The sequence below is a fragment of the Neolamprologus brichardi genome, chromosome 23 (genome assembly GCF_056152115.1).
Source record: "Neolamprologus brichardi isolate AB-2024 chromosome 23, ASM5615211v1, whole genome shotgun sequence".
Lineage (NCBI taxonomy): Eukaryota > Metazoa > Chordata > Actinopteri > Cichliformes > Cichlidae > Neolamprologus > Neolamprologus brichardi.
The window spans coordinates 5,141,486-5,261,594 of record NC_142125.1 but is presented as its reverse complement, the minus strand read 5'-3'; the positions used below and the strand labels follow the sequence as shown (position 1 = coordinate 5,261,594).

General features: G+C 39.8%; 4 protein-coding genes and 1 long non-coding RNA gene across 6 annotated transcripts; 4 read left to right on the top strand and 1 right to left on the bottom strand.

Moving 5' to 3' along the window:
* Nucleotides 1–25,455: 25,455 nt before the first annotated feature.
* Nucleotides 25,456–30,361, top strand: fstl3 (follistatin-like 3 (secreted glycoprotein)). The gene is made up of 5 exons (XM_006800400.3): nucleotides 25,456–25,705; nucleotides 26,080–26,265; nucleotides 27,874–28,089; nucleotides 28,184–28,411; nucleotides 28,524–30,361. The coding sequence occupies exons 1-5, from the start codon at nucleotides 25,636–25,638 to the stop codon at nucleotides 28,574–28,576; spliced, it is 753 nt and encodes a 250-aa protein (XP_006800463.1). The 5' UTR covers nucleotides 25,456–25,635; the 3' UTR covers nucleotides 28,577–30,361.
* LOC102780623 (uncharacterized) lies at nucleotides 25,470–39,156 on the bottom strand. The gene is made up of 3 exons (XR_437248.3): nucleotides 38,629–39,156; nucleotides 36,495–36,608; nucleotides 25,470–26,248 (listed from the first exon to the last, which is right to left on the bottom strand). It is a non-coding gene; the product is annotated as an uncharacterized LOC102780623 (long non-coding RNA).
* LOC102780338 (E3 ubiquitin-protein ligase RNF126-like) lies at nucleotides 38,682–45,559 on the top strand. Its single transcript, XM_006800399.3, has 9 exons — nucleotides 38,682–38,798; nucleotides 41,792–41,850; nucleotides 42,552–42,612; nucleotides 43,105–43,340; nucleotides 43,457–43,525; nucleotides 43,615–43,684; nucleotides 43,807–43,900; nucleotides 44,238–44,353; nucleotides 44,467–45,559. Exons 1-9 carry the CDS (start codon nucleotides 38,721–38,723, stop codon nucleotides 44,647–44,649), a joined length of 966 nt encoding a protein of 321 aa, XP_006800462.1. The 5' UTR covers nucleotides 38,682–38,720; the 3' UTR covers nucleotides 44,650–45,559.
* A 1,583-nt stretch (nucleotides 45,560–47,142) lies between these two features.
* Nucleotides 47,143–61,014, top strand: bsg (basigin). 2 transcript variants are annotated; one of them, XM_087835707.1, is made up of 9 exons: nucleotides 47,143–47,365; nucleotides 54,049–54,399; nucleotides 55,983–56,151; nucleotides 56,896–56,984; nucleotides 57,671–57,810; nucleotides 58,086–58,359; nucleotides 59,964–59,988; nucleotides 60,120–60,192; nucleotides 60,318–61,014. In XM_087835707.1, the coding sequence occupies exons 1-8, from the start codon at nucleotides 47,302–47,304 to the stop codon at nucleotides 60,178–60,180; spliced, it is 1,173 nt and encodes a 390-aa protein (XP_087691833.1). In that variant the 5' UTR covers nucleotides 47,143–47,301; the 3' UTR covers nucleotides 60,181–60,192; nucleotides 60,318–61,014. The 2 variants fall into 2 exon arrangements, with proteins under 2 accessions (XP_087691833.1, XP_006800466.1); XM_006800403.3 differs by lacking the exon at nucleotides 54,049–54,399.
* A 4,469-nt stretch (nucleotides 61,015–65,483) lies between these two features.
* Nucleotides 65,484–110,574, top strand: hcn2b (hyperpolarization activated cyclic nucleotide-gated potassium channel 2b). The gene is made up of 8 exons (XM_087836297.1): nucleotides 65,484–66,473; nucleotides 68,248–68,671; nucleotides 73,887–74,048; nucleotides 86,535–86,753; nucleotides 99,469–99,615; nucleotides 100,109–100,349; nucleotides 103,505–103,669; nucleotides 108,927–110,574. The coding sequence occupies exons 1-8, from the start codon at nucleotides 65,626–65,628 to the stop codon at nucleotides 109,889–109,891; spliced, it is 3,171 nt and encodes a 1,056-aa protein (XP_087692423.1). The 5' UTR covers nucleotides 65,484–65,625; the 3' UTR covers nucleotides 109,892–110,574.
* Nucleotides 110,575–120,109: the final 9,535 nt, after the last annotated feature.

The following is a 120,109-nucleotide window of genomic DNA, read 5'->3' as shown; positions in this document are numbered from 1 at the left end:
TCCTTGCTTGTTAGTAAACTGCTTATTTTCTCAAAGGAAAAAAAAGAAAAGATACACTTTCTTAACAACTTTGCTTTTGTTGATCCGAATCTATTGAGCCTTGAGGGACCAAATAATTTTCAAAAAGTGTTATTTTAGGCTTGTTTTCCAATCTGTGAATAAATGAATGAAGCAAATTTGGTTATAGCGTGCCTTATTTCTAGGGAATGGTTGTTAATCAAGGCGTGGGAAAGGATTGCAGATAAGGTTCCCTCTCATGAATCTCATTTCATGTTTTTTTTCCCCTGTTGCTTAGGCTCATATTGATTTCTTGTCTCTTCTTATCACTTCCTCCAAATAATTGGGAGAGTAAAGCCAAATCCTTTCTGTGATCTACAAAGGGAACTTTTCAAATGGCTGCCTTCCTCTTCACACCTTATAATCTGTCCTTCTGGTATACAACGTAGACTGGAAAAGGATCAGTAAAATACAAAATAAAAATCTGTCCCACTGCTTGGTGGTTGGGTGGAAGACACAAAAGTTGATCACAACTCAACACATAGCCCACACAGCATGTTAGAAACATACTGACGGTACAGAATAAAAAAGTTGAGAGATCGCAAAAGTTGATGTCCATTCAAAACCCTAAATGTCTACCTCATGGTGCAACAAAAGGAATGAGCAGAGTAGAGCTGCTTCCGCACATGATTTCCAAACAGTGGAGAGGATCACTTCTGAATATTTTCAAGAGGTAGTTTCATGGATATGCATGATGACCGGTGGAAATATTCTGTGCAGACCATGTTGGAAGCAGGACAGATGAAAAACAAAGGGGCTACTAACTGCAATATTCTCACACTGGCCTGATCGGACATTAATTAGATTATGGAACAGGAAACTGGCAGGTTAAAGGCCATTTCGTGTCCAATGCTTCTAAATTGCACCGTTGTGTTTACAAGTGCTGCTCTATTAAGTACGTTCAGGCCAGAAGTGCATCTGTGATTCATCCACAACAGCACAGTAGAAGAATTCTCAAAAAAATAATCTAATAACTGTTGAGATGTTTGAATCATGCTCACCAGATGACCTTTCGTGGACCGACGCCGCAAAAACAAAATAGCGCCGTAATATTTTAATATTATAGTTTTGTTTTTTTTCTGTTGCAATCTTAATCAAAAACACATGACTAACCATTGCAAGTACTGCTGGAGGAAAAGCATGGCTCTGTATACATTTTTGAGGTTGGGGTGAACTTTAAGGAAACCTCCGGTGAACTTATAAGACTGGGAAGTGATGAAAAAAGAACGATCCAGATTAATGCAAAGTCCGTCTCGTCCTGTACAAGCTGGTCAGAGCAGAAGTCACAAATTATCTTGTCAAAGTTTGGGATTCCGCCAACCCACCAATCAAACCGTGTATCACAGTCAAAGTAAAGCGAACTGCAGCGTGTTGCTGGCTGAGGTGGAGGAAACTGCAGGGAGAAGAGCAAACAGGCTCCCAGCTGCTTCAGTAGGCATGCATTTTAAGAGGCATGAAGTAATAACAAGTCAGGGGCTATATGAATGCAGACAGTCATATTCTCATGATTAAAATGTTCTACAAGTACTGCAGTAGATATAATGCTATCACTTTAAATAAACACAGAAGAAAATAACCAGTCAAAGCAATAATAAACTGAGAACCAGTGTGACTGTAGTCTGTGTTTTCCTCCCTTAAGCAAGATTGTTTCATGTCATTTGTCCTCGTGGAAAAATACAATTTTCATAATGTACTGTCCTTAGTCATGTAACTGTCAGTGCATTGATTTAATACACATCACTTTGTGCTTTATAGTGACAGACAGCAGGGAGAAAAGCACAGCCTATAAAAAGTGACATTCATTCAGTAAAAAGTGGGAGGTGAATGTGAAGCTTTGGGGAGTCTGACATTAATCTGCTCTGAAACAGGGAGACAGCTTTGGTCTCTGACTGCCTCTCCTCTGTGCTTTTTTCACTCTTTTGCATCATCCTAAAGCTTACCACCACGGTCCCCCTTATATTTGAGCCATTCACTGAGCCAGACATCTCGGGGTTTCCTTCCGTGGGTGTAGACACTTCATCTTCGATGCAGTGTGGCTAATCCAATGAAACATCCTTTGAGGTTGTTCAAATGGAGAATCCATCTCCAAATTTATGCCAAGTCACCAGCCACTAAGGGTAAAAAAACAAACAATTATGCATTTGTAGCGTCTTCACATACTAAATGATTGTTTCACATTTTGCAGAATGAACAAAATTCATAATCAGCTAGCCAAAGTGGGACAGTTCATGCAAAGCAGTCTAAAAACTAATCGAGAAGTTCAGTGTTAGCTCTTTGACTTTGAAATGCACTATTGTGTCATTTATTCACTCTGCCTTTTACTTTGCCAATCACATAGTAGCAACTCAGCGCATTTAGGCATGTGGACATGGTCAAGACGACCTCCTGAAGCTCAAACCAAGCAGAATGGTGAAAAGAAGTGATCGGCAGTTCTCGGGGCAAAAAAGCCTTGTGATCAGAAAAGAATGGACAGACTGCTTCAAACCACTCATTACAACCAAGGTTTGCAAAAGAGCATCTCTGAAAGACCAGCACACAGAAAGCAGAAGAAGAATATACTGGGTGCCACCACATATAGGAAAAATATGTCTGTGAAGGTTCTCAGTCATCCAGATCATTGTAGTCAAAGGAGCTTGTATCAGCCAGAGTTTCGGGTGAGTTCATTGTGAAATCTTTGAACAGAGGCGGTGGTTTACGACACCAACTCTCTGCCATCTATAATCCAGTTTTGAGTTCCCTCCCCAGACGCCTTAACGCCCACTCACATCCTGGGCCATCTGACCTCAGGAATTCGCATGATAAGGTGGGGCCAGGTTTCACAATGAACTCACCCGAAACCCTGGCTGATTGTGACCCACACCCAGTTTCACACCTTGGCTCAGGCGATTAGAGGATCATCAGGGGGTCCTTTTGTCCCTCTGTGGGGGGAAACTCCCACTAGGTTTATATCTGGGACTCCCCACCATTTGACCTTAGAACTGAAGAAGCTTCTCAGATGAGAGGTGAGACGTCTTCAAGCAACTTAAAGAAGTCCAGACGCTTTTCTTTGCAAGCTCCTTTGACTACATATAGGAAACTTTGATGAGGTCACAATTTGCGTGACCTCATCAAAGTTGGACAATAGGAGATTGGGAAAACATTAGCTGGGCCCATTAGTACCAACTGAGTGTTGTTTAAACACCACAGCATACCTGAGTTGACTGTGTCCTTTTATGACCACAGTGGGCTCATCGCGTGATGTATGCTACCAGCAGCATGACACATCAGAAACCTATAATCATACCAAACTGGTTTCCTGAACACAACAGTGAGTTCACGCTACTCAAATAGTCTTCGCATATCACCAGATCTCAATCCAGTAGAGCACCACTGGGATGTGATGGAACAGGAAATTTGCATCATGTGCTGCCAACAAATCTGCAGCAACTGTGTGATACTATCTTGTCAACATGGACCAAAATCTCAGAGGAATCTTTCCAGCGCTTTCTTGAATCTGTGCGACCAAGAATTAAGGCAGCCAGTCCGGTACCTGCAGGGGGTAACTAATAAAATGGCCAGTGGGTGTACACTGAACTTAAATACCTTCAGATAGACGCAGGCGCTGCTGTGGGGATATGACATGTGTGCAGAGGACTGTGCCTCTTGCTTCTGTGACTTATTTTTCATTCTTGCTGTGTAAACACGAAGCTGGGTTTGATATTATCATGGAAACCTGTGGATTCTTTGTCACTGGGATGTCTGGCAGACTGACAGACTACAAAGTGTGAAAAAAGATGCTATGAGATGTTTCAGCTGTCACAGTTTGTTTCAAACTGGTGCAGTAACTTTTCGTCCACAAACACACAACTAAACACAACCGTACCATCTAGAACGACAAATAGTGACAGCAACAGCGTTCCTTACTTTGTGCCCTTGCTTCACACATCCACCCACTCGCTGCACAATTAGAGTCTACCTTACACACATGAATGAACACACGTTGGCCACCACAATTCCCTCAACCTCCCCGCCTGCTCTCTCTCCAACATAAGAAGCCTGTCAGGGAGATGCTCAGTATTCAGGGATGGTGCTAAGAGGAAAACCCCGTCTCTCCCTCCCTCATCGCTCCCCTTCATCACCACGGCCACCGTCACCTGCTCCTCTGTTCCCCCTCCACCCACGCTTTCACCCCGCCTTTCTCCCTCTCACCAGATTGCCTTTTAACAGAGCGGCTCCAGGCATCATTCGAATGTGCGAGAGATGCCGATGACTCATCGGGTTACTCTTTGCTCACGATCAGACGAGTCTTCTCCTTCTCACTTATTATATGTGGCTAAACAAATGTGATGCCAAAAGCTGATAAGTGTGAAATAATATTGCCTGAGCAGACCCTGGCGGTGTGTTAGACAGCCATGAAGCTGAAAAAACAGGTTTCACTACTACAGTGTTGTTTTGTGAATTACCCAGTGGAAAAAAAACAAAAAAAGGAACAGTGACATTATCAGTTTTATCGTAATAATTTCCTTTTTCTTGCAATTATACAAGAAAAAGGCGTTTCGATATGAATATAACCGCTCTCTGAAGAATATGAAGCACCTGCTTGAAAATACAATCTCTGAAGCTTAAGAATAAGCACTTGTGCAACTAAATGAGACATTTGAGCAAAAATATATTTTTTAAAAAGATAAAAGAAAACAGGAAACCAATAATAGCAAGAGACCAAGGCAGACAGGGAGAAGGATAATGGGAACGAATAAGTCGGTCAAACCAAAAAAAGTGAAGAAAGTAAAGAGGAGAGCAGGAGAAAACCCTAGAAAGCTTATTATGCACCATCTCCGTCCCACGCATTCTGCCTACGCTCCCTCTCTCCACCGCCTCCTCTTCCTCCTCTCCTTGTTCAGGATTCTGCTCCATGCATCCCTCCCTTTCCTTTCTCAGCTGCGTCATCCAGCTCTTCATTGTGTGCACACCCCCACCCTCCTCCTACCTCTCTGGGGACGGAGCAGAACTCTCCACAGCTTAGCTTTGTTATTACATGCTGGCTGAAGCGTTTGGGCTTTTTGTTACAGCCGCTATGCTTCATGATGGGTTGAAAAGACAAAAACACACCCACGCACATGCGGACATTATCGCACACACTGGAGAGGCATTTATTTATCGACCGCCATGTAAAATCCGCTTAATTTAACAGTAGTCATGTGTTTCGGTGCTTGGTGAAAGATCCCATTCGAGCATTTGGATGCATTTTTTTTTATCTTTGTGTAAAATTCAATTTATTCCTGGAGGGCGGCTGAAAAAAAAACCCTGAATGTTGATATTTTCATTAAATAGTCTGAATGAGATGGTCTCATCATCTGTCCTCTTCATGTGATGATACAAACTCTTTTTTATACTGACCTTGAACCTGCATCTGCGGATTGAGCTGTTTTTCTCTCATGATTATGAGTTTGGGCTGGGTATATCAGCCTGTAGACTTCTGAGTAATCCTCACTATTTAAATATTACTGCTTGTATGCTGTCTTTGCTACCTTTGTCTACACGACTGGTGCTTCCGAAACAGCTCTCACTTGTCACTTGTTGGGGCATGAATCAGGGTGTCTGACACAGGCTGTTGAAAACAAATTCTCTGGGTACCGTGGGTTGCAGAGTGGGACCCCACTGGGATGTGGGGAGGCTGGGCGTTATTATGTTTCCTATTTTTAGCATAGCATGCATTTGGGTGTTTTATATATGTAAAAGTAACACCCACAAATTGAATGCCAGGACCTAAAGATGTCCCATGAGAAAACTACATTATAATAGCACAATCAGTGTTATTTATTTAACCTATCACACAAGCCCCAAGGCACCGAGTATGATAAGAAACCTGCCAATAAGAAATTCATTTTTCACTGCCCTCAAACAGACAAGCATACAAATGGTATTATTACTATTTTTACATTTGGCCAGTGTAAAGATATTTAACATAACGATGGGATTACCTTTACAAACTGATCTGATGAAGGTTCGCTCAGTACCCAGTGTGAGCTGCTACCCAGTTTATTCCATAAACGTGCAGGTGTGAGTCTCACATGCAGAGCAAACTCTAGAGTTTCCAGTTCAAATAAGGTTGCTGTGAAAATGTTAGAATTCATCTACAGCAAAGTGAAATCCAAGGAAACCTGATGAAGTAAATGAGACTCACCACTGGTCTTTTACGCACCAGGTGAAAAGAAAAAGGAACTGACATCATTAATGACAGGCCGCAACTAGATTTTCTGTTATATTTAAAGCACCGAGCACTGATGTCATTTGGCGTTAGACCTGTAATGGGCAGGTGCCGTGCTTAGGCTGGAACTGGCTTCAGCTGGATAAGTGGTTGGAAAAATGAATGGAAGGACACCTGTTATTGCTCTTAGATAGCAATAAAAATGCTAACAGTGTTCTGCTTCAAACAGGCAAAAGTTTAACCCAGCAAATGATACGCCGGCAACCACACTCCTATCTAATTTACTTTAATGCTTCAGCCAATATCTTTTGATTAGCCTTGTCTCATACTTTCTTGCTTTGTGGTAATCTTTATTCTGTCTTCACTGAGATATTTGAATGCTAATCAAATCAAATCAAATCAATTTACATGAAGCTGATGCTATTATAATTTGTCGTATTAGCAAATCCCTTAAAAACACTTTTGCCACACAAACGTAAGCAAACAAGTCAAAAAGAATGGACCAAAACCAAAAGTAATTTTCTGACACCAGGTGCAAAGTATGAAACCAGACAGAGTTTGTGAATCACCTCAGCTCTCACTATAAAAAGCTCTTTTCCAAAACAGCACGTCTTCACCCGAGCTCTGTGACAATGAAGTGACAATGAGGCGTTTGATGATTAATTTCTAAAGCAGGGGTGTAGTGTTAATATTCAGAGACGCAGCTGTAAACTTGCAAAGTCCTTTTATGGGAAAACAGGAAATAACTTCCCGTAATGGATGTCAAACAAAGAAAATAAAAATCATCTTTATTCAATCAGAGATAACAAGTGTTCTTGGACTAAAATGAGTGTTGGGTGCCCCCTTCCTCTTTCTGACACCACCCGCCTCCTTCACAGTGTGCTTCTCAGCTGTGGGTTTACTGATTAGCCAGATCCATAAATAAATAATCGAAGAGTAAGCGGCGACATTCCGCTCGCTGTGCTATCAATCATGCACATCACAACTCACAATGACACGGTGGGCTTTTTAGATCATAATTTTAAGTATATTAGAATACCGGTGACAACTGAGAAATTTAGAGACATTTTTTTCCTTATCTGGTGAATTTTTCAAGTTGGAAGAACTCGAAAAGTGTGTCTCGGTGTACGTCCGTTGATGGCGGGAAGGCAGAGGGACAGCGGGATGAGGGGAAAAAAAGAAGACAGAGGAACATACAGTCGGTGTGAGTGTGACTAAACTGACTGCAGCAGAATGACTCACCCTGTTGCTATGGCAACCTAAAGACACGCTCTCCTCTAATGTGCGATTTCAACAACTGGTGGATCGACGGCTAACAGGGGCGGGGGGGGAATGTACATTTATGGAAATCACTGAGGGAAAAAGGGTTGCAAAGGGCAATGCATGGGTGCAAGGAGCAGACATAAAGCCTCCACTGCAAAAAAAAAAAAAAAAAGCGATATTAACAAAACCAAAGGCAAAATGCCCGGCACCTCTCTCTCTCCCTCTCTCTGTGAGTCTCTCAGCACTGCAGTATGAAACCCAGCGGCTCCTTCTCCTCCACTGTAGTGGACTGCTGTGTGTGGGTGTTAAGCTTGAATGCCCTTGGTAAGTAAAAGTCATGTAGGATAAAGTCTGGCCTCCCACCACAAAACTAAAAACCCCTTTAGATTTCATTTCCAGCCAGAATTTTCTGGTGATTTTGTAACCACTGTAGCACTTCCTCTAATTCACATTCAGTCACCTCTGGTGATGCACGGACGAATTTAGCTCAGTAAAATAGCAAATATAAATATCCATAAAAGTATTACTTAAAGAGAATGTAAATACAGAAAAACAATGGTTAAATATAATAAGTACTGAGCGGAGGATGCGCTCGTGTCATTTCAGACACCGGACTTGCTCAGTTGACAGAGTGATAATAAATGACAAAGGTAGGAATGTAAATCCAGTCTTATATCACGATGTTTTAAATTGCTCATCACTGGCTTTATGAATATTTTACATTCCCCCCACCATAAAAGCACAAACTAAAGCACACAATTAACAACAAAACAATTTCTAAACAGCTACCGGTGCACAAATATACCAAAATGTTTAACATAAATTATAATATGGCACAGCCTCTTGAAATAAAAACTTTCTTCTTCTCTCGACTGCTCATTTTAGGAGTCACCACATCATCTGCTTCCCCCCAATTTATCCAGGCTTTGGATCGGCAGTAGCACTACGCTGGGTTATGGGCAGCCTCAAAAGATACTTTTATTTCTCAAAGATATAACATTCTGGGCTATAATTAATGAAGTTTTCATGTTGCAGAGAAAGTTGAATGGAAAAAAGAATTTATTCCAGTGTGATGAGTGAAGCAAATCACAAAGTCCAGTTTTTGTCCTCAGATTCTTTGTTCTCTTCCTCTGCCCTCCCCTCAGCAGGAAAGAAGAAGACCATCATTACTCTTCCACCTTAACAACACACCCCTCCCCCCAAATCATTTCTCTACAATCCCTAAATTGTGTTGAAATAATGTGTGCCCTCAGTTCAGACTGAAGAAGAAGTAATCTAATTTCCTACCACCACATAAACAAGACTCCAGTCTGACATACTTAACCTGCAATTAATTGGCAATAGAAAATGAATCAGACCATGTCCCTCTTCACGTCCTACCATTCTGGAGGTGGGGGCAAAAAGAATGATGGTCCTCGTGTTTAATTTAATTGGTTCCTGTGTGCACACAGTCACATTTCCAGTCAGCTCATTAAGCTCTCCTATGGAAAAATAAATGTTCCAATTCAAAAACTAACACAATAAAACTAGACAAGATCATAAATAAATAGATATAATTTCCCATGTGACCCTCAAGACAGGTCTAACTTCAGCTGTATACTGTAATGCAGTGAGGCAAACATGTAATAACAGCAAATAAAAGGATTATTCTCTATAACTTCTGCCCGCCTACCACAAGAATACGCCGCCTGGATCTGTGATTGAGGACGCTTGATTATAAACGAATCTGAAGAGACTGTTGTAATGTAGCCCTTCATCACCACGTTTGACTCACCGCAATAAAGAGTCACTGCAATAAGAATGCTGAATCAGAACGCTCCTAAAAAAAAACATATTTGCACAAAATCAAATAAAGAACAGTGTCGAAGCTTTTTGATTGAGTATTCAGTCAGAGATGATTGATGGCTGTGTGTCTACACGTGAATGCGTGCTTGAACGTGCGCTTGTGAGTGCGAGTTGGCTTGCTCGGAGGGCTGACACCGGCACCATGCTGTAATTAGCCAAACAAGAGACAATGACATATTGAGCACTGCTAGCACCTTCTGTTAGTCAGCCTGCAAATGTCTCTTCAGGCCATAACTGCTGACACAACTACATTTAGAAAATAATTCAAATGTAACCAGTGTTGGGGAGTAACGGAATACATGTACCGCCGTTACGTATTTAAAATACAAAATATGAGTAACTGTATTCCGTTACAGTTACCGTTTAAAAAGGTGGTATTTAGAATACAGTTACTTTGTTGAAATAAATGGATTACACGGCGGTACTTCTCTGTTTCATATTGTGGCGGGTCAGGACTGTTTGGGTTTTGTTTGACAGCTACGTTCTGTTGTTCCAGGCGGCAGCGTTACGGTTGCCATGGTTACAGGGTGACGCTCTCTCTCTGCGTGTTTCCTGGGTGAGAGAGGCCTTTTTGTTGTTGCTGTGCTAAGCTAATAGGCAGAATGCTACCGGTATAGCTCTAAAGAATGTAGCATCATAGGCAGTGTAGTCCGTGCTGCAGGGAGAATGGACTGCCATACACGTTATGTGTCTGTGAGCGAGGGAGGGAGAAAAAGGAAAAGTACAAGCTGTCATCGAACAAAAACGGGAGCTGGAAGCATGTAAATATAATAATAACCACTGCAGCCAAGAAGAGTGCCTGACGAGCCCAGTTGTAAGTAAGCTATTAAGACTAGACTGTACACCGTGTTCGTGTTTTCCTCCAAAAACAGTAAGTTCCGTTGGAGCAGCCTTTCAACGCCTCTCTCTGTCTCAAACTTGACCCAGACAACAAAGTAAAGCTAGTTTTCGGCTACGAGCCCAACATGAACCCACCGTATTAGCCAGAGGTCCCTTTACTACGGTTCGGAGCCGCGGACCTTCAGTAACAGTAATAAATCACAGCAATAGTACATTCATAGTTGTAAACAGCATGATAATATATTAAGTAATCCAAAGTATTCAGAATACGTTACTCTCATTGAGTAACGTAACGGAATACGTTACAGAATACATTTTGGGGCATGTATTCTGTATTCTGTAATGGAATACATTTTAAAAGTAACCTTCCCAACACTGAACGTAACCCAATGCATGCATCAAAGATGCTACGCATGACTGTGATCTTTTTCATTAATTTTCAAGTAGGTTTCCTAAAGAGAAGACTTTAGCAAAGACTTGCTTCCTTTCTTATTAGTTAAATCAAAATAGCTGCAATCATAAACTGAGCAGCATGCAAATGTCTGACTTCTTTTCTATAGGCAAGAATAAAAAAGTGTAATGACTTCAACGATTAAAGGGAAAAAACAATAAACAACATCTGCTTAATGTGAATCGATACATGATGGATTTTTGTAAGTAAACAGCGTTCACCTCTTTTGTTTAGAAGTGGTAAACGCCTGCAATCGTCCCAGCATGAGCTTATTTACTGCAAGCCCAAGCAGCTCCTTATTTCGAATTATCCACTCCTATTTAAGCCATTCCTAACAGCACGTATAGCTATTATTAACCATTGTGGGTTGACGGTTATTTGCATACTGCTAATAATCAAACTGCAGGCCTTAATCATTTCTTTTAAATGATCTTGAAGCCAGAATAGCCTGTAGACATACAGGTAATCAGACACAAACACATCATGTCTCTTGTTTCTAGACACTGAAACAGATAATCATTACCAACTTGTCATTAGACGTGCTCCTGTGAACCTATCTCCTTCATGATGAAGTGTCTCATCACGAAGCGGTGGGGGTGTGGGGGTAGAGCCATTTTCCTACAAGAGCTCCTTCGTGTGATGAGAACAAAAGGTAGCTGCGAAAGCAAGGAAAGCGTGGCGGAGAAAAGGTTAAAGGGTTTAAGTACAGAGCAACAAAAGTGAGCCATGGAGTCGGGAAACACTGGAAAGGGGCTGCATGTGCGACAGCTGAGTGAAAGATGAATGAGACAGCTGAATACGTGTGGGGAGACACATTTGGAACAAGACTCAATTCGCTGCATTTATCTGTGCAAAAAGGTCTGGCACAAACAGCAGGTCTAGACAGCTCTCTGCAAAAATCAGGTCATATTATGTAACGGTGACTGTTGATGTTGAGTTCGTATATTTTCCTCAAAAAATGCTTTCAAATATTTTTTGAGGTTTTGTGGTTTTCCTGTTTGAGTTAAGTAATGCGCAAAAGAAAAACAAAAAGCTGAAAAAGGGGAAATTTTCTTCTTCTATAGCGTAAATAAAAACCAGCTATAACTCTTGTAGCCTAGACATGAAGTGGTTTGTATCAGTGTAAGTAATAATGAATAATAACCATAATAAAGACTTATTATGCACAGTTTTGATTACAAGTTATGAGATACAAGTTATGTAACAGTTCCTCTCGAAAATTTATTAAAAATTAACATTACAGTGGTTCAGTGTTCAGCGCTTACACGCTAAGTTCGAATCCTATAGGGGCTTTTCTTTGTGGAAGTAGCGCGTGCTCTTCCTTTGTGTGGTCCAACTTGACCCCATCCAATCCACAGACATGCATATTAGGTTAACTGGCAATTCTCTTTCTCTTTCTATTTCTATTTCCATTTGCTGTGGGTGTGAATGTTACCGTTTTAAATGTTAGACCTGTCCCATGATAGCTGGGATAAGCCACAGCGGCAGCAGTACTGTGGAACTATCCTCTTAAGATTCTCACCAAAGAACAGCTTCTTTTCTTCCACAAAATGATCAAAAGTATGAACAAAGACTTAGAACAAATACATATTTTATTGAGTTTTAAGAACTCTGTGATTTTCACTTTTCTTTCAGAAGTTTTTTTTCACAAAGCAGTTTTATAAATAACACATCTGCAGCATCGACAGCACATCAACTCTTTGGCAGCTTGTTAGAAGATAAAAGTCAAACTTACAGATCCATAAAAGCCATACAGACAAATACGTGCTCGAGTGTGTGTCGCGCAGTCGCTCCGTGACAAATAAAAGAAAGGTAGAAACGACTCTTTTTCTTTTTTTCAAACAAGGGTCGTGACTGGTGTCATCTCATCGTGAAGTGTGCTCTTGCTCTTTTTTACACACTTCAGACTGCCCGCTCACGACGCACCGACATGAATGAAGCAGCGAAGCTTCTGTGGTCTTAATGAGGGGCTGGTAGAAACAATTGGGACCCATTCAGATTCATCCGCCTCACTCATATGAATATTAACTTTGTCATTCATGATCATCAAGAATACATTTGAAATTCAGAACACAGCTGGAAGTGTACCAATAGATTCCCCACTTTATAAAAGATAGACGCCTTACCACGACTTTGTGTAGACACTTAAATTATGAAACACTACATAACAGCTTATGAATAGTTTTCTGCTTATGATGATTACATGGTGTGAAAATGTGGCATGTAACAAGGCACATAATCACTTCTACATAATGATAAATTACTTAAAGGCAATTTTATTGATGCAATTTTGAAGGACCTTCAAGTGTAAAAAGGCAGGAAATAGGGAGTGTGAATGATAGATGGTTTCGCAATAGTTATATGCGCTGTCACTATACGACACGTGTGCTCTGTAGGTGGCTTTCTCCTCTTATGTATCATTCAGTCAAAAAATGGCCTGCCTGGCCTTCCTCTTACCAGAAATATCAAATAAAGAAGACAACACGTAACACACAGCATCCTCTCGGTGCGAGCGGTGAGTAATGTTTGGCGATGGAGGGATGTGGACCTTTAGTTTTGTAACAGCTCAGAGAGCATGAGTGATGCCAGCTGAGCCACAGGGGCATGAGGTAGGTAGCTGTGAGTGACTGTGTGTGTGTGTGTGTGTGTGTGTGTAGAGAGAGCTTTTTTATAACTGTGTAAAGTAGTATGTGTGTATGCGTGGGCAAAAGCGTGGAAGGTGTAAGTGTAGTGAAGAGTGTTTGATGCGTGGGCGGAGCGTGTGTATGCTTTCATGTAATGTAGATAGTGATGTACACACCAAGCAACGTCGGCTTCTTTGTGCTGCTGTCACATGTACAGTCCATGTCTCCTCGCTTTGATAGAGTCGCCGCTTTATTTCTTCCCTCAATTGTCAATACCTATTATTTCCAGAAATTGCTTTTTCTTCCTTTTTCCTGAGACTAAGAGCTCTTCTTCCCACTCCCATTTCCAGAGTTAAACAACTTACTCCACCACCTCCACCGCTGCGGTTATATAAAAACATTTAAAGGGGCAATTATGTGTGACTTTCAGCAAGTTCAACAATGAATTGAAAATGTTTTCAGCAAAACGATCGTTGGGCTTATGTCATACTGTACCTGACGCTTCAAGGTTCAGTTGGCTTTTTTCTCTTTCTCTCTTGAGGATTTGAGAGACAAAGGCAAATTTTCACCCTTTCCATGTCCATTTCAGGATCTATATTCTGTGATGCCACCAATTAAGAGCTTTCAAATAGCCACGTGAGTCCTAGTACGCTATTTTTAGATTATGTTTTCACAAGCATGGATGCAATTTTTTGGAGGAAAATGAGATTTAGTCACACCGTACAATGAAAAGAAACACACAAAGAAAAAGATTGCTACAGTCATCAACAGCCAGGTGAAGCTCTGATTTGTCACAATCCTTCCACAATTACACAGACATATGGTGGTTTGTGGTGGGCTTCAATCTTAAACAAAATTAAAATGCTTTTCACTAGAAAAAGCATGCTCTTTTATCCTAGAAATTTACATTTAAATGAAGCAATTCTTTAATTGTTTTGCTTTATTCTTTAAATAAAGCAAGTCTTCTTATAGCTTCTGGTTAATAAGTTGCTGAGATCGATGGTGAACAAACTGACTGTAAGCAACCACTGCTGTCTTGAGCCCAGTGTTGGGAAGGTTACTTTTAAAATGTATTCCATTACAGAATACAGAATACATGCCCCAAAATGTATTCTGTAACGTATTCCGTTACGTTACTCAATGAGAGTAACGTATTCTGAATACTTTGGATTACTTAATATATTATCATGCTGTTTACAACTACATGAATGTACTATTGCTGTGATTTATTACTGTTACTGAAGGTCCGCGGCTCCGAACCGTAGTAAAGGGACCTCTGGCTAATACGGTGGGTTCTGTGTCATTCTGCCTATTAGCTTAGCACAACAACAACAAAAAGGCCTCTCTCACCCAGGAAACACGCAGAGAGAGAGCGTCACCCTGTAACCATGGCAACCGTAACGCTGCCGCCTGGAACAACAGAACGTAGCTGTCAAACAAAACCCAAACAGTCCTGACCCGCCACAATATGAAACAGGGAAGTACCGCCGTGTAATCCATTTATTTCAACAAAGTAACTGTATTCTAAATACCACCTTTTTAAACGGTAACTGTAACGGAATACAGTTACTCATATTTTGTATTTTAAATACGCAACGGCGGTACATGTATTCCGTTACTCCCCAACACTGCTTGAGCCACACCTCCACCACGACTAAAAATACCAATCCTCCATGGTCAACGAAATATGTTTGGCAACCGCAACAACATCTTTAGTGTCTCACTGAACACTGTCTCGCTATGTAGTGGATGACCCACACATTGGTCCATGCAGTAAGCTATTATCAGCTTTAGAGGCTTTGTGCTACCCTGTCTCTACATGATGGGTTGTGATCATTAGAAGGATTGTTATTTCCTGCTGAATCTTCCTTTACTAGAAAATACCAATTAAAATGACATTCCCTCTGATAGCAGTGTAACACTGAAGGCTTCTGTCTGTAGCCAGCGAACATTTTCCACTTTAAGAGGTGAAGGGCTTTTGCTGCCAGTCATTAATACTGCATAGACTCCAGCATGGAGCCTCTACTGATGAAGTCACCCCTAACATTCATATTTACACTGAATGGGGTAATTAATTCTAAAGACCCATCTGCCCTTTTGCTTGTTTAAATATTTATACAGCAGTCGGTAGGTTTTTTTTCACCTACAATTTATTCCCGTCCACTGTTGCTCGCTCTGCCTACGTCTGCAAAGAAACAGCTCCCATATATGGCAGACGAATTGATTTAATTCTCCGGAATAATTCATTGTTGTTAATGACCAGAGAAGTAGCCAAAGGAAGTTCATCGATCAGCTTGTCAAACATTATTCTGTAACCAAAAACAAGCTGCAAATATCAAGAGCTGTAAAATGAAATCACGCTGGCAGTGACGGTAACCGCTGGTAATATCATTGTACACATACTTGACTGACGGATGTGTTTGTTTTCGTGACTTATTCGTGTTCAGACTGAATGCAGTGAATCAAAGTTTCCCGAGCTGTCACATGGCTCTCGGTTCTGAAAGTAAGAATCAAAATTTTCCCTCCTCTGTTTCATTTTATTTATCCGTTTCTGACAGCTCTCAGCATAAGAGCAGCAATAGATACACTTCAGTCATTTGTTGCCATGGTAACTGCTGCCAGCATGAGCATCAGCTTTTGTGCAGTCAAGAGTCTTTAAAGGGATAGCTCGCAGACACAGGCTTGGAAGTTGGAAAATGACAATGTGGAAATGAATGTTTAAATGCAGTCGGACAAAATAATATCACCCTTCATGCCTTTGTTTGTTTGTTTGTTTGGAAAACTGATAAGTCCCTACAGCACCTTAAATAGTCTTACAAAAGCATTTATATTTTTAAAAAAAATAGCTAAACTATAATGTGTAATATTCCTTACTACGGCTTAGTTAGCAGTTTATAATCATGCAAAGCTTTTGGGAGAGATTTCAACATGTACTTAAATAACATAATAGGCTGATATTTCATATCTCCAACATCTCCAACACTGATTAACATTGGACAACAACTACAACGTTAAAATCACTAATGGGCGAGACGAATAGCATTGATTATCTCATTACAATGCAATAATCTGCTGGGAAACCTTAAGTCCTGCCTTTTATTGAGATGTTGCAGAGCAAGTACACCTCCAACAATAGTGAACTGCTCCAACAGGACAGTGCATCGCAGAATAGCCAAGAGTGGCTCAAAGAACTTAATAAAGAGCTTAAAGTTTTAACCTGGTTTTAACCAGGATGCACAATTGGACTAGGAGGTGGTAGGTTTGAGGGAAGGCCTCTGTGTATCAGGATTCACCCACAAAACAACAAGGATCCACTTCCAACATCCCGCTGCCAGACATTGTTTTAGCATGAGGGACCTTCCCAATATTAGGCATGTGGTTTTAATGAGATCCCTGATCGGGTTAATGAGTGTATACAGGCTACAGATGCAACTTATGAGTGTTTTCACATTCGCACTGCTAGCGCCTTTGGAGCAGTGTGAAAACTGGCAAACATGCATTCAGAGGCAGAGGGATGAGATTAGCACAAATCAAAAACAAGACAGCCACAAGACCTACGTTTACTGTTTGGTTAATTCAGGCACCTGAGGAAATTGGAAAGCTTTAGGAAAATTATTTAAAATAGACCTCCATTTTTTTGTTATAATTATCACAGTGCAACCAATCCTTCCATAAAAAGGCGATGCATATTATATGTAATTACACGGATTTACATGACAATTGCCTTAAAAAATCAGCCACTATTTTTTTCTCTGGTGAGATCAGGCTGAAAAATTATGTATTTTTTGGGGGGAAGCCAATAACACAGGCTAGTGTCATGCTTTCATGTTTGAACCATGAGATCTTGCAGAGTCTGGCATAATTTGCAGCGTGTGATCTGACAAGTGGTTCCTGCTGTGATACCAATACACTCGATTTCAGCAGAAAACAAGCAACACAAAAAGACACCAAAACCTCCAATAAGCCCCTGTTTACAAAAGCACACACACACACAGAGAAATGTACCGAAGTGTGTGTCATTTTTGGAGCTTTTGACTCAGGCCTGCCTGAGGCTGAGTGAAATTGCTGCTTCAGAGGCAAACAGGAGAATGATTACTTACTTATGCTCTGTCTTTTCTTGAATCACGAACCTATCTGCAGGGTCATACTGGAGCATCCTAGAGCAAAGGAAAGAGGACACTCTTTTATTTCTGTACAAAACCACACTTTGAGTTCTCTTTTAAGAAGTTTCCACATAAATATGTTTTTTTCTGGGTATATTATTATGGCTACTACATACTTTGGGAGAAGTGTATTTCATAATGTGCAGGTATATTGCTCACTTATGTAGGAAAAACATGCAACGTGTGAGACTGAAGCCTTCACATTAAAGACCGCCAACAGTTCTGACTCATATCTAGCACCTAGTGATGACACTGATGGAAATTAATAATTTCGCAGCTAAAATTAAAACACTGATGAGTACTGAAATACCACCTAAATATAATAATATAAGTTATTTATATTATAAAATGTCTGAGCACCTCCAGATGACTGGATCCTACACTCACAGAGGTATTGACTTCTGGTCCATGTTTGATCGCCTGTGATTGATTAAAAAGGAGGACATTAGGGAGGTCAGAGAGCAATTTAGCTTAAATGACAGCGCTCCAGTCCTCAGGGATTTTATACTCTGCTTTAATTTGAACTAATGAATGTTACTATTTCAAAAGTATTCCATGCCATGGAAGAAACTCATATTGCACATCATTTCAACAGTGCTTTACTTTTAAAATCTGGTGAAGCTCAGAATATTATTATGACTGTTGATGCGCTGTTTTCATCAGGAACCTGAAGTATCTTTTTTATCAGTACTGGAAAACAGTTAGTCCCCCTTTTTTTTTTATTTGTGCTTCCTGTTGTTCTTTCCTAATTCACTTCCTGTGTTTGGTATACATTGCAATGAGTTTCGCATTACATAATTCTTCACCAACAGTGCAGGAAGTGACTACAGTAAGTGGCAGTTGGCTGCCTACAGTAACTGAGTCATATAGAGTTGAATAGCAATTAGCTGGACTGAATGTGGCAGCTTTAAATGAGCCCTGACAAACACTATTTGTTTAAGTGAGCTCTCAGGGCAACATAAGGCAAGTTGAAGTGTAAAGAAGGCAGATGGCTTCTAGCACATCAGTTGCAGTCACAAGTCAAGCAGGGCATGTAGATCAGCACGTTTGTGCTATAGCTGTGATCAGTACCGGGCTGGAATTTGACATGTGTAGTGCAAAAATTTACTTTGAAAGACTTGTTTCAAATAAAAACATTAAACTCTGTTTTATTATTATTGTTGTTGTTATTTGGTTTATTATTTGATTCGTGCATACATTTTATTTATGCAAGGGTTTTTGATACAGCAGGGGTTGAGTGATATAGTGTAAAAATGGATGCTTTAAACTCTGTTTCACTCCCGGTTCACACAATTACAAATCAAATTTAGGTCAAATAGAGGCCAAACAAAAGATAAAGGACCAGTTAAACAGTTTGATTCTTTAAACATTTATGTGAAGGATATTCTTCACATACTAGAATCTTTTTCTTGCACGGACTAAAATAGTTTGCAGACACTTGATTTTATTGATATCTAAATAAGAAGATATAAAAAAACAAATCAATCTTAATAAAGAGCAATATCTGATCAGCTGCAGCGTCATCTACCATTGTGCAAAGAGTGGAGGCCAGAATAATGCCTGGCTGTTACAGCATATGTTCTCCGATATATGCCGAAAACATATGCTGTACTTTGCACTTTGTTATTCCAGATGGATTTGGCAATATACACTCCTGGAATAAGAAAGATTCTGACACTTTATATAAACACACACACACACACACACACACACACATATATATATATATATATATATATATACACATATATACACATATATATACATATATACACATATCATCCCCATGTAACACAGTTGAGGGGAGTTATGCCTTAGCAGAAATATCAATGACACTATCTAAGTTCCAGTAATCCAGTAAAACAGTACTCATTTTCATCACACCATGACAATAATTTGACACAAATTATATTGGTTGTCTAATATGTTTAATATATTGCTGATAATATACTGGCTAAATTAAGTATTCAGTATCAACGGTGGAAAAGGCACTCAGCTAAGATATTCTTCCAAAAATGTCTTTACATGACAGACCAATCTGTAATGTGATGTCAGGGGCATATAAGTCTGTTTTACAAGCTTTTATAAGTCCTTTTGAATACAGAAGCATATGACATCTAAGAGGAGTATAAAGATTTCGGGTTATTAAAGCCCTCGGGGTAAAAGCAGAGCCATCCGGAGCTGCACAGAGTTAGAGCTAAACAACAGCTACTCTGACACTGAGGGAGATCCTTAGTCACGACTGCATCAGTCTCCGGTTCTTGCAGAGTGAGAGGGCAAAGAGAGGACTCAAGTGAGTGGAAAAGGTGACACGGGGGCAGGAGGGAGGCCAGGGGGGAGGGAAGGAGAAAGGTGAAGAGGGAGCGAGTGCAGTTTATATGAGCGGCGCGTGCACCAACATTAACTGGCCCCATTAATGAAACGCTGGAGGGACTTCTCATGGGCAACACTGAACACAGGAAGGAAGCAGAGAAGGAGATGGCTAGAGCCGGGTGGACGAGGAGGAGGAGGAAAGTTGTGCATGCAGACGGACACGAGGTTTGATTCTATCCAGCCTTGTCACTGTTCCTGGCCTCATTGCCAGTTCAATCAGTAACACGCATTAGGAGTAAATTGAGTGGATAGATGATGCAGCTGCTTTCAGCCAGTCTGGGGCGAACAGAGCAATTACCACTGCTGGGCTGTGTTTAGCTGTGTGACGTCCACACCAACACAGTATGACTGAAGATGGGACAGCGGGTGGAAGGAAGAGTATTGGGTGCGTTTCTTTCTAAACATCTGATTCGATATGTGTAATGGCAAGAAACAACATGAGTGCTTTCATTTATCCACACAGGAAAGTGTTCTTCTCTGACTCAGGAGTGCATGCCCTTTCATATGTAACACGGTACAGTTGATAAGTTGGGATGCAGCTCACGCACTGACTGTAATAATGTCACTGAAGATCAAATCGTGGAATTTCTGGGGGGGGCACAATCTGAGACAAAGGCTTCTTAATCTTAGCCATAGTCCCCATGTAGTTATTTTACATGTCCCAACTATTAATTAATGACATGGATGTCAGCTGTCATTCCTCCAGGACAGAAACTGAAACTGTATGGTTGGGAAAGTCAGCATGTGGGACTTGACAAGAAAACCCAATGAATTTAATGTAAGACTGCTTTAATTTCCCCAAACTGCTGCCTAACGGCCATTTTAATAGCCCGGGATGAGTGGTGAACGTTACAGGCAGAGACAGAGGCTGAAAATTTAAGACACATGTGAGAAGCGCCATCTTGTGGTAATTTTTATCAATTACCCCTGTAAATTACTGGCTAAAGGAAGAAAAATAGAAAAGACAGCAACAGCTTCATTTAATCATATACATATAATATAGTAATACATATATTATAATAAATTTGGTCCCAGAGTTGCATTTCAGCAGATAAGAGGAAAAGCTGTCTGCTTTCTTTACAATTTTCCTCATTTATCCCCACCTCAACTCCTTTACCTGAAGTCCTGTCCTGATTTTCTCATTGCTGATTGGTTCCTGAGTTTCTTTGTTCCCTAACTGAATTCACCGCACGCATTATATAAATAAGGAGTGCATCCCTTCCTGTTCCTTTTCACTCCTAGGTGGGGCAGCAACTGAGGTGTGTTTATATCCTTGGTTTCTTTAGTTAATTAAACCTGTTTTTGAAGAAACACGTTAAAGTCTCACTTTGTTTTCTCTTTCAGTCTAGCAGTCCACGTGTGACTTTTTCTTAAGTTCAAGTTCAAATTTTATTCGCCACATGCAGTGGCAGGTTGCCCTGCAGTGGAATGAACCCGCCCCCGACTTTATATAAACAACACAGACATCACATGGGGATACAAGTCAGAGAACTGTTGCATTACAGAAAACCACTGAAATGTACACTACAATGGGAAAGTACAAGAGGAAAAAAAGAGACCTCCACTCATGCTGGGCTATAGGAGGACAGCATGAGAACAGGAAACAAAAAAACTCCTCTGCACAGAAAGCACATAAATGTCCACAGTACAACATTATGGAGCACGTGACCAGCAACAGGGTCGGGTAGGGGATGAGGAGTAATCCTAGGCAACACAGTAGCCATCCTGCCACTGCGCCGTCTCTCCAGCGCGGGCCCAGACCCGCCTCGTGTTCCCAGTAGGAAACAAGCATCGAAGGCGTTGGAAGGGGGGATGAGTGAGTGCTTATCAGTGTAAGTGTATGTGTGTGTGTGTCCATAGTTCAGCTGAGACAGTGTCCTTCGCCCTGCCAGGCTAAGTAAACAGTCTTCCAGCCACCCAGGCCTTGCATAGAATGGGAAGAACAGTCTAAACACAGTCGTTATCAGGGTGTTTTTGTTCAGCTCCAGCCTTGAGACCGCAGTGAGCTTCTTCAAGATGTGATCCAGTTTGCACTCAGAGGTCTTGTTCTGAGTATTCATGGCAGCCGTACGCTTCTCCAAGATCTTATCCATGCTGCACTCAATGAGCCCATTTTGAGAAATTCACGCCTCATCCCATCGTTTCAATCCCAGCCTTGTGGGGGTTTGAACAGCCGATTCTGCTTTCTTAATTCTTTGATAAGTCAGTGTCAAAAACCAGCTCCGATCAGCAAGAACCCTGTTATCATGGTTCCGAATAGGTAGATATCTTCTGCAGTCAGGCTCACCCGAGCCCAGACTTCTCGTTGAGAAAAGGGTATCAATTGCTTTCAGGGACCAGCTGATCAAATCCATAATTCCTCTTTTAGGTTTTAGAGAACAGACTGTGAGAGAGTGTTCCAGGGAAAAGTAATACAAAAAAACTCCCACGAGACTAGACAAGGACACAAGAGGCTAAGCAGGGAAGCTAAGGGAGAGGAGGAGAGAAGAAAAGTGCGACCGCCTTCGTCAAGAGCAAAAGAGAAGAGAGAGTTAAGCTATCTTTGGTCTAAAGTAGAATGAACTTTTTGATAACAATACTTAACTTTGAAATAACTTCCTGATTAACACTACTAGTTAGTCAAATTTGTCAAAAAGACAAATTAATATATACTGCGACACAATCACTGGTTAGCTTTAAGTTTACTGGCATAAGATAACTTTAGTAAATGTTAAGTGTTAGCTAAAGAACATCTGAAGTTATTTCCTTATTTATGTTTGAAGCCTAACAGCTACAGGTTCTAACTCATGTTTCAAATGCAATTTGTAATATATATTTTTGGGCATGTTATCCGACACTGTCCTATCAAACATTGGCTAAGGCTGGAAAGCTGGGAGAAAAGCATAAAGAAGACTTGTAGAAAATGGCCTCAGGGTGGATTTGGAAGCAAGCTTCCATATTGGCCTTATGGAATAAGGGTTGTTCTCTTTGCAACCCAGTGGGCTAAAGTGGTACCAGTGGAATGCATTTTTAATTACTTTGTTATTAGTTGGACATGGGGATACTTAGGCTTCCTCCTTTTTTAAATAGAAAGTTGTTACTTTGTTGCATATATATGCTTCCTGAGTTCTGCTTGAAAATATTTCTTAGGATATAGCTCAATGTCCACTTCAAGAACACCAGTTCAGCTGCGTTTCAATACAAATGACTAATATGGCAGCAACTCAGTGTATGAATGCAGACTTGGTAAAGACAACTTGCTAAAGTTCAAACCAGGCATCACAATGGGGAAGAAAGGTGTGTAGGAGGGGTTTTTTTGTTTGTTTGTTTTTGTTTTTAAGTGACTGTAAAAATAACTGAAGCCCTCATTACAACCAAGATATGCAGAAGAGCATCTATGTACACAAAGCACTTGAAACAGATGGGCTACAGCAGTAGAAGACTACACTGGGTGCCACTAAGAACAAGAAAACTGAAGCTAACCCTTACCAAATTAGATACAATACAGTAGAAGATTGGGGGTGCCTTATCTGAGTCTGGATATCTGTTGACATTCAGATAGTAGCATCAGAATTTGGTATAAACACGATCAATCCCAGTGTGGTGGTGTGGGTAAAATGGGCACATCTTGAGCTCCATTCTACCAACTGAGCATTCTTTAAACTCCACAGCCTGAGTATTGTTGGTGACAATGTACATATTTATACATTAGTGCATCCATCTTCCTATTTACTGGTTCTGCTTCCAGCAGGATAACGCACCATATCACAAAGCTCAAGTCACTGAACATTGTACTCAAACTGCCTCCAGTCACCAGATCTAAATCCTATAGAGCAGCTTTCAGATGTGGTGCATTGAGAGATTTCCTGAGAAATGCCTAGAAATCTGCATCTGTGTGATACTGTCTTGTCAATATGGATCAAAAACTCTTTCCATTACCTTGTTGAATCTATGCCACAAAGAATTAAGGCAACTCTGAAAGCAAAAGGGGCTCCAGTGAATGCATATCCCTAGTTATAAGCTAAATGTGTGTGAGTTCAGATAAAACCCTGCTACATTATATACACCAAACCACTCCACTAGATGGCAGTGGTGTGTTTTTAAAAAAATATTTTTTTTTGGTGATCTACAGAATGACACTGAACCCCACACCTGCCTTGTTGGGGATGTGCTGACAAGGCAGGTGTTGACTGTTCCACAATGGAAACAGTCTACGCTGGATTTTCATGGTACTCCAAAGAGCCCTGCCACTTGAAAAAGACTAGAATCCCACAAAAATGGGACACATTAAATTCTCTAATAAAAATCATACAGCGGATGCTCCAAAATTCCCACCATCCTGAATTCATTGTATCACTCAGCAGTGATGATCCAAACCATATGAGGGGCTCAGTGGATCTGCAGAAACCCAGCAAGGAGGCAGGCCACCCACAGCCATTACTTGCTGCGCTCTTTTCGTCTTTCCTCCCCTCCTAGGTCACGCAGCATTCCTTCGTTGCCCTGGGGATCTCCGTTGAAGAAGCCAACATCATTCACGAAGACTCAGATACTCCAGCATATGCTACCTCCATTTCCCCCTCAACCATCAAAAGGGAACATTAAAAATAAAGCTGTGACAGACAGATGGGCAGACTCGCATAACTTTGTCATTACCTCTCAGTGTCAGGGGGTGAATGAGTGCAGGAAAGGAGGGAAAGCAGAGCAGATGTCCTGATCTGACACAGTATTAATATAGATTAGGCTCTACTCGCTCCTAGTGTGCCATTTCTAAAGACTGGGTGGTGTTACAAGAACATTGTTGTCCCTGCGCTCGACAGATATTGTATATATGTCCACATTTTAAAAAAAAATTTTATTGAATGTTTTCAGTCTCGCTGCTTGTGGCTGTCTGTGTTTGATCGTAGATTAGCAATGAAAGGACAGACATGTATGTCATAGTTTTGTTTACTGAACTTGATATATTGCCCAAGGGCAGACCACCTTCACTCCCACTCTTTCCTTCGTCTCTCGGTATTATTCTAACCACAGCTGTACAGCGAAACATAAGCATTCATTGATAAACCCAGACAGTCAACAAAATAAGGAATGACAGTGCTGGCGAGGCAAATTGCTTCATGTATTCGGATTTGCTAGATACATATAATTATAGGCACTGGATAATAATTTGCAGCTTTATTGCCTTCTGCTGGATTTACACTACAGAAAGAACAGTTTAGGGTCACTTCAAAAGAACAATAAGATAAGAAATAAGTGTGTCATTTCAATGGGCCATGTCCCAAAACCACACAGAGCAGCCGAAGTATCTCCAAGCTGTGCCCCATTAAAGGCTAAATGAAATTATACAAAGTAAAACATACTGGACCCCAACGGGCAACAAAAAAGTCACATTAAAAGGTTCATCTTTTAATTAATAGTATATAAGGAAACACTGCTGTCTTTAGAAAAACTTAATGTTTTATAATGAAAAGGCTATTAAAAAACAAGCCCTTTTCATGATTTTTATTATTTAGTGTGGTGTAAAAAGGTTTTGTGAGGTCATATAAGTGCCCTCCGTCTAGTGCTGCAGGGCATGGATCATTTCCCGACTCTGGAAATTGAGTCAGAGTCAAACTGTGTCCTGCCCTGGCTTATTACTGGCTGAGAGGATCGCCCATCCCAGCAGCATAAATATTTATACAGAGGGGGAACGACATCACTTATTCACAACACATTCATTCACTTAAGGCAGAGCTACTTGCAAAGTTAACTCAGAGTGATCAGCTCGATTTGCCAAAGGACCCATCACCTTTTCTTCTAGGTGTTTGCTGAGACAACCTTTCGAGAAGAAGTTTTTAAACTAACTCAGAATACACGATGAACGTTTTGATTTCAGTTTTGGGGGTGATTCTCGCTTTCTGTCAGATTGGGAGGAATCCTGTTAGTGGTGAGTAGATGTTTTCCATTTTTTCCATATTTTGAACAAAATGTCCTATGCTTTAAAAATCATGGCAGAAATGTTGGTAAAATGATCGCTGTGAAAGAAGGATTTTGACAAAACCCCAATCCATTTTTCTCCTGTTTTGCATGTACATTTTTGTAAATTCGAAATAAGCTATTTACTACTGATATGTGTTAAAAACTCCTGACATATGTAATATATAGTGTTCTAGATGGTATAATATGTTTAAAAAGACTTTGTGACAAGACTTATGAAGTGTGATTTACAATCGTTCATAATAACACGATACACTTCCCAAGTGTTTCTGTAACAAAGATAAATATTCCTATAATTAACATCTGTTACGGCACCATCTCCAGCTGGGATGTGCTGGCTGCAGCAGAGTCAAGATCAAAGGTGCGACATGGTGCTGATGAGAGGGGTGACCAGGGAGGAGTGCTGTGCCGGGGGACGCCTGGACACAGCGTGGTCCAACACCAGCCTGCCCATGAATGAAGTCAGCCTGCTGGGCTTCCTGGGTATTGTCTCCTGTAAACCGTGCAAAGGTAAACAAACCATTAAGAAAGTAATGAGTTGCATCTGCCAAGTATAAGAAGCAAGTTGCATGTACTGCTCTTAGTCACTGCCATTAACTGTAAAAAGATGCTGCCTAATTCTTAACAGTCATATTCTTTCGCATATTTACTGCGCTTGGTCTGCTACTGTAGTTAGTTTAAGGTGAGTACACGGAATAACAGCTGATACCCCAGATATAATTTGCGCACTTAAAAACAAAGCTTAAATATCATTGGGTTTTGATTAATACACTGGGGATTCCATTGCATAATGTAGCAATTGTGTCTCTTGGAGAGAGTTTGCGAAGGTCCATTTGAGTCATTTGTGAGATATTTACACAATGAGTTCCCAGTGCAGCTTTCTAACAAATTGCAGACGAGGATCAAGGAGAGGCATTATACAAAACTCCAGCTGTCCTGAGAAGCTTCCTGCCATGGAATTTCTGCAAGGTTCATTCAGGTTCACTTGCAGATAAATTCTGTTTTCATAAGCAGAACTTGTACGTGAACAATGTTTTTTTCTTTTCTTTCCACGTTTAATAAGTTCCACTAAAAAAGACAAGACTAGCTACTGGCATTTTTGGATACACTCAGTCCTTGGTGTGTCACATGGCTCATCATGGAGAAGTTGAGATGTGAATTCTGTTTAGATACATTTTAAATAAGCAGAAAGAATACAATTAAAGCTTTGTTAAAATGCCTCTTGCATAAAAATAAACCGCTGTAACTCGTGGGAAATTAATGAGGCTGGTGGAAACCAAAGCTAGTTAAAAAGGAGTCCTGTTTTCTTTCACAAACAGGAAAATGTTTTCCTGCATTCTGAAATTTGCCCAGACACCTGGGAATCATAATGTTTTGATAGTTTGGATTTCTGTAGGAGGAAAACATCAATATTTTCAACCGTGTTGTGTCATGCCAAATAAATTACAACCAATAGCTAGCAACTCTGGACATTAGTGGCATATGCAGAGGACATGAAGAGAAGGTGTACAGACAGCAAGACAGAAAGGGAGAGATTGAAATCGACCATAGAAACAGACCAGGGGAGTCGAGCAATGAAAACACAGCTTTGAAATAAAACAGGATATTAAAGTACTGTTGGAGACAGGAAATAAGTTCCCGATTGTTTACAGAATCCTCGGGACTCGGAGCTCATCAGGAATCATCTCCACAGACTCAGAAACCCGGGTAGAGACCTGTATGCACTGTCTCGTGTTGATTTTGCGCTAGGATTACAGATCGTCCTGTGCTTTGACATTATGAGCTGTCGGAATAGCCTGTAGCTTCCTCGTTTCTCAGCCTGTAAACTTCCCTGACAGCTTTTTGAACTCCTTCCTCACAGCCTCCGCACAGTCTGTGCGCAGCCATACACAGCTCTGTTATGAAAACACGCCAGCCTCACATTCCATCGGGCGAGACACCTCTGTGTGTAACGGTCAATAAAGAGATGTGATTATTATAAATATTGTGCAAGGTGGGAATTGTGTTGCGATCTGGGAAAAAACCCAGGTTTCCAGCTTGTTTTGTATGAAAACGCAGGTGAATCACCCGATGTCTGCAGACTTGTTAATACGGTAACATTACGCTGTGCTTTTGTAGAGACATGTGAGGGAGTCAGATGTGGTCCCGGGAAGGTTTGCAAGATGAAGACAGGAAGGCCTCAGTGTGTTTGCTCTCCAGACTGCTCTCACATTACCCGGAGGCATCCTGTGTGCGGCAGCGATGGGAAGACATATAAGGATGAGTGTTCTCTGCTTATGGCGCGCTGTATGGGACACCCAGACCTTGAGGTCATGTACCATGGAGAGTGCACAAGTAAGTTCGTCCTTCCCTGGAAGCTAAGCTGTTTTGTTCTTAAGCATTCCAATTCTGTTGCCCTAATGCCTTTTATTTCTCTTTATTTCCCCAGAGTCGTGCTCCAGTGTTGTGTGTCCAGGAACTCACACCTGTGTGACCGACCAGACCAACAGCGCTCACTGCGTCATGTGCCGCACTGCACCTTGCCCAATACCCATGCCGTCCGAGCACCGCATCTGTGGCAATGACAACGTCACTTACCCAAGCGCCTGCCACCTCCGCCGCGCTACCTGCTTCCTCGGCCGCTCCATAGGAGTCCGCCACTATGGCCACTGCAACAGTAAGATTGCTCAAACACCTGCCAGCTTCTACTTTTTACCCGTCTTTACATTGCTGTGACATTGTTTGCTACAATAAAGTCATTTACGGCTCTTTTTTTTTGTTTGTTGCAGGTCCACCTCGGAAATTTCACATCTTGGATGGCAGTGAGGAAAACGCAGTCTAGATGGTCGATTCCTGACGCAGCCCCTTTTTGCAGGATATGACCCGATCAAAAAACATTTTTGCTCCACTAGCTTCCCATAAGGAACTTTTTTTTTTGACAATCACTCCCCCCTCCCCCGTGTCTACATATTAATGGTAGATGTGATATGAGACACCTCTGTTGGAAGAGAGGTGTCTAATAACACACACATGCCTCTAAAAAGCAATTTTTGTTAACTATGTTTCAGTTTGGAAAGTGGAGGCAGATGAATGCGTTTGTCATGAGACAGATATATCTCATGAGCTCTTTGGGAGATGTGTGCATATTGTAAATAGAATACCAGTACTATTTATTGGAGAAGGTATTAAAACTCTATTTATGTTTTTTAGCCTGGTAAAACAAAAATAGTATACCCTATGAAAGCTCTTTGTGGCGGGGCGTGGCCTGCGATGCTGTGTTGGTGTTGTTCCCAGATCATCATACTAAAGGTTGTTCCAGGATCAACATTGCAAGTGACCAATCAGAATGTTGTGATGTCATACTTTTGCGACTTCGGGAAAAACCGGCGTAAAACAAAAAACTGTACTTAAGCTGCGAGAATCCGCCTTTGTCCGCCGATCAACGGACCCTAACCCTAACCCTAACCCTTTAATAAACGCTAAGCAGAATTGATAGTGTCCTTGCAACATTGGAATTTCATAAATGCACGAATGGGTTGGTGCGCAAAAGAATAACGTCACAATAATGTGATTGGTCACTTGCAATGTTGAACCTGGAACAACATTTTCATGATGATCTGGGAACAAAACCAACACGACGATATCAGATCATCCGTGGAGGCACGTGCATGGCATCGCAGGCCACGCCCTGCCACACTCGTGCAAAAAAAATGTATTTATTGTTTGTTTGTTTTTTTAATGTACATATATATATATGAAGTCACTGGGTTTGGCATTTTACAAATATGTTACAGTTTTAAAGGCTCCATTCCCCACAAACAAACATTTTCCCTCAAGTTAATGGAAAGCAAAGCTAATTTTTTCGAAAGCTGATGCTATTTTGTAGTCTGTTGATGTGGTTTCAATTCACCACAAACAACATCGTGGCGACTACAGTTCAGCTGCATATACTTCATTTAGGGTGGTGAGGACGGGGTTCAGTCTAAACAAATCTGTATAGTCTCTATTCCCCCCTACACATGTTTACTCTGAATCCCAGGCCAAACTCTTGGCCACCCGCTGATCACCGAAATTAACAGTTTTGTTGTGTTTCTGGGAGTCTCAGAAGGCTGTTGGTACAACCCAGAGCCCTCTACAATACCTCCTCTGTTGAATGCTTTTTTGTTTTGTTTTGTAAAATATTTTTTGTACGTCATGCAAATTAGTTCTGATGCTGTTTTGCTGCTTTGATTTGTTTTGATTTTTTTTTTTTTTTTGTTTAAATAACTTACAGGACAGACACGTGTAATTAGAACCGCGTGACTTAAAGGAAAATTAAATTTGTCTGGGAATGAAGTTTGGACCAATTGAAAATACCTGATTATATTGCCATTGGAGTCAATCTGCCAAAATACTGCACACATCTACACAAGTAAAAGTAGTCAAGTGATCCAATTCAACATATTAAACTCAAAGCAGATGCCTGGATACTCTCAACAGCCTTAATAGTGTACTTTGAAACATGTTAACGTTCCTTCTGTAAATAACAATCTCAAGTGTACCACCTACCCGTGTACCTACTGTGAACTTTGAATGACAAATGCATTAACATATTTTTGTACTGCCGTTGTAAAACAACTTAAAGTTTCATGTGTCGCAGTGCGTCTTCTTTCTTTAGAAATCAAAATAATTGTTCTTTTCCCAGCTGCCTTGTTATACCTTGTTATTGCCTCAATTGTAATTTAATAACAATACTTTACGCATGTGAAACAGCATCTGACGTGTATTTGATGATATATAAATTTTTCTTAACTGTGTCACAGTCTTAATCACTTCAGCCAAATGAGATCATACTTGCACCCTTAGCCAGAACTCATCAGCTGGGGTTTAGGGTGGTGGATCAGGCTCCAGCAGCCAGACAGAGGCTGTCAGTTTATGTGTGCTGTGGTTAGACCTCGTCTTCTGTGCGTGCAGTGGGTGAGTCGCCTTTCTGACATCCCTCGCAAGGCCACAGGCGAGAGGAAAGAGAGAATGAAATCCAGCCTGTCCAGCTTTCCTCCCGTCTCCTCGGGGATATCCCCCGTTCTAGAAAAGGCGGGACGGGTCAGGGGGATGAAGGGTAAAGGAGCTAAGGATTGAATGTTTCGAAGCGCCGAGGCCTTGATACTGACTCACTTTCCTGTATAAAGTACCTCCCTTGTTTTTCTGTTTCTAGCCTTCCTCTTCTGAATCCTGCACTCCGCCATGCAGCAGCATCTGGTTCAACTTTAGGCAGATGTTTATATTCCTGTCCAAGTACCCTTTTATTACACTGGGAATGGAATTAGATGTTTTGTTAGTCCGAACAGGGCAAATAATAATGCCACAGCAAAGCTGTTGTTGTGCCCACTCGTAAAATGTGTTGCTTTTTCAGAAATGTTCATTTTAACATCCTTAGTATACTGTGTATAAAAAGACCCAAACTAATTCAAATAATTTGACTCAGGCATTCTTGCATACACATATTGGTCAGCTTTTGTCATCGAGCAAACAGCTCTCAATATGGTTCACTAGCGTTTTATAGACAAAAGAGGTAGCTAGTGTAGCTACTAAGCCAGTTTAGTTTTCCATTATTAATGTGGAATTCATGTTGCCGTAGCCAAAGTAAAGTAAAGTCTATCCCAGCTCTGCATGGTGTCAAAAAATGAGAAAATATCTGTCATCCCAGGTGAAAAATCCTGCCTTCTACTTGCGAAGAAAGTTGGAGTGGAGCTGAAACAGCTTGCATTTTCTATATGTTAATATATTATGACTTTTAACCAACTAGTAACATATTTGTGTAATAAATATTTTTTAAAAATCCCCACACCTTTGCCATCTATATTATTTACCCCACCAAACTAGTCTCTTTTTTGGTCAAAGTTTAAAATATGGCACCGCCACAAGAATTTGTAATGAATGTCTACCGCGATAAAGAAGTTGCGACACTTTTGAGGCACATATGTTGACATACCTGTGGTCTCCCCGTAAAATACACAAGTGGAAAACACAGCAAGAGAGGAGTTTTGGTTCACGTGTGCTCATTTAGGTACATTTTGTTTAAAACAAATTCAAAAAAAAATGTTGTTGTCATTATGACGGTGTAACATCTTCACCGGGAACAGCCTGGACATCATTACCACGTAGGCCTCCAGCTGATGTCGGATATGATGGGCCTGTGTCATAGCAGTGGTGGTAATAACATAACCACAGAGTAAACCTATGAGCCATTTCAGAGCAATTCTAATTACATCTACCGCTGACCTCAGGAATGCTGTGCCCACTTTGCTCCGTATTTCATTCCTTTTACTACATGTTACGGTTTGTGGTGTATCCAAAGAGGTGTTAGCCTTGCTTCCCCCTGGAACACGGTTTTGTGTGTGGGTGGGTGTATGTTAGTGTGTGTGGGTGTGAGTATGGATTCATCTCTGCTGTTAAAGCTCACCTGTTATGACCAAGGGAAAAGTCATACGCGTTACATCAGAGCCCCTTGGTGAGTTGTTTATATCCCTCCAAACACATGCGGCTATAATGTGACGCCCACACTGAAATTTGAAGGATGCGTCATCATCCTGTTCTGATATGTCGAGCTTCTTTCTCAACGACGTCCACATGGTATCATTTCCTCCAACTTGCCATACTACTTCCAGTAACAGCCAACATGTAGATCTGAAACAATGTTGTGATGAAATCCAGTGCTGTGGAGTGTTTTGGAGACCACCCACTCTCTGGATCGCGCCACTGGATTGTAAACATCTCCATCCCACAGCTGAAACTAATAGATATCAGATCCATCACTCCATCAGAAAATATCTGCCTCACACATTATTTCCCAGAGTTGTTCTGTTACATGACGAGTCTTTCAAAATTTCCACATGTGCGCAATATTTGACGATAGTTTATTATGCTGACACAATAGCCAGTGCATCAGCCTTTTAGTTTATACTTTTAAATTACAGATGATGTTTTATATATTTCTTGGGAAAGCTTTTTGCTTTTTATTGCAAAATAATCTATCTGTCAGGGAACATATCACTGCTGATTATAACTCACTAAAGAGCCTTTATAATAAACAGCAATTAATAATAATTAGGCAATGTTTAGAAGTTTTTTTCATGCCGTAGAAGTGTTTCCGAGATTATTTGTGGATGTCAGGTAAAGACAATGATGTCCAGAAAAATCCCCCAAAAGTTCTGAGAAACGTCTGCGATCACCAAAGCCACTTTCTTTGAGTCATTCGAGGCAACAGTAATGTAAAACTGCAGGCAAGTGTAGTGCAAAACAACAGCGTTATCCAAGTACTGATCATCAACAACAAATCAGCAGAGTTAGGAAGTTGTGTAAATGCTAATTGTCCCAAATTATTCCTGGTGAATTGTTTCACTTCCTCATCATGACCTCTGGCTTCTCTGTGGGCTCTGCGTGTGGTCTGGCCCATATGTACTAGGAATCACAGGGAGAAACCGGACAAGCAAAATATACAGTAAGATTCTCTGCAAAATATAATTCCAGACATAATTATGAAATATTGATCCCTGATGAGTTCACTATTATATTCAAAAAGCTATTGAGGGAATGTCTAGTCGTGGTTTTTAAAGTCTCTGGGAGCATTTATGCTGGGAAAATAGGCGCTTGTTGTTTCTCTGCCTTGACATTTGACAAGGTAGGTAAATTAGCTTCGGTTTGGGTTTGTGCTGAAATATCACACAGCTCAAGTGAAAATGAAGTCAGTCAAGTGCGATAATGGGGCTCTATTACATTTCTAACCTTGACTCAAATGAAGTCCAATTGTGCTGTTTGAGGCTTGGAGAGCAACCAGACCACGGCCAGTTTCACATCAGCTTTTCAGGTGGCTCACTTACAGAAACAAGAGTGAAATACCTTTTTTTATTACCTTTGGCCAGCTACCTGCTTGTTTATCATGGAAAGTTGGATAGTTATGATGGAAAATTGCTTGAGCATTTATGTGCTGTCGTGTGTTACAGCATACCATGTAAATTCAGTAAAGATGAGAATGGAAAAGTTGCCTTTTCATTTCATTTCTCCGGCTCATTAGGAACTTCTGCAATAGCCACCAGGACACACCTAATTAAATCACCTGTTCAGAGAACCTTTGTTAGCTGAAGAAGAACGTACCAACGACAAGCTCAGGAGATTCATATGGCATCTATTCCCCAGAATGCTAAGCTTAACATCTTATAAACAAACAGATGGTTTAAATGAACTGACACCGTGTTTAGCGGACACTCTAGTGGTGTATAGCATACGCTTTTGCTGGTACGAGACACACAAACATTGTTGATGCTCTGTGTGTATTATGGCACTCTGTAGTTTCATTCATGCAGACAGACATACAATACCTTTACATGTCTATACAAAACATGTAAAAGCCATGGACTTTTCTACATAACAGAACAATATAGTGACCTTGATGTCACCCACTGGTTTGTGGACTCTGCATTTAAAGTTTGGGGTGTAGCATTATGGCTGACACCAGTGGCGGCTACATTTGAGCGAGAAGTGAGGGTGCTATGTTTTCTATGCTATGGACTGGTTAGCAACATTTACTATGTATGGGTGAAAATGCCCCTACTCAGATATTTTCTGATTAATACTAAGTAACACACAAATGAAATGCTTACATTTCCATCCTTCCATTTTCTTCCAATTATTTAATTCGGGTCACGGTTGGGTTACAGCCTATCCCAGCTGTCATAGGGCGAGACGTAGGTTACGCCCTGCACGGCTCGCCAATCTGCTGCAGGGTTACTTGAATTTCACTCACCAGATTTCTTGGATGAAGAATCTGTGCAATCAGGCAGCGCACTGGTATTTGCATTAAACTAACTGCATTAAATAAGCTCTAGAAGCCATGAGCACAAATAACACTGTCAAGATATCCAGGTTAGCGGCTTCCAATAGCTGGGGTGACTATCAGACATAGGTTTTTTTGTTTGGTTTCTTTGTACCAAGTATTTTTTAAAAAGTTTTAAAAAGGTATAGTGATATTCTTTAGTGTGGTGTGGGTCAGTCTCAAATGGGTATTTGAAGAACTTTGCTTCTGTGTTAACTCAATGTCTCAACTCTGGATTTCCCACTTTACCCAACTCATAACATTTAGTCATTAAACTGAAACATCTAGATGATGTATTTGTACTGTCTCTTTGACAAACATGTTAAACTCCAGCAGCTTGAGTGATTCACATATGGCTTATGTTCTCTTTGTAGCACATTCAGTGGTTCTGAGACTGTATTCGGCAACTTATTACTTACATGGTTTCTTTATTGTAAACTGTAACTGTAGCTTCTTTCCTCACTGTATCAATACCCACTTAGATTTGAATATACTCTTCATTCCTCATGGAGAACGAGTGACTGAGGTTTATGCAGGAAATGATTACAGTTTTTTTTCTTGTGGTAACACTGATGTTTGACCAGGCAAGTGTATGACAGTTCCAGTGGTTCTTAAACAGAAAAATAGACATAAAAATGTAATGGTGGTTCTTGAGGAAAAAATCAGGAGGATCCAAAGTTAGATGGCAAAAGTCAGGAGCACTGAAGCAAATTCAAAAAGACACTGATTGGGTCATAAAAAACACACTCTTAATGATCAGGACTGATTACCACGACTTAATGCAACAACTGCTTAATGAAACCAGACAACATCAAAGTTTGCCAAAACATCTGCAGTTACCACAAACACTCCACTACAACAAGTCATTTGAAACTAAGTAGCTAATTGTACACATGTGTTCCTCTAGCAACATCTATATTTTGTTAGCTGCTCAGTGATGTAATCCTAAACACTTATGTACTAATGCTGTACCATGGAGGTTTATCCTGAAACATGCAGAGTGGAAAAACATCGCCAGGATGCCTGCTGTGATTCACATATGATTATAAGCTGTGCATATCTTCATGTTCTTAGACGTACAAGGTTTATTTTGTCAAGGAGAGCTTTGACCATCACTAATGTTGATTGTGTGTGTGTGTGTGTGTGTGTGTGTGTGTGAGTAATGCACAAGTTTTGCGACACATGGCATCAGACAGAGTATGTCTGGAGGAAGAGAGAGTCTTCGATGGGTGGGACTGAAAACAAGTGACGCATGACTAAGAGGCCCAGGAAGTTCCAGCAGGCGGCTGTTATTGCTGAGTGTCTGCATGTGTGTGTATTTATGTGTGTATGTTAGTGTGATTCTGGGGCCCCGGGGAACAGTGTGGGGCAATCCTGGCGGGAATGTCTGGAAAAACTTGATGGAGTGACAAAAGCAGCAGTGTCCCTTGCACCATATCTGTCTGCTCCCTTGGCTGCGACACTGTCTGCTGTCTTTTTGAGTTCAATATAAATTAAGCTATTAAAAGTAGGTCATAAAAATACCAAATATTGTATTTAGGAGTTACTTCATGTGAATGTAAGCGTGCAGATTAATCAGACTTTAAAAAAAAAAAAAAAGGTCTTATTAATGAATTAATTAAAAGTCTGACTTAAAAAAGTAAAAGCTGCTTTATCGCAGCTCCATGAAGAAACAGACTAAATTATTTTCACCTATTGCAAAGTTTTAGGGTAAATATCCAGTGTTTAAAAGCAACTTTAAACTTCTATACCTAAAACTATGATGTAGAAGGTCTCTTGGTAGTTGTTTTCTGCTGCCCACATGACCTCATTCTGACCCACAGTCACTCAGTCCCCAGATTGCATTGCTACAATGAGCATTCAACTGCAATGGCAGTGACGCACTGGGTTCAGGGAGACAATAGCTTACCTCAGTCTGGCAGACATAGCAAACCTCGCTGCTATCAGACTCTCTCTAATCTCAGCCCATGGGACAGTCGTGTCTTTCCTGCTCCCACATGGCCAGATCAGACACAACATCAACCTAGAGAGCACATTAGGAACTAACTTGGTTACATTGTTAGCTTTGCTGTGTGGCAACATCCAGCATTTTTTCCCCAGTGATTCACTGTGTCATACTTTAAGCTATTGATTGGTTTACTGACTTTTTTTTGCATAACACATTTAGAGATATACATGGTTATTTGTTGTTTGTGCAAAATAGCAAACACTAAACACAAAAAATACCCGAGGCTGGGTGCATATAGGCCTGCTGTTACCAAGAGCATGAAAGCAAATGTTTTCATGTAAAAATCAGGCCAGAAGGGTTTAGAAACCTGATTGGCCAATGGCTGGTCAGATGGGAACTCCTACTTGCTGTCAACATGTGATGTGACTCCAGACTTATGTGATATGTTTATAGCCATGAGTCTGCTGTTAAGGTAATCTCATTAAGGACACCAGTGTATAATAAAAAATATTGCTTACATTTTAGCTGACAACCTCAAAAATAAAAACAGACCTGAAAACAAAATGTAATCAATCATTTTGCTCTTCAGCCCTTATGGAACTATGTGCTGTCTGAGACCCTTCACTGCTATCTCAGGGCCACCAGATTGATGAAGAATTTAAAACAACACAACATTTTTCCTGTGTGAGCGACTACTTATTTTACTGTCTTCTGTTTGAGGTTTGACACTTGATGATATTCCAATGACTGCTGTCAAACACTGACACATGAAAAATACAAAATCCACACTTGATGAAATAGTTTTGTTCAAAAACAGATGCTACAAAACCTTTAAACACTTGGAGCATGCCTGTTGGCTCATAAGGTGGTTGACAGTAATCCAATGGAAAAGTAGCATGTGTCAAAATAAATCTAGTGTGCTGCCAAATTGCAAAAACACATCTCTGGTTGTCATGTGAAGACGGTGAGCAGGGGGGCAATGAACCTGCAGGGATAACACGAGTTCAGTGGAGACACTGTGTGGTGATACAGATTCACTGGGGGTAATTATATTGACCAGTCTCCAGTTCCTTAAGGCTTTTAAGCTAACATATTAGTATGAATCCTTATTTACAACAGGCAAAAACTAAACTGCATATTTATTATTTATCATGGGACAGAAATGGGAAACTTATCAAGAGTGAGTAGTATCTTTAGTCACTGGCTACACTGTGAAATACCCTCAAGTCACCACTTGATACACAAAAGCACCACCATGTGGTGGCATTTTGTAAACCACATGTGTGATTTTTTTTTAAAGCACACATCCTAATTGTAATACATACATATATATTTAATAACCAATAACTGTCAGATATATTCAAACCAACTGCCATAATGATATTTCAGGAGCTCATTCCTAGCATTCTTCATGAAACTATACAATAACTCTTTTTTTGTGTGACAGGCATAAGATTTCACACTCATATTTCTGTATCATACCTTCTTGTAGCTGTTTGTCATATTTATTGTGTACATACTATTTATTAATTCAATTTCTTTTTACTCTCTAACTTGTGTTTTTGCTTATTTTTTGTAATCATTTTTGTATATACAATTTTTTAATACTTTATCCCACTGCTGTAATGCAATAATTTGCCTTGTGGTTGTGGAATCTATCTATCTATCTATCTATCTATCTATCTATCTATCTATCTATCTATCTATCTATCTATCTATCTATCTATCCTGTCAGTAAGGGAAACTGAATGTTGAGGTTTACCAATGGCAACATTTATGGCACCATCTACAGTCACTATTAACTTATTTCTATCTGTGTTATTTTTGTTTTTATTTTTGTATTTTTTATGGCAAAGTTTTTATATGACAGTGTCAGCAGTTCACTGTAATCTACAATGTTTACGTCTAATATTTTTTTGGAATATCGAAGTCCAGTAACATGAATCAATTGTCCCTGTTAAATAAATAAAACTTAACAAATCCATGTAATCTATTACAAAATATTAAACTGACTATAACATTTCATTGTATTCTATATCTACAATAGCTTTATTAAAACCTCACATTGTAATATTAAGTGTTTATGTTCACTCACAAGGTCGGCGTCATTTCTAGCAAGTTCGCGTGGTGTCCTGATTGTCCTTTTCGGTGCTCCGTAGTTTTTCCTCTTTACCTGTTTAGTAGCTAATGATGGCTGAAGCTCCTCCATGGCCCAGCCGGTTTTTCTGTCATAGATGCTCAGCAGAGATCAGTCCTCGGCTTCCCGTAAGTGTAGTGGATAAAAATTGTAGAGAATAAAATTTGGACAAACGGAAAACGCGATGGCATCGGCGGTACTTTCTTATGTATTGTTTTAGTAAGAGGACAACAATTAGCATGCTAACGGTATTAGCAGATTCCTACGATGTAGCGTTTATCTCGCCAACCCTGCCCAGTTAGTTAGCTACTCTAAATAGAGGATCGGCTGTTATACAACGTCAAACTGCGTAAGCCTCGCTGACAGATGGATTTCTAATTTGTAATATCTTTAAAAAAATGTTGGTCCTTATTTGATGGGATTTCGATGGGTATTAGCCTGACCGCTAGCTACACTTACTAGCAGTAACTAACGGTAGAATTGGAATCTTTATAATTATAGACTTCGGGACTTTCTTATATCGGAAAATTATTTTCAAACTGAACAGTTTTTTTTTAAATCGCTTGTGTGCATGTTTCTGTCAGTCCGGCTGAAAGCATCTGTCACAGGATGCCGTTTAGAGTGTCAAATATCAGCTAACGGTTTGTGTAGGGTGGTGAAAATGACTTGAAATGTGCCGTAGTGCATGTCTCTAACATGTGAACAACTAGTGACTTTTTATTCTTGGCTTTTTTTGAAGGACATAATTCAAGTGTAACTGGTTGCAGTTGTTATTCATTCCACTAGTGTTAGTTGATAATATCGAAAATTGTTCATATTTGTTTTGGTATTACTGATATTATATAAATGTATATTACATTGCAATATATACATATTACGATGGATTATATGTAAGCTATATAAACGTATGTGATAAAATTTCATTTTGACCAGTCAGACTTCCACTTCTGTTTTTGATGTCTTCTCAGTTAACTGAGATAAAAACGGGGCACAAGGGACAGGAAATATCTTGAACAGTATTGGGTAATGCAAATTAAACTTTACTGAAAATGTGTAGGGAATGATTTTATTCATATTTTTCCTATTAGAAATAGATTTGTAAATGCGATTTTTTATTTTTTGTAACAGATGTTATGAACTTCGTTAATCGTTTTTGTAAACCGTGACAAATGCATGTAAAAAACTTAAAGGGAACTCCGGCTATTAAGACATGTTTGCGCTAAAATATGTACTGTGCTTTCAATAAAACATATGTGATATTAAAATACACCAAATGTTTTCCTTTTAAGCACATTTTATATAAAACCGATTTACCAGTAGGTCGCCATTGTTATTTACTTCTCAATGCACTCTGGGTAGTGATGTCATACGGTTGCACCGCATCCAGTTAGCAGCACACTGGAAATGGCTTCTGTTCAACCTTTCCAGTTTGAACCAGAGCAAACCGAGAGAGAGAATGGAAATAGTCAACCAGCACTTAGTTTAGATGAAGATGAAAACAATCCGCCACACGAGGACGAGAGAGTGACGGAAAACTACTGGTGCCTATGCGGCTACTGCTTGCCAATGGCAACGGCGACTTAATCCAGATGTTCTTTGGGGGGCCCTTGTTAGCCTCCATGACCGGTATCCGGTTTTCAAGTGATAACATTATGACAACACAACATTATGAATCGTGCTTCCGGGCCCAAAGTAGTCTGCATTTAATAAGACTGTTGTGTTTTTAACACGTTTCAATGCTTTGCATCTTATTCGATTTAATCTCAACAATCCCCTAAAAACAGTCAGTGATCACTGTCGGCTTCTCACGGTTTTTATTACCGCTAATCACTTTAAAGCTCAGTTTTTAAACCCTTACGATGTAACTAGCCCAGCCGATGCAGCAGCAGTATATTAATGACTAACCTTATATTGTGGATGGATACGGTTGCTACACTTTAAAAAACAAAACAGGTTAGCTGAACGAAAGCACCTATACTACCGACAACCAATACACGTCATCGTCCCAGAATGCATTGTGTCCAAAAAAAACATGGCTGCCCCCACGGCTCCAAAATAGTTTAAAACAAAGATTTAATGAATAACAAAAAAAAATTGTAGTTATTCTCAATTCTCAAGTATGTTTTTATGTGGTGGACATAATTTGTAGCATATTTAGAGTAACTTGTAATAACTTGTAATAATAGTCGGACTTCCCTTTAAAAAGCTAAATAAATAAATAAATATATATATATATATAATTATTATTATTATTATTATTATTATTTTAAGCTGACCTGAAACAGCTCACCTAGGAGGGATCCTACTGCAATGCTCATCTACCTTAGCTAGCTTGTTTTTGATGTGGAGGAGTAGAGGCTTTATTATAACCCCTACTTTAATGACTGAGCTCCTCATCCTGTCTTAAAGGCTGACCCAAGCCACCCTTCGAAAGAAGCTAATTTACGCCTCTTGTACGCATGATCTTATTCTTTCAGGCTCTATACCCACGTGTAACCATACACAAGTTAATATATTTATTTTTCCTTTTAGAAACAACAGCAGCACGTAGACTGCACTAACACGTCCCACCACATTAGAATCAAATGCATTTAAACAACTGTTTTATTTACAGTCCATCACACTTTAAACGAAAGTAATCGGTGAAAATACTTGCAATTGATTTTCTTTTTTTTATCCAAAACCCTGAAAGTAAGCTTTTCCAGTCTAGGGTATGTAGCCTGTGGAGTCACTTGCAAATATGTAAGATTTAAATGACAAGCAGTTATGTGATCATTTTTTGATTAAAGGTTAAAGTTGCCTTTGGTCTGTTTTCAGTCTTTTTTTTTTCTGGATAGCTTGAATGAAAAATAAATTGTATTAATCAATGCTGGCTGCAGATGCATTAACTCTTACAGTTAAAATAGTATGTAGCATTTGCAGATAAATCAATTTATCTCTTTGTAAATTGTGAGTGAGGAAGCAAAGAAAGTATTTTGTAGGGAATAATGTTACATGAATGGCAATAATTATTACACTTGGCAAAGAATGTACATCTTGTTATTAGAATTGAAAGGTTTTTTTTCCTCACAATCAGAGAACAACATTATGTGTTTGCTCATACTACTGTCTTGTTTTACAGGAGTATACATGTCCAAGATGTGAGTCAGGGTTTATTGAAGAACTGCTGGAAGAAAGAAGGTGTGTAAAAAGTGTATATTAAACACAGTTTAACCCTGTGTAAAACAAATTTAGTAGTTTTTGTTGATATATGTCTGTATATTTCCTATTTCTCAAAAGGAACAAAGAAATAAATCACATCATTTCCTAAAGGGATTTTTAAAGGATTCTGATTCTTATTTATTTATTTATTTATTTATTTATTTATTTTTATATATATATATATATATATATATATATATATATATATATATATATATATACATACATATATATATTTATATATTAGAAAATTAGTAGGATGAGCATTCCATAATTATTTGTAGATGATGAAATTTAGGAAACCTCCAGTAGCAGAAATAGAAAGCAAACTAATTCACTTGTTTAAATATAAATGTTTCCGTATATGCTTTGCATATACTGTGAAATGGAAGATTGTGTTATTTTCTTCCATTAAAGGGTGGCCTAAAAAATCTAATAACTAATCTGATCTAATCAACATATGGCCATGGGTTTTTGTCCTTTTTTAGGTGTCTTTAATGATGTTATCCTGTAAGTGTTACATGGTAACAGTTTGCAAAAAGTAAATAATCTAGAAAACAAAGTGAAATGGCAGCAAAACATTACAAATATATAAAAGGATAAAAACGTTGACGCATGGTCATTTCCTTTGATGTCACTGGGTCTAAACATAACACTCTCAATGATGTTCCCCTGTTTAGTGCTGACAATGGCTCCATGTCTACCATCTCCAGCGGGCCCCAGAATCAACAACCATTTGAGGTTTCTAACCCATTCTTTATTCAGACTCTGTCTTTATCATCTAACCTCCCCCTGTTTTGTACCGCTCTGACTCTGTTATGCACACTATTGTGTAACAGAGTCAGCATTTCTTAAAACTGCTTCCAGTGACGTTTGTGCTAATATGTTATCATGCATGATGAACTTTGTCTTGGAGTTTGCACTTTAGCTTTTGAAGCTGTAGTTTTGAGCTTTACAGTGTATTTTATTGAATAATTTGTCTAGCTTTACTTTTCCCTGTTAAAAATAGGCATCAGTAATCTAAAGATTTTTTTTAAAAGTGATAGTTACTCAGGCTTTAATGATCAGTAAACAGGGAAATGCTGCAAGTCAGCATTCTGTGACTGTACCATTGGTGAACCTTGACCTAATTATCAACCAAACCATTAACTTTCAAAGTGTTTTTGTATTGAATGTAAAAGTTTGGTGTTTGTACCAAGTCAGTGTGTTTGCTTTCATTTATTTGTGTCCCAGAATGCGGACCAGCACCTGTTTACATTCCCTTCAGGCTATGGCCAGTTTGCCCTGGGTGTCTTTGATGATAGCTTTGACTTTGGGGCTGGACTCGCAACAGAGGATAACAGGGATGCTGAAAACCGTCGGGAAAGGGAAGCTGCATCTCGGCAACGATATGGTGCCAGGCAACCAAGAAGTCGCCATGGTTCAAGACGACAAGCAGGGAGACACGAGGGAGTTCCCACTTTAGAGGGGTAAAGAGTGCAGATTGTGAAGTGAAGCGGTGTTTTGTTTTGTTTGTGCTTGCTGGGCAATTTATTAATATTCCTGCCTCCTACTTTGTCATATCTTTTTATGTTCTTTTTCATAGAATCATTCAGCAGCTAGTAAATGGAATAATTGCACCTACGGCAATGCCAAACATTGGTGTTGGACCCTGGTGAGTTTGTGAAATAGATGTGTTAAAATAGAGCGGAAGTTCACACCAAAATGTGCTTACTTTGTTCTAATGTCCCATTCTTTTTAAAGGGGTGTTCTTCACTCAAATCCTATGGACTATGCCTGGGGTGCTAATGGATTAGATGCTATTATAACACAGGTATTCTTTTAGAAACTTTGTTTTTTTTAAGTGATTGTATTAACATTGTAGATACTGATGGGAAGGAAATGTGTCTTTCAATTTATCCTCCTTTCTAATATTCTCCTTTCTTTAATGTTTAGTTATTAAATCAGTTTGAGAATACAGGACCACCACCTGCTGATAGAGATAAAATAAAAAGTCTTCCTACAGTACAAATTACAGATGAGCATGTTGGTAAGTTAAAAAAGTTAAAACAGCTTTGCAGGCTATTGCAAGTATGTCATCAGATTTCAGTTGTTTGACTTATTCTTTTTAATCAAGTATGACTATTTATTTGTAGATTTAAGTAAATACCTTTAGGGTATTCTAAGTCACTATATTACTTTAAAAATACTAATAATGGGAATATACTTGCTCCTAACTTAACAAATGTTTCTACTGGATATTAAAGAATATGGAGCTTTTCCTAAAAAATAAGTCCTAATCCTATTTGCCTGTCAGTAAAAGTTTCATCCAGAACTAACTGTTGACCTATTTGCGCTATATTTAACTATATTTTTTGACATTTCAGCTTCAGGACTGGAATGTCCAGTGTGTAAAGAAGATTACAGTGTTGGTGAAAATGTGAGGCAGCTCCCATGCAATCACATGTTTCACAATGATTGCATAGTCCCTTGGTTGGAACAGGTACTAGACATCACCTATTCAGTGTTCTTTACCCTTACAGTAAATATTCAGTTGTTGCTGACTGAAACATTGGGCTAAATGGGACTCTAAAAAGGTTTTATATTTTTTTCCAGCATGACACTTGTCCAGTGTGCAGGAAAAGCTTGAGTGGACAGAACACAGCAACAAACCCTCCAGAACTATCAGGGATGAATTTTACCTCCTCCTCTTCCTCTTCCTCCTCCTCCTCATCATCCTCCTCAACACCCCAGTCCTCAAGTTCAACCAGCAATGAGAACTCCACAGATAATTCGTAGGAAGAACATGTGTCACCCCATGAGCTGTTTTTAGCTCTCAGGCTGCTGTACTTCAGAGCAGTGACCTCCATCCTCTCCCTGCCGAAGGGCCGAAACCTGAGTGCATCTCCCCAGGAGCACTCACGCTGATTCACGGATAAGTGATACATGAGGCCCATGTATTTCTGCCCATCCTGTTGCTCCCACCTTCATCAGGATTCTGAACAAAGGAAGGGCAGAGGCCTGGAGTGCACCTTCAGTCAGGGAGGATGCATAGAAGCATGGATACTTAAAGAGGCTTGATCTGCCTGAATCACCTCATACAAGAAGAGAAAAAAAGAATCCAAAGGTAGAAAACTAGAACAAGACAGTTGCTGTTCTTTTTTATTTCTCACTTTTCAATCTCTTGATTTGTTTGTTTTATGATGACCCACTTTTTTCAGTAAAGCAAGAGAATAATAAAGCTGTCCCTTTTTAAGGAGCATTCATATCTCACATATTAAATGACCCAAAATGCACTATAGTGCACTGCTTAAGCGTGCACTTTGAACTTTCATTGAAACAATATTATATCTGATCCCTTTAGCTCTTTAAAAAAATGACAATAGTTTCTATAATTATTTTATTGTCAACCTGTACTTGCTATTTTAAGATTACCTGAATCACACAGGTACCATTGTTTGCACTTGAAATGATCTGTTAAATTGCAGTAAATTTTTTATCAATTGCCACATACTTCATGATTTATATTTGCAACCATAAAACATGTTTCCACATATGATACACGTGATACATTTTGAAACATTTCTGTGCATTTTAATTTAAACATAAATATTTTCAAAAGTTGCCAGTTGAATACCTCTTGATTTGCAGTATGATCATGTACAGACAAAACTGTCTAACAGATGAAAATAAAGATGTTTGGGTGCTAGCACTCATTTCCTTTAAGTCATTCTTAGGGTGTGGTTACAATACTCTAAAGGCTTTCCAATAAGTCTTACAACAACAGTGTTTTACGTGTATTCATTTTTTTATACTCTGACTGTGGTGCTGTGGTTTAAAAACTAAATGGTAGTGCAGTAATCATAAAAACTGGGTCATTTTAAAAGAGGAGAGGTTAAAACATACCTTCTTGATACCTTTTTGTTCAAGTACCAAATAAAAAAAAAAAACTAATGATATGGTGAACTTTTAAGTTGTAAGTTATTCTGGTTCCCAGTCTAAATTATTTGTTCCTGTCATGACGCCTTCAAAGCTGTTCAGAACAGCCAAGCATCAACCAAGGAACAATGACCCCATTAGTGAGCACTGCTGGACCTGTTTTCAATGCATAATAAGATTTTGTGATAATTTTGTACTTTCAAAGTAAGGCCTGGTCCAAAGGCATGCAGCTAGTAAACAGATTCTATATTAAATCCTTCACTGGTGTACTTGCCTGTCTAATGTTATCAAGAAGCCAATAAATTCTGTTTCCTTTAATTGTTTAGCCATATGGGTGTATTTCCTCTACATTGTACTTCACATCAGGGGTTTTATGTTCAAAGAGGGCATTGTTATGGACAGAACACTGATCTTACTGGAAGACAGATGAATACATATAGCTCAGAGTTTGCTCTCACAAGGGGAAATTACAGATTTATAATCTTTCTTTTAAAAAAAAAAAAACTATACAAAACATTGTTGACCTTGTTTTTTTGCCTTCTAGCTGTGAAGCTGGAATATATCAGGCTTATTAAATATTTGGTTGCTGTAGATTCAGTGGTTCTGGTGCCGGTTAAAAGTCTAGACTTATGATTTAAAAACATACATAATGTGAATATGTAGTGGCTTTATTTTTCTAGAGCTGCAGGTTTTGCAAATCTTTTAATAACAGAAACCTGAATAAAATGAAAATATTTAAATATTTCATGTTGGAGTATTTTTTATATTTCCAGAAGAATTATCTTATTTAATCCCCACGACCCTGGAAAGGATAAGCAGAAGCGAATGGATGGATGGATGGATTATCTTATTTAAATGTTATTTAATATTAATTCCAAAACTCCATTTGTTTTTACTCTAGCCATTTACCTGTGAAGAACAGCCTACGTTTAGGTTGGATGTGTTTTCCCAAACAAAACTAGTTGAAATTTTTTATTCTTCTTCTAATGTCTTTTCCTCTGTGTTTTTTTATTTCCTGCTTTTGCTTTAGATTGCCTCATAGGCACCTCAGTTCTATTCATACTTCTTTTCTATTTTCTGTTATTGATTCCTTTCCTTACATTTAATTTATGTAAACATCTCCTTAAAAACACAGACATACTTTGAACGTCTTATCTAGATGAGTGTCCGTTTCAGAATGCCATTCAGAATGGTGGCGTGATTAGCTTTGAGCTAAACTTCAAATGTATTAAGATATTGTGATGCTAAAACAAAAATATAATTTTATTAAATGTAATATAAAAATGGAACAAGGCTTTACTTGGGGTTGCATGAACAAAAAAGTAGCCACGCCTCTAAAAACGTCACGGTGTACGTGCTTGATCAGGGCGTGTGCGTGAGGTGAAAAGTAGAGGACAACCGCATCGGCTCAGCTTCGGGCATTCAGTCCGTACAATCAGCAGAGAGAACATTCAGCTAAACGCGGTTAACGTTGAGGTTATTCGACGACCTAGTAGAGATTTATTATCAACAATGAAGTTATTGTGGGCTGTCACTGCCCTTCTGTTGAGCTGTTGGCGAGCCGATGCCTCCACAGGTAAGAATTCTGTGTCAGCCATGTTGTTCGAAGATGTAGACTTTGCATTGACTGCGAATGTTATCGTTATTAATTTATTTGTTTAGATTTCAGTGTCCCTGCCTTGTAAAAGTAATGATGGTCGCATTTGGTATTTTATTTTTCATTCTCGGTGTTGATTGTCGTTCTATATAAAAACCTAAAAGCTGTCCTTAAACGGTTAGAAACATAATGTCGAAAACATAGGCGTAGCATTGTTGCTAGCTAGCCGATTTGCTTCTTTGCGATACATTAAAACCCTTCCAACCGCTTCGTGACATATGGTATATATCGCTAGTATTACAAATCTCCTTCGCCTCGTTCTTTCTTGTTCATTTAGAACGCTCCTTGTTTCGAACAATTTCTGGGTGATGTTATTTTAAGATTTTCCAAACGTTAGCTAATAGTGGATGTGAGGTCACGTGGGCCATATGTTAATTTACAACAAATGGTGGATCAATAAGCTTGTTTCAACTTGCTTCCAATCTTTTTCGTTGCTCAAATGTAACTGGCAGTTGCGTAATGTTCTAAACGTTTGCTGACAGTTCGTACTGTTCGTTATCTTGTGGGTTTTTTTTTAAGGAACACAGCACTCGGTTTTCTCAATCTACTGAAGACTAAAATTGCCCTTTCTGTGTGTCCCTTAATGAGCGGCCATGGCTTACAACATCAAAACTGTTCAGCTTGAATAGTGATAGCATGTTCACACTAAATGTAGACGGTGAGCCGGTTGACCCAGCTCGTCTCCAGTATTGGAGGCGTCACAAGACTGTATTTATTCGATGTGTAGCATTGTCATTATGAGCTGGTAATTTAGGTGAGGCTCTTTGGAAGACGGAACAACTCTGGTCTTGAAATTTCTTTAATGAACTATCTTAAATGTTGAATTTTGGCTCACACAAATTTGATCAGCTCTACTTGACATGACTAATTTTCCGCTCAGAATTTCATCACAAAGGCAATCCAGAGAAATGAGGAACTCCGTGTACTGAGACCTTGTAAAATGTTAGTAATTTAATTACCAGTAGAGGATAAAACCACTGGAACCTTAAATTTTGTGGAGCTTGTATCGGTGGACAGTATGTTTGGTTGTTATGTGTACATGCACTTAAGCCAGAGCCAGAAGCCCTCATGCCTTTCATTGTTTTCTGCTTTGGAAAAAACAGTTCTGGAGCAGATCACGAGTAACACTAGACCTCCCCTGAGTTTCACCTCCTTGTTAGTTGTTAGTTTAACTTTGGCATGAAAAGTAGGCTACAGAGTAGACGGGCAGATAAGACTGTTGTTTTTGTATGAGTGAGAGGGGGAGCAAGCAAGCGGTAAAATACCAATTTTAACACATTAGTTGTTCAGTATTCAGTTCAAGTAATTTGGTGAATGGTGTTCAAAACACACCCATTTTGTTATTGGCCACCATTTTGAGTCTGCTTAACTTGCTCTCAGTAAAATTATGCTTTAATGATAAAAGCGTCTAAGCATTAGTGCTGAAGGGGGGAGATTGTTTTTCTCTCCTCCTATCCATTTGAGTGTTCACGTTCATCCTTTATGGGTCTCCTGTAGCCCAATTATTAAAGAGGACAAAGTGTTATATTTGATTAGTGCCCTCTAGATCCATAGTCCAAAATCTGGGGGGTGGGTGGGCAGTGAGACCTATTTATGTTGGCATATGCTACAAACAGAGGGCTATTTGTATTGAAATTATTTCCAAACAATTTTTTTTCTTTAATATATGCTTAAACAAAGACTTTAAATGACCTGTCTGTTTAGCAGTTTTGTGCCTTTTTTATTTTTTAAATTAATAATAATAATATGTTACTAGAACCACAGACGACCACCTTCTATACATAGTTATTACATCAAACCTCCAAGTAAAGTACAAAGCAAGGCTGGGTCTCCCTATTCTAAGCCAGTTAATAGGTTGAATAGCTATTCAGTTGGGACTAGCAACTCGTTTTGTTAACGACTACTAGCAAAATGTAGACTATGACAACATTTCAGTGTGTTTAGTGGCTTTTTGCATTAGTCCCCATCTATCAATATATTACTGACTTTTCACAAGTACTCGGTAAAGCTGTTTTGATCCTGCAACTAATGATCCGTTGACTGTTTGTTTGCTTTCATTCTGATGTGGGGAGGGGGATTCTTCACATAAGTATCACCAAACTGGGATAGACTACTGGGAGGACTATTTTATTTTTAGTGGTTGCAATACTTGGGTGAGAGCTTTCTTTAGATTGTAAAGAGTTTTTTTTTTCTTTCTTTTTTCTTTTTGTAATATGTTCTGAGCTCTCTTTTTCTCAAACAGATGGAATATTAACCTGAGGTGCAGTACTATGGTGTGTTAAGTGATCACATGCTGGAATAATGTTGTGGCCTCAAGGTCTCCGTGATGGTCACGTGACTAAAAACATAAATTGGGATGGACAGTTCAGTGTAAAAGCGTCAATATATTTATGTGGCTATTGAAAACAGGTTTTAGCTTATTGTCAAATAATCCTCCACATGTACTGCTTTGTTTTTTTGAGTACACAGAAATGTAGCACATCAGACTGATTCTCATGTTATTAGGGCAGAGGGTTATTTGTAGTGAATTGCATTAACATTCATGTTGTCACTCTGAGGTCGAGGTGTAAACTATATTTAATTTTGAACTTTTAAAAAGCATGTGCTTTTCAGGTGACCTTTGGTAATCATGGAGAAGCCATTCTAAACTAGGAAACCGCAGCTCTTGTTACAGCGTCACAGATGTTCTTCTTCTGTCTGGTCTATATCTATTGTTAAATTGGAAGTTTTGTAGTTTTAGTTGAAGAGAATGTAAGCCTAACTGCATCAAAATGGTGTCTGGGTAATGATCACATTTAGAGTCCAGGGACACCCCTTTAGACAAAGCACTTCTTGCAGGTGGTTAAACTCTGCCACTCTTGGCAGTGGACACTTGAAATATACCCGTTTAGAAAAAAAAAATCTGTATTTCATTAATGTACAACGAAAGTTGAACATGTATAAGATCCAGCGGCTATGCAAACCCATGCAGTTAATTAGTACTTCTAATGTTGAGATGAGCAGTTTCATGCAAGTTGGGTGGGCATAAACTGACACATAACTTTAACCAGGGCAATGTATAACCACATTCTGTACAGGCTGGTGGACACTAGCCTGCAAGAACAGCAGGCTCTGAGCACTGTTAACATTAGCCAAACTCGGCAAACTGATTTAACATGTGGTATGTGCAGTGTTATATGAACATTTCTGTGACAAATGTGTTTATGACACCGGCAGGGGTCATGTAGTTGATATTTTCAAATTCCTATGTTGGAGTGCTTTAATGGCACTTGAGTATCAATAGTAACACCACATGTCCACCTGCTTATCAATACTTTGGTACTGACCAGCCTGGCAGAAGCACCCATTTGAACTGTTGTTTGAACTTGTGCAGCAGATGGGTTATATGCCCATAATTTAGTTTTTTCATTCACATAAAAACATTTTCATCTCAACCTCATCTGCTTTTTTTTCATGTTCTTTCATTCATTGTAAATTGTGTTAATTTCATCAAAAGCTTCTGCATGCTTCTTTTGTGGGTTTTTTTTTTTTTTTTTTTTTTTTTTTTTTTTTTTTTTTTTTGTTGTTTTGTTTTTTTCCCACCTACCTTTAGGGATGACCTGGGAAAGCTTTGTTTTTTAAAGACGAAACGTTCCAAGGTATTGTGTAACTGCTAATACTTAACACTGGCATTTAGTCTATGTAATCCAGTGTACAACTGGATTACAAAGACTGCACTTGATATTAACAAACAGAGCAATGAATCCTATAAATTAGATTGATCAAAAACAAATGGAAAATACAAAAAGGACTTAAATTTTATTTCAACACATTTCAGCAGTCTTCCAGACAATAATTTAAAAAAAAAAATGACAGAAAATTTGTTTGGCTGTGGCTTGGCTTTACATCAGCTTGGTCATCCCTATTTGCCCTAATTAGATCTTGGAGATATGGCAAAAAAAAATCACATTTCAAAATTTTGTAAAAATGAAGCCCAAGTCTTTCCTTTGCAGTGGTGCAGTTTGACCCCCATTTCAAAAGCCTAGACATGGTCACAGTTCATTTCAGCTTCCACCAGAATGATGGAAACACAGCCTTTGGCCTCAAGGATTGAAGGATCATTAACAGTTGTCTGCACCTACCTTTGTCAGCCATTCTTGGCAGTGTGACTGAGAGATCACATACTTGGGAAAAGCATTCTTTCATAGCACAGTGGGGGTCATAATTTTATGCTTTTTGTAGCTTCATTAGATGTTTTTGAAAGCGGTGACACAGTGTCCCTCAAAGCATTATCAGAGATTTTTCTTTTTAATTAAATAATTTTCCTTAAATGTAGCTGAAAGGAAGCATTAATGGTTAGCAATCATGCTATAAGTACAATGGCAGGGATTTCACTAATCAGACAAACTGGACTTTGCTCATGCTCGACACAGAGCCTGTGTGAATACATGCAAAGTTACCCAAATTGGTTAATAACCCTCTGGGGCCCAGGGTGTAATTGGCTGTTTTTGACTACTTTTGATTTTACCTTTTTATATTTCACATTTAAAAACTATTTATCTTGCCTTGGTTAACATTACTTTACTTGATCTAAAAATCACAAAGACATAAAATCCAAGTAGGAAATTTTATTTATTTTTACTTTTAATGCAAAATGTATAACAAATTTTAAAGACTTTTTTTGTGTACAACCATTTAAAACTGTTACAGAAATTTAAATTACAGAACAATTAGGCGTCATAATAAGATGCCACACAAATTATCTGTGATACTAGAGCAGGGCGATATGACCAAAAATATTTATCACGATATACATTTGAAAATTTGCGATAACGATATAATTGACACTAGACAAAATACTGAACAACTCCACAACTTTATTTGTGCAACAAAAAAAAAACCAACGTCTTTGAGCAGCTGTTTTTTTGTGTGCATTAAATTTATATAAAAAGTTAACAGTGTAAATGCAAATTCCTTGTTGACAGTTTAACCAAAAGGCATTGCCAGTAGAAATTGGCTGACATATCCTCAGCATAACCATGTATAATATCCAAAGAACTTTCCAAAAAATATCCAAAAAAAAGAGTTTATACACACACAATACGGTAATATTATGCTGAAGCACAGTACGTATCACTCCGCGAGGCTCCTGCCTACGATAGCCTCAACGCTCCGACAATTCATCAAGCGGTGCGGGTTCGTAGCTTAGCAAAGTCGTACTAAAACATTTGACAGATTTTCGAGCGCCGTGTACATAAAATCGTTTCGCGGTCAGTAAACACAACCAGAGTTCATACATAAAGCACACGGGATTATAAGGGGCACTGTCGATTTTCAGAAAAATCAAAGGATTGATTTCAAGTGTGCCGTATTTTCTGAAAAACACAGTAATAATGACGGCCCGCTAGCATTCTCCACCGAAAATAGTGTTTTGTTGTGTATCTGATGGACGAAAGCTAAACCAGTTCCACACCACTGAATTTGCGGCATTTTTACAAAACAATTCTGGTTCATCCGTTTCATTCAACGATCCGCTTTCTCATTCTCTGTCACCAGCACACTTTTTCCACCATGTGCGTATGAAAACAAAGGCATTGCGCATGCACGTTTTACCCATATTCTATCGCGATATTTCATTATTTTTTTTTTCGTTGCCCGACATTATACCGGTATTACCATGAACGGTATGATATGGCCCAGCCCTATGTGACACCCCCACAAGATATTTTTTGTCCACCACAAGCACAGGAACATATCACAAGCCACAAACCTGCCAGCTTGACAACAGAAGGTGTTTCATTCATTCCTGTTTTCTACCTGGAGACAGATTTGCATTGAAATCTGCCTTTTATGGGGCTTTTTGGCAGCAACTTTGGCATTCACTAGTGTCCTCTTTGTTTTGAGACAGAAAACGAAACAAACGAGTAAAGTACACAATAACTATATACTGCAAACACACCAAATGTCACAAATCTTTCACGTCTCAAAACTAGCTTTTGATACTGCTCTTTCACTTTATCTAGCCTATCAACACAACTTAACAACTTGTATATAATGAAGTCTTTTCAACATAAGTTTAAATGGAGACTCAGAGTGGCTGCATCTTGTTGCTTGTTCCTCATCTTAAATTGGTCATGTGTTTTGGACACGCCAGTGCGTCTGGGCACCCCAAAGGGTTAAATCTCTAGATGGACACAAGATTAAGTGTAACAGTTATCTAAAACTTGATTAGCTTAAGTTGGTGTTATACTGTCTCTATTTCCCCTAGAGCCAGCCCAGTCAATACAAGCTAGTCAGAACCTACAGACCTTATATTGGATATCAATGTCTTCATTAATCTACCCAGCATTAATAAGAGGACAAAAATGATTACAAACATTTCTGCAGAAATTGGGTGAACATGATGCTCTGATCTGTTTTATTTTTTTCTCTTCTGTGTGTGTGTGCTTACTTTCATGTTTTTATTTCATTTGTGTATTAACTGTTTTTCTTTCTCTTTCCTGCTTTGCTTTTTCACCATGGCACTCTACCATCAATTCATTAAATCATTTGGTTTGCTTTAACCCCATCACATTCAAAAATGTTCAATTTGTTTGCTGGGCCTACTTTAAAACTGTGCTCAGCGGGTTTTATCAAGTCCCCTTTGTCTCAGATGAAGCTAACCAATGACAGTGGAGAGCTGCATTGCGAGGTTGTAGGGAACCCTATTCCTGAGGTGCAGTGGTGGTTTGTAGAGGGCGAGGAGCCAAATGAGACTTTTACTCAGCTGTTTGATGGGGCACGGAACGACCGTGTGAAAATAAATGCCACATATATAGCACATGCCACTAGCACCATTCACCTCACTAGCCTGACCCTTGAAGACTCTGGCACATATGAGTGCCGCGCTTCCAACGACCCTGACCGCAATGAACTGAAGAAGACGCCAAAAATCAAGTGGATCCGCTCGCAGGCAAACGTTATTGTGATTGAAAGTGAGTGGCAGAGTGAACCTGAGGAGACCCCCCCAGTCAAAGTAGATGACTGTTACCTCCTCATTAGTTAAGTCCCGGACATTAATCTCCTGTTACATACCTCTGCCGTGTTTCCCGGACCAGAGCTTTCCATCCTGCTTCACCCAGTAAACACACTCCTCCTCCTTTCCTGAGAAGGTCCAAGGTTGTTCCCTAGTAGAACATGAACCTCGTCTTATGACATCCATAGCTCCCTAACCCTGTATTATCTGACACAGTACATATGTTCAATCTGATGCCTTTTTTCCCCTCTCGATTTAAGGCTTGGGTAGTATTATGATAGGTTTTCTTGTATATAATACTGGTCATAAGGTTGGAAATATGCAAATGGCTCCTTCAGGATTATTACTGTACATGAACAAAGTAATATTTGATTGGTTTAACTATTTATAATCAAAACCAAAAAAGGGGCGTCAGATTAGCTTTGCTTCTTGTTAGAGATTTAATTTGCTAGCATTTTCCTTAATTGGTACTAACACTGGCAATGCCCCTATTGTTCATGCTTGTAGACCATCCCTGTGGCTTATAGCCTACTGAACAGTAGGTACAGAAGATGGCAACCAACTGTAAAAATGGATTCTCAGCCATGGGGCATCTTTCTGCCTTGTGGCCCAGTATTAATTATTTATTTTCTTTTTTGTGAACTTGGAGTAATGTTGCTTTATCCAATTGGAGCTTCATTTTAAACATCTTTAGTTCACCATTATCACAATTGGCTGTTAAAGTTTTTATTGCTGTTGCTTCTTCTGCATGAAATAATTTTTCCCCATGACCTTTCTGTAGCTCATTACCTTTCCAGTATAATTCCCATTCTCCCTCCCAGGAGGGGAGCTCTCCACCTTTTTCAGAAAGTTCTGTGCACCTGTATAGAACTTGTGCGTGTGTCACATTGTTTTCATGGTTTATTTGTCATCATGTTTTGTTTTATTTCTCCCGTCTTATTACTCTTTAAACTAGTTTGAACATGTTAAAGCTTAGTTGGAAATCATTGGATTTTTCTTTGACCAATCAACACTCAACAATTGTCTTGGCAAAAATGACACATAAATGTGTACCTGACAACATTGAGGCTAGTAGGCAAGTCGGATAGTTTGCCTCTACATTTAATTTTAAAGTATTTTTTCTAATATTTTTATTTATTAATTTTTTTTCCACTCCTTGCTCATTGGTGAGTGTGCGCATAGGATTGTCATATACATGGAATTTCTACAACATTTTTATGTTGTAGCCTAAATTGAGATGTGGAGTTATTTGACTCTTTAGAATAATCCAACAGAACCACAGGGAATTTTTCACAGGGTGTGTATAATTTTTTTTCTTTTGAAGATGTTTTCTATTATTTTCCCTCCCTGTGATGTCATTGTGTCAAATAGATTTTTTTTCTTTTAAAGACAGCTGTTGAGTGTCAAGATCAAAATGTAAATTGTAACTGTATCTTATAACCAATTAGTGGCAATGATGCATTTGAAGCCAATGTTGTTTGTTACTTGGTATATTTATAAATAATGTGTTATGTTCAATTTTTTTTCTTTACTCAATTTAAGCACCAAACATCCGCACTGAACCTTCTGAAGTCACCAACCAAACCTCTGCTGTGCTCAGCTGCAACCTCACAGATGCCACCATGTTCAGTAAGGGCTCCCACTGGACTTTTAATGGCAAAATCATTGACAACTCCAAAAAGGATGACAACATGCATCACACTACCCTCAAGTAAGCAAAAAAAAGCATCCATGTGCCATGTAGGCAGGTCTGTCCTGCTGGTCTTGCAGAATATTATGCTGTTTACCATAATCTGGTAAAGCAAGAGACCTTTTCCAACAGAGGCCTTTTGTGGGCCAGACATATTTAACTAATTAGTAACACTGAGTGACTAAAATGATTGGCTAAGTATAATTGGCTTGTAAATATTTACCATTGCTGTGTCTTTAAAAAAGTGCTATGTTTGGTATACATGCCTTTTGCTAGCCTTCATTTTCTCTCATCTTTGTCTACGATCTCCCCCTCTCACTACTTTCTCTTTGGCTTTAGCAGCAGAGCTAGGGGCACCATACAGGCATTTCACTGCTCTTGATTAGCAGAGAGATGGACTGCATAGACGTGCAGCTTTACTGGTAGTCTTGGCAGCCGTGAAAGCTGTGTGCTCACTTTGCTTGACCTTAATTCCCCATTGGAGATAGAATGCAGGATAGTAGCACCAAACAAAAGGTCGATTGTAATAAAGGGGGAAAATATGAAATATTTGCTGGGTGGATAAGCAGCTTTAGTTTTACCACGCTCTTGAGTGTAAATGGAGATCTATTGTGAATTTTCTACTTGGCCAAGTGGAAAACTAATCGCCATCATTAAAGGGGTTTCAGCAGTGGTCCCAAGTCACTTGTTGGCTACTAATGTCTTAAAGAAAAAACAAAGCTTGTTAAACTATTCTCAAATAAATGATTCTTTTTCTTCCCATAGATTGGAGAAGATCACTCATACCACTAGTGGAAAGTATGAATGCGTGTTCTTGACTGATCCAGAAGTGAAGCAGACCATTGAAGTCAGAAGTAAGTAGAGAGTTGCATATCAAAGATGTTTTCAGAGATAAGTTAACATTTTTGTTCAATTTCAAATAGTTTTTAAATAATACCCTGCAGATTAAAAATATAGACTTGTACTATATTGCAATATCTCGAACTATTGGTTTAGGTTACAGGAATCATGTGGTGTTACGTTATGTTGTGCTCTGGTGAATGGTCAAAGGGTCTTTATCATGAATCCATGCTGTCATACTGAATGTGAAATTGACATTAACTGTGTAGTGGTGGGCTTTTTTTGTTTTTTGTTGTTGTTGTTTTTTCTCCTCCCTGACTTCTAGAGAAGCTTTGCAGGTTGGGAGTGAATACACGTTTCCTGTTATTTCTGACCATTTCGATGATGTTTGTTGATGATTGTGCTTTGCTAATATTCACCATAATTAACACAATTATTTCTATAAAAAAAATCTATATTGTTGGAGCTACAAACTGGGTGGATGTTACTTGCATGTGAGGGGAAAAATCAGTTTCCACATAACAGAATTATTTGAAGAACTTAAATAAGTCTGAGAGCATTTTAAATGATGTATTGCTTTCTGTTTTTAGGTGTCCTATAATAATTATGTGAAATGGCTTCTTTCCCAGTGATGGGGTTATTTAATCTATTGTTTACTGTCATATTGTAGTTTGAATCAATGTGTCTATTTTTGTTGTAGCACTTCCCCATGTCGCTGCCTACAAGCACTCTGAGCACGGCAATGAAAATGACAAAGTTGTGCTGGTCTGTGTGAGTCATGGATATCCACTACCTACTGATTGGCTCTGGTTCAAACAGAAAGACGAGGAACCCCAAGTTGTGAGTTTCTGTCACACTCAGAATGATATTAATGTTCACTAACACTTTAGTCAATATTGTCTCAAGTTGAAATTTCTACAAGCTCTCACAGTGCATACCTGAGCATTATGATTATATTAAAAAAAAAACCCTCATTATCATCAGCAGTCTTAATGTTTCACTGTAGATATGGTCATATTCCAGTTCACTAAACTGTGCATAATTCTGGCTTAGTTTGCCAGTGAATGACAAACACGTTTTGGGTTTTAACCACTTTGTTACTCATTAACCCTCAGAGTATCACCAATGGAACCGACAAATATGAGATCAAGAATACCCCCAACAAGACCAGTCTGACCATTAACAACCTGAGCATCGAAAGTGACCTCGGGCACTACATTTGCTCTGGAAGCAACGACCTCGGCGTAGCTACTGACAAAATCAACCTGCGTGTCCGCAGTCGCTTGGCTGCTCTCTGGCCCTTCCTTGGCATCGTGGCAGAGGTCATCATCCTTGTCACGATAATCTTTATCTATGAGAAGAGGAGAAAGCCTGATGAGGTCAATGACGGTATGTATGCTTTGTCCCCTACACCACTCATTACATCCTTATTTAGTTCATATTAAAATTGCAATTAGCACAATGATGCAACACTGCCTTCATCTTTGATTTTTAGCAATGAAGAAAATGCTGGGATTTCAACAGTTCCCTTGCAAATATCAGCATAATCCTCACAAGTACCTTTGCCAGTTGGCTGCAATAGTTGGTGACTTCCAAAACCTTTTGGGCCATTTTGATATTATTAGGATTTCTTGGTAGAAAAAACTACAATACTATTTTATTATTCCATAGTTTTTGTGTAATACCAGCTACCGGCTGTTTGTCAACCTGCAGCTCCTCTTTTTGCGGGAAAGACTTATTCTTTTTCATAAGTCATTTAACTACAATTAAAACCAGAACACTTCAAACTGTAGACCTAGTGTACTAAGCAATGAGATCAGAAAATTGAATGCCCTTTGAGTCTATGAAAGCAACGTGCTGGTTTTTATGGAGAGATGCAGGATGTAGTTGAATTTTTTTTGTTTGTTTGTTGTTTTCGTTTTTTAACTATTATTTTTTTATTTTGAAAATAAAGATCAGGAAATAGCTGCCACCACTGTGTAAAGAATTTGTGTTAGAAGTTTTATTTTATTTTTTTATTATTTACATTTTTACTTCTCTGTTCGCTGCTGATTTTGCATTTTGGTAAGTGAACAAAACTGCATGTCAGACTGAAGTGGTTGAACTGAGATGACCGCGTGGAAAAGGCAGTGGGAGTCTGAATGAACTGCTTTCATAGTAACCACTTCTAAGAGGAATGCGCTCAAAGACTTGTTCACTCTTTCACTGGCCCTTAATCTTACAGCGCAAGCTTCAAATATTTCTTTCACTTTGTTTTGGTTTTTAAACACGTGTGTTTGAGCCAATGAAAGAGTCAAATGAGACACTTAAACTACTCTAATGGTTTGACATGAATTTGGGTAGGTTGAAAAGAGGTCTCAACTATTTGTCTGCATGCTTTGTGCATCTTGTACTATATGCATGATACATAATAGGCAACCTTCTCAAGATCAGTATGTCATATACCATTTGTGTCATTCATCATTTGGCTGCAGAGGTAGCCTACTTTTTTGCCATACTGTGAATACATGCTGTTCGGGTGTGAATATGGCCAGAGGACGTTCAAGGATGTGTGTTAGCTTTGCCACTTTAAAGGTGTTTACTGTTGTTACCACAGCAGTGCACTGTTGTGTTCCTTTGGTCTTCCTTTGCTTGAATTGCATGAGCCTCTGTGATACAAAGGGGGGAATCGAGCCAGTGCAAAAAAAATGTTCACGTTAAACATTATTACACGACTTGCCAAAAGCCACATTATATGATATGAGTAAGAACAAATGATTGTAATTGTTAAATGGGTTTTATGTAAATGTCAGAAATGCAACAGGTGGGCATGCTTCTATTTGTGTTTAGTTGGATTTAATCATAACACCATTGCAGTCATGTTACAGATTAAAACGTTTGCTACTATCATTGTGGGCTTTGGATGGCGTGGGTTTCTCACACCAATCAGAGATAAAACATTTTAACTTTTTTTGTTTTTTTCCATTTGTCATTGATCCTGTTTTGCTGTCCAGATGATGACTCAGGAGCTGCTCCTCTGTAAGTGAAATCTTTGATAATTACCTTGTGAAACACTTTGGTCAACTTTGTTGCTTTTAAATGTGCTATAGCAATAAAATTGACACAAGGTTTTGCTGCTGTTGGAGCTCATTTTGTTAAATGTGTTTCAGGAAGAGCAATTCTAATGCAAACCACAAAGACAAGAATGTGAGGCAAAGGAACTCTAACTAAAAGCTGAAAGAGGTGAGTTAATATAATTGTTAAAATTAATAATGCATTTCTGGGCTAGTCTGTGTCTGCAAATTTATTTGTAAGGAATGAGATATTTAAAAAATAAAAATAAAAGTTTCTCTCTCCCCCTTGCATAGATGGATGTCCAGACGACACTCCAGGATTCAGCTGCTGTGTGGCACAATATACTGTGCACCTTGCAATTTTAAGTACCTTTTTGTGCTTGGGTGTTTAATGTTTAAAAGAATATGATTTCCTCTTGGTTTGGTTTCTTCTATATCCCTCTCCATATTGTGCAGCCAGAGAACATAGCGTGAAATAATTTCTGCTTGAGACTATGGGGCAAATATTGCATGAGTTTTTAAATGCTGTTCTAGCCACGTGTGTATGTGTGTTGTTGCAAAATCATTAGTGTTCACATGAGGAATGCGTAGTTTGTGGTTATTTTCTGTTAATGCTGATGCTTCCTGCACTGACCTCAGTTATCAGTCATTGGTTTTATATTCTCCGATCTGAAATGGTGACCTATAAATCGAACCAACATACAGTTAGAGGATCTGAGCAGTTGTGTTGATCCTAATGAATCACTGCCACTCTGAATATAAAATAATGAAGGGCATTTGAATTCACATGTTCGGTCCCTTCACCACCACAAACCTCCCTTAGCAGAGTTTTACACTTTGCCTTAACAACCACCATTTCTTGTCTTTTTTGCATTTTGTTACCTACCACTAAATTTTAATGTGTCGCTTAAAATGCAGAAATAATAGCTAAGATTCAATGTGTGCTACCTTTTTATTACCACAAGAAGCTAGTGTTTTGAAAAGGATTTTTTTTTTTTTTTTTTTTTTTTTTTTTTTTTTTTTTTTTTTTAAAAAAAAGCTTTTCCCTGTTTAAATATTTTAGATTGCGTTTCTCATCGATGCTTTTGTTGCCGACTTCACATCCACGGTTGAAGTTTAAGGACCAAGTGCAAGAGATATGTTGCTTTTGTCAAATGCAACTTTTAATGCTACACACTTATACAGGCAAATTGCTGACAAATATTGGTTTTAGTTTTATTCGCTCAGTGTGATCAGAACTGGTTGTGTGCGACTGTTGGATCCTTGTCTCTTCCCCTTCATTGTATAGATGACTCAGAAGCCATATATTCCATTTAACCAAGAGTAGTGTTGTGATTGGATATTTCAGAATTGCACAGTTTAAGAGACCTAGTCAGCCAGAATTGTGTCAATTGTTGTACTTTCCTTCTACATGGAACAGCAACATCTCTGTACAACTTGCACAATATAAATTAAAGGTATTAAAATTTGTCTGGTCTTGTTACTCAACTACAGCTACTCCAGTGGTTTAGAAATGGTAAGCAATCCTAAAGTGAAAATGTTTGGGAAAATGTCTTGTGATTTAATGGAAATTTATTTAAGTATTTTATTATTGTCATATCCAAGTTTTATTCTTTGGGGTTTGTAAATGAAATTAACAGCACTATAGCGTAATTGGTTACACTCAAATACATTGAGATTATTTTGGACGGTAAGGTTCATTGAACAAAAAACAAATTTTGATATTTAAATGTCAACTTTTATAATCAATATTGGTACCAACTTCCCATTATAACAAAATATAATTTAAAAAAAAATCTTTCTAAACCAGCTCACTCACTGAAACAAAGTACCTGTTCTTAAGGCATTTACTCTTTACAGAATTCCAAGCTCTCCCCACCAGGGGGCAGCATTTTACTGTTGGGTGTGGAGGTTACTTGATTTTTTTTTAAATTTTTTTTTTAAAAGCATGATTTGAGTTTTCCTGTTATAAAATTTAAAAACAAATGAAGGCATTTTGTTAAAAACTAAGGTTGAAGGAAAATTCACTGACCCCTAGTTCAGCTTTATTTGTTCCCTTCAACACAGACTTTATAACCTGAACAAGCAGACTTTAAACTATTGCGTTGCAGAAATGTACAAAGTCAGTTTGAATGTGCTTAAATTACCAACAAATTGAAACTTACAAAAAGGGGAATTCAGATATGGCAGATACATGTAGCAGATTGGCCACATGGTTGACCTCAGAAGTTCCTGTTCCCAGCTTCTTTTCTATTTTTTTTTTTTTAAGGGTAGTCAAACACACTACACATTAGTTGAGTATCTGAGGCTGAGACCACAGGACTGTAAAACATGATTGTTGGACTTCATTTCTGTACTGAACAGTCATTTCAAGATTAGTTAGTAAATAACAATCAACTAATGTTGTTCATGAGACTAAACTCATGTCACTTTGGTAATGTAAATATAATATGGCCAATATTATATTTTATTGTCAGATTATGATAGGTATATATAGAGAGATATAGATATATCTAGATATGTATATATATCTATATAGAGATATTACAGCAGTGAGCTTGAACTCTGGGTCAAAGATTCAAGTTGCAGTTATTTATATTGCCTATCACCTTAAATCTTCACTCAAAAACAAGTATCTTTAACAGTGTATATATAGATACATTATATATAAGACATATTGTTCATTTAATATGTTGGCATTACATTACATTTGGCTTAATGCTTACATATGTGTAAAAAAATGTACGAGCTGTGAAAACTTTCTGATAAAATGAAGAGTAGACTGATATATGAAATATTCCTTTATTGGGTGAGAAAATCAGACCATGTCATAACTGCTTTAAGTCATACAGAATAGATATCAGAGCCTTAAACAGGCTGACTTCTGCTAAATGGGTCAAACTGGGCAGAAAGTATACAAACACATAACATCCTTATAGAACATGATGTAACACTGGATCAATTTAACCTCAGAATATATAAAGCATATAAACAATTACAGCAATATGATGCAACAAACACAGCAGTACTACTAATCCAAAATACTGAAAGCTTCATAGAACTGAAACAAACATTTATTTTTAGCTCCATTCTGCTGCTGATACACACTTTAGGTTTCTGAACATTAAACTTGTTGCTGCCTTTCATAGTGTGTAACTTGAAGGCCCTGAGTACTTTCTCCCACACTGCAAACACTGGAATGATAAAACTATTTGAACATTAGCTAATAAGACTGATTCAGGACAGACAATTAGTTATGTTAAACTTTTCTAGCAGTCCTTCACAAACAGGGAACAGTCTGGCTATTCTCTCCATCTGTCAGCTGCTGCTGGCTCTTCCTCCTCCTCTTCCTCACACACTGCTGAGTTTGTCCTGATGGATCATCAGGGCTGCAAAGCAGATGATGTGCAGCAGTGGGTCCCTCAGTCTGTCCCCACTCTGGACACTTGCAGTTGTCACACATGGAAATCAAATGTGTGATAAGCTGCAGGATTCAAACACAAGTGTAACTTATAAATACATGTTCATACTTTTATTCCACAATCAGAGAGAAAGAAAAAGAGAGAGAGTGCAGGACAGACAGGTGACAGTCTCAGGTGTATACACTGCTACAAAACAGCACAAAAGAAGGAAGATTGTGTTATTACGAAACAAGAAGAGTTCCCAGATGGTACAGTGGACACATGTGTGACTCCTGTGATTAAAGCATCTTTCTTTCAGCTTAACGAGTGAACCGTCAGCTCGTTCAAACGCACGTTAAAGTCCGTTTGGCTCGACACCACCGAACAGAGGCAGCAATATAACACAGCTAACATTAACAGTGCAGTGAATCCTGCTTGTGCCGTGATATTCAGGACTGCAAACCGAGCAGCATCACTGACTTTCAGCTTGTTGTGTTTGTGGATATATGACTGACTTTAATTATCCATAAAATCAACTATTGAACGGCGTATATTTGAAAGTAAAGGCTTTAAAACCAAGTTAACGCTGAAAGTACAAACATCACTAATGTCACATAACTTTGCCGACATGTGGCCAACAGTAACGTTTTAATGTTCTTCATTATTAAACATTCGCACATAAATAAGTGACATGATATTCAGTACTTACTTTTGACAGTTCACTCTTCGGCCGCTCCGCTTCTGCCGTATTTTGCGGTAAAATTATCCACACCCACCGGCGCGCTATGAATTGAGGGATATATGGGACCACGAAGCGTGCACCGGACCACGCTCAGTGTTGCCAACTTAGTGACTTTGTCGCTATATTTAGCGAGTTTTCAGAAAAAACGTGAAAGCGCATATCGCTTTTACTCTCAACAAGCAGCGGGTACTGTAACGCAGTCAGTTCTTCTTTTACTCTTATGCTGTTTTGTGGATCAGGTTTAAAACTACTTATAAACACACATACACAAAGTAACTCCACCAGAGTGCCTATTTCGGGTCGCTTTTGCCGGTCCAAGCCCGGGTAAAGGAGCAGGGTTGGAATTGTGACATTACAAAAAACAATAATTGCTAAAAGAAATTTAATTTGTAGTTCTAAATAAATTCTAAATGCATTTAGGACGTTTTTTGCTCACTTTATGTCTCGTCCACGATGTTATTTCTCTCTCCAGCAGCGTAGGTTACAATTACATTAGCATGACCAATTATGCAAATTAGGCGATGACGTCATTTAGCGCCTTCTAGCGACTTTTAGGACAACCAATAGCGATTTTCCTTACTGACGAGTTGGCAACACTGACCACGCTTGATATTTGGGGAAATCGACGGCGCATTTGGGGTACACTTTGGATTGGGACAGCCACTGTCGCGTCGCTGTGACGTAATAGGTCTCAAAATGCGTACTTCAAGAGTGCGGTCTCTTAATTGGGACACAGCCTAGGGTTTACTACAAAAAAGATAAACTAGTAGCAAATATGACTGTTTTTTTCTAAATCTTTACACTGCTCGTGAGTGCCTTGGCCCTAGATTGTGCCTTTATCCACAAGGTGGAGTCATTTCACCATTAAAAACACCACAACTTGGGAAGGCTGCCAGAAACCAAAGCAACAGGCAGACGCTGCTGCCAGACTCCGAGAAAGTCTAGATAGAACTGAACTGATACTGGGTCAACTGAGCATGGCAGCATGGGATACTCGCTGATGATTCCTTTTGATGTAAAACTGCTCAGGCCATCACTGCATATTAAAAGTTTTTTTTTAATCATCATAGTTTTCCATTCACACAAGTTTGAGTTATTCTAAAAATGCATTTGTGGGTTATTTAATTAGTTAGTAAGAATTCACTTTTAAAATCGCATTCACTGACTTTTTGTGTCCAGGTCTGACAAAACTGTTTTCTTCTGTGCGCACATTTTCTTCAGTAGGCTGAAAGCTACCTGTAGGTGGTTGAAGCCCCAGGGTAAAGCTGTTATCTCTCTCCCTCTCTCTACCACACACAAACACAATAACAACAGCCAGGTTGCAGCCATAGCAACGCCACCGGTACGCCGTTAAGTGATGTGAATGGAAAGCAGACGGAGGCTTTGAAGTCCACACTCCTTCCTCTGCCGCCGCCCAGTCTCGCCCGGTTTAAGGTACGGAAGTGTCTGTTTGGCTGTAATGGACGAGGCGGAGGACAGCGAGGAGGAGCCCAAATTCCAGAAGGCTCGACCCCTTCAAGTAGCCAGCTCGGCTGGATGCGAGGATCATGGGAGTAGCAGGGGGACCAATATGAAGAAATTCTCGCCAGGAGGCGGAGCCGTCTCTCCTGTGCGAAAAAACTCCAACAACAATGAGCTCTTCCTCTTGCGAGGCGAGGACTCCACACCTTTCACTCCCAGCGGCAGCTGTGCATTTGCTCTGTTGTGCCAGAGGGATGCTGCTGGCGGCACAGAGTCAGACCACAGGAGTGCAGGGGACACAGTGTCTGAGGCGGGCGTGATAGGAGAGGGGGGCATCGGTATGATATGCAACAAAAACGGAGACTGTAGAAGAGACCCGGCCAGTTCAGGCAGTCTTTCTTCTCTCATCTCAAGACAGGAGAAGCAGGCAGATGGAGTAGTAGCAGCTGAAGACGATAAGGAGCTGGCTGCGAGCATGGACGGCTCTGTCACTTCAGCAGGGTCCCTGACACAGGGGCCTGGGGCCGAGGTCAAGACGACGGCAACAACGGAGAAAAAGGACTCCAGAGTTTCCTTCTCCAACCCCCCGAGTAGTAAAGGACTGGCTCAGCAGCCAAGAAGTTCTGTCACGTTCAGCAAAGCAGAGGACGGCTCTCAGATAGTGCCGGATGATGGAGAGTCCAAGGGGAATCAGACATACATGCAGCGGCAGTTTAGTGCCATGCTTCAGCCTGGAGTTAATAAATTCTCCCTGCGCATGTTTGGCAGCCAGAAGGCAGTGGAGAAAGAACAAGAACGCGTAAAGTCAGCGGGTAATTGGATTATCCACCCATACAGCGACTTCAGGTATGGGTCAAATTGTGTTAGGGCAGTGAAAGTGTTGCTGTAAAGAAGCTAAAGGGTTTTTTGAATGTTGCCCAGCGCCCATTCTTTACGTCAAACAACATTATATGTGAAGATTGTGGGAATATGAACATAAATATGCTATTTTAAAACACTCAATGGTTATCTGGGGGAAAAAGCTGAACCTTACCCTATCATAAACAGCTATTTCTCTATTCCTGAAGCACCGAATGATGACATATGGGAGATTTTGTGTTTACACAAAAGCTCCATATTCCAGAGGTGTCACAAAGTTGACTCTAAATGTCTTGGTTTCAGCACCGAGGACAGCTCCTCTAATAAAATGTGGGGAAACCAGGGTTCTTGTCTTTCTTATTTGAGTACCATCAAATATGTAAAGCCTGCTGTTTATTAACAATACAGAGCTTGATCGTGTTAACTTACAGACAAAGCTCAACATCAGGATGCGCATAACAAGAGAGTTCAAGTCATGACTCAGCAGCCGCTTCCATTAGTTCCTCTAATATAAGTAGCCACAGTGTCTTCCTCTTATCCTGCAACACTAACAACCATCGTTCATAATTAATCTGCCAGTTAATAATAGGTAAGTTGAGTAAAGTTATATAAAAATACTTACACAATTTTCTTACTTTAATAAACAGAGGAATATTCATAGATGCCTCGCATGGTCAGTTCACCAGCTGAATTATCTTTAAAACACAGCTTCTCATAATTCAACACCTAATGCTGTGGCGTGACTGGCTACTGTGTGAATGTTTGTTCAAACCAATAAATATCACATTAACTAACTACTGGAAATAGGTGATGGTGCACAACACCACATCCGCGAAGGCTGCTTTATTGATTCGGCTCCAGTTGTTGTTTGTGCTTGACTTGTTTGGAGGGTATTCTGCTGTTTTTGCTTAAGTTGTCTTTTCTTTGCATGGTTGTGGTTAATGCGATAAAGTGAAGGAACTATCAGGCATTTCATAAAATTTGAAAGATTTATCAGTTTGGATTGGGTTAGTTTTCTGAGTGTGTTCAGCCTGTGAGAGTGCATCGCTTCATGACACAGAGAGGGCCAGAAATATGCTTACCCTGTGTCATAAATCAAGCAGAATCAGCGTCTTTCCTGATATGTGATATCCATAACATGTAGCAACACTGTCAATGTCTGGACATCAGATTTTAGACATGGTTTCTCTTCTCTTCTATTCAATTCAATTCAATTCAATTCAATTCAATTCAATTCAATTTTATTTATATAGCGCCAAATCACAACAAAAGTCGCCTTAAGGCGCTTCATAGATACAGAGAAAAACCCAACAATCATATGACCCCCTATGAGCAAGCGCTTTGGCGACAGTGGGAAGGAAAAACTCCCTTTTAACAGGAAGAAACCAGGCTCAGGGAGGGGCAGCCATCTGCTGCGACCGGTTGGGGTGAGAGAAGGAAGACAGGATAAAAGACATGCTGTGGAAGAGAGACAGAGATTAATAACAGATATGATTCAATGCAGAGAGGTCTGTTAACACATAGTGAGTGAGAAAGGTGACTGGAAAGGAAAAACTCAATGCATCATGGGAATCCCCCGGCAGCCTACATCTATTGTTCTCATATGCATAGCATCAGATTTTTCTCCTTTATTACTTTATTATTACATCTTTTTCTCTATCAGATTGCAGAGTTGTACACATGGCCCTATACTGCCCTTTGTTTGCGTGTGTTGGGATTAAACAAGCGCCTTTAATCATCTTCTACTCTTTCGTCCTGACAGGTTCTACTGGGACTTCACCATGTTAATGTTCATGGTTGGCAACCTGATCATCATCCCTGTAGGCATCACCTTCTTTAAAGATGAGACCACCACACCCTGGATCATCTTCAATGTGGTCTCTGACACCTTCTTCCTCATGGACCTAGTACTCAACTTTAGGACTGGTATCGTGTTCGAGGACAACACCGAGATCATCCTCGACCCCAAGAAGATCAAGAAGAAGTACCTGAAGAGCTGGTTTGTGGTGGACTTCATCTCCTCCATACCTGTGGATTATATCTTCCTCATCGTGGAGAAGGGGATTGACTCAGAGGTGTACAAAACTGCACGGGCACTCCGCATTGTCCGCTTCACGAAGATCCTCAGTCTGCTGCGTCTGCTGAGGCTGTCTAGACTCATCCGTTACATCCATCAGTGGGAGGAGGTATGCTGAGTTACAGCATTTCTATACGAACTGGAACGTTTTGTTCAGTATTGAAGTTTAGCTTGGATAAGTACTGGATAAAGTAAGTATATGGGACCAGATGGGGTGCTAATGCACAGTTTATGTAACACTTTTATATAAACAGATAATACTGAAAGGAAACACATAACTTCCACACTGAACATCTCTATTTTAGATTTTTACTCCGTGGTTCTCAAACTTTGTAAGGCTAGGGGTCGCTCACAGGGAATCCACTTTTACAAGGACTATCTCATGATCCTGAAATAGATCAAGCATATTTCTGACTACCATTTGGTCCTACCTACTTTTTAAAACTGTTCAAATAAACCCTTAATCAATACTAAATACTTGATGCATGTGATGTGTCACATCCTGGGTTTCTACTGGTCCAAACATAATGTAGGTCAGTCTGTTTTTCATATCATTTTCTCATCATATGCATCCCCTGTGGTATAAGGTCTTTTTTTTTTGTTACTGAAATCTTACAGAGGAAGACTTTTTTCCCAAAAGCATCAAAAGAAAATATTACGTTTTTAACTTGTTCATACAATTATGTCCATCCATCCATCCATCTTCATCCGCTTTATCCGAGGCCGGGTCGCGGGGGCAGCAGCCTAAGCAGAGAAGCCCAGACCTCCCTCTCCCCAGCCACCTCCTCCAGCTTATCCGGGGTAACACCAAGGCGTTCCCAGGCCAGCCGAGAGATATAATCTCTCCAGCGCGTCCTGGGTCTGCCCCGGGGCCTCCTCCCGGTGGGACATGCCCGGAACACCTCACCTAGGAGGCGCCCAGGAGGCATCCTTGTCAGATGCCCGAACCACCTCAGCTGGCTCCTTTCGATGTGGAGCAGCAGCGGCTCTACTCTGAGCCCCTCCCGGATGGCCGAACTTCTCACCCTACCCATACAATTATGTATGTTTTTTAAATGAACTACTACTGCTGCATAGCTTTAATGTCTAAGAAAACCTCATTAGCATCACGTTTGCTACACCTGACAGACACCACAGCTGCAATGATTATTGCTGTAATGCAGAAGTTAGTCAATTATGACCAGATGATCTGCTAACTATTACCCCTCCACTTTCAAATGTGCTCATTAATAATGAGAAACGAATCTAACTGGGCTCTAATTAAGAATTGTGCAGCAGTTTCCAGTGCAGTGGCTTGTTCTGTCAGTAAAAGTCATTCTAGTATCACAGGAGAAGACACAAAAAATTAGGTGTAGCGTTTTCTACTGCAGCAAGCCAAGATGAGCGGATTATAGGTCATCTTACTTGATCATCACATTGTTGATGCATTTAAAACTGTATGAAAGAGAAAAACTTTCCACATAGTAAAAAATGTTTTGTTGCAGCATTTCAACCAATTAAGGCATCAAACAGCTGCAACCACACGCTGAAAGACCTGCTAATGCAAACACACTTGCATCTCTAATTGCATCAGGAAATAATGTTCTAGAGAAAAGTGCATTATCATCCATCATATGGCCCCATTTTACATAAACACAGCATTCCACAGCTTGGACTGTGTGTGTGCTTCTTTGTGCTTCCTTATTTGGCCTAAACAAGCATCTTCCAATCAGAAGTGTCCCCTCACTCTGAAAATAACCACCGCTCCTCTGATTACACAGTGGTAATTTGGGTTTAATGAAAACCCTAATTACTCATTCAAACACACAGATGTGTACACACACAGAAACACACACCCGCGAGTGCTCCTTTGCTTCAACTTGGCCCTGCCCTGATCCTCTTAGTTCAGCTGAGCTCTGCTCTGCTCTGCCTGATCCAAACAGGGGGAACTGTTTGCCTCTTCTGCCCAGCTCAGCTCAGCTCGGCTTAAGTCCGCTCGCTGCAGCACTGTTTCCTAAAAGCTTGTCTTAGTATTGTGATGATTTCACCATATAGATCTATAGAATGCCTGTTCAGAGGTGAGGTGAGCACTGGGTAACAGTCGTGCTAAAAAACAATTTATTTGAAATGATCTCAGAATAAATCGCTTATGCATCTATGTTGGTGATACAGAAGCAGGGGAAAGCAATTTGCTGAAGCAGGAAGCTTGCGTTGATGCCTTTTTCATGAGCTCGACAATGATGGGGAATGGACAAGAGCAAATGCACAAGCGTCGGGGATGGAAGGATAAAAAGGTTCATATCCGTCATACGCACTAGTTTTACTCTAAGGGCATTTTAGCAGTCTGACAGAAAGAAGCAGCAAATAGTTTATCTGTGTTTTTCAGGCTGTGACTTGTAGTCACAGTACTATGCTTTGACCCAGATTGTGGCGTGACAGTGACACATGGCCAGGTGCTGTTCTGGTGTTGGGGGGAACATTAGTCCTAGCTCATTAATCATAATGGGAACGCTTTCTAATCGCAGGGCAGGGCCTCACAGCATGTTTCCCTTTCTGCGTCTTCTAAATGACCCAAGGCCATTAGCCATTACAGGATATACACAAAATGTGCAAAGAAAGTAGTTTCTTTTGTTGATTTTGATTTAATTACATATGGACCCAAAGCAGGCCTGGGGAAGGGATCAAAACTAAATTACTGTAAAGAAGAAAAAATGAATATTTATCAAAAGATTGAAACAACCAAGTGCTGATGACATGTTACAAACTGGATAAGGAAAATGTGATGTGCAGCATACTGTCACGGCGAATGAGAAGAGCCGTGTGGAAAAGGAAAAAGAGGATCCAAACGCAGGCAGCCGTGAAGGTGTGAAGGTGATTTATTGAACACGAAATATAGAAAGGCAAACGGCGAAACGGAAAACTAAACTATACTGGGACAACTAAACTACAGAGCATGAACAAGAACATGAACATAAAGGAAGGAAGGAAGATGATGGTACATGATGGTGACGACAGGGAACACACGGATGAAACATGGTGGGAACGCAGACGGACCAGCAACTACGATGACAGAGGACACGACTTAAATACACCCAGAGAAACATGGGAATTACACACAGGTGGTGGACACAGCTGGGAATAATCAACAAGACGAGACAGAGGGAAAACTGAACACACTCACATGATACGCAAACCTTCACAATAAAACAGGAAACGAGAACACTACACCAAGACGCAGACCTGGGAGACAGACAGACAGAATGACACATGGAACCTGAACTAAACTAAATGTGAGATACAACCGAGAACAAATCCTTAACATGAATAAACAGAAACCTAGAATTCTAATAATAATAATCCTCATAGTGCCCAAAACCACGACAATTATTCAAAAATAAACTAACAATCCAAAACTCAAAATACTGGGTCGAAACTGACCCAGAACCATGACACATACAGCTGAAATGCTACATATTTCTGAAGAAATTGTTTTGCACAATTTATAAATTACATTTAGGATGAATTTAAATAAACTTTGATACAATTGCCATTATCCATCCAAACACAAATCATATGAAAAGTCCAAGAGCTATTTAAACTAGGATCATGCACATTAACAACTGGGGTATAACATGTGTCAGTTTTTCATATTCATGTGACTTGTATGTTTAGGACAGCAGGGTCTCTGAGGTGTAGAGATGTGTGACAGCATGCCCTGACCCTGCTGCTCCCAAACTGTAAATTCTAAACAGAGGCTGCTCCTTCATGCAATCACACGCACACACAAAGGCCTAGTTCATATTTAAGATGAATTTCTCAAGATCTAATCCCCACATACTTGTAAACCCACCTATACACAAACACACACAAAAACACACACGAACCACGATAATTCGGCCTGGCAGATAGCCAGCCAAGCCATAGTGAGCGGTGTTTACAAGGCTGTGACCGCATCACCAGCTCCACGCAAATTAGCCTTCTTACCTGGGGTGAGCAATCTTAAGAAACAGCAGCGAGAGCCTGGCCCGGGCTGCTGATCAAAGCTTCATCAGCATCTAATGAGGTTTTATCATGAATGCACATTGCATGCCCTGTGGTCTCACACCTGGTTATAATGGAAAACCTCAGCCTGGGAATGCGAAGCACATTTTTTGCTGTTTATAAGTTACTAAAAAACTGGTCAAAGTTATACCATCTGTTATCATAGTTCATTAAATTGTTCAAATTTTATATAACAATAAATTTCGTTGTTAACAGACAAGTTTCCTATAAATAAACTGAGATATCAAATCCTAAAGTTCTTCCTCACAGGTCGTCATGTTACCTAAAGCTGCCCTAATTGATATTTGTATATTAGCAAGAGATGAATAACAACCTCTGGTGTGAAAGGTTCCTGTATAAGTATGAAACTCACAAAAAATTTTCTCCAAACTTCCTTTCAGTTTGTGGATATTGTAGCAACCTCTCCATTGCAAGAACATGGGCAGCTTAACTAGACTTTGAGCTGCATGCCATGGAGGGAGAGAGTGAGATGTTTAATAACAGAGATGTTTCATTGTCAACCAACTTATCAACAGAAAATTTATAAATATAATGTTAATAATATTAATAACAATACAAATATCTGGCGAACGATTCCCTGCCAGACAGATATATTGTGTGATAGATAGCATGTGGTATGAAAGATTGTCTGTATCCTTCCTTGTGGCAGCAGAGCTCAATCAGTTTATTAGAGAAGTTGCTTTGCTACCTGCCCAGTAAGTATTGCTCATAATGGGCAGGATTGTCTGTGATGGAGAGCAGTTTGGTCAGTCACCTCTTCTCCATCACAGCTTCAGAAGTGCTATATTTTACTATAATAATTCACTCCCACTGCTTTCACATTACTGTGTTCAGGTAAACCTCTGAGGTTAGCACATAACTAGCATTTAAAACATGGCTAAATGTGAATATTAATTTGCCAGCGTCAACAAAAAAACTGCATATGAAAACTATGTTGAATCTGCTAAATTTCCAAGAGTATGATTTGTTTCCTTAAAAAATATAATATAATAATTGTCCTACAGAGTGGATCAGGATTTGCAACTGTGCAAATTGTGCACAAGTTAAAGCTATTTTATATAGTCCCCACAGCATCACTGTTGCCAGTGCTATCAGCAGAATGATAACATGCTGGATGTGCTGTTTGTCAGAGCCGACAGAGTAGTGTTTACCATTGTTTTCGATTCTCGCTCAATCGCTATAAACACCAACTTTTCATTCTGCTCACACATCAGTTCTGGCTTCATTCTGGCCTCCTCTCCAAATCTGTAACCCTCACGTCCCATCTCTCCTCCTCCTGACAGATCTTCCACATGACCTATGACCTAGCCAGTGCCGTGGTGCGAATATTCAACCTGATTGGTATGATGCTACTGCTGTGCCACTGGGATGGCTGTCTCCAGTTTCTTGTTCCCATGCTGCAGGACTTTCCATCTGACTGCTGGGTCTCCCTCAACAAGATGGTGGTAAGAAAAAAATGCTCTGTGTGTATGTTTTTGTGTTCAGTGCGATCGGAAGTTAGACAATCACAGGAAAAGTGTTCACTGCACAACTAGCGTGGTGACCAGTGTTGGTCAAGTTACTTGAAAAAAGTAATCAGTAACTAATTACTGATTACTTCCCCAAAAAAGTAATCCCGTTACTTTACTGATTACTTATTTTCAAAAGTAATTAATTACTTAGTTACTTAGTTACTTTTTAAAAACACGATTTACAACCTGAATAGGTGATAAAGCGATAGATCTTTCAGCCCAATTCTACTGTTTCTGCATAATCCATCATACAAAATGTAATCAAATGGAAAAGTCTCTTTTTAAAGCTTGTTTTATCAGTTTTAATCTTTTAACTTTATGCATCAAGCAAAAATTTTATTATATGCAACATTCTCTGACTGGAAGAAATTTGTTTAATATTTAAACCTATTTTCTGCACATTCCACATTTTTTTTGTGTGTTTACACTCAGTCTTTCAAATAGATGCAAGTAAAACACAGCAGAAAATAAATAAAGTCAAAGACTAGCGGTCCTTTTGCTCTATTTTCACCTGTAAAGCAGGAGTTGGGTAGGCGGAGGTTTACCCTGGTGCAGGTGTGCCGCAGCGGTCAGTGGAAGGATACGGCAGTTTCTCTGTGAGTTTCCCATTACGTCATAGCGCACTCGGCGCTTGCTCGGAAGTTTAGGGGTTTTTTTTGCTGTAAAAAGAAGTTTTCTTCCCACGCACAACGGGCACTAATGTTTTTGTCACTTTTTATGGAATCAAACTTAAAGTAAGGTCAGTACTTCCACGCTTTAAACGCTGCACGCTCATACTCTCTCCCGCACTCGATATATTATCCATTGTTGATCTGCACACAGCTGTTGTCGCAAACTTCACTTGCTTACGTCATTGTCATGAGACATTCTCGCAAAAAAAATCACGGTTTTAGTAACGCAGTAACGCAGCGTTCCTACGGGAAAGTAACGGTAATCTAATTACCGTTTTTGCAATAGTAATCCCTTACTTTACTCGTTGCTTGAAAAAAGTAATCGGATTACAGTAACGCGTTACTGCCCATCTCTGGTGGTGACACAGCTTATTTATTCAGACTGGAGTTCAGCTTCAATTAACCCCCCACTAGTCAAACCCAGGAGACACGCCAGTGTACGGCAAGTAGGAGGTGGATGAAAGAAAACATGCTGCTGTCACTCAGTTCATATAGCAGCTCCTGCAGTAATTTAGATGTGCTCTTCTTTCTTTCTCCTGTCAAATGTCCTGTCCTCCTTCTGGGTGGCAGGTGGCTTCTAGCTGTCTGTTTGAAGACAGACCATTAGGAGAGGTTTTCACCAAAATTACTGCTGGCATGCATGAGAAAAAATAAATAAATAAAATGAATGCATACATAAATTTAAAAAGAAATTGATAGCTAGTATTGAAACACACTATCTCCTAATCCAACTGGATAATTAATGAAAAGTAATGATTAAAGTTTTGTTCATTTTGGAAAGCACTTATTGTCTAAGCTATAAAACAAAACCTTATAACATTGACTAAAGAACAGCCTCTGTATGTCTATTTTATTTAAATTGCACGATTAATCACAAGTGTAGACAAAGAGGAGAAACACCCAAAAATACTGTCTGGGTTTTTATCATTTTGAACTTAATCCCTTTATCCAGTCTCACATGTCATTCTGCTTTGGAGATAACAGATTGGAAGGTGGTGAGTGGCAGTGGCCGGAGGCACAGACAAGTCAGAGGATACAAATACCTTTTATCATAAAACTGTATTTCACACATATATTCACGTTCACACATACAGTATGTTTGTTGGCAAACAGAAGAAGAATTGTGGTGCTTTCAAGGAAGCATTAGTGTCAATGTCAATCCTGTTTGTCCCACAAAAAAAGAGAGAAACATTAAAATTGGTTTAAATATTTAGTATGAAGTACTCAAGGGATATTTTGGATACGGCAGCTGAGATGATAAGCTTAATGAACGGCTGTGACTCTGCAATTTGTACAGTGTGCGCGCAATGTTGTTAACAGAGAGGTGATGATTGGTTTGTGAGCAGCTGTAAGTAAACTGGTGAAGCAGATTACATGCAAGCGCAGGAGGAAGAGATCTGCTCTAATGGGTGTAAATAGATTGAGTTATAGAGGACAGTTTGCATTGCAGGGGCTGACTACAGGAAGAAAACAGAAAAAATAGTCTTAATCGAATGTGTTAATTGACAACAGTCCTAGAAACCATCGAATTATCTGACAGAGCTAAAAGACGTCATTGGTTGGCTGCCGGATGCTTATTTCTCCACATAACTGTAACTGTCTTGAAGCCATTTTTTATGGGGAACATTACATCTTTTGCTCCTTCTCCTAAGGAAGTTCAGCATACCGGATAATTCCTTCTTTATGCTTTTGTCAGGCGCTGGCTGACTCTGCTGCAGCTGAGAAATGCTTGATATTCTGGGAGGAAACCTTCTAATTTTGGCACAGAGATTTTTGGCATTCAGTTCCCTGAAATACACCGTGTACTATGATGCTATGGTGTACGTGTTTACATGAATAGGTGTGTTCTGTTATGAGCGTTTGTAATCTCTAGGAACAGATGGATCTCACACCAATTGACCCTAGGGGAGATTGGTGTTACTTCTCTGTCACTCCATCCCTTGATTTCTAGTTTCATCTCTGCCCATCGTATTTCCTCTATCTCTCTTTCTTGAATGGATGGATTTGTACGTATGGAAAATTGCTTTATATGTTGCTTTTTCAGTCACTCTTTTATCCTTCATGCCCCACTTCTTCTTTCGCTGATATCTCCTTCCTTATACATTCAGTTTTCCAGAGTGACGTGTGTTGTTTAGGGCTTGTGCCTTTTTCCAAGCTCAAGCCATAATGGCAGCGAGCACACATGTGGGTGTGGCTGCCTGGTGTGCCCTGTCACTGCCATACCAGGGTAATCAAGGTCACGTCTTCTTCAGAGCTGCTTTGAGTGAGAGATGCAGCGTTAAATGATCCTCGTGCCTCCTCGGGCTGACAGGCTGCCTGCCTGCACTGGACATTTATTGGACTCCACCCTGTTTTGCTCTCTGCGTCATGCATGCACTTAGGGTTATGGAAATAGGGCGAGAAAGCCATTCCTGAGAACAACACGGGACTCGTTTCTTCAGTAGCTATTCTTATATGCATTTTTATGCACGTCCCTTTATATAGATGTGTTGTGTTTGGCTGAGATTTGTGTGCATGTGCTATATAGTACAGTATAACTAAGTGATAGTCAAAATATCCTCCTTCAGACTGTTTTTGTTTCTGCAGTGTATTCATCTCTGCTTCTTAACGCTCAATAAGGGAAAAGATACTCTCGCAGCAGACAGTGGTGTTTATTGTAAGTCGACAATCAGGCTCCTGCTGCAGAGTGATCAAGAGACCGGATGATCGTGGTCTGTTATGTAAGTGACTCTCTGTTATGTGAAAGATGACAGGTGGTTTTGTCCCATCTCCCTCGGCCTGATTGGCTGTTATATCAATGGCATTAGAATAAAGACGCTCGTTTCCTCTCGACTTCTTTCTCTGCATCAAAAACGAACTGCGTTCCTTTATAACTGGAGGAGCAGAAGAGCTGCTGTAACTGCAACAGAACACCAATTTGTGAGAACCTATTTATGCATTTGCACTGTATTGAGGCACACAGAGATGCACTTCAAGAAACATTCATGCACTTCAAGTTGATAACGAGGCCCTCCATTTATTCTGAAGTGACCGAACCGGCAAACAGGCCTGTCAGTGCATATAAAAATAATGGACAGTTACTGTGTGAGGTCTGTGTGTGGAAATGCTGCACATGTGTGTGAATAATAACTGCTGTGTATGACCTGACAGCCACTCTCAGTGCTAATTTGGTACAGATTTTTAAAGAAAAGTTAAAGTGGGTGGTGCTATTTCCCATTTCTGTAATATACTTAATATATATTGTAATATATCTATATCACGGCTAAAGCACTTCTGGATGGATGCAAACTGCATTTCGTTGCCCTGTACCTGTGCATGTGCAATGACAATAAAGTTGAATTCTATTCTATTCTATTCTATTTAGAGCAGGCAATACAACAGAGAGACTTTAAGAAACCAATTGACAAAGTTTAGCTAATTAGATGCATTTTTTAAGTCAGAGTGACTGTTGCAGCCCACAGACATGTATTTTTGTTGAAGAGGATTAAAAATTCTTGCAAGGTCAAATCAAGTTGTAGCTAGCTAAAAAATAAAAATAAAAATAGAAAAGGAAAAAACAGCCTCACAGGCTGGTTGGAGCTGCAGACTTTGTGGGCCAAGTTGCCCCGGTGAAACCAACCCCATTTTATGAAGAAAAGTTGTCTTGTCATTTTTAGCCATGTAGTAAAAAGCAGTGAATGCTCTTTGCTGCTTTACTTTATAATGAAGGCAAACTTCAGTGTAACCTGAAGTGTATCCCATAGTTGGTTAGAAATCTAAACATGGGAGGAAAAGCTTTTGAAATATGCTTAGGATGAGCAATTGTTGGAATACTTATATTTTTCTGGAAACCAATCTGCAAAAGGAGAGATGACTATAAGAAAATTGCACACCAAAATGAGACTGATTGCTCCTTTAATTCAGCTCAGTTTTTAAGATCACTATAAATAAGTAGAATATGCCTCCTATAACATCATATTGTACAATGCATGTCAGAGACTGAGAGCTGAGTTAACTAAGAAATCTCATAGGTTTGAGAATGTAGTTCCTTTTGTGGGGTGGGGAAGACTACTGTGGCCCAACCTATTTGTTAGAGTGACTAACCACAGACTTGTGTTGCTACCATGGCTAAAAAACAAAGCAGCAAAGCAAATGTCTCTTAAGAATGTCTAGAAGCCCTGCAGAATTATTCCTCCTCTGCTTTTTATTGTCAGTGTTTAAACAAACGAACTTGAAACGTGTACTTGGTCGAGAACAGAATAGATGCTTTTGGGCTTGACTCATATGGCCACAGCTTGCATCATTAACTAGACAGAATCTCTGGATGCACATGGTTGCACACAAACAGCAGTTGTGAATACTACAGCTGTGTCTCACTTTAGAGACCGGATCCTCCAAATGATACAGCCCATGCAGGTGGGGTTTGTTAGAGGACCTGATAGTCTGACTGAACCCTTATTTTTTTTCAGCAAAGACTCCGTGCGAACTTAAAGTACCTCAGAAAACATAGACTTGCATGGCTAGTTTTTCAGTTTTGCTGAATGCGAATAGATGGCAGCTGTGATCTTCTCCCGTCCACATACAATACAAACATTATATGTGTGTAGAGAGAGAGCTAAAGAGAAGAGATTAAATATTGCTTGCATAGCCAGCAAGTAAGTGGATCATTTTTATCTGTGTGGGGAGTTTTTCATTGTGAATATGGTTCTGCATCTCTCCCTCCACATATTTGTCAAAGGAGAAATTCCACTTAAAGGCTAATAAACCCAAAATCCAATAATAAGAGCTTATTGAGCAGGAAGCTTCGATCCACAGAGGCAAATTCTTCTTACAGATCATTTCAATTGGACATATAATTTACAGGCATTCATTTCACATTCAACAAAGTCAATTAAACAATACACAGGAGTATGACTTCAATAAACCAGACTGAAACATAAAATCTGAATTATTGACACATACATCACAAGCGTTCCTTTAATGGGCTATTCCTATAAATTGTAGCCGTACTAGTAGATGGCTAGTATGGCTTTGGGGGATGTCAGTCCCACCAGTTTGGTTTACACTGAATATTCATATGGATTTTAAAAACATTAAAGATATTGAATCATATTTGCTGTGCTTGTCCATCAGTTTTTTACATTTTTACACAACAAAATTGGTGACGCCAGTTTAATTTTGTGGAATAGCTGCATTTTTCCCCCGGAAACTTCAGGCTTTAATCATGGAAAATCTCTGAATATTAAAATAAAATCACAGCATGTAAGTGAAGCAAATAAGAGAAATTTCCCAACAGAAAATTAAAAAGAAAATACTGCATTTGGTTCACCCTTAGGTGATTTGCCCCACACCTGATGCTGAATGAAAAGCTTGTAGTTTAATTAAGGAAAGAAATTAAATAAAATTAGAAATTAAAACCTGTGATTTAGCGTTCATCTGATCTGGCGTCTTCCTCGTTAGTCCATCATTTATCTCTGACATGCTGAAGCTCCAGTAGGTTTATGCTTGAACGCTCTAATCAAACACATTACGCCGTGCTGTTACAGTCAGCGTTCTTAATTAATACTGTTACGTAATTCAAGCAGACACCAAAACATCTTGCAACTTTCTGGACTCGTTTGCATTTGAATAATAAATACAAACATGGACCCACTGCTTCTAAATAATGAATCTTTACATTGCTAACAAGCACTTTCATGGAGCTTTAGGCCTTGAGGCGACATTTGTTGTGATTTGGCGCTATATAAATAAAATTGAATTGAATTGAATTGAATTGAATTGAACTGAACTTTACATATTAAAGTTGTAAATGTAGGCCCTTTGAAGCAAACCAAACTCCCTCTGTCACTTGTAGACTTTCAGAGAGAGGGACTGCAGTGTGTTTAAGAGATGTTCAGCGCTCATACAGCTGAATAGATGCTGTGAGCCAAACACCTCGTACACCCAGCCGGGTGTGCCAGCATGCACATGCACCCACTATTCTATAATTACGCCATCGTGCATCATAGATGTCCCATACTCCCTTTGTGCTCTTCTCTAAATGTATTATGTACAATTAGCGATCATCTGCGTTGCTCAGTGAAGACTGATAGCGAATAAAATGAACACAAGCGCTAATTTAATTCGTCCGACCCATCTCACCCCCCACCCTCACATAGGGTGGTATCTCTGTAGAATTAGTTTATTGTGTTATTATGAAGGTTGTAATTTTCAATAGTAACAGACAGCTGTGCACTGTGTCAGTTATAATCACTTGTTATCACAAACTTGAACACGTGCTAACTGGTTGCAGCTGGTCAGTGTGTGTGTTGCTCTCGTCTCAGAGGGTTTTCTTGTTCATGCGGTCACATGCGAGCGAACAGTTCAACACTGAGGATGATTTTTCACTTTCTTTGTTCTCAAGACTGCAAAATAGCACGCATCACGAAATGCCACCTTTATCTCTAAAGCATCATATGCCTCAGAATGAGTTTTGCTGTGTGTTTAGAGGACCCACGATGCTTCTCCTAATTTTCTGTTTTCACTGTTACCTAGGAGGATTGTCACGTGTCAGCATATGTACGAGTAAACCCTGTGAGTAGGTCTGCCACAAACGATTGGACGTACAGTGTACAGCTTATTGCACCAGCATGCATCTGCTCTTATATAACTATCATTAGCTTACAGCTTTAAGTGTTTAAGGTATATGCTAACTAAAAATAAAGACAAGATGATAGTTTATTTGCAGATTGTTTCGGTGAAGTTTAATAAACTCCTTGCTATCTAAAATATAACAGGACACCGGAGTATATTCTCGAGCATCTCACACTTCTGACAATCAGTTGTCTGCTTGACGTTTATTCAGCTGTGTAAAAACTATAACTTTAATCTCAACCAAACCGATTTACTCAGGAACAAATAAAATACTACAAAAAGCCAAACAATAACATTTTTAAGTTATCTAAGTAACTTAAATATGTTTAACCTGAGTAGCGAAAGACGGCGGTGGGTTTGAAAATGATTTGCCGGGAGTCCGGTGTTGTCACGGCTCTAGTGAGCCTTTCCCCCAGCTAGCTATCGAGCTAGTGGGTAACAGACGTCTCCGAAAACGTCGGAGCGCTTTTGAAAATATGTGGTGTCTTGATAAACTGAGCAGATATTTGAGGTTTACACAGCTACATTCTCGCCTGAAAATATGTTAAACGTTTATTTTGTGACCCAGAAAGAATAATAACGGTAATATTAAAACTAACTAGCTGCCGCCATTGTTGGAAACTGAGCTGGGCTGCGCTATGAATTCTGGGACACAGCTTCTTCTTCTTCTTCTTCGGGGTTTAACGGCAGCTGGCATCCTTGTACATGCAGTGCTGCCATCTTCTGTTTCAGTTCGTTATTACACTCTTAAATTCTACTACTTATTCCTGCGTCTTTTGTGATCTTACAAAGCTTCAAACAATGCGTCGGCTATTAAATCAGTTGTCGACGATTCTGATAGTCGACGTAATCGTGACTAGTTGACTAATCGTGGCAGCCCTACCTGTGAGCCAAAACCTCAGGCATACGTTTAACTTTCATAGATTTGTGATCAAGAGTTTACATCCACTCATGATGGGCATGAATGTCAGGGTAATGTTTGGGCGCTTAACGATTTCTTTGAAGTGTTCTTTTACCAGGATGGAATAATTGAACAGCATTCATCTTTAATGACTAAAAAAAAAGAAGAATCTGGTGGACAAGTCAGACAGTTTTGGTAGCCATCAACAAGTTTCTGGCATAAATCTAGCTGGATATTTGAGCACCCCTCTTGACTGAATTGGCAGGGTTCATTCTTTGGTCGGTTTCCTGGCACTGATCTGGGTTTTAAGGATAATCCACAAGTTTTCATTAGGGTTGAGGTCGGGGCTTTGGAGAGATCATTCCAGAAGGTGGATGAGCCATTTTTAAACAACTGCAGATTTCAAGATTATCAGTTTACACACAGCAAAACTGTGTATTTGTTTGTTTACCTCCCTCTGTTTTGTCTTTCAGGTGTTGTCTGTCGTTACAAATGCAGCAGCTGATTGCTTCATCCCCGACTTTTTTCCCCACCCCCATACTTCTTCTTCTTCTGTTCCTCCACTTTCTTCTCCTATCTTTAGCCAACGTGGCCTTCACTTGTCTTGTTTACATATACCATTCTAATGTCACAGCAAACTCAGAGTCATTTGTAGTCTCGAGTGGCACCTGGTGCGGTCTTCTGCTGCATTAGCCTCTCTGCTTCAAGGTTTGACATGTTTTTATAATGAGTGGTAATTTAAGTTACACTTTCCTTCCTGTAATGTGTCCGTTCTCCTCTGTCCTATGACATAAATAAGGGTTTTTGTTCAGCGACCCACTGCTCACTGTATAACTCCTTTTTTTCAGATGATTCTGTATAAACCTTATTGTTGGTTATGATTGAAAATACCACTAAATCAGCCCTTTCTGAAATACTTCTGGTATTGCCTGTCTGGCACCAATAGCCATGCCACATGTAAATTCCATTTGATGACTTAACGCTAACCAACAAATATGCATATACATCCTACATTTGTGCTTATGTCACGTACTTGTGCGACAATCAGATCAGAAACAGAAAGCTTACCTGCAACATGAGCCATGACGCCGCCCAAATAATTTCTGGGAACACGGCATGCGCTAATTTACAGCTGGGCTTTCAGTAACAGCCACGTGGCCATAATGAAAGACAGTCAGGACATAAAATAAAATGTTCCACCCATAGATGAGTTATACTCTCACCCCTTGTGCTTGTACCAAGATAGTAACATAAAAAACTACTGCCAGTGACTGTATATTTATAGTAATGATGTCTTATAAATGTCACAATAGCATGCAGCAGTAGTAGATAAGCTATTTTATCATCAGGAGTTGTGGTATAGATCAAAAAGAAACAGGCTAGGGGCAATTTAATGATTTTAAATGTGCTCATGAACTGATGTAACCCAGGAGTATGAATGGATGACTTTGTAATTACTTATTGTATACAGTATCTTTTATGCAAATAGTGTTTATTTATATGTTTTTATTAGTTTTTTGAGCACTTTGTGTCATTAAACAAATTGTAATATCATTCAATGTCAATATCAATATATTTATATTGCAGTGGAGCTCTGTCGGTTGAAATACAGTGTGTACTGTATATTAATGTACACCTTGGGGCTCCCTGCTCCTGCTGCTTATTCACCAGCAATGTGGCCCACATGCTGATGGCCGCTCCACGTCTGTTCGCCACCTGTGGCAGTTGGGGAGACTTATGCTTAATTTATGCTAGCCTGGTTGTGTCCATTTGCAGAGGTATTTGCCTATGAAGCGCTTACGAGAGGGGTTTTCAGCAACTGCAACCGTGCTCCTGCGCAGTCCTCCAAAATCCCTTGAAACGGATGATGCTGTGTTGCAGTCAAATGCTGATTGGTTAGAGGGAAGAGGGAAGGGAGCAAAAGGAGAAACCATTAAGGATGAAATTAAAAAATCTGCATTTACAGCACAGACAGTCGTTGCAGTGGACACTTTATTGTTCCCAACACTTGATTTCACTTTGATGGACCAACAGAACAAACCATAGCAGACAAGTTGTAGCATATATATGTGACACTGGGGGCAGTCACTGCAGGAAGATGACCAGTCTGCTCACAGACTGCCTACACACTACCTCCATAATTTGTCAATTAGTCTCAAACTCTGCACTTACATATATTCTCAGGGTTTGCAGATAATATTTGTTATTTTAATGCGCTTAATGATTAATGTTTACGAATTAAAGTAAAGGAAGTATTGTAGTTGGAAGGTGGTATTGTGTAGAAATAACAAAGCTGACATAGTGATGGTTCTTAGAACTGCTGCTTTTAGTATTTTGCATAAGATTATACAGCTCTGATTATTTCCCTAAACAAATTCAGCAGGCCGAGTGACACAAGGGCACAAGAGTTTCTGGTAAACCCCATCCCTTGAGACCAAGTGCCTTTGAAATTCCATCTTCTTTATTTGCATTCCTCCAAATCACCTTTAAAATGCTAAATTATAAAGACCTGACAGCATTCCTTCTCCAGTACATCCTTTTTTACCTCTTCCAAAACTAGCAGAACTTGAATCTTAAATTTAATGCAAATGCCAGAGAAAAATATGTGTAGTCAATCAGTGGCTGACAGCTTGAGGAGCTGCAGAAGAAACACACACATGTGTGTATGTGTGAGAATACAACCATTTGAGGGGAGGATGTGAGGGTTAGTAGTGGCTGTGGAGGGCTTTCTAATGAACCCTAAGGTAGAATGAGTGTGCCAGAACCAATCAAAGACACACTGGAGAAAGTAGATGTACGAGCTCCTCATTAACCAAACACCGTGTTCCCATCTTCTTCTGCGTAGCCAAGGTGAGAGGATGTTTTTCAACGATGATGATTAGGCTAAACCTGAAACAATCACCACACGTGGAACCACAGACCACAGGAATGTCTTACTCTTTAGACGACTCATTCTTGAATTCAGTCTCTCTTGCATCAGTCTAATGTGTATGAACAGTATATCTTCAGCAAAGAAGATAAGAAGAGAGTTTCAGGTGTCAAAGCCAAAGCATGAAACCAAAAATATGAAAGTGGAAGTTATTCTATTTACTCTGACACCATGATAAAAAGGCAGGCAGCTGCTGACTGGTTAATTTGAACATATACAGGTTCAAATTGAACATGCTCTGCTGTCTGCAAGGTCTATCAGCTAACCAAATGCACCCTGACAAGTGACAAATTTTAAGTATAAGTGGAAAAATTGACAATGTACTCTCGTATTTGCGAGGAACGTTTGCTAGCTAAAAGAAAGCTAGCTAACAACTTTAACTTTAGCAACTTTACTATGCTAAACTATGATTAAAACCATCAAATTTAAAGTGTACAAATATAACTTGTAATTAATCTATTTAGAATTCAATGCTTAGTTAACTCACCGAACACAGTCTAGGGGAAACACACCTCTACTCCCACAAAGTGATAAGAATGCAGACAACTGCCATGCCTGTGATGATACGAACATGCTACGGGGTTACCCTCTGCTGTATGCATGGTCTCATACACACCTATGGCTAACCAAAGTAACCACCAGAGTGACAGATTTAATTGACAGATTTCATTGATAACAGGAAAAAATACAAACGCTCTTACTTTTATAGAGTAACAACTAGCATAACACAGAGTGTCAATTCACATCATGTAGCTGCCATTGTCAGACTAAACTTATGCAGTAAATTCCTGTAACTAGTACATATTTATAAAAGACTATAAAACAAGAAACTTACCAGGTAGTGGTGCCAACCTCTGTTTTTTTCTGTTTCTTCTTTTTTTTATGGCAGTTGTATTTTTTCGTTATGGTCCAGTTATGGTCCAGTTATGGGCGGTTCAAACACGAAGGATGTTCAAACTCACTTTTACATGTTACACAAATTTTATATTTTCTGTTGTTGATTGATGACAAAAGTATTTTGTTCAATATACTCAAACATTTAAGTTAAGGAGGTGTTTATTAATATCTGTGTTGCACTGACTTTTAACATCAATTAGTCAACTCACTGAAACGTGTACATGTAGACAACTTACTTTTTTAAGTAGAAAAATGTTTTTTTGTTAAGTTCTACCTACAAACACCATGAATATTTTTTAGAGTGTAGGATCTTGATTTCTCTTATTTCTTTCCAATCTCTTCAATATTTGTTTCTTTAACTTATATTTTGTTTACTAAACTGATTCTTACCCTCATATCTCTTTCTACAGAACGACACATGGGGCGAGCTGTACTCCTTTGCCCTCTTTAAAGCCATGAGCCACATGCTGTGCATTGGATATGGAAGACAAGCCCCAGAGAGCATGTCGGACATCTGGCTGACCATGCTCAGTATGATTGTAGGAGCCACCTGCTATGCCATGTTCATCGGCCATGCCACCGCGCTCATCCAGTCACTTGACTCATCTAGACGTCAGTACCAGGAAAAGGTAGGGCTCTGACTCACCGTTGGTGTATCACCATTTAAAAAAGGAAAATCTGGAATTCAGGTGAAGCAGACATGTTCGGGACAGTTAGTTAAAGCTGGTATTAATATTAATATTTTAACAAAAGTATTGTTTTCTTGTTTGTAATGCCTCTGTTTGATTACTGCACGAAAGGTGAGACACTAGATGTTTTACTCATGTGTGGATGGAGGCGCAAAAGTGAGATAAAAATGCATATTGTAGTCCTAGGATAGATAAATGTTTCCCAGCGTGTTTGCCAAATCAGCTTGGTGATGATTTATAATGACGATTCTGACCCCCTCAAAACAGCTACTTTTTTGCGAGTTCACAAAAAAATAGTTTTGCTTTTTATTTCCCTTGATATTCGATCTGAGGCATCGTATTTTCAGGACTTTAAAACATTTTATTTTATGTCTTTTAAAATCAATAATCCTCCAACCACACTGTCTGCACTCATCTTTGGAACAGTTTCTCCCTTCTGGGGAAATAATCTGCCTGAGAACAGTGGACTGTGTTTTTGTGGATTATCCTGGATTACTGGGACCCCTTTTCTGGAAAGGATTGCTGATGATATTTTTTTTCTTAAATTCAATTTATCCCAGGTGTTAGCAACACAAGCAAAATTTAATTTAGTTCCACTTTACCAGTGTGGTAAATCTAACAGCATAACTGAGTTAGCAAGTTGTACTGCAAGCGATACTGTAATTATTTAGTATTTTGTTGAAATAAACAACAAAAAAATAAGGGGGTTGAGTTTATCACAGTCTATCTTTAGCTCACTGGTGGCATAGATCAGGGGGTCCCTCTGTTCCTTTCTGATAAAAAGAAGAAATAAAAATTTGCAGTTTGTGCCTTACAACAACATGGATAAGGTTATCACATAGTAATGAACAGAGATGGGTCGCTCGTTTGGCTCCAACCTATTTTGATAGGAACAGCTTCTGCTCTATCAGTTCGATATTCATGGGTTCAGCTCACTGGGCTTCAGCCAGTCTGTCGTCTCTGTACAACAGCAGATCAAAGCTTTAGGTCTCTGCAGACCGTGTAGAGGAGCTTGCTGCTGCTTTTTCTTAATGGTGACAGTGTCATTGGTGCTCTGTGTCTTGTTAGTTTCCTTAGATACTGGGTGATGTGAAGATGTCTCATGCTATCTGATCCCATACCGATCCATACAGATATGATAAACTGCAAACATTGCACGGTCACAGAATTGACCCTATTTAGTAAAATAGGGCGATCGTAGCTCAAGAGTTGGGAGGTTGCCTTGTAATCGGAAGGTTGCCGGTTCGAGCCCCGGCTCTGACAGTCTCGGTCGTTGTGTCCTTGGGCAAGACACTTCACCCGTTACCTACTGGTGGTGGTCAGAGGGCCCGGTGGCGCCAGTGTCCGGCAGCCTCGCCTCTGTCAGTGCGGCCCAGGGTGGCTGTGGCTACAATGTAGCTGCCATCACCAGTGTGTGAATGTGTGTGTGAATGGGTGGATGACTGGATGTGTAAAGTGCTTTGGGATCCTTATACAATACAGGCCATTTACCAAAAGTGAAACAATGAATTATAATAAAGAAATGATCAACAGTTTTATTCCCTTATTAAGTGTTTGGTAACTTTGTTAAGTGTATCAAATTAAATTAAATTATTTACTCACTTTATTAATTGATCATTAGCAAGTGCGAGGATCTCTATAAACACAGAAGTTTTGGCTGTTCTGAAGAATTCAGACATGTTGACACAAAGTGATGGAGGAAAGATAATAATAATAATCTTAAAGAATCTGTTATCGCTGCTGCTGCTCATCAATATGGATTGTGTTGCAAGGCCATTGCCAATTCTGAAGCTAATTACTCTACAATGGGAAAACATTCAACACAGCTGCCTTCAGGAGTGGACTCCCTAGGAAATTCAACCTACGCCCAAGTGCCAAAAGCCCAAGAGCTCGGACCCTACAAGCCTTACTTAGCGTGTTTGACGTTACAGTTCATAACAGTACAATTACAATTCATATGTTAAGCACACTGAGTTGGCGTATAATGAAATATGTATTGCATGAATAAAATTACCATTGCCAACAAGGCTGAACAAGTATAACTTAGCAACTTAGTTCCTCCTACGCCGGGCGGCGCATCGGGCAGCTAGTGATCTCCATCGATGTCGGTCAGCAGCGACTGTGTCAGCTTCATCCCAGGCAATGTCGACAGTTCTCAGATCGTCCATGTATGTTCGACGCCATGTGGTCTTTGGTCGGCCTTGCTTTCGCTTGCCAGTGCGTGGACGCCATGTCATGGCAATCTTAGCTGGGCGATGAGTGGGTAGGCGTAAAATATGGCCCGCAAAGCGGAAGCGCCTTTCTGCAACAACATCGGCTAATGGGCGGGTGCCTGCTCTTCGTAGGACCTCCTCATTTGTTATCCGGTCCCGGTAGGAAATTCTCAGGATTCGCTGCAGGCCACGTTGTTGAAGCACGTTCAGTTGTTGAATAATTGCACTTGTCGAGCGCCAGGTTTCACTAGCGTAAAGTGCAGTAGGGAAGACGATAGAGTTCAATAGTCTGATCTTGACCCTAACATTCTGAACAAGTATAAATGATTATTATTATTAGGAAGGGTTTCCAGGAGAAAGCACAGCTTATATTTGTAAAGCATCATCTGAACTAACCACAACACTTCTAGAACAACGTCGTTTGTACAGACAAGACTAACGAGGCCATAACGCACACCTCTCTGTTTGGCAAAAACCAAACATAGCATATCAAACATTAAAAAAACAAGTGCAGCTATGGCCTAGACCTTAGCAAAATTGAAATGCTGTGGTAGAGAGCTGTGCATAAATGAATGCTCACAAACCTAGATAAAAGTTGGGTACAATGATCCTGAGTCACGGCTGCTTCTGTATTTTGGCTCAGTGCTTTGTTAAATAAATAATGAGATGGTGAAACATATTGCATGTTTTTGTTCATCTCGTTTATTTCCTTTTAAGACGTGGTAAGCACTGTCTGCACATTTCTCTTTAGGAGACAAAAACATTAAAGCAACACTGCTATGAAACTGACCCTTAGTGATTTTTCCACTAGCTACATCTGGACTTGTACCTCCTATCAGCCCGAGCCAGCTGCAACATTAGCACAATGCCAACAATTGCTTTAAAGCTACTTACTGAAGCAAGCACATATAGTTTGCTAAAAGTAGTGATAAAACATTTAAATACTTAAGAGAGAGGTTAGAGATTTAAAACAGGTAAACACTGCTCACATAATCCATAAAACTACTTATAGATATAAATATTGGTTGAAATACTGTTCATCTGACAGGGATATGCTGTAAAGAAAGAAAAGCACTGATGACCACTTTCCCATTAACACAACATCCTCCTCTTATCTCACACTTACTGTCTCTATTTATGATCCAAATTATAAACAGACCAATAATCAAACAATATATGTCAGCTCTGATAAAAGCAGAAAAATGCCAGCATGTCAAACTCCATCCCGCAGTAAACAGATCCACATCTCTCTTTGGTCAGTGCATGCAAACAGGAGAAGATGCTTAGTGCGGAAGTTATGACATTTCTGTCTTGACACAGCATGCAAAAGCTAACTGTTGACTTTGTGGAATGTCAATAGAAGTTCATGCTGTTGCTAGCATTTAGACTATCCTACAAAAAAGAATCTGTTTTGTCAGCTTGGCGTGTTTCAGCTCATAGCTCTGTCTCCAGCCTGTTATCTGTTGGCAGGACGTATTATGAACCGCTGTGATGCACTGTTTAGTTCAGTGGTTAATGATGAACAAACAGTCACGAGTGACTGGATGTTGGAGAAGTTGGCTCGGTCCAGCCTTGCACTGTTTAGCTGTGCTGTTTATTATTTCACTGTTCTGCATCATGGAAGAATTGTGGATCTGAAAGACGGCAGGAACTGAAGCTACGGACGTCACAGCATTAATAAAGCACAGAAACATATAACTGACACAAAGCAGACTGCAGCATGGAGTCAGACTCTCATTTCCCCTTTCTGTTTTTTTTCCCCAGTATCTCTTGAGTTGCTGTTAGAGAAAGGGCTGTAATCTGTGTTTAATGCAACATGGCCTTATTTAGATTTATGGCATTAATGAAAAACGGCCCAACTGAAACCCAGTCACAATAGAGTAGCATGTATATGTCTACCAAATAAGCTCAGTAAAGGGTGAAAAAAGTTGAAGGTGGTCGAAGATGTGTTGAGGTACAAATGGGAGTGGTGTAGTAAAAAAAAAATGCAAAGCAAATTCAATTGAAATCACCTTTCTGGCTTTTTGCTAACAGACAAACATGGGCAGAATCAACATAACCTCCTTTGAAGAGGTAGTATAATGACAACAAAAGTGAGAAACGTTGAAAATAGCAATTGCCCAAATGTAGTTCACAAAATTCATAACAAGCAAGCAGAAAGGGCAAAAATTAAATAATGAAAAAGACAAATTAATAAAGAATAAAATGCAGCTGGGAAATAAAAATAGAAAACATGATCAAAAGGAAAAACAACTCCGTGAAATGAAATTCGATTTTTTTTTAAATGCATGGGTAAGCATCGCAAGGTTAAAAGTTGGCAAGATCAAAAGGCAATTACATAAAAGCAAGTCTACGGGAGTGTATTTTGAGAAGTGGATTTAAAAGACGGTGCTGAATTAGTGATGGATTACTTTGAGTGGGGCAGTCTACAGATCTAAGGTTGCTGGGTGCAAATGGCAACTACAAAGTACTTTTAATGATAACCGCTCACAGCAAAGACTATAGATCCAGAGAGCCATTGCTTCTGTCAGGATGTTTGAATTCAATTTTTAAAAGATTAATTTTGGTTTAAATTTAGTGTATCTGCCTATTTCTTTTCATAACTTCACTGAGGTGAACTTCTGGCCACGTGATAGTCACATGATGATAGTCCGTCATGTGTTTGCAGTACGCAGTATGCAATACAAACTCCCCGTTTAATCATTTTAACATAAAAAAGCATCTAACTCTTGGGATGAACCAGTGTTGTGTCTACACATAACAGACAGCTTAGCAAAGAATTAACTAGATGCATCTGGAGGGCGAGGTCAGAGGAGAAGTCCAACAGTGAGTGTCATCTGTAAAACACGGTGGAGGCCGTGTCATGTTTGGGGGCTGCATTTCATCTAGAGGCTTTAGAGATATTGCCAATGTAACTCTGAATGTGCAAATGTACCATCTTTCTTTGATCCACCATGCATTACCGTCTGGAATATGCCTGCTGCGCCTTCATTTTTCTCGAACACACTACCAGTGTCGTAAAGTCATACATAGGGATGGGTATCGTTTAGGTTTTATCTGACACCGGTGCCAAACCGGTACTTTTGAAACGGTGCCGGTGCTTAAAGAATGGAGAACACAAAATTGGTCCAAAAACCTCACATGTTTAACTGTTTTCCACCTTTTCTTTGGTCATTTTAGCCTTTTTGGCCAGGGTGAAGGGAGTATCTGCCATCACACAAGAAGACAGCCGCATGTAGCTATGATGGTGTTTGCTAGTTCACCTTACATGCATTAATTTAATAACGTGGTTAGCCTACTCAACGTAAATTACACACGAACAACATTAAGCTACTCACGCAGAGAAGAACGGCTGCTGCTGCCATCATCATCCACATCATTTCTGCTACACTGGCAGGGCTAGGGGCCAGGACTCTCCTCTTCGGGTTTTTGGTGGATGTTGCAAACTCCAAACAGGCACCACACCCGCAGTAGATGTGCACGGTGTGAGGTCTCGCAGCAAGCTATCAAATACGGCGCATTTCTCGGCTTAAAAAAAAAACGCTATGCATCGCCAAGTGTTTCATCGGATTTGAGGTGTTACCTCCTTTGACAGTATCACAGTATCACCTTAAAGCACTTGTTGCAGGCTGCTGAGTTTGCATCTTTTGCTGTGAAGTACAGCCAGACTTTTGACCGCTTCGCCTTGGGCATTTTTAATCTGTAGCTCTGCTCTAAAAGAACGTACGTACCTGGACCCGCCTACTATCCTCGGAAACGTAAAATGATTGGCTAGAATCTAAAGTGTATCACAGCTCAGGAAAAAAAAAAGCACCGAAATGTGCGCTGCTTTTCGGTCTGGTTACTACCGTTTATGTCAGACAGGTACCCATCCCTAGTCATACACAATGGAACACTATCAGTCATGGACTGGCCTTCCAGGAGCCCACACTTCAACTTTATAGAAATAACGTGGGATCATGACAGAGAACGGAACAAATTGCAGCCAACATCCTAAGAGCTTTTAGACTGTGTTGAAGAATAAAGGTGGTCAGACCAAACATGGACTTTCATGTTTGTTATAAGAATTGTGCAAACCAAATACTGTATTTGTGTTTGCTTGTATTTCAGTGTATCACTGGACTCATTGACCATTGTTCTTGCAAAATATAACAATATGGGGGGTTGCTTAAGACCTCCCAACAATGGTGTCTCATTCTTTTGCAGATATTTGCTGTTATTTTAAAGAGAAAATAGTAGAACATAAATATTTTAGAACATGTTTTAATTTTTTATTTAATTGTTTGATGATATTCTTTTGACTTTTATAGTGTCAAATATCATGAAGTGTTCTTTTGGTGCTCGGACCCTGAATCTTTGAAAACCCTCTTCCCGTCTTCATTCTTCCATCTCTCCCCTGTTTTACGTGTCCATTCGCCCTTGACTGTTGGGCAATACACCATCTGGTAGCGGACACGGCACATGGACAGAGGGCATTAGCCCTTATGTAACTGTACTCCCTCTCCTCCTACCCCATCACTTTCTCCCCTAAAGAGCCACGGAGCAGTGTGCCCAAACAGTGGTGAGAGGAGGAAGATGTGACCCTTGGGGACTCACATGATGAGCAGAGATGCACTTGGCCTCAAGAACTACTCACTTTATAACCTAGACAATCTCTTGAGTCCTGACCTGGACAACTTGGGACCCATCTCTTGCATGTGATAGATCAGATCTACATCATCTGAAGTTTGACCCCCAAAAATATTTTTACTTAGCATCCACTTACTCGCCCTTCGTGGAGCTCACAGCCACTTCTCAAGGCTTAAAGTGAGAAATGCCAGACTCTCCTTTGCAGTTGACGCTCATTATCGAATGTTTGGCTAAACAGCGACTTCTGCTGGTTCCATGGATACACCTAAACTTGTGTAAAAATCCATGAAGGCGGTGCGAATCTGTGTCAAAATGTAAATTATATCCTTTGATATAATCATGTGTAATCCTCCTTTGTTAGTCTTATGTGCCATTAAGAAATGAGTTTTATCGGTGTAATTTTTGAAATATGTTAAAATCTATTACTATAGTAACAGTAACAATGATAATAACCCATGGGTCTGTCTCCGCTCTTCAGTCAAAAGCTAAAAGGGTACAGCTGAAATTGACTTAGGTTTTATAGACTTAGAACAGCTCACACACAGACAGATATAAGACCGTCACATCTCATGCCATGACTCTCAGTGACATGGCCCATTAATAGGAGCACCAATTCAATTTCTCCTTTCCCTCTGTGGCAGCTTACAGTGACAGCCATGCATCATGCTTGCAAGCCACCAACTAGGGCTTTATGGCCAATCAAAAAAAAAAAAAATAGAAAATCTGTGCAACTTCTGCAGCTATGACCTCCAGACTCTGACTTAATTTTATAAAAATTACTTTGCTTCATACAAGTCCTACAGAAGAACCTGATTTCAGTGTCATCTTTCTCCTTTTACTTTGTAAATTTAGAGTCCATTATTAGTACAATTCAGAAGCATATCATCTGCACCTGACGTGGAAGTATTTGTTTGTACAATCAAAGGCAATTACAATGATGAAAGAACAGATGCACAGCTATATTTAGGGAAACTATAAATACACACAAGAAGTTGAATAAGGGATAAAAAAGAAAAAGGTAAAACTGACAGAGACATGCAAGGAAAGTGATTAACAAAGTAAAATATACATCAGAGCACAGATAGATAAGCAGGGTAAAGAAAGCTGGGGAGCTATGTATTAACACAAAGAAACAAAGGAAGTGATCAGGCAAAATAAAACTGAAAAATTATGATGATCTTTGCTGAGACTTGAAAACAAAACAAGCCCTGTTGTATTAAATCTTTTAAAACGTGCTCTCTTAAGTGGCAAGTATTGCATTTGTAAGTGTGCATTAACTGGATGTGGCTATGAACTATCGTCTCTGTTATCCAGCATGATTGACAGCATTAACCGAGTTCAAACAACAGCCACCGGCCATCTTTCCCCTTTGTTCTTTTGCATTTCCACAGCATCATTTCCTAATATATCCTCATGGGAGACCATCAATTGTTTCTTGTTCACTTATAAACATCTTTTTCTTCAAGCATGAGGCCTTTTGAACATCACTCCTGTCCTGCTAACTTTGACTGACGTAGTCACTAATCTGAGTCTAATGCTGCGAAAATCAGAAAAGCAGTAAAGCTCGGCCAATTTCAAGTAGTAGGAGAACGAGGAAGCAAGCTCGCGAGAGAGTTGTCATTCCAGTTTAATTGAAGCTGTCACATACTGAATCACTGGGCAGGCAACACTTAATTGGAGCCTTCCCGTTTATCCCTGCGCTTGACTGAGTGAGTCAGTTATTATGGAAGTTGGCTGAATCTTTATTGTTACTGACACATGGTGAACGGGAAGGAATTTGTCAAGTTAAACCGTTTTTTTTAATCAGGTTTGTGAAGGGCACATTTATTTTGCAGGAATCCCCCTTCATTATGTATATACGATACTATTTTGTCGTTGTTTGGATTATGTGTTGACCTTCAGCATATGCTCAAAATCTGAGCAGATGGCTGAGGAAGACAACCTGTAAGGTTTCATTTAGTACTGGCCTTTCATGCTAAATTAACCAAGACCCAAGGCAATTAATTAAGACTGAATGAGATGGAGATTAAAATTAGTTTACATAAGAAAGAGGAGGAAGCATTAAATTGTTTTTGCAGGTGTAATTTCATTATGCTGTTCATTAAAGCTGTCAATCTACTCAAGACATGGCATATATTTGATCATGTACTTATGTAAGGTAATTCATTACTATATGTATGTACATGTATCTATTTGTGGAGTATCTGCATCGCAGAACAGTATAATACCAGACAGTTACAAGGAAAGAGAATGAAAGGGTATTAGGGAACTCTGAAATAATAAACAGAAATATTGTGAATGGATTATAGCAGATGGAGCGGATTTAGAACAGTCCAACTGCCTCGAGAACTTTATTATGTTTTCCCGAAAACAGGACCAAAGGTGACTCCTTTCTGCCATTGTTGCAATTCTTACATAAAGCCACGTTTTTTTTGTCGTTGTTGTAGAGAAAACAGTTAAATAATGTCATACTGCGACAGCGAGTACAGTAGGTGTTGCATAAAGTATCTTGTGATTTGCTGTGACACCCATGCCACCAGGGTCAAGCCTGCGTTTTAGTCACAGAGCCATATGTCACTTCACAATGTGGCAAAATGTAATTTCCTGGAGAGCAAGCCATCCTTCCCAATGCATGTGTCTTTGACCACTACAAGCAAGGTCACTGTTAATTCCCCCCGCTGCTGACCCTCCATACATGCTGTGTCCTTTAAATCTAACTGTGAGCGTCAGGCTAGAATCTACTACTCATCCCACTGACAGTTTATTCTATGGAGGTATGACTCACAGTGCTTTTTACACAAAGTCGGGAGGGAAAGAGCGAGGGGCCTTATGTAACATTAAGCAACCCCATCCACAGGGCCATACTCTCTTTAGCCAGTATTGATTACAGTTCTAGAGCAACTTTTCTGTGAGATGCATTAATATTATTCCCCACTTTTATGATTTTCTTTGAGTCTTTTTTCTCCCTTTTTGTGTGTGCATTGTCATGGTCCCTGTGTGGCCACAAGTGTTTGTTGTTTTTCTCTCTCTCTTTCCTACCTGTCTGCCTGGGCGGAGCTCTGATTGGGCTCCCGCCCTTGGCCCACGCACCTGCAGCTGATCTCGAGTGAATTGCAGTTGATCTCTGGCTCTTCTTAAGGCTGGGGCTCTGAGCTATTCGTCGCTAGAATATTAAGTGACCCTCGTCAGTATTGCCTGGCTTCATTGGGAATCAGTTGTTCCCGTGCTTGCTGCCGACTTACCCTCGTCTATGTTTATAGGTTTATCTGGACCCGCCCGTTTTGATTCCTGGACCCCGTGAGTGTGAGTGGGTTGCTCGTGTGAGGAGTGTTTGGACAAGGAGCGGAGCAAGTGTGAAGAAGTGTGTTTCCCCCCTATTGATCCCCAGGACCCTGGTGTTTCCCCCCCTTCACGTGTACATAGCGCACCGGAGTGATTAATAAAGTGTTGTTGAACCGTGCTACCTCAGTCTGTGCCTGAGTCCGTCCACCACCGTGACATGCATGTTGCATCTTTATGCATCATTTCGTGTTGGTGTGCCTGCTGATATAACAGGAAGTGAAGTGCACTGCACTGGTTTCATGGGTAATCTTATCGGCTCATTTTTCAAAATCACATGGTCACATTTTCGCCCTCAGGGTGTTAATAGCGTGTGTAGTGTAGAGATTTACATATTTTTTATACAGGAAGGAGGGAAGAGAGATCTATTATTAGATACATTTTTATATATTTTTTATTTGTTATATCAGTTAAACTTATACCTGATTATTAGAGGTGGGAATCACCATACATCCCACGATACGATATTATCACAATACTTAACGCACGATACGATATTATTGCAATTTTTAAAAATATTTTGCGATATTCAGATTCTGTACATAAAGGTAAACTTTATCAATATTCATTTTATCTAATATCAAAGTCTCACACTCAGTCTTTCTCTCATTTCAGTTTGATTGTTGACAAACTGAACGGTTTGTATTACAGTCTAGTCCAACTTAACTGAATCAACCATCTGGTACAATTATAGCTATTCTGAACTATGCAATTTATGAAAACTATGCAGCCCCTTCAGCAACTGAAGAATTTGAAAGTAAATTAAAACAAAATATAATTTTACATTAAATAAAAAAGTTTTAAACTTAATTAAAATAAAACATGTCTTAAATTAAAATAAGTAATCTGTCATGTTTATTGCTGCCAAAAAAAAGTTAAACACATTTGGACAGTGAAGGAATGTCAGGATTCTTGCTCAGAAAAAGGATCAACATGCTCTGAAGTCAGAGCACAAAAACCTTTTTTGTAACAAAATATCGATTTCTGCTGTCCCTGTATCGATACATTATTAGCAAACAAAATATCACCATACTACACAGTATCGATTTTTTCCCCCCACCCCTACTGATTATATTCTGATCAATGATAAGCAATTAAGCATGAAAAGCTTAACAATTATATCATACCTAATATTGTGTCTTTTATTCAGAATAATGTGTATTCATGGGCTGGAGACACATTTCTTATCTTTTACATGCAAAAATATTCATTACTCAAGCTTTTCATTCATCATAGTATTAGACTTATACTTTAGTTATATCTTTGATCAAGAGTAAAGATGATTTACTAGGAAAAGCACATATAGATAAACACGGTTTGGTGCTCTGTATCACTTTTAACATTTTTAACGGGATGTTTCGACTTTTTACCTTCTCTGATGTAATGAGTGCTAAGCTGGGGGGATTTCAGTTTCTTTCATTCCCACCATTCTCAACAGCTGGCATGTGAAACTCCATGGGATCATGGATATAAATAAATAAAGCCAATCCAAAACCTGTCTGTGTACAGTGAATAACATGCTTTTCAATTTCACATTATAGGAAAAGCTATACAGTAGGTCCAGCAGCTTCTGTTTTCACAGGGAATCCAGGCATTAAATGTGTTATAAAGCAACAAAGTGGACATTCAGGCTGCATTTGTTTCAGATAAGCATTGCGGTGCCGAATACGCGATGGTGTGAATCAGTGGGTTCAATTTGACTGTCCAGTGAGCAAACACGATGTGCCAAAGCCAACCTCTGTTTTCACGTGATTATTTCTAGCCACATAATTACATATTAATCAAGCAAAGGTGACAAACATCTTCCTTTCTCTAAATAGAAACTCTTTCCACTCAAATGCCCAGTTCCACTTAATTATTTACCGACTTCCCCTCAGTCTTCACAGATCATTGAAGATTTGTTTCATGGTTTTTTTTCTTCATGAAAAATGAAATGCACGACAACAAAACACGTTTCCTTTGTGAAAACGTTGATTGCATTTTCTGTAAATTTGTCATTTAAAAAAAAGCATGTGTGACACAACATCACTAGAAAGAGAGAGAGAGAGAGAAACTGGCTTTAGTTAGCATGTATGATCACAGCGTCCTTCTTCTCTGAACACATCAGAGCGGGAGGAATCCTCATGGGCTTTACAGAGCTGTCATGTTTCCTTAACTACTTCATCACAATTGTCTTCCCATGGCTACCAGGTATAAATAGGTCATAGGATCCCTGTGTGTGCAGTGCTGTACATCTCAGTAGCTTTACTGGTCATGCACACCTGAAGCTGATGGGGACAGTCAAAGAAACAGTCTTTTGAGAATTGTCTTTCCAGCTGCTGCAACTTCTGTATCAAGGCCGCGGTGATTCTTTAAAGTCGGACGTACTTTGCAAAGTGTCAAAATTAACAAGAAAGTTGCTGAATCCTGTTATCATTGATTTATGCTTCTGTTCATTCTCATTAATATCTCCTATGACTCTCTCCATCTTCCAGTACAAACAAGTGGAGCAGTACATGTCGTTCCACAAACTCCCAGCCGACTTCCGACAGAAAATCCATGACTACTATGAGCACCGATACCAGGGCAAGATGTTTGATGAAGAGAGCATCCTGGAGGAGCTTAATGAGCCTCTGCGCGAGGTATGAAAAAAAAAAATCCCATACATTTTGAATACACATGTCTCCACAGATGAAATAAGATGGAATAAATTCAATAAAATAGTCATTTATTCTTGTTTCATCTGAAAAATGCGACCCCGTGTTTAAAATCGATTACTTCCAGCCTTCTCTGTATGTATTTAGTTATTAAATGGTCTAATTTCCCTAGTCATTCGGTAGTTGGCAAATTTTTTTTCAAATTGAAAAATATAGAGGTTTACAAAAGCAAAAGAAATGGGTCAAAAGTAATGTTTGCACCTTTTAAATTTCAGATAACTGCAAAAAAGTGAAAATGTATGCCAATATCCTTCAAGACAATCTAAAGCAACCGCCCAAAAACTATAATATAGAATAGTGTTTGAACTGTACAAACAGTGAATATACTATAATACACTATTATTTGTATCTTTAACTGTAAATCCCTGTGCTAAAAATCTGCACAGATTAACCATTTGTATCTCCCGTTGCCATTTAGGAAATTGTCAACTTCAACTGCCGTAAGCTGGTGGCCTCCATGCCGCTGTTTGCCAACGCAGATCCCAACTTTGTGACAGCCATGCTGACCAAACTGAGATTTGAAGTATTTCAGCCTGGAGACTACATCATCAGAGAGGGGACAATTGGCAAGAAGATGTACTTCATTCAGCACGGGGTGGTGAGCGTCCTGACTAAAGGAAGCATTGGCATGAAGCTGATGGATGGCTCCTACTTTGGAGGTATGTAACTACTCAGTAATCTACTCAGTTTTATTCATTTCTGTTCTTCTATGGGTCATTTACACTTTACCTCCCACTAGAATCCACTGCAGCAGGGATGTAAAACTCATTTTACATCATGGGCCACCTAAAACTCACTTTGATCTTAAGTAGGCCAAAGCAGCAAAACTCCCCTTTCTGTCTGTGTAAAGATATTTAATTACAAACTTAATCTCAGTTAATGTGCAATTTCAACAGTAAATCTCAGTTTTCCTACACGATAAAGAAATGCTGCTGTAGCAAATGACAGAAATCAGTCGGCACAAAAATTAAATATGTAAAATTACAGAGAAAGTTTTGCTTACAAAAGGCAGTGAGTATTGTAGTTTAATTGGTGTTGTTTATCTGTCATTCAATTACTTTAGTGTAGAGTGAATAACAATGTCTTTATCAGTAGGAAATACTGTAAAACCTACAAAAATACAGTTAAAAGTCCAAAATCTCTGCTCTCTTTCACATTTTCCAAAGCTGTCCAATGGGCCTGATTGGCGTCTTTGTCAGGCCATTTCTGGTCCCTGGGCCTTGTGTTTGACACCCCCGCACTACAGTAATATCACAGATGTGTGTTTACTTTTGCAGTTTGTAGATAAACAAAAAACTACCCCAATGTTTTATTTGGACTTCTTGTTCAGCCTTACGGCGACTTCTGTCCCACTTTCCCAGGTTGTTGTTCCTCTGTGGCTGTTTAGAAGCATGTGGTGCTACTATTGCCACGCATAAACGCACACACACACCAACATACACTTTTTAGCGTCCTGTAGCGTGACTCTTTGGGCTGCCTTTTTAACATCCGATGCCCTCTGCAGAAGCTCTGTCCACTCACAGTTTCGTTGATGTGCCAGCTGCCCAGAGCACTGTTGTAGTGACATGACTGCACAGCACGCACATGCACACATCCATTCACACACACACACCTAATTAATAACACCTAATTAGCACAGCAGAATGAAGATGATGGGGCCATTTATAATGTCAGACATCGAGTGTTTGAAGTCATGCCTGCGACCAGGGAGGGAATCACAGGTCTCCATGCACACAGCTAGCAGTGAGCTAAGAACCGAGGGGACAACAAGGTTTAACTTCCAGTGGGGTGTGTATGTGTGGTAAAATCGCTGAATAAGTCAGTAGCACTAAGTAGATGGTGATGTCACCATCACCAACCAGCTAATGCACAAAGTGTTTTTTGATTGGATTTACCTGCTTTTAAATTTTAGTATCCGACTTAACCTTAGCCACTGGTAGATTTTCTAACATTAAGAAACCTTTTCGTGGATTTTCTCCTTTCCACACCAAACTACATTTTGTACAGTTATCACACACAGATGGGGTAGATTGCATGTTGAGGAAGGGTTTTTCCTTTTTTACCCCTATGCCCTTTCCATAAAGTCCACAGTGAATACAGCCAAACATAACCTCATAATCATCATCTTTATTACACAGTGTGTGAGCAGATCCTGTGGACAAGCGGTTTGTTACTCAGATTCTTCTGGTGTCCCAACAAAATCCCAGGGGAACGGGTTAATTCCTGTCAACACATCAGAAAATGAAACTGTAAATAAGAGAATTTGCAGATATTACATTAACTGAAACAGGAAACAGAGCTGGTTATGCCACAGAAACAGGTTACAATGATCATGATTCAAAATTGAAGCAAAGATCCAAATTGCCACAGTTCACATCAACCATTCAGCCTTTCTTCGTTCTTTCAGTATATTTGAGGCAGTTTCCCCGTCTACAAGCCACAAATGGTCACCCAGTGGTTTGGAAACCCTTTTAATTCAATAGCAGCAGTTTCATTGGTATTATTATCCTCTGTCTGCACTTCCCAGTAGACACTATTGATGCTACCAGTATGTAAATGGCTGCATTTTGTGTAAACAGGGATATTCCAATTTCAAGAGAGCTTTCTGAAAGGGATTCTAACAAAAGTGGATTTCAAGCAACTTCTGGTAATCACTAGCAGTTGCTTTAATATGATGTCAGTGAATTAATATAAATGCACTCTATTGCACACTATAGGTTGCTTGTCTAGAAATGTGTTTGGTGGAAAAACTTTCTTGCAGAGAGAGTCAGCCGGTATCAAAAGAAGCTTATGCTAATGGAGAATCTAATGGACTGTATATATTATAAAAATGTGTATATACACATATATGTGCTAATTAGTCCTCAATAACAAAGTATTAAAATAATTTCATTCAACTAGCAGACAGGTATCAGCTACAGCTACCTGTGTCTGCCACACCTGTTACTGTAAGCTTTAAGACTTCCCAAACTGACGGGTAACAAAAAATATATAATTTTTTAAAAAATTACTCATCGTACACACCAAAACTATTTTTCTACAAGGGTGTAAACACAGACGTTATTGCTGTCTAGTCTGGTAGTGGTCTTGACTTTAAGCTGATGGAACCTGCTAACGATTTCACTCTGTTTCCAATTTGTTTGCTAAGCTAGGCTAAAAGACTGTAGTATTAGATTTAACAGATACACATGAAAATATAATTATTCTTCATTAGAAAGTAGATAAAATAAAATAAAGTGCAACTTCCTTGGATTACTCTGAGTTTGTGAGAAACCTCATACAAACAGACAGGAACAGTCCAGTGCAGTGCCTGCTCTTAATGGGGTATCCTGGTGCCCCCACACCCCCTTCCCCCTTCCCCAGAGAGTCAGAGGAGGTCAACCTTTCAGGGAACGGAAAAGGAGGGAATATGGTTGTCAAGACAACAGTCAGCTCCAGCCAATAAAAGGAAAAAGTAATAGAGAAGAAGATACTAAAGAAGGGAAACAACTGAATGCAATGCAGCACATCTCTATATATGCTATACACTGCTGTCAGTGTAGTGCTAGTGAATGAGGAAATACCTAGGGTTACATTCAGCAGGTCTTTGTTCTGAGCACACATTTTCTTAAGCCCAGGAGTTTTCCACAGCCTGTGCGGAAACATAATTGAACATTTTAACATTTAATGTACTGTAACAGTGTTTTGGCTGAGCGTCGCACTGCTTAACAGACCTCTTACTCATAGCGTTTCTCTTCTTTTCTCTATTGCTGTCACACACTGAAATCTGTGGGTTTGCCATTTTCTGTTCTGACCGTATCTCTCACCCCTCCAGAGATCTGCCTGCTGACCCGTGGCAGACGGACAGCCAGTGTGCGTGCGGACACCTACTGTCGCCTGTATTCTCTCTCTGTGGACAATTTCAATGAGGTGCTGGAGGAGTACCCCATGATGAGGAGGGCTTTTGAGACAGTTGCCATTGACAGATTGGACAGGATAGGTAAGAAAACTGCCGTTCTGTTCAATATAGAGATGAGTAGTCTCCGGTAGGTGTTTTACTATGATGTGATTAAAAGTTTCAAAATTTAAAACAAAAGCCAAAAGATTAAAAAGATATTTAAGACCACAGCTTTCAGATACTTTTCATCTGCTGTAGATTTTTAAGGCTTACCACTACTTCCTTTTTTTGTCCTCCATTTGTTCACTTTCCTCAATTTTTTTAAAAACATACTGCACACCAATCAAAGCGTTCAGCTCATAGCTCTTGGGGAATCACCTTGTTAAGAATTTGGAACAAATTACGTGTGTGAACGGCTGCTGATAACACAATGTCTAAAGATACAATTTAAAACTGGTTCTTTGCTAAGCTGCTACTTGAGTTAGGAGGCCTTTTATGCTCGAATGATTCAGTGTTAAATGGTTCAGCAAACCAAAAAAGAACAATCCTCTGAAAATGAGAGAAAATGAAAAAGACCTTTAGAAACTGTAGAGAATAAGTATTCAAAGACCACTTTTAAAAATGCAAAAAGGTCAGTTTTTTGGAAGCAAAATTTAAATAAATTAAGGGTGTTGTAAGACTTTTGTGCAGTACTGCAGCACTCAGGCTCCTCAGTCCAATATCGTCTCTTAAATTTATGCAGAAACATGCTAGGCTACAATAAAGAAAAGGGAAAAAATGTTTGAAAGAACAATAAACAGTAAAAATGTATTTATTCTGACATGATTCATGAACAGAGATATGAACAGAGATTTCGTTTTGGATACTTATGCCTCAGTGATAAAAGCCACGCGCATTGCTGTCTTCATAAGCTTATGAGTCATTCACAAGATGAAATGAAGCATAAGGAAAACATACTCATTCATTACTGTGATGTCTCTGTCAAAACACCGCACGGTCTGACAGCTGGGATGTAGTCTATGAACGATCCTAACAAAGGGCTGTGTGTGGTGTACGGCTCAGGAAAGAAATCAAAGGTGAATATGTATCTTTGTATGTTATTAGGTTCCTTAAGCTCAGTTGTTTTAGTGCAGTTTAACTCTTTTGGTAGATATTTGCCATTTTGGGAAGAAAAGCAAAGCCAGTTAAAACTTTTACTTTACTTGAAATGCATCATTCTGATTTTTTTTTTTTTCAGCGATTGTTCAGCAGTCTCAGTCTGGATGTATATAAAACAAATATTTTAAAAAACACACAAAGATGTGCTCATGAATGCTGATTGACAGTTTATATTTTCCTTCACATTAAAAACAACTTTGCGTCTCCCGTCATGCCCCCCAAGGTCAGCTAATGTTACATCCCTCATCACATGACCACACCTCATACGTTCACGAGGCCCTGAATCTGCCACCTGCCAGCTGTTGCCATAGCAGCCAGTTTCCACACATGAGCAGACTTCAGTCAGGCAACTCACATATTTAAAGAGAGGCTTGGATTGTCTGCTTCAAGACCAAACCTCCAATCAAACATTCCCACCGGGTTCCGTGCATACTTGATGCATACTAGTCACTAATGATGAGCTCTTTTAATTGGCTTTCTCAACAGTCTTTCTCAGAAGAAAACAAGTGGATCAAAGACAGAGAGATCTATAAAAAGGTGTCTAAATAAAAGAGACATGCTTTGTTGGTTAAATAGCTTTCATGATTAAATAAATCTTTAAGCTTAATTGTCTTCAGTAGTTATGTATTGTTTTCTGTGAGGGCGTTTATGACTAGAAGTTTGAATGAGGAATGCTGATTCAGCCATCCAGGCATTTTATTGACAACAGTGTTTGACCTGTGTGGGCCATTAATGGACATAGAGACACTTGTGTGACCTAATAATCAATGGCTAGTAAAAGAAACTCTAGGTGTTACTTGGCAATGGTACTGCTGTGGAAACAGTGACGTATTATCCGTGCTTTATCTCTGAATTCTGCAAATGAGGGTGGTCCAACTTGCAGTACCAACTTCTTCAAAGGCATGATAATCCCCAACCAAGTTTGCACTTTAGAGGATGCAATCAGATGGTTGTATGCCTTTCCCCCTTTGTATTGTCATCCATCGCTGCTATTTATGATGCACGTTTGATGAGCAGAGCCTGGCACTACAGCTTGGCCACTTTACAAGCACCCAAGGAGGATGTATGACAAGAAACACCACCATATCTATGAGAAATTCCATCTCTCAATGGCTCAGTCACACTAGAGAAAAACATGGTAGCAACCTCCTTGTTCCTTGTGACTTGGACAAATTGGTGGTTCCCTGGTGAATCCATTGAATTTTTTTTTTTGATTTGGCAACTGATTACAAGTAATGTGGAATACACAACTCTGCTATGAGTCTGTCTTAGAATAAGTACATTACTGTCTGTGGAGGAATTCTACGATCTACGAGGTTCTGACTGGAATGTAAGTAGTTGATGTAAATGTACTTTTAATGTCAGTTTTCTGCCAATCTGCCAATTTATCGCAGTTCAATCCGTTCATCTGTTTGGCGTCATTCAATCACAAACTGATAGCAGACTGACTCGGTCTTATTGCTGTTTTATTGCCAGTCTTGATGCACCAAAGTAGCTTTGAAGATCGCAATAGGATTGCGAGTAGATGCAGACCTGATCCCCTTCAATGCGACCATTTCAAAGGCAGCTAGATCGCACATTCATTGCACACTGATACAAAAATTTTGTGTGATGCCGACTTCTCCAACTGCTGTTTTCCCTAGGAGAATTTCCAAGGATGCAAGCCAACAAATATGCATTCCTTTGTCTCCTCTTTCCAAGCCTCCAAACACCTCAGAGAGTAGCTCTGTGTTATCAGCAGATAAAATCCCCATAAAAGTCAGTGGGAGGAGGAGGAGTTCAACACAGAGCTGGAATGAAACAACAGTACTTACCAGGAACACCCACACTTGATTAATTTTCTCCAAGCCTTCTCATTTTTTGTGTGTCTATATAAAAGCTAAATTGAATCATACATTTCCAGGGCCACACATCAGCGTGTCCCCCTTTTCTGATTGTTGGCATTATCAGGACAATCCCATCTGTGGGAAAATCTTGCTATGGGAAAACTGCTGACGATTAAATATGATCAACCTGTATAGATGTGTTTGCACACTCTAGTGCAGATTTTCATAATCACACTGTAATTCCACTATTAAACTCCCAAGCTGTGAGTGTTTTTATTCCACACATGCAGCAAATGTATCATGCTGGTGAAGCACAAGTCACCAAATCATCAGCAGCCTTCCCCTCATGTTCTTCTGGCTTAGCAGCTGGTTATGGTGGAATAATAATCTTTGTTTGTGATGTACAGTAGATCTCAGGCTTTGCACTTACAAATAACCTAGCTCTGTAGTCAGCTTTCTAGGCTGCCTTCCGCACTGGTGAATCGAGCTGACAATACTACAGTTTCCATATGAACACACAAACCTCTCTACATGCTGTGAGTCCCTTTTTGTTACCAGGGCACAACAGATGTTGGGTCATCTGGATTTTGCTAGGAAGGCTGCCAACATCTTGTCTTTGGTCTCAACATGTCCAATCCCTGCAGCAACACATCGCAGTGTCCATCTTTTTCTCTCATACTTCATTGCCTCCTGTTTTAACAGTATCTAATGCTCACCTGCAAAGAACCTTCTACTCTAAATCTGACATATTGAGGATTTGTTCACCTGATCTCACCATTAGTTGCCTTCTCCTCACATATAAGCCACTGATTGAGAGAGAGAGAGCCTATTTACTGACTATCAGCCTATCTGGGCCTCACATCAGAGGGAAGGCACTCAGCAGGTATCATACACAATAGTCTCTAACACAGTCATCTTACTTCCCTGACAGCGGTGGGTTTGAACTTGTGCGATCCCATTATTCTCTTCTCTGCAGTACTACTGTGACCCAGGATGGCCCTCAGCTGAAATGCACACCTGCTTTCACCTGAATTACTCTGTCTTAGTTTTATCTGTGCAGACAGTTTTTTTCAGGACTAAGTGGGATTCTGCAGTTCACTCCTCAGTGGCATACATCATAATGCCTCGTACAAATCTGCCTTTATAATCCCAGCTGGTTTGCTGTTTTACTTTTGAGTGCTTTCAAGAGGTTTTGCTATAAGAAGCAGTGCATTTCTGTGAGTCATTTACAGTCTGAGATCACATAAACCAGCTTAATATTTTAAAGCATTATGACCACCACATGAATTTATAACACACAACTGAATTAAGGAATCAACTGGTGCATGCAGGGATGGTTTCTAAGTCATTGATTGATGCCCTGTGCATTCCATGGCACTGTAGATCAGAGTGCATATACTGTATTTTTCTTTCCTTGCTGTGTCCTCTCTCCTTGGCGCATTTATGAAATAGTGTGGAGAAATTGCAGTTTTTAGTGTCTGATTCATCACGTGGCTGTTTTTTACTTCACCAAGTGTATGCTTCTGCTAAGAAAATAGATCACACATCACTTGTTCAAGTGCGTGTTTTTGGCCACCGCACTCACAGCTGAGATGATGATGGGGAAAAGCCTCAAGTCGGCTGTGCAACTGCTTCTGAAATTGGGGCCACTCATCCAGCGTTGCATCCAGCTGTGCTTTGAGCTGGCAAGGCTGGATTCAGTGCTTTGCTGGCAGCTCAGCTTCTCTCTCTTTTTTTTTCACATAAAAATCAGAGGTTGGCTTCCTGATTTGGATGTGGCCTGTTAGCATCTGCCAGCAAACACAAGGCGAGACTCCCCGTGCCATATAAACTGGGACACAGACCTTTTCCTCAGATGGTTTCACTAATCTCTTGTTTGCAGTTTATGATGCTTGCGGCCATCAAATTTAGCAATAAAGGCATCAGTTGGTGCTGTTTACTGATAAACTGTTAAATTAGCAGTTGCAATAGCCGTCCATTAGCTGCACATATACGTTAGAAATACGTTGAAGTAAATAGTGTTTTCTCCTGTAGGGCTAATATATTGTCAGTGAAATGCTCCCTCTTACATCATATGCACTGAGGTCACTGCAGAAATAATGGTTGCCTGCACCTCTGCATTACCCTGCATTACCTTAGTAGAGGGTGTTTCTGTGTCTGTGTGTCCATCAGTCTTGGATTGCTTGTTTGCAAAAAATGGATACAGGCAGTATATCTGTTTATATCTGTTTATATTTTAGCTTTTTGTCTGTTTAGCATATTATTAACAAATTGTAAGGTACGGAAATATAGCATTAAAGTCTATTTTGTTTTTTCTTTCATTTTTTGCATTGTTTCCGTTTGCTATAGCAACACTTTTTTCCATGTCTTTACAGGCAAGAAGAACTCGATCCTGATGCACAAAGTTCAGCATGATCTCAACTCAGGTGTTTTCAACAATCGTGAGAACGAGATGATCCAGGAGATAGTTAAATATGATCGGGAGATGGTTCAACAGGTGGATGTGCCACGCCCACGGGCCATGTCCATGACGCCTCCACTGACCGGTGGGATCTTTACGCCTCCAAGTTCCTCCGCCCACAATTCAGCAGTTGCCACTCTCCAGCAGGCTGTAGCCATGAATTTTTGTCCCCCCATGCAAGGAAACTCTGTGGGATTGGGTAACCTGCAGTCTCCCAGGATGATGAGGAGATTTCAGGTGATGCAAAGTGTATCGAGCCCTGTCTCAGCCTCTCCACTTCAGTCTCAACTCCTTGTTTCTGGTGCCTTTCCTCCAGTCCTGTCCAGCCCCCCTGTCCAAAGCCCACTAGCAGTCGGTGGGCGATCATTCCAGTATGGATCCAGTGCCCTGGCTGGTCCCACCTCAGGCTCACAGCTTTCTCTAGTCCAGCAGCACATAGCCAGCCCCGTGCACAGGCCCAGCACACATAAGAGCACCCATTCTTTGCAAATGGGAAGTCTGAGCCAAGATGCCAGGGCACTGTCAGCTTCTCAGCCTTCACTGCCTCACGAGATGGGACAACCAGCTGTCCCTAGTCCGCCCCAATCTACACGAGTCTCTTCTACTTCCATCGAGCCCCCTCACACCCCACTGGGTCACACAGGCATCCGGAGCGCCATACCACACAGGGTGGTTCTCCCACACCAGATGTCTGTTGGGGCCTTTCCTGTAGCATCCCTCCCTGGTTCCGTTCATGGTTTTGCACCTGTTGCAGGGGTAGCAGTAGGAGGAGTGGGAACTGGTCTGGGAGAATCGGGACTCCCCAAGAAGGACTCTTTAGTGAGCCTTCCTGAGACAGACCACATCAAAGTCAAATCCAGGCTATCCTCAAACTTGTGAACCTGATTAAAAACACTTGGAGAGTGACTCAACAAGGATCTTGACTACAGGAACATGGGGAGATTTCTGTTATCTCTCCTACAGTTCCTCTTCTCTTTATTCCAGTTTGACTATCCGATCGTATGAATGTCGAATGAGATGCAGCAGGGAGAAGCTGATAGACAACCGTTCTAATATAATAAAGTCGGTATGGTGACTTTTAAAATTGCAGCACTCAGATGTTTCTACTCACAGAAGTACTAGTTGCACAGATTGGTAATGGTACAGTAGTGTTTTTAATTCACAAAATAATCCACAACACACGGGAAATTTGCTTCACTACCACTTCCTTCACCTCATTTTATGCAAACTTGGGGTTGGATGAGAGTTAAAGAGATTCAGGGATGCGCTTAAAGTATCAGAAGTCGGCACTTTAGTGGGATTTTATTGCTATATTTGAGCAGATTTTCTCAGTAGGTTGGCTGGTATACAGTCTAAAAGCAGTCTACTTTGACTTTATAAATCAGACTAATAAGATCTGATAGCCCTTAACTCAGATAAATAAGTCCCAGATCAGAGACAGTTAATATCCTCAATGCTGAAATTACGATTGTATTGTTTCTTCAAGCCAAGCCTCTGATTTCTACAGTAAATGTCTGCCTGTTTGTTTTATTTAAAGCTGCATTAATCACTGTACTTTAAATTAGCACTGACTCTAATCAGGTGTTTTTTAACACCTGCAAGTTTGTGGTACTGTTCAGTCTTTTTCCAGCAAATGATTAATATTGAAATGACCTGCACAGCAGCAACAACAGACAAATTCAGCAACAAGCTGATGAATAATGTTTTAATGACCTTGTTGAGACCAAAACAGAGTTAACCAGCATCCCAGTAAAAAAGAACTGTGATGCAATAATATGTAGTGTAATATTGCTCATGTGAGCAACTTTCTAAGGTAAGTGACGTCAGACTTTTGCCCTCAAGTAGCTACAAACTGATTGATGCAGCTTTAAGTAGATCATAGAAGTAGATCATAAAGACTTATGTATATAATTCCTTTTAATTACATATACATGGCCTCTGATGGAGGACCTGAGCTTGACAAACACACACATACCATCCCCTGGAGTGCAGGTTTATGGACTAAAGTCATGTAAGTGGTAATATCCCACAATTGTGAAAATGTTCTGTTTAACCTTACAAATTGTAATTCACTGCCAGCAAAGTAAAATAAATTTTATAGTTAAAATGTAAATTCCCTCATCAAAATGTAAATTCATTCTTTTCCTAACCCCTAATCTCACTTTCCTTTAGTTGCAGTTTGGGCCATGTGTCACTACGCCAAAGTCAATTCACACCGATAATGAAACTCCCGCGAAGTTCAATGCCGCTGCCGCTGCTACGGTTTTGGTCCACAGCCAAGGACTGTGCCGATACTTTGCAGGATGTATATTGCAGTGTGCCTCTGTCATTACGGCTTCAATAAGAGGTCATGGAATACCGGCAATTTGTGTCCAAAAGCATTAGGAAGGGAACCTTTTCTCCTGGACCTGATATTCTATTCACCTCATCTCACTAATGCCTGAACCATTACTGGGTAATGAGTGTGGAAATTGGAATCCCCCGGGTCTGTTTGGGACTATTATTGTTCTCGTTCAATTGGATTTCATTATACAGTGCCAATAATGAGTTCCTCTCCTATGATCATTTTCATTTTGTTTAGTTTCAGTCCAGGCGTTGTTATCCACCTTGAGAGTTCTGAACGGGACAAAGTTGAAGGTTTATAAGTATTTTTGTATCGTGTTTTTCAGGTCTGTTGTGCTTTTGTTTTATCCCCAAATTATGCCCTGTGGAACCTATTTAGCTACTCCAAAATAATTAATAGAGGCTTGTTATGAGAATGGTATTTTGCTGAACTTCACATTGTTTCCTGGAGGCACTCTGTTAGGACAGGAAATGCATTTTGTGACTAAATTAGTTTCTAGATATTTTTACTCTAGTGGAAAGCACACAGTAAAGGATGATGGGGGAACAGAGAAAGAGAGTAAACCAGACTGAGTCAATACCTTTACTCATATCACGAGATATTACTAGCTCAATTTTAATAATTATAAATAAACCCCATGTTTTAATTAAGTGTGGAAATAGTGAAACCAAAGTTCCAAAGATTGCGACTCTTTTGTATGCAAACCTCACAGTGATTTAGCATAAAAATCAGACAACACTCATTCAGTCCTATTGTCTGAAAGTGATGTTTATCACATGAAGCAATAACTGTTTGAAACGGAGTGAAGGACCACTGTATGCAGATGATGTTGTCCTCGAGGTGTTAACGAAGATGCAATATTTCATATTTTAGACCGCGCTCCCAAACTTTACTGAGAATTTGTTGAACATCTGTCTTTGAAAACAGATACGTTCAAACCGCGCTTACTGTCCACTCAAACTAACTTGACAGACATGGTATTTCTATGTGTAAACATAGTGTGCATCATGTAAACCAGACTATTAATTAATGTAACCTAGTTTACTGTAAATGTAGATCTGCTATTAAAAAAAAAAACAGATGAAGAAAATGTTTGAAAAAAAAGAATCTCTTTGTAATCTCTGACAGAATGCATATTATCATCTGGTATGAACTGATATTACTTGAAAATAATAATTAAAGGAGAGAAAAGCTGTTTGTATTACAGAGGATGTATCGCTTGTTTTTCTACAGTTACCACACAGAATTTGTATATACTCACGTGCAGTGTTGGGAAGGTTACTTTTAAAATGTATTCCATTACAGAATACAGAATACATGCCCCAAAATGTATTCTGTAACGTATTCCGTTACGTTACTCAATGAGAGTAACGTATTCTGAATACTTTGGATTACTTAATATATTATCATGCTGTTTACAACTACGTGAATGTACTATTGCTGTGATTTATTACTGTTACTGAAGGTCCGCGACTCCGAACCGTAGTAAAGGGACCTCTGGCTAATACGGTGGGTTCTGTGTCGGGCTCGTAGCCGAAAACTAGCTTTACTTTGTTGTCTGGGTCAACTTTGCTAGCGACAGAGAGAGGCGTTGAAAGGCTGCTCCAACGGAACTTATTGTTTTTGGAGGAAAATACGAACACGGTGTACAGTCGAGTCTTAATAGCTTACTTACAACTGGGCTCGTCAGGCTCTCTTCTTGGCTGCAGTGGTTATTATTATATTTACATGCTTCCAGCTCCCGTTTTTGCTCGATGACAGCTCGTACTTTTCCTTTTTCGCCCTCCCTCACTCACAGACACATAACGTGTATGGCAGTCCATTCTCCCTGCAGCACGGACTACACTGCCTATGATGCTACATTCTTTAGAGCTATACCGGTAGTATTCTGCCTGTTAGCTTAGCACGACAACAACAAAAAGGCCTCTCTCACCCAGGAAACACGCAGAGAGAGAGCGTCACCCTGTAACCATGGCAACCGTAACGCTGCCACCTGGAACAACAGAACGTAGCTGTCAAACGAAACCCAAACAGTCCTGACCCGCCACAATATGAAACAGGGAAGTACCGCCGTGTAATCCATTTATTTCAACAAAGTAACTGTATTCTAAATACCACCTTTTTAAACGGTAACTGTAACGGAATACAGTTACTCATATTTTGTATTTTAAATACGTAACGGCGGTACATGTATTCCGTTACTCCCCAACACTGCTCACGTGCCAGTTGCTGTGAGGTCTGCATGGTTTCTTCCACTGTTTGCGTTTTAAGTTAGTTTTGTAATGTCACACCCCAGTCAACTTGCAAATCCTGGTTCTTTTCCCAGCGCATTTTGGGGTTATTTTTTTCCCTGATGAGTCAATAGCGTGCTCCCCTCAATCCTGTAAATGCACTTTTTTAAAAACCTTCTTCTGCAACTTTACAAACATATTTAGTGTTATGTAAATGTTACAAAAACTCAGCTGTTCGGTTTTTTCAGTACACGCTCAAGGCTTTGGTAAGTCAGCTGTGCTCACACACACATGCACGCTCAGACACGGCAGTGGAAACAACAACAGAAGCGTCTGTATTTGCTTCTTTTGTGCTTTCTTCACAGAGCCTCGTTTTTCTTAGCTTCAGTGCTTCTCTGACGCTAAACTACAGTATCTACCATTCCAGTTTTTATTTCTCTGAGGTCATCAATAGGAGGAATGCGTGGGGAGTCAGGGTGTTTAAAATGTTTACCTACAAGGGCTGTTCATAACAACCGAGCGACGATAAGATTTTGTGTCATCGACATTATCGTAGATGTACAATTATGCGAACGAGTTTGGATTATTTCACTCTTGCTGACCAATAAGCAACTAGAAGGTAAAAAATATATGATGCAAATTTTATACTGGCTGTTTCTGTGTTTTATGGGATTTGGTGGTTTATTATTTCTTTCCTTGTTGTCAGATCCCTGACTTGTGAGTCTAACAACCTTCAATATTACAGTGACTCGGTACAAAGCCAATACTTACAGCCAATCAATACCTTAAATCTACAGACAAATGTAGACAACCTCTTTTCTGGGAAACTCCCTCGAAGCAAACCGACAATCTCCAGCCGTCACTTTAAGAAAAATCAACAGTGCAGTGCAGGCGTTTCTGAGTCAGGGACCTGAATTTCTTTTATCGAGCCACTCTGCAGTTGTCATGTGTCCTAACATGTACTGTGCATACCTAGTGCCTAGCAAATATGGTAGTTTCCACATACATATACTATATTCTTTGTGTGTGGCTGTAAAAATGCGAGCTCCTCAGAATGCAAACGTCACTGTTACATATATCCCACTACAGAGTTAAACCAATAAATTGTATTTGACTACAGTACGATTCCACTGCCTCATGTTTAGGTGATTTCTTTTAGATTAGCATGTTAGAAAAGCACAAACATGCAAAGAGTCAATAATTTTGCGTTATAATAGAATCAGAGCTTCTTAATACAGTAAAAGCAGATTGTCTCTGCTCGCTGTAGGTCTTGAAGGTATTTTTCATTTATCAGAGCTGTCATTGATTGTTTACATCTAAAACACTGCAATATTTTTTTCTGCGGATTTAAACGCCTTTCTCTAGTTTCTCTCTCTCTGTAGCTTTTATTTTAAAAACACAACTGGTTAAGATTTCTCTTCAGAAATGTGATGTTTATTAGTCCTTTTTGCGCCACTCAACCTAGTCCTTTCCTTCTGAGCATTTGGGAACTATCAATAATTTACATGAACCTTGGGGTTATTGATTCCTGCTGCACTTCCACCTACCTTGCTGGCTACATGTTGGTCTGGAAAAACTCATGATGAATCCAGGTTGTATGTGGAAGTAGGCATGTACCAAATTACAGGGATCTTAACGTTTTTACCAAGAAATCTGTCCAGAAGATCCTGTAACAAAAACTTCACGTTGAAAGTAAAGTTTTTATTTACAATTCAAATAAAGGTTATTCGGAAAAAATGATCACCTACATATAGGGGTGTTTTAACAGATTTGATATCCATCTTATTCTGCTTTTCTAGCTGATTTAGCAGAAAACCTTCTAGAAAACAGAAAGCGATCATCAAAAATCTTTTGCTCAGTCATATAGTGAATATTAGACTTACTTATGCAAGATATCATTCAGCATGAAGGATTTATTCCACACAATGCTTACTCCAACTTGTGCTGAGGTGTGCTCCCTTTTGGTAGTCTCGATTAAAAGGCAGATTCATTAACATCAATAAATGCTACCTGTCTAATATATTGTTTTTCCATCTACAGTGTTTGACTTCCACTGAACTACAAATGTGTTTCTGATACAAATATACATTAGAAGATTGTGTTTAATATAAATGCTCTCACAGCTCGTGTGGGGATCTCCTAAGAGGGACTTAAGCAGTTGGTAAGGAAAGCTTACCCAGCTGTTCTGCATGACCTTTCCCTGCAAGTCTCTGATCTAGATAAACACCTGGGACAGGAATAACAAGTCTCATTATGCAAAGTAATTATTGTAATTAATCATAGACAACAATAATGTTAACAGGTCAATGTCAATTAGAGTTGAAGTCTCAGTTGTGTGCATTCTTGGTTCCACGAGCTAAAGGTTGCAAAGGATCAAGGGAGCGTGTAATGTAAGTAATCACTGGCAAACGTATTTGGACAAGAAAAACACAAAATGATTTCCCCATCACCACCAAAAAAATTACCCGAGCCTCCAACAACCAAAATTATAGAACATTATATAGTATCATTACTTTATGCTATGGTCCCTAAATCAAAGCTATGGTATACGCTCACTGGCTACTGTATTTGGTAGACTTTGCTGAGGCTGGACCCCTTTTTCTTTCAGAACTGCTTTGATTCTTCATGCACAGGTGTTCACAACATTCCTCAGTGATTTTGGTCCATATTGACGAACTAGCATCACACAGTTGCTGCAGATTTGTGAGCAACAAGTCAATGATGTGAATCTGCTGTCCCACCACTTCCCAAAATGCTGTGACTTTATAGACCATTTGAGTACAATGAACCTACTGTCAGGTTAAAGAAACCAGTTTGAGATGAGCTCTGGGACATGGTGAATTATACTAACAGGAGTGCTGCACAGTGTAGTCTTCTGCTGCTGTGGCCCATCAGCTTCAGAGTTTGATGTGTTGTTTGTTCAGGTATGCTCTTCTACATACTTTGGTTGTAGAGGGTACTTGAGTTATTTTTTTACTTCTTATGAAGCAGTTTGACCTTTCTCTTCTGAAATCTGGCATCAACAAGCCATTATTATCCAAATAAGTCTCTTAAAGCACCTTTCTTCATCATTCTGTTGCTCACTTTGAACTGCAGCACATTTTCCAATCCATGTCTATATGATTAAACACACTGAGTTTGTGCCATGTGATTCACTGATACATTTTCAATGTGATTGTATCATCAGTATGCCGATATGCCTCGTTTTGTTTTTGCTGCAGGATGAACTTTTACACACAGCGCTCCATAAAAACAGCAGGGAGCAAGGCCAAAAATGCAAAGTCAGCTGCAACAGACATCCAGCACATGGAAGGTGGAAATATCCATCCATCCATCCATCCATCTTCATCCGCTTTATCCCTGCCGGGTCGCGAGGGCAGCAGCCTAAGCAGAGAAGCCCAGACCTCCCTCTCCCCAGCCACCTCCTCCAGCTTATCCGGGGGAACACCAAGGCGTTCCCAGGCCAGCCGAGAGATATAATCTCTCCAGCGTGTCCTGGGTCTGCCCCGGGGCCTCCTCCCGGTGGGACATGCCCGGAACACCGCGCCCAGGAGGCGCCCAGGAGGCGCCCAGGAGGCATCCTTGTCAGATGCCCGAACCACCTCAGCTGGCTCCTTTCGATGTGGAGCAGCAGCGGCTCTACTCTGAGCCCCTCCCGGATGGCCGAACTTCTCACCCTATCTCTAAGGGAGAGGCCAGCCACCCTTCGGAGGAAGCTCATTTCCGCCGCTTGTATCCGCGATCTCGTTCTTTCGGTCACTACCCACAGCTCGTGGCCATAGGTGAGGGTAGGGACGTAGATCGACCGGTAAATTGAGAGCTTCGCTTTTACACTCAGCACTCTCTTCACCACGACAGACCGGTGCAGCGTCTGCATTACTGCAGCTGCAGCACCAATCCGTCTGTCGATCTCCGGCTCCCTTCTCCCATCACTCGCGAACAAGACCTCGAGATACTTGAACTCCTCCACTTGGGGCAGGATCTCATCCCCGACCCGGAGTTGGCACTCCACCCTTTTCCGGCTGAGAACCATGGCCTCAGATTTGGAGGTGCTAATCCTCATTCCCGCTGCTTCACACTCGGCTGCGAACCGTTCCAGTGCGAGCTGGAGGCCATCACCCGATGAAGCCAACAGAACCACATCATCCGCAAAAAGCAGAGATGAGATTCTGAGGCCACCGAAGTGAAAGCCCTCCGCCACTTGGCTGCGCCTAGAAATCCTGTCCATAAAAATTATGAACAGAACCGGTGGAAATATATTTAAGTCAAATTGTATAATTAGTGGGCACAGAAGAGTTGTATGTGATCAACCAATATTCAGTTGTTTAAAGTAAGTATGTAAATAAAATGATGAATTTGTGTCTTACTTTTTCATATTTTTTTGCAGACAAAATATTCTAAAATTCTAAATGAGTAATCTAAACCTTTCTGAAAACCTTCAAAAACTCTCAAGCACAGAAATCACAAAGGTTTCCACTTCTTGATGTCCTTGCTCAGACATTTTTGGAGTGCCATTTCAAGAGCCACAGTTTTCCCAGCAGTGTTGAGACAGATGGTCTCCAAAGGGGGAATTTAATAGACTTCACACTTATCGTGTGAGTTTGCCACTTAGAGGTTGACATGCAGATGATTAAAGAAGCCTCGGAGGGTTTACTTCTTTCCATCTGAAATTTACAGGAAAATTGCTGTTTGTTAATCATGCATCAGCACCAGTCAGTCAGACTAAAGGTCAGACCAACTAATACTAATATACCTGACACACACTTGCCAACACCGTACCACCCGTCTCCTAAACACCAGAGCACCCAGCCCCCGTCCCTGCGGTGCCTTCTGCTTCCTCTCCCCTGCTATCATAGAGTTACGACCCTGTTTGCTCCCACAAGGGCTGTCTGTACAGTGTGCTCCCCTGCCAGTGCTGCTGAGTGCTGGGAGATAGACGAGGAGAGCCCAGGAGCCTGGCAAGGAAATCAAAGTCCTCCCGGCAAAAGTGAGTGGTGCGGCTATCGAAGAGTGGCTTCCAGGTCTGGCATGTCTCACAGATAGCGACCAACACTTCTGTGGTGTCTCCTCTCTGATGATGCTGCAGCTAGAATAAAGAGCTTAGTAAAAGCCCTCCACTGATGTCTGATGGTGCTTCTACATTCAGTGACATACAGTACATTCAAGGTAGGCCGTGATAAATATTAGAAGTTTTTGGATTTTTTGATTAATTAATTTATTATTGCTTCTATGCATATATCTTAATTCTATTTCTGGCCATGGTGGGTTGGAGACTATGCCAGAATGCTTAGAGTGTGAGACAGGGGAACACCCCACATAGGCCCTCACTTTATCACAGCTCTAATGTAGCCAGTCACTTTCACACTTATCACCAATTTAGAGTCCCCACTTAACTCTAATCTACTGTAGCTGGACTGCCAACAGAAAGCAGACCTCAGCGACTCCTTACATTCACAAATACCCTTCCCGTTTCCATAACATTTGTGAAACTGCCTAGGGCAGGGCGATATGACCAAAAATATTTATCACGATATACATTTGAAAATTTGCGATAACGATATAACTGACGATATAATTGACACTAGACAAAATACTTTAGAACTCCACAACTTTATTAGTGTAAAAAAACCCATCAATGTATTTTCACTTAAACAAGCAGCTGTTTTTTTTATGTGTATTAAAGTTATATAAAAATGTAACAGTGCAAATGCAAATTCCTTGCTGACAGTTTAACCAAAAGGCATTTCCAGTGGAAACTGGCCGACATATCCACAGCATAACCATGTATAATATCCACAAAACTTAAAAAGAGGTTATACACACACAATACGGTAATATTATGTTGAAGCACAGTACGTATCGGAGCCGTAATGCTCCGACAATCCATCAAGCGGTGCGGGTTCGTAGCTTACCAAAGTCGTACTGAAACATTTAACAGATTTTCGAGCGCCGTGTACATAAAATCGTTTCGAGGTCAGTAAACACAACCAGAGTTCATACATAAGGCACACAGGATTATAAGGGGCTCTGTCGATTTTCAGAAAAATCAAAGGATTGATTTTAAGTGTGCCGTATTTTCCAAACAATAATAATAATAACGACGGCCCGCTAGCATGCTCTACCAAAAATAGTGCTTTGTTGTGTATCTGACGGACGAAAGTTAAACCAGTTCCACACCACTGAAGTTGCAGCATTTTTACAAACCAGTTCTGCTTCATCCGTTTCATTTAACGATCCGCTTTCGCGCTTCTCATTCTGCGTCGCCGCCGTATGTAAACATAGGCAGTGCGCATGCGCGTTTTACCCATATTCCATCGCGATATTTCATTTTCCTATCGTTGCCCAAAATTACACCGGTATTACCGTGAACGGTATGATATAGCCCAGCCCTAAGCATTCGGCATCTGGTTAAAGCATTATAACAAACCAGATTTGTATTAGATGGAGGTTCTGAGACTTGCTAGCAGAGGTTTGATTATTAAAAAGTGACTATAAAATAAGGCGCTTAAAGAATCTTCTTTC

Coding starts and splice junctions, on each gene's coding strand:
- fstl3 (XM_006800400.3), top strand. CDS start 25,636: ATGAACGTTTTGATTTCAGTTTTGGGGGTGATTCTCGCTTTCTGTCAG. Junction 25,706..26,079: donor TGGGAGGAATCCTGTTAGTG/GTGAGTAGATGT, acceptor CACCATCTCCAG/CTGGGATGTGCTGGCTGCAG. Junction 28,090..28,183: donor GTACCATGGAGAGTGCACAA/GTAAGTTCGTCC, acceptor TTATTTCCCCAG/AGTCGTGCTCCAGTGTTGTG.
- hcn2b (XM_087836297.1), top strand. CDS start 65,626: ATGGACGAGGCGGAGGACAGCGAGGAGGAGCCCAAATTCCAGAAGGCT. Junction 66,474..68,247: donor CACCCATACAGCGACTTCAG/GTATGGGTCAAA, acceptor TCGTCCTGACAG/GTTCTACTGGGACTTCACCA. Junction 100,350..103,504: donor GGATGGCTCCTACTTTGGAG/GTATGTAACTAC, acceptor TCACCCCTCCAG/AGATCTGCCTGCTGACCCGT.
- LOC102780338 (XM_006800399.3), top strand. CDS start 38,721: ATGATGGCTGAAGCTCCTCCATGGCCCAGCCGGTTTTTCTGTCATAGA. Junction 43,341..43,456: donor GGAGTTCCCACTTTAGAGGG/GTAAAGAGTGCA, acceptor TCTTTTTCATAG/AATCATTCAGCAGCTAGTAA. Junction 43,901..44,237: donor AATTACAGATGAGCATGTTG/GTAAGTTAAAAA, acceptor TTGACATTTCAG/CTTCAGGACTGGAATGTCCA.
- bsg (XM_087835707.1), top strand. CDS start 47,302: ATGAAGTTATTGTGGGCTGTCACTGCCCTTCTGTTGAGCTGTTGGCGA. Junction 54,400..55,982: donor AAACGTTATTGTGATTGAAA/GTGAGTGGCAGA, acceptor ACTCAATTTAAG/CACCAAACATCCGCACTGAA. Junction 58,360..59,963: donor GCCTGATGAGGTCAATGACG/GTATGTATGCTT, acceptor TTTGCTGTCCAG/ATGATGACTCAGGAGCTGCT.